The 119248-nt window shown below is 31.5% G+C and overlaps 13 protein-coding genes across 20 annotated transcripts; 8 read left to right on the top strand and 5 right to left on the bottom strand.

Annotated features, from left to right (window-relative positions):
* The first annotated feature begins 3214 nt into the window (after positions 1-3214).
* LOC111421864 (adhesion G-protein coupled receptor G2-like) lies at positions 3215-5889 on the top strand. The gene is made up of 2 exons (XM_023055061.2): positions 3215-3318; positions 3382-5889. The coding sequence occupies exons 1-2, from the start codon at positions 3256-3258 to the stop codon at positions 5839-5841; spliced, it is 2523 nt and encodes an 840-aa protein (XP_022910829.2). The 5' UTR covers positions 3215-3255; the 3' UTR covers positions 5842-5889.
* Positions 5890-14432: 8543 nt separating this feature from the next.
* LOC111421872 (ATP-dependent RNA helicase p62-like) lies at positions 14433-28717 on the bottom strand. Of its 2 annotated transcripts, XM_023055069.2 has the most exons (7): positions 28651-28717; positions 28440-28531; positions 27266-28381; positions 26963-27201; positions 21169-21347; positions 14805-15000; positions 14433-14749 (listed from the first exon to the last, which is right to left on the bottom strand). In XM_023055069.2, coding segments are annotated over exons 2-7 (1755 nt in total). In that variant the 5' UTR covers positions 28442-28531; positions 28651-28717; the 3' UTR covers positions 14433-14726. The 2 variants fall into 2 exon arrangements, with proteins under 2 accessions (XP_022910837.1, XP_022910836.1); XM_023055068.2 differs by lacking the exon at positions 28651-28717 and having other exon boundaries at positions 28440-28616.
* A 1112-nt stretch (positions 28718-29829) lies between these two features.
* LOC111421865 (uncharacterized) lies at positions 29830-50188 on the top strand. Its single transcript, XM_023055062.2, has 5 exons — positions 29830-29903; positions 30092-30179; positions 33299-34229; positions 39370-40249; positions 46878-50188. Exons 2-5 carry the CDS (start codon positions 30145-30147, stop codon positions 47192-47194), a joined length of 2163 nt encoding a protein of 720 aa, XP_022910830.1. The 5' UTR covers positions 29830-29903; positions 30092-30144; the 3' UTR covers positions 47195-50188.
* A 3616-nt stretch (positions 50189-53804) lies between these two features.
* LOC111421868 (testis-expressed protein 47-like) lies at positions 53805-55305 on the top strand. Its single transcript, XM_023055066.2, has 5 exons — positions 53805-54138; positions 54198-54371; positions 54425-54694; positions 54901-55102; positions 55169-55305. The coding sequence occupies exons 1-5, from the start codon at positions 53995-53997 to the stop codon at positions 55270-55272; spliced, it is 894 nt and encodes a 297-aa protein (XP_022910834.2). The 5' UTR covers positions 53805-53994; the 3' UTR covers positions 55273-55305.
* Positions 55306-59862: 4557 nt separating this feature from the next.
* Positions 59863-61508, bottom strand: LOC111421866 (hatching enzyme 1.2). Its single transcript, XM_023055063.2, has 4 exons — positions 60849-61508; positions 60599-60796; positions 60222-60548; positions 59863-60161 (listed from the first exon to the last, which is right to left on the bottom strand). The coding sequence occupies exons 1-4, from the start codon at positions 60973-60975 to the stop codon at positions 59887-59889; spliced, it is 927 nt and encodes a 308-aa protein (XP_022910831.2). The 5' UTR covers positions 60976-61508; the 3' UTR covers positions 59863-59886.
* A 5066-nt stretch (positions 61509-66574) lies between these two features.
* LOC111421867 (uncharacterized) lies at positions 66575-78404 on the top strand. Of its 2 annotated transcripts, XM_071193928.1 has the most exons (4): positions 66575-67634; positions 70146-70508; positions 70558-70712; positions 78115-78404. In XM_071193928.1, exons 2-4 carry the CDS (start codon positions 70150-70152, stop codon positions 78306-78308), a joined length of 708 nt encoding a protein of 235 aa, XP_071050029.1. In that variant the 5' UTR covers positions 66575-67634; positions 70146-70149; the 3' UTR covers positions 78309-78404. The 2 variants fall into 2 exon arrangements, with proteins under 2 accessions (XP_071050029.1, XP_071050026.1); XM_071193925.1 differs by lacking the exon at positions 66575-67634 and having other exon boundaries at positions 70086-70508.
* Positions 67632-70084, top strand: LOC111421869 (myb-like protein X). 2 transcript variants are annotated; one of them, XM_071193898.1, is made up of 4 exons: positions 67632-67779; positions 67839-67890; positions 67943-68392; positions 68470-70084. In XM_071193898.1, the coding sequence occupies exons 1-4, from the start codon at positions 67716-67718 to the stop codon at positions 70052-70054; spliced, it is 2151 nt and encodes a 716-aa protein (XP_071049999.1). In that variant the 5' UTR covers positions 67632-67715; the 3' UTR covers positions 70055-70084. The 2 variants fall into 2 exon arrangements, with proteins under 2 accessions (XP_071049999.1, XP_071049997.1); XM_071193896.1 differs by having other exon boundaries at positions 67824-67890.
* Positions 78405-78544: 140 nt separating the features above from the next.
* LOC111419905 (nucleolar protein 58-like) lies at positions 78545-82897 on the bottom strand. 4 transcript variants are annotated; one of them, XM_071193915.1, is made up of 5 exons: positions 82800-82874; positions 82727-82744; positions 82334-82666; positions 81516-82170; positions 78545-81120 (listed from the first exon to the last, which is right to left on the bottom strand). In XM_071193915.1, the coding sequence occupies exons 3-5, from the start codon at positions 82523-82525 to the stop codon at positions 81059-81061; spliced, it is 909 nt and encodes a 302-aa protein (XP_071050016.1). In that variant the 5' UTR covers positions 82526-82666; positions 82727-82744; positions 82800-82874; the 3' UTR covers positions 78545-81058. The 4 variants fall into 4 exon arrangements, with proteins under 4 accessions (XP_071050016.1, XP_022908560.2, XP_022908559.2 ...); XM_023052792.2 differs by having other exon boundaries at positions 82334-82744; positions 82800-82897; XM_023052791.2 differs by having other exon boundaries at positions 82727-82860.
* A 5-nt stretch (positions 82898-82902) lies between these two features.
* LOC111419908 (pyridoxine/pyridoxamine 5'-phosphate oxidase-like) lies at positions 82903-90310 on the top strand. Of its 2 annotated transcripts, XM_023052794.2 has the most exons (6): positions 82903-82959; positions 86892-87106; positions 87160-87348; positions 87397-87487; positions 87539-87789; positions 90145-90310. In XM_023052794.2, the coding sequence occupies exons 3-6, from the start codon at positions 87185-87187 to the stop codon at positions 90308-90310; spliced, it is 672 nt and encodes a 223-aa protein (XP_022908562.2). In that variant the 5' UTR covers positions 82903-82959; positions 86892-87106; positions 87160-87184. The 2 variants fall into 2 exon arrangements, with proteins under 2 accessions (XP_022908562.2, XP_071050034.1); XM_071193933.1 differs by lacking the exon at positions 86892-87106.
* On the bottom strand, positions 90145-91462 carry LOC111419907 (histidine protein methyltransferase 1 homolog). Its single transcript, XM_023052793.2, has 4 exons — positions 91343-91462; positions 90895-91289; positions 90599-90843; positions 90145-90525 (listed from the first exon to the last, which is right to left on the bottom strand). Exons 1-4 carry the CDS (start codon positions 91389-91391, stop codon positions 90357-90359), a joined length of 858 nt encoding a protein of 285 aa, XP_022908561.2. The 5' UTR covers positions 91392-91462; the 3' UTR covers positions 90145-90356.
* A 7-nt stretch (positions 91463-91469) lies between these two features.
* LOC111419904 (general transcription factor IIH subunit 2 Ssl1) lies at positions 91470-97927 on the top strand. The gene is made up of 6 exons (XM_023052790.2): positions 91470-91555; positions 91642-91843; positions 91896-92198; positions 92258-92511; positions 92566-92815; positions 97759-97927. The coding sequence occupies exons 1-6, from the start codon at positions 91497-91499 to the stop codon at positions 97885-97887; spliced, it is 1197 nt and encodes a 398-aa protein (XP_022908558.1). The 5' UTR covers positions 91470-91496; the 3' UTR covers positions 97888-97927.
* LOC111419900 (dynactin subunit 2) lies at positions 97575-106753 on the bottom strand. Its single transcript, XM_071193903.1, has 6 exons — positions 106674-106753; positions 99394-99472; positions 98893-99344; positions 98453-98843; positions 98298-98400; positions 97575-98248 (listed from the first exon to the last, which is right to left on the bottom strand). The coding sequence occupies exons 2-6, from the start codon at positions 99427-99429 to the stop codon at positions 98070-98072; spliced, it is 1161 nt and encodes a 386-aa protein (XP_071050004.1). The 5' UTR covers positions 99430-99472; positions 106674-106753; the 3' UTR covers positions 97575-98069.
* On the top strand, positions 105589-117640 carry LOC111419903 (high affinity cationic amino acid transporter 1-like). Its single transcript, XM_023052789.2, has 8 exons — positions 105589-106203; positions 106501-106629; positions 114323-114478; positions 114543-114647; positions 114709-115081; positions 115132-115271; positions 115322-115424; positions 115480-117640. Exons 1-8 carry the CDS (start codon positions 105978-105980, stop codon positions 117356-117358), a joined length of 3111 nt encoding a protein of 1036 aa, XP_022908557.2. The 5' UTR covers positions 105589-105977; the 3' UTR covers positions 117359-117640.
* Positions 117641-119248: the final 1608 nt, after the last annotated feature.

The following is a 119248-nucleotide window of genomic DNA, read 5'->3' as shown; positions in this document are numbered from 1 at the left end:
CGCTAAGCGACAGACCACGCCATAAAAAGCACTGCTTCTCTTCCATATAAAACAATATACTATTGTTGAATTGTTTAATTTATATATGTTTTACACAAAAGTTGGAATAGATTGCATTATTTCACATTTTTTATTACGATTTAATATTATTTTTAAATGACTTAATAAATTATCGATAGATGGATGATTAAAATGTCACTTTAAAAATCCTGTTTTTAAGATCAATTACGAAAATTTTAAAAAGTTTGACATGTTAGAATGTTACATATTAAAAAATTATTTGTTTTTAAATACCAGAAGTTATTTTCGTAATTGTTAACTTTTTAGATTTTACCTACCGCCCCGTAACTTACAGGAAACTGTAAATTTAATTTCTTCGACGACACTAGATGGAAATTTTATAAAAAAAGTTTATTTTTAGCTTTATTCTAAAATAATAAGAAATAGACCTGTCGAACCCTATATTTTTGTAATCAGAAAAAAATAACTATTTTAATAAGCGAATAATCAGTGGTTGTTTCCATTTAAAAAAACGAAAACTCTCATGATATCTCAAAATCTAAAACCGAAAAATTTTTTTTGACTATGTCATGAAATTCTCTGTAAAAAAGTGTCCATATAATGTCGTAGTTATAATACTCCACCTATAATAATAACCAAGATAATTGCACTTATTGGTTTTATGATATTTTCAATTTTGGCCTCTAGGGGAAAAACAAAAGACGATAGCGCTATGATGTTTTCGGCATTAGCAGTTTCTCGAAAAACGAGATCATGACATGTAAGCTACTTTTTTTTCTAACTCTTATCGTTTCCGAGTTAGCCTATTCGGACATCGAATTTGAACCACCCTGTACGGCTAAACCCGAATGATTATAGTTCTAGGTCTAGTGTTAGTTATTGTTTAAATTCAATAAAAATATACAACAACCTTACGGTGAATAATAACATAATCGTCAAAATTAACCACCAATGGTAATAGGGTAATAGTTTATACCATGGCAAATTGTTTTTGGCATTAATTCATTGTCAATTTTTTCCAAGAACATTAACTACTTGTGGTCTTGTGTTGTACACGTCGTTTCCGGACCCCTGTATACTAGGAAAACGTGTAAGTGTTCGATCTTGAAGGGAAATTTGAAATGTAGGCATTCATTAAATATAGACGATTCATGGACGGATGGACGGATTGGCTAGTACCAGTGATCCACCTCAGGTTTTATCTATTTTTGTTGTGGGATGTAATTGAAAATTAAATTTTTTTTTTGTTATTAAGGTTGCAAATGTTGCCATATACAGGGTGATTCACATAAGAACCGACACAGAGCAGGGACATGTAGAGGACAATAAATTAAGATAATTTAACGTAACTTACCTCTATACTAAGTTGTAGACCTCAGGAGTTATAGGCCTTCAGAGTTGGCTCTTAAATTTTTAAAAAGTTCAATATCTTGGTAATACATTAAGCTAGAAAAACCAAATTTGGTATACGTTATAAGTGTACCAAAGGTATTAATTGGTAGCAAATTGAAGTCAATTAAGGCATTTCATAGGGTTGATTAAGGGTGATGGTACCCTAAATTTGGACAAATTTTTTTAAACTTGGCGGATTTAATACATTACTAATTCATTTCATGTGGAATTTAATTCTAAAACTTTTCTTACCCGTATTATTTTTTAAAAAACTTTGTCGTTTTCATAAAAAACGTAAATAACTAAAGACACGTATTTCGTAATGTTACTTAAAATAAGAGAAAATTTAGTAGTTGGCTATGAAATTGTACGTCAAACTTGACGACAAAGTTATAAAAAGTTATTTGACGACAAGGTTTTCTTCATCTTTTCTCCATCACCTTTCATGCTTGAGTTATGATCAATTTTAATACCAAAAGTACTCAATTTTGATATTTCGGTGATTTTCTCTTTATCATTAGAAAATCATTATAACTAAACCAAATCTGTTTATGAGTAATGTCCTTTTAGTTCATAATAAACAATTTATTTGAAGTATACTTTTCTCCATCACCTTTAATTTTTGAGTTATGATCTATTTTAATACCAAAAGTACTCAATTTTAACATTTTGGTGATTTTTTCTTTATCACTAGAAAATCGTTATACCTAAACTAAATTTGCTTATGGATGATGTTTTTTTAGTTCATAATAAACAATTTATTTCAAATAAACTTTTCACCATCACCTTTCATTTTTGAGTTATGATCTATTTTAATACTAAAAGTACTCAATTTTGACATTTTGGTGATTTTTTCTTTATCACTAGAAAATCATTATAACTAAACCAAATCTGTTTATGGATGATGTCTTTTTAGTTCATAATAAACAATTAATTTCAAAAAACCTTATCTCCATCACAATTAATTCTTGAGTTATGATCGATTTTAAAACCAAAAGTACTTAATTTTGACATTTTGGGGATTTTCTCTTTATCACTAGAAAATTATTATGCCTAAACTAAATTGGTTTATGGATGATGTCTTTTTAGCTCATAATAAACAGTTTATTTCTCAAATTACGTACAATTTCACAGCCGACTACTGAATTTTCGATGATTTTAAGTAGCATTAACAAGATACGCGTCTTTAGTTTTTTGAGTTTTCTAGGAAAACGTCAATGTTTTTTAAAAAATAGTAAGAGTAAAAAAAGTTTTAGAATTAAATTCCACATAAAATGAGGTAATAATGTATTAAATCCACAAAAAGGTTAAAAACATCTGCCAAAATTTAGGGAACCATCACCCTTAATCAACCCTTTGAAATGCCTCAATTGGTCTCAACTTGCTACCAATTAATACCCTCGGTTATACCAAATTTGGTTTTTCTAGCTTAATGTATTACGAAGATGTTGAATGTTTTAAAAATTTAAGACCCATCTTTGAAGGCCTATAACTCCTCAGGGGTACAACTTGGTATAGAGATAAGTTGCATTAAATCATCTTAATTTATTGTCCTCTACATGTCCCTGCTCTGTGTCGGTTCTTATGTGAATCACCCTGTTTTTATGTGCTCTTTCGATTCTTTGTAGTCAGTCACGTCAAATGGTCTTATATTAAAATAAAATATTTTTCAAACTTTCCTATTTTTATCTACATGATAATAAAACGATATTTATCATTTTACAAGAAGACCACAACGGATACGAAATGCGGTTTACTTTTAACATATTTAATTTATATTTGATTAAAAACGACAAATTAAAACAGTTTACACCCAAACATTTCAACGATACATGTAAAAAAATGTGTAATAAAATTGTGATTAAGATCTTTTTAACAGTTTTAATATTTGTATTTTCACATAAGGTAATTTTTTTAAATCAATGTTTTATAATTTAATATAACACTACGGATACATCGAAATTGCAGAATTTTGGAGCTTGTATCCTCGAATTTGAAGATTTTTCATTCAAATGTCCGAAAGGTTTTAGAACGTTCGAAGATGAAGACATATGTGCGACCTATCCAAGCACTCCTTGTCCTGATTTATTACTTCTCTCGAAAGATTATAAAATTATTCCAAAAAGTAATACTATTAATGATGATGAACCGTATCTAGACTTTTTTGATAATAATTGTAAATATTCTATAGAAGATATAACTGAAACAAACAAACAAAATATTACGGTGAAATTAGAATTGGTTTTTAAAAACTTAAAGAAACCGTATAAGTTATGGTTATATGCTTCATTTGATAAACCCGTTAAAAAAACCGAGAAAAAAATTGATTGCTGGTCAAAACGTTCTGGCGCAACAATTCTAGTTAATTTGACTGAAATTGCTATTAATGAAAAAAGAAGACGAAAATTTGTTATTAAATTAGATGGTGATTTAAAATATTATTTTTGCCGTTTTATAGACGCCGGAGAAATTAAACCAGCTTTTAGTAATAAAGTTATCGCAAGTATGAATGCGACAAACATTTTTCGAATATTAATAGACGAAGATTATTCTGCATGTGCCTCAACGGTTATCGACAACAACAATTTGTATTATAATCCCACCGTTTATTTCACATCAATAGATAATGTAGATATGAGAAAAGGAGAAGATATAGCTCGTAGAAGATATACAAGTAAAAGTTGTAAATATCACCAAGTAAATAGCACAACATTTTGTCCCGACGACCGTAATTTATTATATTATTTCCCCCAAACTATGATTGGATCAACAACAATCTCTTCACCAGTTTGTTTCGATGAAAACGCAATTCCTTTTAATAGGCGATGTATAGGAGATGGTTTATCAATTCCTTATTGGGAGGAAACCTTTCCTTGCAATCACGGTGTTAAATCGCAGATTACTCGCTTTTTAGAAAACGTAAATTTAACTGGAATAACAGAATATGATTTAGCAAATATAACTCGATCTTTAAGCGACGTTTCCAAAATTAAAAGTGTCGACTTAAGTTTGATTTCAAATATTTTACAGAAAACTTCAATATCAAATTTTAAAGAAATTTTTGAAATTGCTGATAAAATTTTTAAAACTGATGTTAAAGCATTTAATGTATCAACAAGTTCTAAAAATAAATTTTTGGAAAGCGTTGAATTATTCGTTGAGAATTTGGGGAAAAATACAAAGAATATAACGGTTATTTATCCAAGTATCGCATTTTTTATTCAACAACCGTTTTTAGAAGCTGAGGAATTCGAAGCGCCTTTGAATAACGTTGCAATAAAATTACCAAGTACATTTCTAAATTCATTAAATTTATCTGCTTCCGAAAAAAACGATTTTGCTCTTTCAGTAATTTCGTATAAAAATAGCGATTTTTTTCCTGCACATCAAAATAAAAGTATTACCGACGTTGTTGATGTTGTTATTAACATACCCATTGAGACATTTAAAGAACCTTTAAGTATATTTATAAAACCAAAAATTAAATCAACTAATGTTAGTTGTGTTTTTTGGAATATTCATAAAGAAAGTTGGGATGACTTTGGAATTGAAACATCTTCACCACTCGATGATGGCAGCGTCGAATGTAAAACTAATCACCTAACAAGATTTAGTTTATTAATCGTCTCCCACGATATCATTGATGAGCACAAAATTCCTTTTTTCTTTATGGCTTTTTGGACTTTAGAATCGATCGTTTCTTTCGTAGGAGTTTGCACGATTTTAATCATGGCTTGTATTATGCCGAAAGTATGGCGAGTAAAAAGAAGAAAAACAATTCATTTATCGATATCAATTGCGTTGGAAATTTTAGTTTTATGGATAGCCGAATTCTTTCCAGGATTAACCCAAGGAGTTCCTTGTATTATTTTAGGAGTTACCATTCATTACATTGTACTCGTTAAAAATATCCTGATGTATTTAATCGCTAAAGTTGAATATGACAAATTTATGTCGGCTTTAGAAAATTCAACGAAACGAAATCCGTGTTTTTCTTACTCCGATATATTTACAGTTTGGATAATACCCGCTGGAGTTATTGCAATCGCTATTGTTTCATCGAAGGAATTATACGAAGTTGAAGCAAACATGTGTACTCCAAAAGGTGCTTTATTCATATACTTTGAATTAGCACCTGTTACAATTTTAATGTTAATTAATATGTCCATTTACGTTATCATTGTTATTAAATTAGCGTTTATTGAATCGAAGAACGATTTACACAGTAAAAGACAACTTCTTCAAGCGATTTTATTATGGTTTATGTTTGGAATTTGTTGGATATTCGGAGTTCTTTGTAACATGTTAAAATCTGGTGATTTTCGTACCGTTTTTTATTACATCCACGGATTTATTGCTCCGTTACAAGGAATTGTAATATATATTTTTAGCGTATTATTAGTTACAAAACGTAATAAATGTATCTAATAAAAAAAAATGTACTAAAATAAATATAAAGCCAATTTATTATCAATGCAAAAATTTGTATTCTTTATTACACATAAATAAATATTTTCTATTTATTTATTAGTCTTTCGCAAAGCGGGCGATAATACCCCTTGTGGGCATTACAGATCTGGCCCAGGGTCTATTATCCCCACTCGAGGGATGAATATAAAGAGTCAGCGTTCCTATATAATTGCCCCTAACTCAGTTCAGAAAAACAATTACCATCCAACTAGCCGTAACAGTGTTCCCGCAAAATCAAATATCAAATTCTAAATCCACACCGAGATCGTTACCAAATCAATTATCCAAATACGAATAATTAAGTTCAACGAATTATTAAGTTTTGTAAAATAATTGTTGAGTTCAATAAAACACGTGCTTTCCTTTGCTACGTTCTTTATTAACTGATCCTAACTTGATGCAACACATATGTAATACAATGTTCTATACGGTAACGCCATCCAGTGGTCTAACTTAACAATACATTACAACTTCCCTTTTTTTTATTTTTTTTTATTTTTTTTTACAATGCTTACATCTAAATACTTCTTAAGTTATTAAACAAACTAATTTATGAATACATGTATTGGTATTTATTTTTTACAATACGGCCTGATCTCGTTTTGTAAGCGTTCATGTCGGTCAGTATTTCTTTCTCATGTTTTGTTGTGTTTGTGCTGTCCCGTACTGCCTTTTCATCTCTTTTGGTGTGTTCATTCTTCATGTTTTCGTCTCTTTCTTGATTTTTCCTTTCATCAGTTTCGTCAATTGGAAACGTTTGGTTTTTTCTTATGAATTTCTCATTCCTTCGGTACTGCTTATCTTCATTATCAATAACTATGTACGATCTTGGTTCTGTCAAATGTTTGCTTATTTTCCCTTCCTGCCAGCTTCCTTCCAAACGTTTCTTAAAATAAATTCTTTCATCTTCGTTGAACCTGTCCTCCGTCTTTTTTGAGTTTTTGTCATAGTTCTGTTTATATAGTTTTTTACTTTTTACAATTTCCTTTCGGTCGTAATTTAAGGTTATTTTCGGCTTTAATGTTTTTACGGTAGTGGGTATGTTGGTTCTTAAATTCCTACTATATAACATTTCAGCTGGAGAGCTTATTTTTCCTCGTTTCGTATTTCGCATGTTCAGTAACGCTAAGTACACGTCTGAGTTGTCTTCCTTGCATTTTTTTAATAAGTTCTTAACTCGTTTTACGGCTGACTCGGCCATTCCATTCGACTGTGCATAATGGGGACTTGATATTGTATGGGTAAAGTCCCACTCCATGGCAAAATTTTTAAATTCTTTACTGTTGTAGTATAAGGCACCATCAGTAAAGACTTTTGTTGGTATTCCATGTCTTGCGAAGACTGCCTTAGACTTTTTTATTATTGTTTTACTGGTTAGATCTTTTAACCTTTCCACTTCAATAAAATTTGACAGATAGTCTACCACGACCATGTACTGTGTTTGATCACACTCAAAAACGTCCATGCCTACTTCCTGCCATGGCAGAACCGGTATTTCTCTCAAAATCAGTTGTTTTTTCTGTTTGTTTGCTTGAAATTTATTACATCCCTTACATTCATTAACGAATCTCTCTATATCCCGATTTATTCCAATCCAATACATAGATCCTTCTGCTCTACTTTTATTTCTTACTACGCCTGGGTGACCCGTGTGTAGCTTTTCTAGCATAATCTTTTTTAGAACTTCAGGTATAAATATTCGATTGTTTATCAAGATTATATTATCACTTATCGTCAGCTCATGTCGTAAATGATGGTACTTCTTAACATCATCTGGAACATCTCGGTAATACTTTGGCCATCCTTTTCTGATTATTTGTCTCAACTTAGTCAATGATTCGTCTTTAGCAGATTCGTCCTTAATCATTCTCCATATATTATCTCCTATCGGCATTGCTTTTGTTACAAAATCTACCTGGATTTCCATCTCATTGGTATTATTGTCTTTCTCGACTGGATTTTCCGTATCTCTCGACAGGGTATCCGCTATATACATATGCTTTCCTTGCTTGTAAACTAATTCATATGTATATTCTTGCAATTTAAACATCATTAATTTTATTCGTGGTGTTAATTTATCTAATGGCTTTTTGGAAATTGGGATCAACGGTTTATGGTCGGTTTCTATTACGATGTTTTTTCCATACACATACTGTCTAAATTTTTCGCATCCAAATACTACCGCCAATAATTCCTTCTCTATTTGCGCGTAACCCTGCTGTGTGGTAGTCAGTGCTTTTGAAGCAAACGCCACTGGCCTTTGATTTTGCATTAAGGCTGCTCCTAATCCCTTTGAACTGGCATCTACTGTAAGTGTTATTTCCTCGTTTTCATTAAAATATCTCAGCTCCGGTGATCTAATTATTGCTTTCTTTAAATCTTGCAAATCCTTTTCAAGGTGGTGATTCCATACAAACTCTACGTCTTTTTTCAGCAGTTCCCTCATACTCTGTGTGTAGTTCGAAAAGTTTGGTATGTATTTGCTCACATAGTTGAAAAACCCCAATATGCGTTGCAAGGATTTTTTATCGTGTGGTGTTTTCAATTGTTCTACTCCTTTCATTTTTTCTTCGTCTATTTTCATGCCATATTCCCCAAATTTATGACCCAAAAACGTCACTTCCTTCATATTGAAGCTACATTTTTGTCTATTAAATTTAATTTTCTTCTCTCTCGCTTTCTCTAATACTTTTATCGTTCTCTTTTCCAATGTTTCGCTATCTTCTGCGTATATTAAAATATCGTCTTGGAAGGTAACGACACCTTTAATCTTTTCAAATGATTGAGATATTATTCTGTGGAAAATTTCTCCTGAACAGTTCAATCCAAATGGCATTCTTAAAAATCGGTATCTTCCGAATGGTGTTTGGAATGTACACAACTTTGAACTTTCAGTATCCAGTGGTACCATCCAATACCCGGAATTGGCGTCTAGTTTGGTGAAATATTTTGCTCCATTCAATTTTGCTGCCATTTCTTCTAATGTTGGAAGTGGATAATGGCTCCTCTTTATTGCTCTATTAAGCTGTTGTGGGTCAAGACATAATCTTAAATTCCCGTTATTCTTTTTTACTATTACTATGTTGCTAACCCATTCAGTCGGTTCTTCTATTGGTTTGATAATTTCCAATTTCACCATTCTATCCAACTCTTTCTTTAAATCATCTCTAATACTAAACGGTATTCTTCTAAATGGTGCTATTTTTGCTTTAACATCTTTATCTAATACTAGTTTAACTTTTGTGTCTATACAGCCTATCTTATTGTCTAATAAATCAGCATATTTTTCAAAACCTCTATTTAACTGATTAACTTTTCTTAAAATGTCTAATTTTATGCATGTGTTTAAACCTAATACATTGTTATACGTTTTCTGTGTGATATAGAATTTTATTTTATAACTATTCTCTTTTAACAAACACTTTATTTTAGCGTAACCTGCCATTGAAATTTGTTCCTTTGTATACGTACTGATATAATCATTAGTTTTTATAATATCATTTTTATTTAACCCTAATTTTACATAATCATCTAACGACATTAAGTTGCAATCCGCGCCTGAGTCTATTTTAAAACTTAAAAATTTACCGTTAATTTTTAACATTTCAAACCAAGAATTTACACTGTTTACGTTTTTTACTACAGTCTCAATAGTGTGGTCTGAGTCGGAACTTTGATTCTCACAAAGGTACTTATCTTTTTCTATTTCTCTTACTCCTTTGAATCCACGTTTGCCGCTCGTGCCGCCGCCTTTCTTCTGACCGCTGGTCGCCGTCTCTGTCCCTTGGTATCGCCGCGTTGTCTCCGCCTTTTCTCGATTGCTGCCGCTTGTTGCTCTGCATGCCCTTGAAAAATGATTTGCACCGTTGCACTTGTAACACTGCTTCCCATATGCTGGACATTTCTTATATTCATGTTCGGTTAAACATTTTTTATAACTCCAACCTCGACTAGTATTTTCATTCTTCTTTACCACTTCGATTTCATGTCTCGCATCCAACGCCTCGGCTTGCTTTCCGGAAATTTCCCTGACTTGCGCCATCTCTAAAGCCTTCTCAATAGTTAAATCTTGGGTGCGAAGTAATTGTTCTTTTAGTTGTTGACTTTTTATGCCCCCAATAAATATATCCTTCACCAGCTCTTTCTTCAGGGTACCGAACTTACAGTTATCACTCAAATTTCTGAGCACTGTCACATATTGTTCGTAAGTTTCATCTTCTTTTTGTTTTCTATTAAAAAACATATAACGTTCGTACGTAACGTTCGCTTTCGGTACGAAATGCTTTTCAAACTTTTCCATGATTGTATCTAATGTTTTTTCGTCTTCTTTTATATTAAATGACTTGAATATCTCTTGTCCTTCATCGCCCATAGCGTATAACAACATTGCTATCTTTTTCTTTTCTTTTATGTTCTCTTCGCAGAACGCGTCTATATATAATTTGTATTTACCTTTAAATTTTTCCCAGTTTTGGCTTACGTTTCCCGTGAAACTCATTTTCTCTAACCTTGCTTCCTCCATTTTTCACTTTTTCTTATTCAGCACTTTTATACCGCTGTCACCATGTTGAGTTCAATAAAACACGTGCTTTCCTTTGCTACGTTCTTTATTAACTGGTCCTAACTTGATGCAACACATATGTAATACAATGTTCTATACGGTAACGCCATCCAGTGGTCTAACTTAACAATACATTACAATAATAAAGAACATAGTGCGACGTCCTTTCCTGGTTCGGTCCTAGGAAAGGGGTCTTGGTGCCTCTTTTTTATGTTCGGAATGTTATCGGTCTCGGGCGCCACCTTATGTTTAGAGAGTTAAGGAACTCTTTCGCCTCCAAGTAGCTTTTGGGGGTTACAGTCGGAGATTCAGGGTGTTTGAGAGAGGGTTAAAAAAAAAATAAAAAGAAAACATGCGGTTCATAAATTAAGAAATAAAATCAAAGTTTATTAATAATTAAAAAAAAAAATCAACATAGGAGTTTACGGAGGAAGGTAAAAAAAAATCTTTATTTAAATATATAATCGGTAAATGTCTGGCCTAGTGCAATCTTGTGGGACTCGTACTTCGGACGTAATTGAAATAATTATTCATAAGGGAAAAATTGGTGTGGATGAAGTGCTACGGAAAACTCGCGATAGCACCAGGTCGGGAAGATGTTGCGGAAAACTCGCAGCAACACCAGGTCGGGAGAGTGTTGCGGAAAACTCGCAGCAACACGAGGTCGGGAAAAGTATTGCGGAAAACTCGCAGCAATACCAGGTCGGGAGAGTGTTGCGGAAAACTCGCAGCAACACCTGGTCGGGGAAAGTATTGCGGAAAACTCGCAGCAATACTAGGTCGGGAGAGTGTTGCGGAAAATTCGCAGCAACACCAGGTCGGGGAAAGTATTGCGGAAAACTCGCAGCAATACCAGGTCGGGAGAGTGTTGCGGAAAACTCGCAGCAACACCCGGTCGGGAGATTGGATGAAAATTTATTTCACAAAATAAAATCAAAGTCCCACAATTGCAAGACCGAAAACAAACTTACGATGAAACTCGGTTATTTCCAAAACTCGGAGATTTTTCGGTGAAGTCTGGCGAACTTCTTGAAGACGGTTGATGACGGCTGAAGACTCTTGAAGAACGGTCGAAGACTGATCGAGACAGTTGAAGACTGATTCTGACAGTTGAAGACTGATCCAAAATGAAATTTCAACCCGAAAGTTTCTAGTGTTAGTTGATGAACGGTAGAGCTAGAAGGTTTTAAGTTTGATTTGTCTGGTCTCCATGCATACATTGGGTTTTTTGTGTGTCTGCTTCACATTTCATATAGATTAAAAATTAGAACTTGGAAGGTGACTGGTTCATACGTACTTTTATTAAATTATCATCAGAGATTTCATTAAACAGTGGGTACAATATTAATTGCAATGAATTTGATAAATACTGTTTCAAAACTGCCGAAAAGTACGTCCATTTTATGGTTAGTACTATATGCCAACCAGCGTTCATAAAATTTTGATACATGAATCTGCAGTCATTAAAGAACCTCTACTACCTATTGGAGAGTTGTCGGAAGAAGCACGAGAAGCTAATAACAAAAAAATCTGAAAATTTAGAGAGATCCAGGAAATGTAGTAGACTGGATACGAATGAAGATCTATTTAAAAGACTGCTACTCAGCTCAGATCCATTTATAAGTAATTTTAATGTAGAAGACCAGGAAGAAGAAAAAGATCGCGAAGAAGAAGATGAATATGACAAAGAACAAGAATCAGAACAAGAGCTATATAAGGCAGGATGCAACGAAGAATGGTCTGAAACAGAACAAGAATAAACACGCATTGTTAAGCAACGTAGATAATTTATAGAGAATTAAATTCTCTTTCTGATAGGCTAAAAAAGCATGGTGCGTTCCATTTAAAATTTTCTACTTTCTCGCCATTGAAAATGGAGAAACAATAATTCAATTTTTGACCACCTGTATAAGATACTCCGATACAACAAATGACAATCTATTTGACAGCATCTGAAGAATAATCGTACCAATTTAGACCTTTTTTGAATGAACATTGGCTGAGATATGGGGTTTTAAACAGCATGGTCAAATTTTCCAAAAAAAGTTTAGAACCAAAATAACTCGAAAACGAAAAACGCTAGGTACCAATAACTTTTATCGAAGTTAACCTATTTTTTTACGTACAATTAAATGGTGTAATAAAAACTTTAGCATTCTATTTAAAATAACGAAGTTATGGTCTACTTCCGGTTGACCGGAAGTGGCAGCCATCTTGAAAATATTTTAGATTGAAAGTTCCGAATGAAAAACCCACGCTACCAAAATTTCAAAATTGTACGAATAGTGGAACCTGAAAAAGTTCTAACGAACCAGATATGTGAGACACTCTGTAGTTAAAGATTTATTTATAGAAACCTTACATCGAAGTAAACTATATAACCAATTTAGTTTAAACAATTTTGTATTTAGCTATCCTTCACGATTTAATAGCGTTGTATAAAATTTTGTATTTATCCAATTCTAAGGACTTAAATTATATGAAAAAAATAGACTGTGGCCTCAAATAAATTAGTACTTCCGGTTGACATATTTGATCCAAAAGTTCACAAAGTCTTTAGCATATAGCCACATACCAAGTTTCAAAAAGTTATCTCAACCCAAACTGCGTTAAAATATTTTTGTTCGGGTTTTTTCGAATTTAGACCACTGTGCGACGTCTCCACACTCATTCTCGACAGCCGAGGTCTTTTAGCAGGTCTTCTTGCAGTCAGATCACTTTTATCAAGTCTTTGATGAATAGTTCTTTCACTTACGTCAACCGCACGCACCATTTGAAGACGATGCCGAGTTTCTACAGCTGACGTTCTACGATTCCTCAGAGTGTTTAGAACAATAAATCGGTCATCAACTGCTGTTGTCACTCGTCTTCTACCGAAACCTTGCCGCCTAGTGAAATTTCCTGTTTCCACATATTGGTTCCAGGCATCTTGAACTGTTGTTCGGGGTATACCCAACGTATGGGCAACGTATTGCTGACTTTTGCCATCCTCAATTAAAGTAACAATACGCGCAACATCAGTTACTGACAACGGGATTGCTATTATGTTAAAAGACTGTAAAAATCTTTAACAACTGTCAATTTACTATTCAAAACAAATGACATACGCTACCTAGCGCGCCACCTTACATTTTTTATGCTTGTTTGTCTTGTTTTTACAGGCGTTCGCTTTAAAACACTGCATCTTCGTTAGTAATAGAGATAATAGAGTGAATAAAAAAACAAGATGTTCAGAAAAGATTGGGCTACCGTTTGATTCCAGTTAACCATTCGATCAAAAAAACAATCATCAAAATCCAATGCGCGGTTCGCGAGAAAGCCAGCTTTGAAGTATTGGCTAATTTATAGTGGCGGTTTTTTATATTTAACTAAATTAAAGTGCATTTTTGATTTTATCTTTCGAACGTCTTTTCAAGAAAATTGTATTCTATTTATTAAAAATAATAAATTCTTTATTTACCGTTCTCTGCTTTTATTTAAAGATAACAACCACCACATCCTCGTACGTCTTTTACATCTATTTTTTTCAAGTAATGCCTTGTAGGACAAAACAACCACAGCAGCGTGTTGGCAATAGCAACATCATTATCCTATTCTGTACGTCTGAAGACGTATGGCTAAACCCAATAGTCTTGTGTAAGAACCCACAAAATCTCTGAGGCGTTACAGGAGGAAAATATGAAATGCATTTCAAGATTCAAACAGCAAATTGGTTGAGGCATATATATAGGATGAAGCGGAAATCACAAGTAAGAGTAATAACTGAATGGGGAACCGGGTAAAAGAAAAGAAAAAGGAAGACCTAAAATGACATGACAAGGTGAAGCGGAATTTCTAATATAAAAATAAACTCACAATTCATTATCAATACAAAAGTTTTTATTCTTTATTAATTTTTTTAATTAAGATACAACAACCACATAATCGCGAAGGTATCGTTGTACAACAATAAATTAAATCAAATTATGAGAAAAAAAAAATAAAACGCCTCCTGGCACTTTTCTTTATCCTAATCACAGTTCCGACATAAATAAAGAAATATTTTCTATTTTTTTTTGCGATTCTAATGAAACTACTATCAAATAAAAAACACCTGATATCTCAGGGCATATACTTCTTAAACTAAAAAAGGTCAACAAACCGAACGAACCCCATCATTATGTTGGAGACTACGGAATGACCTTGAAGAGAGAGAAGAATACTGTATCTATCGGTCTCCAAACGAACAATTTACTAAGCGTACGTGAAAAACAAGATGAAACTCTTTTATTACTTCTTTAATCTAAAAATCTCTGTTGTTGTACGCTGAAAATATAAAACATCATTATTTTGATTCAAAACTTTTTATATATATCCTTACAATTGCCATTTGAATATCCATTTGAAGATCTGTAAGCCGGTTTTCCAGCACCGAATCTATTTTGTCTTGGACCTGAATTTTCTCTACCGCGGAAACCGCCTCCATAACCTCCTCCGTTTCCGCCACCACCCCATCTACTTTTACCACTGAAGTTACCACATCTACTCGCCATTTCGGATAATTTCGGGTTTATAACCTAATTTAAAAGAAAGTATTAGAAATTTTACGTAAAATTTATTTTTTTTTTTTTCCTAACTATAATAACTTAAATATGCATTATTTGGTATTTTTCATCATTATTGAATAACATTATTTGAATTACTTAGTAAATATTGAATAAATTCATGCTGAATTATATCCATTAGTTAGTATAGTAGACGCCACGAGAGCTGGCAGTAAATCATCATTTTCCGCTCTTACAAATGCCATACGTAGTTCACAAACCGCTAGAGAGTAATGTGTGTTAGAAAGAGATAGCATTAGTTTAATATGTCTGCTGTACAATTCAAATGGCCACGTCGAAAAAGTACGTCTGTTCTTCTAAGGGATGTAACTCTATAATTATAACCTCAAATCGAAACATCTGGTGAGCGTTGTCATGAATCTGTCAGTGTTTTCACAAGCCGAAAATGTTTTCTTTGAAAGGAAAATCATTAAATAATATCTTTGACAATGTTTGACATATAACCTCCATTACTAACATAACCTACATTAAATGTATGTGGTGAAATAATCTAAGCCGTACGTCCATATCTTGATTCATACCATTTTTAAGCGATCTGTCACTGCCAGCTCTCGTGGTTTTTACTATACTATTTGTATTTCTTGCCGTTATAGGGTGGGAGAACATGCTGGCGAATCGGACCGTTTTCTCGACCAAGCGAATATCGTGAGCACGTACTCCAGTAAATTATATGTATCTCGATATCAGAAAGTCAGACAGACATGTTGGATGTACCGACCTGAACTTAGCTATAGTTTCAAGTCTCTACTGTACCTACAATTATAACCTCACAATTCTCATAAATATATTGTTGTTATTATGATATATATTAACAATGAAGTTCAAGTAAAGTTTATTATTAAGGAATGTTCAGTTCTTTTAAAATAAACTAACTATTATTTATAAACAAAAGGTTAACGTGATCAATCAGAATTGTTTTAAATATTCTTCTTCTTAGTTTATGTTAATTGTAAGGGTTATTATTAATAGTTATTTATGTACCAGTCGGCAAAGTGATGCTTTATCGAATGAGTCTGACGATGAGTTTACGACTCGAGCGAGCGAAGCGAGCGAGGCGAGTAACAGGCGAGTTCCATAAAGACACTTTGCTGATGTGTTGCATACAACATTTTATCGCCAACCGCAAAATTTAACGAAATGAAGATATTCTAACTTACCAATATTATGACATGTATCAAACGATTTGTTTTGTTAATATACCTCGGTAAAGTTACACTGTGTCAAAGGTCGGTAGTATAGTGGAGAGGGAAGTGCGCTTTCATACAGAAGGTACCGGGGTTCAAATCCAGCTGTTCAACGGCATTTTTTTCAAATTGACAGCAATTAGTGGCAGGTAAAGTACTTTGTCTGCCGCATATGCGGCAGGTAAAGTACTTTTTGTAATTCGCTACGGTAATGGAAGCTATAACAGTACTCAGACGGGTGCTGCAATGAGACTCCTTACAGCATTCGATGCTGTAATGAAATTTTAGTAACATTTTATGGAACCAGTTCAAGTTGGTGACATTGGGTCATTAATTTTTCTAGTTGTCAATGCGATAATTATTGTCTATGGATGTTTAAACACGTTCTTAGCATTGAATACAAGGTCCACAATGATGAGGACATTGACTCTGAGCAATTTCTCTTATTTTGGGAGGTGTACATCAAACATTTTTTTCAGGTGAATATATTTTGTGTTTTGACAGTTTCTAATTGTCAATTCAAAATTTCTATTTTCAAGTGTTCCGGTGTTACCAACTGCTACATACCTATTTCCCTACATTGCCAAAATTTGTTTTATTTTTGTTAAAAAAAAGAATAAAAAGGCGAACTACAAAAAATAGCATAAAAAACACGTTTCATAAGACTTAAAGCACTCATTTATTAAAAAACTGGTGGCTTCGCCACTCGTTTTTCAACTTGAATTCGTACATTTCAAGCGTGTCTTGCGAATCTTGTTTTTTAATATACTATTTTGTAATTCGCTACGGTAATGGAAGCTATAACAGTACTCAAACGGGTGCTGTAATGAGACTCCTTACAGCATCCGACATTTTATGGAACCAGTTCAAGTTGGTGACATTGGGTCATTAATTTTTCTAGTTGTCAATGCGATAATTTTTGTCTATAGATGTTTAAACACGTTCTTAGCATTGAATACAAGGTCCACAATGATGAGGACATTGACTCTGAGCAATTTCTCTTATTTTGGGAGGTGTACATCAAACATTTTTTTCAGGTGAATATATTTTGTGTTTTGACAGTTTCTAATTGTCAATTCAAAATTTCTAGTTTTAAAGTGTTCCGGTGTTACCAACTGCTACATACCTATTTCCCTACATTGCCAAAATTTGCTTTATTTTTGTTAAAAAAAAAGTATAAAGACGCGAATTACAAAAAATAGCATAAAAAACACGTTTCATAAGACTTAAAGCACTCATTCATTTTAACTTGAATTCGTGCATTTCAAGCGTGTCTTACGAAACTTGTTTTTTAATATACTATTGTATGCCGCTAAATGCACAGTTTACTAAATAGTAGCAGAAAGTGTCACTTTACTGCCGCAAATGGATAGTATAAAGTACAAAACCATACTTTATGCCGGTTGGCGATAAAAATTATTAAGTTCTTTTAAAATGTTATATAATTAATAATTATTTATTAATAAAAAGTTAATGTGTTTTGTTTTGGTTATTATTTTCTGTCTTTCCAGTTTATAATAATGTAAATTCTTGCATAAGTATACAGGGTATATCTGAATGACTGCAACAAACTTATAGGGGTGATTCTTTAGTGAATTTTAAGGGTACTTTGATATATGAACCATGGGCGACTTCGGCTCCCCTAAGGAGCTACACCCCTCCAAAAATGGCAGAAAATTTTGGTTTAATTTTTTTTTCTCAAAAACCATAAACGCTAGGAAAATGAAATATCGTGAATATGTTTAACTCATAATAGGGCATGTTTTGACCCTATTTGTACTTTCAACGTACCCTTCTAAATTACTAAACGTAACCACCCCCTTTACATTTTTGCTAATATTTTTTTAATGCAGATGATAAATACATTGAAAAAATTTTACCTATAGTTCGTTTTTTTTTTTCTATAATACTTGTCAATGTAAATTTTTTAGGGTTTCTGTTGGTATTATCTAGGACCCTTATAAAATTTATGTTGTTTTCCTGATTTTTAGTAACATTTTCAGTAACTAAATAGTTGAGGTTAAAATACTAATAAATAAAATTTTAACGAAGTACAGGGTGGGCAAATTTGGGTGTTATTATAGGCTATCTCAGAAACTATAAGAGATACGAAAAAAGTAGGTGCCATGTCCCGGTCTCTTTTTTCGAGACTAATTCAATCCCGCAAACATCAAACCTCTATCTTCTTTTGTTTTTAAGTTATAGCCAAAAAGTCAAATTTTCGTGATTTCAAAAAATGCTCATATTTCGTTTATTTTTCAAATTAGAGGAATGGGGTTGACACGTTCTTAAGACACTTTTTTAAGTGGAATATACTGCCGTTGAAAAGTTTTAAATATACTTGATGATTTTTGAGATACAACACAAAGTTGTGTTTTTTTAAATACAAACTATATTTGATTATGATGTTAAAGAAAAGAGCATATTTTTAGCTTTCCAATGATGTATCGCATGTATGGTGTATTTGCAGAAAATAAGCGTTAATTTTCAATTCGAAAATAGTAAGCGCTAATGTTCAAAATTTTGATTATAGTAGGCGGGTCCGGACAGTAAATACTACCTAGTGGTTGTAATATATGGTTTTGCACGAATATGACAGAATAAAGTTGGTTTTGTACCATTATTCAGGATAAGTTGGTTTTGTACCAACGAATAAAGACTTTGAATAGTTAATTTAAATTTCTCAGCATCTTATCCGTAACTTTGTTCACCAATAAAAAATGATTAGCAAGTAAAGTTTGTTTATTAAAAATACAAGAAATGTATTAATAATTAATGAATAATTAAATATGGACAATTTCAGGAACTAAACAGTCATAAACTGTCATCTTCTTCTACTTAACTTACTGGTTGTAAGATTAGAACAGTTCGGTATCAATGAATGAAATATTCGGTAGTATTTTCCCAGTTTTCCCCAAACATAAGATGTAGAAGTTTTTTGATATCAGCAATCTTTTCTTTTGAAATTGGGTGAGATAGAGGAAAATTAAGGATCATAAACTGGGAGCGAACTTTACATTGAAACACCGTTTGAATGGGGATATGAAGACTTATGTATCATCTTCAAAGCGGACTCCAATATATTCTATATTTAAATTTATCGTTTTATTTAAAGATAATGCGGAACTTCTTAAACGGGAAACTCATTTCGCAAAATTCATGAATGAAATGACAAGTAAACTCATGTTGCTATAGTAACTAAGTAATATTTAGCGTTTTCCTCGCCTACTATAATTAAAAATTTGAATTTTAATCTTTAATATTTTAAAAATTGAAAAATAACGCTTATTTTCTGCAGAAACATCATGCGTGCGATACATCATTAGAAAGCTAAAAATGTGCTCTTTTAAGTAATATCATAATAAAGTATAGTTTGTATTTAAAAAAATACAACTTTATGTTATATCTCAAAAATTATCAGCTATGTTAAAAATTTTTCAACGGCAGTATATTCTACTCAAAGAAGTGTCTTAAGAATGTATTAATCCCATTTCCTTAATTTCAAAAATAAACGAAATATGAGCATTTTTTGAAATCACTAAAATTTGACTTTTTGGCTATAAATTAAAAACAAAAGAAGATAGAGATTTGGTCTTTACGGGATTGGATTAGTCTCGGAAAAAGAGACCGGGACATGGCACCTACTTTTTTTGTATCTCTTATAGTTTCTGAGATAGCCTATAATAACATCCAAATTTGCCCACTCTGTACATATTTGTTGTAAAAACGTGCTACAAGGTAATTAAATAGAACAAAACACCTTTTCTAGGTAAATAAATGGTAAATAAACACCCCACAACATTTTTTATGCACCTTCTTTTTGAATAACGAAAGCTGAAAGGTCAATGTGACATATTTATTTCAAAACATGATAAAACAAAACTCTCTGTTAATTTTGCCAACTTTACAACAATTTGGCAGGTATTATAGAAAGAAAATGAACTATAGGTAGATGAAAGTATCCTAAAACTTTTTTGTCTCTCTAAAATTTTTCCAAAAATGATTAATTTTTGAGAAAAAAGATAATAAAGCACGTTAAACATCGGGGTTTTCGATCAAAAGTTGGAATGAATTTTGAATGAAAAAATCTTAGTAGGCTTTGCAATCTTTATCAGAAATATTTTTGACGTTTAAATGTCAGTGTTTTTCTTACTATTATTATTGTTTTTCAAATTAGTTTTTAAATAAAGGTCTATCGCATTTACGCTCGTTCACTCGACGTTTCAAAATTTTAAATAAAACAATAATAATAGTACGAAAACCACTGACATTTAAACGTCAAAAATATTTATGACAAAGATTGCAAAGCCTACTAAAATTTTTTCATTAAAAATTCATTCCAACTTTCGATTAACAACCCTACAGCTTAAGAGTTAGTGTTTGCTTAATTATTTTTTTTCTCCGAAATTATTAATTTTTCCAAGAACATCAGAGAGACAAAAAAGTTTTAGAATAGTTTTATCTATCTAACTGAAATTTTTCCAATGTATTTATCATCTTCATAAAAAAATCTAGGCATAAATTGAACCGGGGTGGTTATGTTTAGTAGTTTAGAAGGGTAGGTTGAAAGTACAAATAGGGTCAAAACGTGCCCTATTATAAGTTAATCATATTCCACAAATTTCATTTTCCTAGCGTTTATGGTTTTTGAGAAAAAAAAATTAAACCAAAATTTTCCGCCATTTTTGAAGGGGCGTAGCTCCCCAGGGAGGCCGAAATAGCCCATGGTTCATATATTAAAGTACCCTTAAAATTCACTAAAGAATCACCCCTTGAAGTTTGTTGCAGTCATTCAGATACACCCTGTATATAAGAATTTCGAATTTCCCGCTAAGTTGGTACATCTAACATGGCGACCTTTCTAGCTTCATTTTAGGCGTGGTGGGGACAACAGCATACGCACTCTAGATTATATATAAGATATCAATGCTCGTACCTGATTAGCTTCTTTAAGTACAGCAACTAAATCCTTTGCTTGTCTGAAGTTGTTTGGTGTGAAGAAAGCATAAGAAGTTCCCGTGCTGTCAGATCGGCCCGTTCGACCTATTCGATGGATATAATCCTCGGACGAGTTTGGATAATCAAAGTTTACAACGTACTTGATTCCCTCGACATCTATTAGAAAAAATCTATTAATTTCCTTTTTTTATTAAACGAATTTAAACATCTTATATTTATATTTGGCCAAAAATCGTAGTAATATAACCAGATTTAAATAATCAATTTTTCTTAAATACTATGTATGACGTAAATTTAGTAAAAATTTAAATAAAATAGAAATAATAAATAAAATAATTAATCTAAGCACCAAAAAGATTTTTAAAATTACAAATTTTTGTCTTCTTTTTAATGCTTATTCGATTGATAAATTGAAATTAAACAATTTGAAATTAAAAAGTTAAATTAAGAAACAAAAAGAAAAACAAAAAAAAAAGAAAATTCTAAGATACTAACCAGTGCGCACTCGGAACTCACAGAATCCACAAGACGCTTGGCTTATTATAAAAATGGAGCAGCAATAGTAGCAAACATGTTGGCTGCAGCAGATTCCAATACAATAAACGTTGATGTGAATTGTCAATCCACTGCAGGACCGAACGGAAGACATCATTCAACAAATTACACCGTTTTTTTTTTGTTGTTTTATTTATTTATCTTTTTAATAATGACCCCTCATCCATTTGAGAGTACTTTGTATTTTTTTTTTTTAGTGAGTGAAGCAGCGCGGCGGAGAGAGGTCAATCATATCTTCCAGTATCGGTCTTCTACCTCGCAAACGGCAGAGGCACCGCAAGATCTCAGAATTGCATCCTTTTTGTGATAAGAACGCAACTAAGGCGTACAATTAGCAACATCATCAACATATACGTATATCTGAGAGCTAATTACGCTCATCCTGCATGTGCCTCTGAAACAAAAATGGACAACCAGACTGATTAATTTATATTATATTCCGTGTTAAAATAATAATCTTTTTTTTTTATAAACCGTTTAAACTCGCAATACATTGATGATAACATTGATGTCAGAATATGCCTCAATTTAACTTTCTAATTATTTCTTAGTTTGTGAGATTTTGATGATGTTCAAAGAATTTTAAACATCCAGTACACATAGAAGCCAACCTAAATAAACATCCTGTATAATTCAATATATCATGTAGTATACGAATTTAAATTTTTAGATAAATAATAGCATGGGATATTCGAAAATTCCTGTGCCAAATTTAGTGTGAGAATGGGTTTCATTTTCAACATAAGTTGGCACCGAAATTTCTGTAGAAGCCGTGTTTTGCTGGGTTTTATATTATACAAGGTAAATTCAGACCATCTGTATGATACTTTTTATACCTAAATGATGAGCTCTAAAAAGTTGAAATAAAATTTTCTATAAACACCACAAGTTCGTAAAATAATGTGTTATTTAGTAATGAAATTAACGATTTCAATTCTGAAAGAACCTGTTAAAAAAAGAAGCAAGGAAAGCTCGCAAGTACGACAAAGAATATCTTAAATTTGGATTCTCGTGCACTGAAGATGAAAATCTAACAAACGAAAGCATGAAACTATCCCACTTAAAGCGCCATTTTGAGACAAATCATATTCAGTACAAAGATAAACCCATATTTTGTAAAATAAACTTAAGGATTTAAATCAGTCTCGAAAAGTAATGCGGGGTTTAACAGAAGGTGACAATCAAAAAATACTAGAAGCTTCGTATCGCGTGTCGCTTTTAATTGCAAAATGTAGTGGAAACCATTGGCGAAATTTTAATGAAGTCTAGCCGTGATAACGGCAGAAGATGATAGGAGATATAGTGAAACAAACTTTTGACCGTATTCCTCTCTCAAATAATACAGTTCATCAACGAATGATTGATATGTCTAAAAATGGGAAACAGATGTTATAATCTGATATTTCACAAAGTCGTTGTTATGTATGGCAAGTCGATGAGATGAGTCCACTGATATTGCGAATTTTGCAAATCTTATGGCGTTTGTTAGATACGAAAAAAATCAAGAAATTCATGACTTATTAGTCCACACAAAAGGTGGAGAGGATATAAATGTCATATCCACACATTGTTGACTCAGGCAGGGATGTCCGCTGAGCCCAAGTCTGTTTGCACTGTATACGGCGGACCTGGAGGATAGATTGGGGAAGGGGCAAATGGGAAGGTTGGTGGTGGGAGGTAGAAAGGTGCGAGAGAGAAGCGGCGGAGATGAAAGATATGATAAAGACATTAGAAATATATTTTAGGGGGAAGGGGCTGGAAGAGAATGTGGGGAAGACAAGGATGATGAAGAACAGAAAACTGGAGATGGGAGGGAAAAGAGATCGAGGAGGTTAGGGAGTATACTTACTTGGGGTATGTGTTTAGGGAGGACAACAGGGAGGGGTCACATGTGATAGCTATGGCAAAAATGGCGAATAAGGTGATGGGACAAGTATGGGGTTGGGAGAAGAGAGTCTTTGGAAGGAATGTGGCAGCGAGCAAGATTATGTTTGAAGGTCTGGTTAGCAGTGTGATGATGTATGGGGCAGAGGTATGGGGATGGAGAGAGCAGGCAATGCTGGAGGACGTACAAGCTAGATATTGGAGATGGGTGCTTGGGGTGGCGAGAGAAACACCGGGGTATATAGTGAGGGAAGAGGTAAAGGTGGATAAGGTCAGAGTGGAGGCGGGCAGGAGAGCAGTGAAATATGAAGAAAGAATAGAAGGGAGGCCAAACTGCGGGATCTTGGGGAAGTGTTGGAAGGAAATTAGAGAAGGAAAGATCAGATATGGGAAAGGAGACAGAGACAATTATTATAGACGAGCGGGCTACTCGGTAACTGAGATAAATAGTAGACGAAGGGTGGGTAGGGAGATGTGGAGGGAGTTGAGAGATAGGGACCGAGATGTGCAGAGACAGGAAAGAAGGACACAAATAAAAGAGGGGAGGTATAATGAAAGGTACAGGGACATAATTACGGAGGGGCTGCCTAGATACTTGTTATTGGAAGGAGATGAGGAAGGGAAGAAGTTGGTGGCTAGGTTCCATTGTGGAAACGACGAGAGAGCTAACAGATACTGGATGCCCAATGAGGAGAGGTGGTGTAGGCTATGCAGGGAGAAATGGGAAACGTTGGAATATATGTTGAATGGGTGAGTTGAGGGAGGAGAAGTTGGACCGAGGGCAGATCTTAGGAGAGGGGAAACGATAGATGAGAATGGTTGTGGGGGTGAGGAGACAAAGGGATGGATGAGGGGATGATTGGGCCGAGGAGCCGAGGGTGTGGAAATGGAGGAAGAGGGTAGAGGGTGAAAATAATATATATTAGAATGTATTAAAGATAAAATTGTAAATATTAAAAAAAAAAAAAAAACACACGTTGATACATACACACAGTGGTTTTGGCAACATGTAAGATGCCCGCTGATCTACATTAAAAATAGTCCTTTGAATGACATTTTCGCAAATAAGTATGTGAAGAAATGGGAAGTAGTCATACCCAGCTTCATTTCCATACCAAAGTTCATTGGCTATCTTGAGGAAAAATTCTAAATCGATTGTTTGAACTTAGACATGAACTTCAATGTTTTCTTAATCATAAATGTGAGTTGAGAAATTGTTTACATGACTGGAAATGGCTTTGTAAACTAGCATACTTAGCAGACTTATTCTCTGTTTTAAATTGCCTCTACTTATCGTTATAAAGCAAAGAAATTTCATTGTTTCACGTTCAAAATAAAGTGAACGCTGCAATCGCAAAACTAAATTTATTGCAAAAGAGAGTTTCAAGAGTTTATAACAAGTTTTTTACTAAAACTGATGCTGATACTCTGAAATGCATAACACAGCATTTGGAGTTAGTAAGTGGGCTTGAAAAACTATCTCCCCGACTTAAACAAAAATATTAAATGGATAAAATATCAAAGATAAGAGCAATTATAGGAATTGGCTTCAGACCGATTCTTGAAAAATAAACATAACGAATGTACTTTAACATCATTCTGGTTACAAATGCAACATGTGTATCCGGTTTTAACTTCATATTTATGTGATGTCGCCTTTTCAGCATTTGTAGACATTAAGTCGAAAAAAAGGAACAAATTATTGGACGTGAAACCGCATCTCAGATTAAAATTAACAACCAGGGAACCAAATTATCTGTCATCTCAGCACAAATTGTTTGGTCCTTCTTATTGGTCCAAATAAATGTTATTTATAATATAACTTACTTATATTTTATTATAAATAATTTTATTTTTTGTTTATATTATTTTGAGTATGTATCAAAAAAAAATAAATAAATGTATTTTGATTGTTATTTGACATGGGGTATGAAAATTATAGAAGGGAGTTTGGGAAACACTGCTCTAGATTATGCATGCTGAGGTTCAAAGGAGATTTTTTAATAAAATTATAGTCTCATATCTTTCAATTTTTGCCTAGGACCCTGGTTATTGTTAATCAAGCACTGCCAGTCTCAATTTTTGATACAATAATACAACCCTGTTGACACATTTTAGAGTAAATCAACCATTCAAAGCGTTTTCTTGGTTTATTACTGCACTATGACTACAAGTTAGTTACCTAGTTTTATTTTATTAAGAAAACAACTACAACATTCTCCAAATTTAGATATTTACAATGTTACTTCATTACTTTGACTCCCAAGATTAAACTAGTTATCATCTCTAATATTATGTCATCAAGGCTAATTAAAATATGTTTTACAATCAAGATTTTTTTCATTTCAACTTTATAGTATTTTTTTTTTCACTCATCATTTTGGAGTAAAAATGTATACAGTTGGATAATTAACCTGCATGTGATTAAGTGAATCATAAAACATCACCATAAATAAAGGAGAAATAAATTATTTTCCTACAACATTAAGGTATAAAAAAGCACAATTTATAATAAAGTATCAACACTTTGAGATTGCAAACTGAAAGGGCAAAAGAATATAATAGAAGAGCACTTAAATTTTTTTTTTTTAATTTAGTTTCTACCATAAAAAAATGTATTGCTGCTGAAAACAGAAAAAGCATTAATGTAGTATGAAAGACAAATAAAACCCACTATAATAAGGTGCCCCAAAATTATGCTCACAAACTAACTTTTATCCATCAAATTACATTCATTTCAATGTTGTTAATGTCACAAGTCTATAAAAAAATATGTACATAGATATAAAAAATTAAAAACAGATTTGCACTTTAACAATGGAAATTTTTTTATTATTCTTAGTAGTTTACTTAATCTGTCCTTAATTTTAACCAATGGATCAATCAAGCAAGGAGATTCCAAATATAGATATAAAAATTTGTTAATATAATTTTGGAACATTCCATCATTAATGAAAATGATTTCAAATCAACAGTTAAACCTGATAATTAAATTTACTTCCCCAGAAATCGAAATAAAAGGCTTAAAATATTTTCTAATATAAAATTATCCCGACCCAACCAGCAAAAGAAATAAAAGAAGAACTCTCAAAGTGTTCAACAAACTAAAAACAAAATTTTCAAAACCAGTCTGGAACATCCAAAAAAAAAAGTGATTGTTTATGCTACTATGCTACCAAACAACATTTTCCCTTTAATATCCTTTCTTTTAATTTTTTTCCTTATGAATAAAAGGATAAAAGACAGAGCTTTACAAAACAAAGAATGAAATACCAAGGAGTCTATGACAAAACAAAATATTTGTTATTACTTCATATCTTCAAAAAACTTACCAAGACCTCGAGCAGCAACATCTGTTGCCACCAAGATGTGGGACTTGCCATTTCTGAACTCTCTAAGGACGTAATCGCGTTCTTGTTGACTCTTATCACCATGCATACAAACTGCTGGCCAACCATATCTTCTAATATTCCTGGTGATTGTTTCCACTTTCTTTTTTGTTTCAACAAAAATTAATGTTTTTGCCCCTGGTTCTGCATTATTGGTAATTTCTTGAAGTAAATTATTTAATCTAAACAAAAATTACAAAAACATAAATATATTAAAAAAAAAACAATTTTAAAATCATTAATTACTTTGTTTCCTTTTCGTGTTCTTGACATACATCAACAATTTGCAAAATATTATGATTTGCAGATAATTGTAATGATCCAATATTAATTTGGACGTAATCCTTAAGGAAATCAGCTGCAAGTTTTCTCACTTCTTTTGGCCAAGTTGCTGACCACATCAAAGTCTGTCTATCTGGACGAATTTGTTCGATAATCTTTCTGATTTGTGGTTCAAAACCCATGTCAAGCATTCGATCGGCTTCGTCCAACACCAAGTATGTGCAACGTTGTAAATTTGTTGTTCCTTTTTCTAAGAAATCGATTAAACGACCAGGTGTGGCAATTACAATTTCAACACCACGTTCTAAATCTCGAGCTTGTGGTCCTTTAGGCGCCCCCCCAAAAATGCATGTATTACGGACGTACGAAGAACTTCCAAATTCAGTTGCAACTTGTTGTATTTGTTGGGCTAATTCTCTGGTGGGAGCTAATACTAAGACTATGGGGCCTTCACCACGTGCTATTTGTGGTTGATGATTTATATGAACTATTGCTGGTAAGATATAGGCAAGGGTTTTCCCTGAACCGGTTTGAGCAATTCCAACCATATCTTTACCTGACATTGCTATTGGCCAACCCTGCGCTTGAATAGGTGTCGGTTGATCATATTGTTGCCTCATAATCCCATCCATAACATAATCAGGGAAATTTGCTTCTTCAAAATGTTGAATTGGGTTAGGTACATCCCCGTCAATTGTAACTTCTTTTGCTGCTCTATATTGCTCAACTTCATACGAGGATCGATTCGCAACGGCAGGATGTGGTACATAAAAATCTTTTTTAAAAGGACGTAATTTGTTCATATCCCAATTTGGTCTTCTTAACCTATTCCCGGACATCCCATTCCCATTTCCACCACCAGGTGCGTTTCCATACCTTGATCCACCATTCCCACCCATTCCCCCATTTCTAAACTTATTCCCTGCTCCATTCATGTTAGAACCATTGTTATATCCATTTGAATAACCGTTTTGGTTGTATGCGTTATTTTCATTGCGACGATAAGATGCGGCACCACCACCTCCAGCGCCTCCTCGGCCACGAAACGATCCGGTATTGCTATTATTTCTTCCAAACGACCTTTAAACATCATTTTGAGGTTACTTTTAGATTTTTTTTACGATTTTTGTATACTTACATTGCTGATATTAAATATGGCTGGCTTATTCCCGTTGGTATACTTCGACGTGACAGCGTTTCTCCAAGGAAGTGACGTGCTCTAGAAAAAATCTTCAAACCAAATGAAACACTCATGGTGCTCATTAAAAATCTTGGTGGTTTAATTTGAAAATGATATTTTTGTTACAAGGAGAAAATTAATGTTTTATTGAACGCACATGATCACTTACCTAGTTAGCGGCCAAGACGGAAAAGGCGGAAAGCGTGTCTCAGTCGATAAAATCCGGAAACTCGTAGTGATCAGTTTCGAAAAACCGCTAAATTCAAATTATTAAATTAATGAGGTTTTAATTTGACGAAGATTAAATTATTTAATTGTTCATTTATAGAAATAAAAGTTTAATTTAACGTAATTCATTTTTACAAAGAGGTGACATAACCTTTGAGAGATTCATTTTAAAATTAAGGTCATAGCCATGTCATAGCAATCGTCCGCCATTTTTACTAAAATAGGCGGTAAATTTAAATAGTTTATAACTTTTTCAAATATTTTTATTGAAATTAAAAATTTATGTGATATTTTTTTAATACAAATTCATTAATTTTGGCTACTTTTTAGATTTTATCTTTTTTTTAACTTGTTTTAGCAAACAATTAATTAAAATATTTGTTAAAGCCATCTTTTGTACAAATATTACACTATAATTTGTTTAGATAATTTATTTGGATATCAATTAAATTGAAATTTATTTATTAAAATGAACCATACAATAAATAATAACAAATATGGATGGTTTATTTAAAGCAATTTGTTTAAACATAATAAATATCCAATGTTATACTTTTTGTCATATTTTTTTAGATTCAATTTTATATGAAATTTATAATTTTTGTAAGTAATTATAAAATTAATTAATAAATTTGTCTTTTATAACATTATTTCTTTTAAATCCTAATTTTCAATTTCAACAACTACATGTTTTTAGCGCCATCTAAAATTCCACTATTAAACTATTTAATTAGCATAAACTTACATTCCCAATTTTATCTAAGGAAAATAAGATTAAAAACTCAAAGTTGCTCGTTTTGATAAGATAACAACTTTGGGTTTTCTTATTTTAGAGCCCAATTTTTATTAGTAAATCTAATTAACAACATTTATTACAGCCATCTCTCGTACAAATATTACATTATTATCGTGGCACAGCTGTTCGTGTGATAGCAAAAAAAAACTAAAATTGTTCTGTTAAAATTGTTTATTTTACAAGTTTACGAATAAAACGAGCTGGTCAATAATAATTTTGTTTAATAATAATCAACTAAAAAATAAATAAATGAATAATAAAATAAATTTTTTCTAATTAAAAATGTTGCTATAGCCATCTATTGCAAAGAAGCTGTACTAAACTGTCACATTGACGTTCCATTTGCCTTTCTTGGCATTGCCGATTATCGTTTTGTTCACCGGTCAGGTTGGTCGAATGTAAGTGTTCCCCGATCGAATACTTTTACTTAAAAATCCTAGCCGAATTAGCCGTTATTCGTTTTCATTCTAACCATTTTCAAATCCATCATCAGATTACTTTCAATTGAAATCCTGATTCCGATTTCCTTATATAATTACGAACCGTTCGTTGTAAATTTCACCGACACTTTTTTTTTCGCTTCCAGCGGTGATAACTGACGCCATTGACAGTATTTCGACGGCACCGATCGACTGCAAGATGCAGTACCATACCGGATACCACAATAATACCATGTAAGTACCAGCCTTTATTTCGATTTTCTACGCGATTCGTCTAGGTTAAATGGGTCAGTGGTCTAGAAAAAAATCGATGACATTTGTCTGTCTTTCACATCCTATCCTGCCATTTGCTTTTATAACTCTCCCACTTCTTTGGGCTTTTGGAGATGAGGATGTATTGCATGCATCCTGCAAAGATTTTTATCGTTAATAGGAATGATTAAATTATTATTGACGGGATGCACTTGGTTATCAAAAAAATTTTTTTTATATCTATGTATGAAGTATGTGGTAAAACTGTTAATTAATTAATTTATCAGTAGTTGAAAATAGTTGGTAAAAATATGCGTTAACTATCCAATTTAGTCTTTTTTTTTAATTTATTATTAGATTTTAATTAACTTATTATTAAATCTATTATCTGTGAAGCTTAACAAGGGGTTGTTGTCATGGTTACAATTGTTTTAAGCACTTTCATTGGTTAACAGGAAATGTTATATAGAAATATAGATTTAGTTACAGAGCTTAATCATTTTCTTCCATAATTGTTTATAAAGATTTCACATTTTTAATAAAAATGTAATTTTTATTGATATTCAGTTTATTTTGACAGTTGTGCTGTCAAATTTTTGACATAAAGATGTCAAATTGACGGGAGAATTCATGTCAAAAATTTGACAAGAACTAAATTAAAGTTAAAATAATATGGTCTGTAGCACCTTATTGTGCTATATCTGAATAGTCTTGATGGTACTATCGCTTGGACATCCCACAGGTAAGTCTATTGGCTATTTGACCAGTAACTATGGTAAATATTTGATAATTAAATTTATCCAAAGATGAATAAAGTGGGCCTTAATCCCACTTTTGCTATCTTTCTGATAAAGTATCTAGGGGATAGTTACTACTTACGCTCTCATTGGCAAAGAGTTGGATTTATCCAGGGGATAAACTTATCAAGAGGTGGTAAAAGTGGGCCTTAGTGTGGTTTAGTTGTAAATACATAAATATTATCATGTTATGATGATTTCTAAAGAATTAATATTAATTGCAATTGGTGTTTTGCTTATTATTATCAAACCTCTTATCAAACGCCAGGACACAAGAATGAAAAAAGCGATAACGCCCCAAGAGAAATTGTCTTCCACTGTTAGGTTTTCAGCCACAGGAAGATGTTATGAAGATTTGAAGTTTATAACAACAAATTTGTTTGTGGTACAGTTTCTAATTGATTGGAAACTCGTTTTAAGTGTGGTCAGTTACTGATACTAAGAAAAGACATGCTTTTTCGCGTGTATATTTACAATGTACAGTACAATTGTATTTATTTAATGTCTTTCTGAATACATTAATCATAACTGTTATATATATATATATATATATATAGTCTTCTTACGTGTGGGTTTTTAGACTTTTGTTCCACATTATACAGTGAATTTCACTTAAAATGCGATATACAAAAATATATTTTCATAGAAACCAGGGCGTATCTACTTACTTTGTCCCACATAAAACGTAACATGTCTGAATGTTTTTGGTTGTAGGTCTAATGTTAGTTCTAGTGAGTTAACATAAGATATCACTATGTTCCATATTTTTATTGAACTAACACTAGACCTACAAACATTCGGGTTTACCTGTGTGTCTGAAAACGCACAGCTAAACCCGATACTTTCACTTTGCACTGTCACTAGAATTAACACAAGACCTAGAACTAGAATCATTCGGGTTTAGCCGTCTTGAGAGAGGTGCGGCTAAATCCGAATGTTTCCAGTTCTCGGTCTAGTGTTTGTTCTAGTTTTGCACTATTACTAGAACTAACACGAGACCTAGAACTAGAATTCTTCGGGTTTAGCCGTCTTGAAAGACGTACGGCTAAATCCGAATGTTTCCAGTTCTCGATCCAGTGTTGGTTCTAGTTTTGCACTAGCACTATCAGTAGAACTAACACAAGACCTAGAACTAGAATCATTCGGGTTTAGCCGTCTTGAGAGACGTGCGGCTAAATCCGAATGTTTCCAGTTCTCGGTCTAGTGTTAGTTCTAGTTTTGCACTAGCACAATCAGTAGAACAAACACATGACCTAGAACTAGAATCATTCTGGTTTAGCCATCTTGAGAGACGTGCGGCTAAATCCGAATGTTTCTAGTTCTCGGTTTAGTGTGAGTTCTAGTTTTACACTATCACCAGAACTGATACAAAACCTAGAAGTAGAATCATTCGGGTTTAGCCGTCTTGAAAGACGTGCCGCTAAATCCTAATGTTTCCAGTTCTCGGTCTAGTCTGAGTTCTAGTATTGCATTAGCACTATCACTAGAACTAACACAAGACCTAGAACTAGAATCATTCGGGTTTAGCCGTCTTGAGAGACGTGCGGCTAAACCCGAATGTTTCTAGTTCTAGTTTTAATTGTTATTCAACGTTAGATTGTGGTATATTTTTATTGAACGAAAAGTAGAGCTAACACTAGACCTAGAACCTCAAACATTCGGGTTTAGCCGTGCGTCTCATAAGACGGTCGAAAATTCAGGGTTATCATAAGGACGTCACGCTTTTCCAAGCAAAACTTTTCGTTTAGAAAATTACTTGTCCTATAAAACTACTATTAAGCTATGTTGCATTTTATATGAGACAGTTCAAGTGCATATTAGTTTCGTAAGTATGGTTACTGCATTTACATATTGCGAATTTAGAGTTTATATTGCGTTTAGAGTTATTCAATAGATATCTCATTGATAAATTGGAGATTGCACGTTTTGGAACTACACCTCTCTCATATGAAGTGTATAAATATTTGATTATTTCTGATAAGAGTAGAACACTATTTTTATTAAAAAATATTAGAGCCCAAGACATATTTTTGATGAATACGTAACATTTAACAAGTTGTTTTAAATGAATGTGATGTTGAGGGTTGCTGGGAAAGGATAGCAAAGCGTCTCCACCGCTCCACTCTCATACCTTCGAAAACTTAATGAGTTTATCATTAAGAGCTTCAACATAATTATTAGTATTAAGCATAAGTATTAAGTGATTTTTTTAAATTTTATATAATACATTGAAAAATTAGTGTTAAAAACAATTTGTATTTGAAAATTAATACTTTGTACTAAATTTTATTTCGTAATTTATAGGTTTAGGTCTCGATCTGATCGTGATGAACAATACGGTAAGCAATCTAATTATTGGAACGGTCCACCAAGCCGAACTATTGCTCCAGTTCAAGATTTCGGCGGACCGAAATCCACTCAAACCAACAACAATAAATCGACGGTGACACACGAAACAATGACGAAACCGGTCTGGGACGTTGCAACGTTAAAACCATTCGAAAAGAACTTTTACGTTCCCCATAAGAATAGCACGACCCGTTCGGACGGAGATGTTCAAAATTATCGCCTCGATAGGGAGATTTTTGTGCGGGGTTCCAACGTTCCGATTCCGAGCGAGTGTTTTGAAGAGGGTAGCTTTCCCGATTATATCACCGACGAGTTGATTCGTCAAGGTTTTCAAGAACCGACAGCTATTCAAGCCCAAGGTTGGCCCATTGTGTTGTCCGGCCGCGATTTGGTTGGCATTGCTCAAACAGGATCCGGGAAAACTTTAGCTTACATGCTGCCGGCCACTGTGCATATTAATAGCCAACCAAGAGCTAACCGAGGCGAAGGACCGATCGCTTTGATTCTTGCCCCTACCAGAGAATTAGCTCAACAAATTCAAAAAGTCGCTAGGGATTTCGGATCGTCAACAATGATTCGTAACACGTGCATTTTTGGGGGATCACCTAAAGGACCTCAAGCTCGCGATTTGGAGAGAGGCGTCGAAGTGGTTATAGCTACTCCCGGACGTCTTATCGATTTCTTAGAAAAGGGAACAACAAATTTGTCGAGGTGTACTTATTTGGTGTTGGACGAAGCTGATCGAATGTTGGATATGGGATTTGAACCACAAATTCGTAAGATTATTACACAAATTCGTCCGGATAGACAGGTTTTGATGTGGTCTGCTACTTGGCCTAAACAAGTTCAAGCTCTTGCTGAAGAATTTCTTGTTGACTATATTCAGGTAAAATATTACTTAGCAACACCCCATTTTTTTGTGCCATTATTCATCTCGATCTTATTATCTAAAATGTTTTTGAGAAAGTCGCTGATTAATATCAATTAATTTTCAACTTTGTTATTTGTACACTGACTGAAAAATACGGTGTTAAAAAAGCACTTTGATAAAAGAAAATGAAAATACTTGGAAAACGAAAAGCTATAGGTATAAGCAATCCTTATCTAAGTCAACCTATTTGTATACAGTATGTCCCCGGATCGAGTTACAAAGAGGAAAAAAATTTATTACTGATTTTTCAAACTTATCTCAGCATAAATAATGCGTCGGATAAGTTCAAACCACTAAATAGCACGAATTTTATATTCTATCTATAGAAGTTAACTAATTATTGCCATTTTTATGTAAAAATTATACTTTTCTTAAATTAAGAATTTTTCAAGTTCAATTTACGATATGTAAGATGATATAAAATAAAAGTTACAACTTATGTTAGTGAAAAATATACGGACAAATCAAATTAAAATATGGCTAATTGAATAAAATATTTTGTCCACGACTACCTTATAATATACAGGGTGTCTCAGCGAGACCGGTCATTAGACGTTTCTGGGGTTCTGGCGAAAATAAAAATTTGAGAATTCAGACTTAAGTATTATCAATTACGATCTCTTCGTCTAAAATATTTTCAGATTTCTTGCACTTCCGGTTATACCGGAAGTCGCCACCAACTTTATTTTTTTAAATGGAACACCCTGTATATTTTTACATATTTGGATTTGTCTGTTTTCAAGGTTTATAAATAACTTTACGTTTTGCAATTTGATTCGGCCGTTCTCGAGTTATTCGAATTTTTCTAGAAAAATCTGCTCCAGCAGACATTTGTTCAAAAAATCAGAGAACACTCGATTTTTAGGCTATCAATTTAGAATTGAGAACATGCTTAAGCAACATGATGGAGTATGTTTTGGTGCTGAGAACTGCTGTCTAGAACGTTTGGTTACTTTACTATGGCACGTTAACTTTTCAAAATTTGGAAGTACCATAACTTTTTTTTTTTAAATGGCACCCCCCATATTTTATTTCTTAGTCGTCTACGGTGTCTCATTCTACATCTTTTATATCCCATATGTCCTATACCTAATATTAATAGTTTGGGAGATAATTAGTGTTTTTTGAAAAATGCACACATATCATATGGATATTTAGCCTAGTGTGCCATGAAAAACAAGGCTTCTCAATGAGTTCTTGTCAAAGACTCACTTGTTTACGTCACTTGATGCATGTGAGCTAATAATTATGTGTTATGTCCCTTAATATTAGTACTGAAACGAGTTAAAATCGATAACAATTACGAAAGTAATATTTACACAAATCAAGAAATTCTTAATTAATTTTTTATGCATGACAAGCGCGACAAAGTTCGTAGTATGATTCCCAGATCTTCTTTGGCAGCTCGAATTGAGGTGTTGGGACTGGGCTCGAAATAAGCCAAGGTATTCACCTCTTCCGTTGCATTATCTACTACATTTTTTGGTCAGTTTAACACGGGATTAATTCGTCCAAAATGCAAAAAATTTGCTTTTATTCTTCTAAATTTACCTTTTGTCATCGGAGATAAATGTGGATAATTTTCGTTAAACATTCTGCAAGTTCTACTAATTGTAAGAACTTTGTCGCACTTTTCGTGCACAAAAAATAAATTATGGATTTCTTCATTTGTATAAACATTATTTACGTTATTAATCTCCATTTTAACTGGTTTTAGACTTACAAGCATCAAACAACGTAAATCAGACTTTGACGTTTATCAATAAGTCATTAAACATTTGTTTTCCATGGCACACTAGGTTAATATCGATATGATATGTGAGTATTTTTCAAAACACCCTAATTATTTCTCAAACTATTAATGTTAGACATAGGACATATGGAATATAAAAGATGTAAAATGAGACGCCGAAGACGACTAAGTAATAAAATATGGGGGGTGCCATTTAAAAAAATGAAGTTATGGTGCTTCAAAATTTCGAAAAGTTAACGTGTCATAGTAAAGTGACCAAACGATCTAGACAGCCGTTGTCGGCACCAAAACATACTCCATCATGTTGTTTAAGCATGTTCTGAATCCTAAATTGATATCTCAAAAATTGAGTGTTCTATGATTTTTTTAACAAATGTCCGCAGGAGCAGATTTTTCTAGAAAAAATCGAATAACTCGAGAACGGCCGAATCAAATTGCAAAAAGTAAAGTTATTTCTAAACCTTCAAAACAGACAAATCCAAATATGTAAAAATATACAGGTGTTCCATTTAAAAAAATAAAGTATGTGGCGACTTCCGGTATAACCGGAAGTGCTAGAAATCTGAAAATATTTTAGATGAAGAGAACGTAATTGATAATACTTATGTCTGCATTCTTAAATTTTTTGTTTGGCCAGAACCCCAGAAACGTCTAATGACCGGTCTCGCTGAGACACCCTGTATACCTTATGAATGAGTTTTCTAAAACAAAATGGTAGTCATTTTTCACGGAGTGAATAATAGCGGTGCATAATAATCATTATCCACGGGTAGCCATCTTGACCAGACTAATAATAATTATTTGAAACGTTAAAAGTTCAAAAAACGTGAATTTAATTCAATTTTTTAGGAGTTTCTAAATGTTTGACATTAAAAAAACCTAAACAAATTCCTTTTTTCGTATGATTTAAGTATAAATTAATTAATTTTCCTAAAGAAAACGACGTTTTATAAAACTGACATTTAATTTTGACAAATTGTTGTGAAGTTGGTTACAGTTAGTAACATTGAATTTGTGTCACATTGACGATTAACCTTTATTCAAAAATTTATTTAAAAAAAATGTATGGAATCAATTTCAATAGTCGTGGACAAAGTATAGTATTCTACTCGCATATAATGAGCTATTATTCACTCAGGTTAATTATGCCACTCGCTACGCTCGTGACATAAACTTAACCTTCGTGAATAATAGCCCTCATTATATGCTCATATAATAATATACTATTATCTATAACTATTGAATTATCTATTCGTTATACAATTGATTTTTGACGGGTAATGACACGCATTACCCATGACTGACAAAGTGTTGAATAATGAAGCCATTATTCCACAGTTCTGACGCGGCCTACTAATCAAAAAATAAAATATTAACAGAAATGACAGCTTTCTTATATTGAGGTTATGTCTGAAATGTCTATCAAGTTTATTTTTTTTTCCATTTTTTTGATTTTTTTTTTCAAAATTAAATAGTTGTAGATAAAGTATAGTATTCAACTTGCGTATAATGGATGTTACCCACTCAGATTACAACTTGCAACTTTTTCTTCATGGGTAACAGCCGCCATTATACGCTTGTTGAATAATATACTATTAAATGTAAATTTAATTGTAAATTTAACCACTTGGCGCAATGTGTGAATGGTAAGCTGGGCAACTGTCTTGCTGAAAGTACATTGACCGTATAAAATTTAAGGGTATTTGGATTTACATCGCTCCAATAACGACAATGCTGGGAAGAAACAATGTCATTTGTTGAAAAGCTATCTGAAAAGCAGCGTCTTTCTCATTTAGTCTTTTTGTCTGCCTCTTTATGGATAATACAGAACCTGTTTCTAAAAATTTTTTCATAAGTTTGCGAGCCCCAACATGAGATATTTTTGCTGGAATTTTTGTATAACTACACGAAAACATGATTCACTAGCACCATAGCACAGTACTAAATAAATTCTCTCTTTCACGGTTAACATCGCATGAAAACACTTAATCTCGTCAACATAAGTTGTAACTTTTATGGTTTCTATGGTCACATATCATAAATTGAACTTGAAAAATTTTCAATTTAAAAAAGTCTAATTATTATACAGGGTCACACAAAAAACGCCCCAACCTGTAATTCTGTTATTTACATTCCGATTTTCATGAGCGAGGCATCAAACGAAATGGTTTGATGAATATTATGATTCATGCTACAAATAAATTTTTTCCAACACCATCTTCAATTTCAATCAATTATTCACTTTTGTTTTTCAAATTGCTGCGTATATTTTTCTTCACGTCATTGGATAGAGATTGTTTTTCTGGATCCATTGATGTACAATATATCCATTTTAAATGTAATTTTAGCAGAAAAACGACACCTGTATATACAGATTGTCACGCTTTTCAAAGTTAATAATCGCCTGAAATTGAAGATGGCCTTGGAAAAAATTTATTTGTAGCATGAATCATAGTTGCATCAAACCATTTCATTTGATACTTCGCTCATGAAGATCAGAATATAAATGACAGAGTTACAGCTTGGGGCGTTTTTTGTGTGACACCCTGTATAAAAATTGGAATAATTAGTTAACTTTTATAGTTAGAGTATAAAATTCATGCGTTTGAACCACGAAGTAATATAAGGAGATAAAACGGCAATAGACGACTGTGTTCCAGAATAGGGCGAATCTAATTCAGAGTTTTACCTTGTGGCTCTGACGACAGCGCCCCGGTGGCAAAACTGTAAACTAACAAAAATTAATCTGTTTAGGTTAGGTCAGTTATTTTTTCTTTTGCGGTCTATTACATTAATCATTATTACACATCATTTTTACAACTCAATATTAGATATAATAATATTAATCAATATTATTATAATTTTTATTACTCCTATAATATAGAATTGGTCCAGCTAAAATCAGCTGATCTGTCAGAACTAAAAATCTGTCAACTATAACCTAAAAAGTATATTTAATTTTAGTTTGCAGTTTTAACACAAGGGGCGCTGTCGTCAGAGCCACAAAGTATAACTCTGAATTAAGTTCGCCCTATTTTGTAGCAAATCCCCCACCATTCGTGGTTTGAACATATCCGACGCATTATTTATGCTGAGATAAGTTTGAAAAATCAGTAACAAAAATTTTTTTTCTCTTTGTAACTCGATCCGGGGACATACTGTATAAAGAATTTTAATATCTGATAAAAACCACAGTATTCCATATAAAATAATGATTTTGTGGCTTACTTTCGATGTAGTGGAAGTACCATAGTGAAAATATTTTAGATCAAAAGTTTAGGATAAATAATGTATATTTTATTATCTAAAGTGTTTTTTTTTTCAAAAAATTATACTTTATAGGTAAATGTTGGCTCATTAGCTTTAACTGCAAACCACAACATTCGTCAAATAGTCGACGTGTGCGAAGAACATGAAAAAGAAGGAAAATTAATGAACCTCCTCAAGGAAATTGGCTCAGATCGCAATAACAAAATCATAATTTTCGTCGAAACCAAGAAAAAAGTTGATGATATTACTAAAGCTATAAGACGAGAAGGATACGCAGCTACTTGCATCCATGGGGATAAATCACAACCGGAAAGAGATTACGTATTAAATGAGTTCCGCAGTGGTAAATCGTGGATTTTAGTTGCAACTGATGTGGCAGCTAGAGGTCTCGATGTTGAAGACGTTAAATACGTCGTTAATTACGATTATCCAAACTCCAGTGAAGATTACGTCCATCGAATTGGCCGTACTGGAAGGTGTCAGCAGGCTGGTACTGCATACGCATATTTCACCCCCGCGAATCAACGACAAGCAAAGGATTTGATCGCCGTTTTAGAAGAAGCCGGGCAAGCTTTAAATCCGCAATTACAAGAACTTGCCATGTCCGCAAGAAACAGTCAAAACAGTCGAAACAGATGGCAAAATAGAAACAGGGATAATGCGTCTCCAAATTCCAGTAATGGATCGATGAGAAATAAGACTTGGACTAATAATAATAAAGTTGCTCTCGAACATACATCCCAACAAAGAATTAATCCTGGACGACCAAATAATATTCCACAAAATAGTGTGGGAGGGAGAAATGGGGATAATAATCCAAGGGGTTTTAATAAGAGTTATCATAATAATGGTTACCAAAATGCTTATAATCAACAGTATCAGAACCCATCTTATGGGTATGGACAAATGGGTGGTAACGGGGGCTATCAAAATGGGCCAGGAAGAAATTATGGTGAGTTAAAAATGAAATTGTTAACCACTTCAGCGTTTCATTTTTTGTAAGAAAAGGTGTCTAAAAACTGTCACCTTATTTTATTTTATTTTCTCTTTCTTTAAGTTTTAAAAATTAGTTATGAATCTGAAATTATGGTATAACAAAAAAATTCCAAATTGTCTGATCTAGAAGGTGTTGAAACGTTTTATATAATATTTCTTTCAGCGCTTTTTGATAATAGGATAACTTGTTAGATGTTGATAATTGATTTTGTCAACAAACCCCATAGAACTGTTGTAATCATTGATAAATTTTGGAAGTTTTTTAGAATCTTGCCTTCTTTCAACTTCTATCATTTCTGTATTGTGAATTGTTGTAAGAAGCCAACGTCCTTTTTGTCTTTCCATTTCGTAACACAGACTTTTCCTCTCTGGTATGCCATTATTTCTTCTTTTTTCAACTTTTTCTTTTGCAGATCTTTTGGCACATCTTTTCTGTTCAATGTCATAGTAACAAGTGTCTGCAAAGTATAAAAATTGTTAGTTCAAAATTGGTCTCATCAAAGACATAACAATTTGTGTTCCCATTCCTTGGTCTTTATAATTATTATCAATTATTGTTCCTTTTCCTGTGTAAATGATGAATGACCAAATATATCCCGATTTAGATTCGCATAATATGTAAGATTTGATGCCCAATCTGGCTCTTTTTAGAGGCATATACTGAATCCAACCCAATCTACCCTTATAGAGCATAATATTCTCGTCTATTGTTACATCTTTTTCGAGCGTAATAGCAGAAGGAAATTTTTTATTTATATGTTCATAATGACAGACCATAATTTATTTAGTTTTGGATGTGGATGCGTTTCTGCATTATATCTTACATTGTAAAATGTCTACAACTCTTCAATAAACTAAAACGCCTACAGGACATAACTTTTATACCATTCGTATTTTGGCTTACTTACAATAACTTGCAAAATTTGAATAGCAAAAAAAACATCAATTCTCCATTAACTATCGGTTTCCACTTCTTCAAACGTGAAAATCTTCGCGAAATTCCAGTACCACGTTGAACGACATGTCTGTCAGTCTCTGTTGTAAATAGGTCCAGGATTTCGGTATTCCAAAAAAATTCAAAATATCGTAAAATTGATTCCTCAGCATCATCGTCAAATTGGAAATTTACACCAGCTGTGTCGCTAAAAGAAAACCTTGGAGAACAAGGCGGTGGATTTCCTACATTTATGGGAAGAAATTCAGTGAATTCAACGACATTTTCGTTCTCTAAATCAGAATCATAGGACCATCACTTTCACTCTCTTATCAGTTTCTAACATTATTCACTGAACAAAAGATACTCGGGCATGTCGCTATTAGAGATGTGTTACATGCTCTGATACAACCCTGATGAGTTGTACCCAACTTTAAAATGAGTGAACTCAATTGCCCCATCGTTGGCGTAGTAGCGCACGCTGGTGTGGCTTACTAAGGATAGGCGCAACACACTCGTAGACGCAAAGCAGTTTAATGCACAACCGCTATGGCGCAGGTGACATAAGACTTAGGACTGGTATTTTCAACTATCTATAAAGTCCTCAATAGCTATGCGACAGATCTGTCAGACTTATCACCCTATTATATAGTCCATCAAATGAGCAAATATAATGGCGATATTGTACAAAATGTGTGCCGTAACATATTTTCATTTTGCGGGGTTTGCAGGGCTAAAAATCTGACAGATCTGTCAAATAGCTATTGAAGATTTACAACACATATCTGTAGGTGAAAATACCAGCAATTAATTAATTAAGAATTTTTGAAAACTTGTATTTGCTAGAACTTAATACATGAACTAATGAATCATGTTTTAATGCATTCAATTAAACAACATGTACAACATGGAAAACGTATACTCAATAATACATAGGAGTTTGTTCGTTTGCTCACTGCACAACCGAACGAGACAGCAGGCGGCGCCGGCGCAGCTGACCGGCGAGCGATAGATGTGATGTATCAGCAACTGCGTTGTATGTATGTATGTATGTCCCGGTTTAAACATTTTCACCAAGCCGCCCACCCGTCCTTCGGCGGGGACGTTAAGCCGTCGGTCCCGGCAACCAGTCGTTCACCTCTGGTTGTCGTAATCACCCATGTGTGTAAGAGGTTTGAATATATGGCTGAATGCGCGTTAGCGCCTTTGATGCTAAACCTCGTGGAAGCGTACCCGGACCAAGGGTTGATAAGCAGCTTTGCTCCACCTTGGTTCGAGGGGGTCAGCGAGTGAGTGGTATCATTGAGCGGCACCTGACAGGGGCGAACCCGCACTGGGCCTGTGCTCAAGCACGCCCGGTGAGAAGGGGGGTCGGTCAGGAAGCGAAATCAGCCAAAATCGAGATAAGCTCGTTATAACATCTCAGACCTCTTAGAGGGAGGATGTACAAGGAGCCTGTTGGGGTCTAGGTACCGCGTATAGAATACGCACTCCCTGTACCACACATACATACGTGTATCAGTAACAGCGTTGTATGTATGTAGAGAGTGTTAATTAATTATCGTACCCGACGTCATCATTGCATGTATGCAACCAATATCACAGTATTGGTATTGCAATACGCGATTTGCGTATGTGCCTATTACATTGTGATGTTGGTTGCATATTTGCAATGATGACGTCGGGTACGATAATTATTTAACACTCTGTATGTATGCGTAGAGGAGTGCATAATTTTTACGCGCACACTTAGGCCCCAGTGGGCCCCTTAGCAACTGCATTATGGCGCAATTGAGTTGATACATCGCGCTAACTCAAGTACTTAGGTGCGCCAGTATAAGTGTGTCGGCGTAGCAAATTTTGCTGCGTTACACATGTTTAGTCGCTAGTGATGTAAAGTTTAGTTACTTTTTAGTATTTGTAACTATCCGTTACTTTCAGAAAAAGTATTCGTTACTTTGTACTCGTTACAAGTAATTGTTTGCGATAGAGTACTCGTTTTAGTTGGACTACATACTTATATGAATTTATTTTGTATTACACTTATTTTTGAAAACAAATACTGTACGTATATTATATTGTGTTTGTTACGCTACTATGCACTGTGCACTAATATCAAAAAATAGAGTGTAGGTTATGGGATTTACTTTTTCACTGCATATTATAACGAAGAATTTTTCTTAATTATTATTATTTAATTATTAATTAAACGTTTCTCTTATTATATAACAAAAATATTTGAAAGTAATAACACATTAACAATGGAAAACAAAACTTCTTCTATAAAACAAGCAATAATAAAATAAAAGATATTACAGCTTATTATTGCAATGTAAAAATAAAATTTTTTACACATTTCGACTTTTAAGTCGATTTCGCCAATCCGACAATACTTGGCCAGCTTTGGAAAAAAGTCTTTCAGATAGTACAGATGTTGGCATGGCACTCATGTATTTTTTAGCAAGTTTACTTAATCTAGGATAAAGTATTTCTCTATCTGTCCACCATTGTAACGGATTTTGTTTCCTGTCCAGATGTGTTTCTTCCAAATAACTTTTAAGCTCGATGCTAGCCATGCTGATTGGATTCATTGGTGCCGCGCTTTCATGCTGTTTATCAAAATCTTGCCATATTAGATCATTATTAGAAGCAGCACATGTTTCACGTCTTTCAGGGGAAACAACGACATGTCCATGCTAATCTAAATTAATTAGATCTATTATCTCCTCCTGAATAAAATCATATACAGGGTGATTCACATAAGAACCAACACAGAGCAGGGACATGTAGAGGACAGTAAATTAAGATGATTTAACGTAACTTACCTCTATACTAAATTGTACACCTGAGGAGTTATAGGCCTTCAAAGTCGGTTATTAAATTTGATGATACTCTAAATTTTGACAGATTTTTTTAACCTTTTGGCGGATTTAATACATTACTACTTCGTTTCATGTGGAATTTTATTCTAAAACTTTTCTTACTCTTATTAATTTTTGCGAAAGTTGTTAGTAGTCATCTATGAAATTCTACGTCAAACTTGACAAATAGGTTATAAACTTATTTGACAACAAGGTTTTATAACCTATTTGTCAAGTTTGACGTATAATTTCACAGCCGACTACTAAATTTTCGATGATTTTAAGTAGCATTAACGAAATACGTGTCTTTAGTTATTTGAGGTTTTTATGAAAACGACAATGTTTTTTTAAAAAATAATAAGAGTAAAAAAAGTTTTAGAATTAAATTCCACATGAAATGTATTATATCCACCAAAAGGTTAAAAAAATCTGTCAAAATTTAGGGGACCATCACCCTTAATCAACCCTTTGAAATGCCTCAATTGGTCTCAACTTGCTATCAATTAATAATAATCTCGGTACACCCATAAATTTGGTTTTTCTAGCTTAATGTGAGCTCGAGAATAATAAGGAAATTACTTTTCTAGATCTGAAACTGATCAATGTAAAAGATACAATACAATAACCTATGACATTTATAGAAAACAAATCACAATTTCAACTGTTTTCTTTTTTAAAAAAATGGCAAGTTTTCGTTTCTTTTTTAATAGAGTACTAGATTACCCTTTATCACATGAAAATAGAATCAAAGAATTTAACTATATTTTTAATCTAGGTAAACAAAATAAATACACATACAAAATACTTAATAAGGTTTTAGCCAAGATACAACAAACAAAGGATCCTCTATATACAAAATTTAAAAAAGACAATTTATATAAACATGTTTCTTATAATAGTTTGACTCAAAAGGCCCAAAGTTTATTTTCTAAATATAATGTGACTTTAGCATATAGTAATAGAAATTCCATAGTTAATTTGCTATCCAATCACCATCTTAATGATAATAACGAAATTTCTCATGATAATGGTGTTTATAAGATCAACTGCAATGATTGCAATAGTGTATATATCGGACAGACTGGGCGAAGACTAGATATACGATTACATGAACATAAAAATAAACCCAATTCTAATATGGATTTCGAAGGGGTGAAACTATTGCATAGGTGTGATAAAGGGTTTAAACTTGATTTATTAGAATCTTTTGAGATTGATAAACATAGTAAAAACAATTACATTGATCTTCTTAATGAACAAGTCGAAATTTTCTACACCCCTCTTTACAAATATATACCTAAAAAATGTTTTAATAGCTAATCTTAAGAAATTGTTTACAGTTTTTCATTTTGTTTTGTGAGCAATTTAAATGTAACATAACGTAGTTTTATCTCTCTTAGACGTTTATTTTCTTGTAACTTCGATAAATTTACTTTAGTCGCATAACCGGTATTTGTCGAATTTTCTGTTAAGTAAGTTTTAGATTCCATTTTGTCTCATGACAAATTTGTAACGTGTTAACTATAAGATTTTGCTTCGTTAATTTCTTAGTGATGTTTTGTTAGTTGATTGTTTGTTTTCAACAGGTGTGTTGTTCTATGAGGTTTTACATTTTTTAAGGACTTGACGTGAGTTAGGCCGGGTTTATACAGACGAATAAGCTGTAAATTTAAATTTAAAAATTTAGCTGTAAAAGTTAAATGTATTGAAACCCCATGTATCGTTTATACAAAGCTGTAAGATTTAGCTGTAAACATAAAGTTGGTCAACTTTTCTAAATTTACAGCGTCACACATGCGCAAGACGACCTCAATCAGCTGTATCTGGCTGTATCCAATGATCGGGCGATGTAAATAGCGCGTTCTAACCTAACCTCAATTGTTGTTTATTTCTGTGCCAACAAAATGAGTGAATTTGATGGAAAATTAATTAAAATTGTTGAGAACTACCGATATATTTACGATAAAAAATGTTCTGAACATAAAGAAAACATATTGGTAGAAAATGACAACACAAAAACTAGTAATATTTTGTTTCTTTAGGTTGCGATTCTGTAAATCTTAAATTCTGTATAAATCAATTTTTTTCTTAAAGCTAAATAAAATCCTTAAATCTAAATCTTTAAATTTAAATTTACAGCTAAATTCTGTATAAACTCGGCATTAATAGTAAATTTGTTTAATTACGATGATTTTAATTTTGGTTTATTGTTTCATTTAATTAAGGTTTTGACTGATGATGAAGTAATACTTCGAAACCGGTTTCAATAAATATTTAAACAGCAAGTACAAGAAGTATTTTAATTTTTTCTAATTAATCACCATTTTAAATTTATCTAAGAGCTTGCAACATGGATTCAAATAAGAATAAACCAACTTTGAAGGCCTATAACTCCTCAGGGGTACAACTTAGTATAGAGATAAGTTGCGTTAAATCATCTTAATTTATTGTCCTCTACATGTCCCTGTCTGTGTCGGTTTTTATGTGGTGATTCACATAAAAACCGACTGTATTTTTAAGAAAGTCTCTTGTCTTCTAATAGCCTTTTGCTTAAATGGAGGATCCAAAAGTGCTCATTTCAGAAGGGCTGTTTGTAAAAGTAACTTTTAGATCTGAAGTAACTGATTACTTTGGATCTCGCGGAGTAACGAGTACTCGTGTAACGGATAGTTACTTTTTTTACATCACTATTAGTCGCTATAGAAGCAAACTTCGTGTCTGAGTCGTACTCTGGCAAAACGCTTAAGTGGTTAATTAATAGATTATTTTTTAATATATTTTTTGTTTAGGTAACGCACCTCGCACTTATAGTAACCAACGTTATAATCAAAGGCAAGCGTATTCTGGACCACAACCACCAAATAATCCAGGAATGTATACAATGCCCCATCAATATATGATGCCACCACCTCAAACCAACGATGGTTTACAATCGATAATGAACAACAAGTTCTTCCAAACGCGCGGTTTACCCAACAACGCAAATCCGTGCGGTTACCAATCTTTGGGACAAGGTCAGGGCCCCTACAACCAATACTCAGGGCCGGTCCAATACGCGGCTTATCCGCCATACACCCAACCGCCAACAGCCGCCGTTCAACAGTAACTCGCGGCCCCGTTTACCGCCTCGTGTAGCAGCAACCTCTCATTCGTAAGTGTTTCGACGTGTTTTTTCTGAAAAAGAGATTTTCTCCAAAAATCATTTGTCGCGTTTAATTACGCGCAGGTGACGCGAGATACACGTCGAGTCCTCCTCTTTTTTAGAGGGGCGTTTGGTTTTTTTCTTTTTTTTTTAAATAATATAATTATTTTATTTCTTTTTAAATGAGGGCTCGGCGCGTACGATGGTGGTAATATACTTTAAAGCTTTGCTTCTTAATGTTTATAAATGTATTAATGCTGGTTCTCTGTATAATTCTTTGATGTGGACTTGTAGAATTCGGGTGACGATTTAAGGTGGTTCATGTAGGACGTTTTATTAACATTTTTAATCTGGTAAAAAATATTTTTGAGATAAAACTTGATTAAAATGAGGAAATTCGATATCTTTATTTTTGTTTAGAAACTTTTTAATGTTTGGAATTTTGATCATTACTAATTTTTCGTACATGAGCTATCTTATAACTTACTGACAAAGGTTGTTTGCCGAAAAAAAAGTAAAATTGAAATTTCTACGGAGACACCCTTCGAATGAATCCGGTTTTTGGTGTAGTAAAATTGAAAAAAGCCGCGTTATGGCCACTGCTGTTTTGAATCCAAGAAACCGATCCATTTTTCCACTCCCCTGGTCCCCCCGTTGCATTCAAAAAGTAATTAAACAAAGTGAGCCTTGCGGTCTGCGGTCGATCGTTTTAGTAAACTACATAAATGTGTGTCCGTGGGGACGACCCGTCGTCGTCGGCCCGTGTAGCTGTTGTAGTCGTATAGTTTCATGTATCTGTATGCTGTTGAAATGCACGAAACATATAGAAGGGGAGATTGGGCTAAACCTGTTAATTTCGTTATCGTCATAAATATAAATATATCTCTAATATGGTTTAACGAAGAAAACATATTCCTATATATTATCGGAACGGTACAGCCAAACTTCTATAAAAGCCTAAAAGCCAAACCGGGCTGCTATTGTTCTAGTCCGCGATCGAAGACAGGTTTAATTATTATTGTTATTACGGGAGAAAAAAAATATATTAAAGAAAACTACTTATTTTCGTTTTTTAGGTGTAAAACCGTTACTATTATTTTATGGATTTTTTTTTCGTTGGTTAGAATTTTTTTTCATTTAGTTAATTTGAAAAAATCAAATGAGAAAACTTAAAGATAGTTTATTAGACGAATTTGTCATTGTATAGAAGTTTGCCAATGTACTGATATATAGATATGAACCTGTGCGAGAGTTTTATCATGTTTTAACGGTGTACCTGTATTGGTGTGCAAGTGGACTCATACGTTATCTCTTTTCTCTTGCGAAATCTTATTGCGTACTCTAAAATGTTATTATTCAGATTCACGAAATTATCTTGAAATTTTTCTTCTCTTATCTACATCATCGAACTAAACTCGTTACTAAGTCAACTTAGTTACTAAGTGATGAAATAATAGAATCGTGAATAACATTTTAGCGGTGCACAAAGGTTTGCTTCCTAATTATAATTTATGTTCCCTTAAATTTAGCGTAATAGTACAAAAATACACATTTAACTACATAAATAGAAATTCATACGATGAATCTCTTCGATTATATTAAGTATTGAAATGGAGAAAAGGGATTGTAAATCGTAATTGAGAATTGAACAACGTTTAATATTATAATTTCGTTTTATCGGTTCTATTGCGAATCATAACATGACTGCTTGTGTAGCCGCGTCGCGTGTCCTTGAAACAAATTTCTACACACAAGGGTCGTGTATACTAAGTATATATATATGTAGTGTTAAGTATTATCTCGTTTGGTCGTTTCCCGCGTGGTGCTATCTGCCGCTGCGCATGACATCCGTCTGTGATATTTAGTGAGTAACGGTAGAGAAAGAGATGATTAATGAAATGAATAATGTTTAACTTTTCGTGATTGAGAGAAACCGCCGGTCCGCGTTGATACAATGGTACAATTCATTGTTTGGAATGTGATATTTTTCTCAAAAGACTGAAATAACTAGCTATATTTTTTTCTACATATTGGTCGAGTTTGCGTCGGCCGATCCGATCCGATCAGATCAGATTAATCGCAAATCCGGTCGTTCACAAATCGAACGGAACAAAATGACAAAACGGTTATTTTATCGAGATGATTGTATTGATGATATTGATGGTGAATCGTTTGAGCGGAGCGTACTCTCTTCGCTTAATTACCCGAAAAAGTTATATTATTCGTAAAGAAAAAATAAACTAAAAAAAACCATAACGTGATCTGCCGCGCCATTGCAACCTAACGATAAACGATTTTGGCATAATAAATACTTCAGTCCGTATTCGTGATGACTGACTTATACGTTTTCCGAATTATTATTATACGTAAGAGTCTCAATTATAAAATCTAGAAACCAAAAAATTAAAAAAAAAAAAGGAAAATAAGAAAACCTAAAAATGATGATACGACACAGATCTAGTACAATGCCACACACTTTTCGGTCATGTTTTAATTTTTTTATTGGTACAGTAGTTACAACATGGCCCCGATTTGAAACTCTCTCTATATGAAATAATCATTTGAAAGAAATATATTTTTTACTCTTCTGTAAGTTTCCAACAAGTGCATTTCTTGTATGTAATACAGTATTATAATATATACATATAGTTCTAATAAAATTTATCCGCAAGTTACACGTATTTTATTTGCCTATCAAATATGTATTTATTTGTTTCTTTGTTCGTTAACGTTATGAACTATGTTTATTTACCTGCCTCAAAACTGAATTGTATTGCATGAATCTTATACATATTATATTAAGGGTTCTATACCGTTCACTCATTATTTTTCTTTTTTGTATTACTACAGAAATATTATTTATTTTACTTGGCAAACATGTCTTCATAAATTTTTTCAAATTTATTATATGTATTGTAAAACACAGAAACTATATGAAATAAATTCTATTGATACTGATTTTTCTTTTTGTTATTATTAATACCTAAGGAACCTAAAAATGTTGTTAACCTTATTTTTGTGAATTAAACAATTTTTACCTTAAATTAAAACTAAAATTTTCATCATTAAGGTGATATACAATATTATATAATTTAGATTATAATAATGTTGAGTAAAAAAATAATAACTTATAAAATTTGAAGATTTTCAAAACATCGCCTTGATCTCATTTTTAGAAGAAAACGATTTATACCTTAACCAGTTTGGGGTTTAGCCATGCATTTGAAGACGCTCGACTCCAGGTTTCTAGTTCTAGGACTAGTATTAGTTCTAGTTTTACACTTGCATTGTCACTAGAATTAACACTATACCTAGAACTAGAATCACTTGGATTTAGCCGCACGTCTCTAAAGACGGCTAAACCCGAATGATTCTAGTTTTAGGTATAGTGTTAGTTCTAGTTTTACACTTGCACTGTCACTAGAACTAACACTATACCTAGAACTAGAATGTTTTAAGGAGTTAGAAAACGATTTATACCTTAAATTGAAGCTGAAATCTTCTTCTTTAAGACGATATATAACATTAAATGCTATAAGTTATAAAAATTCGTAGTAAAAAATTAAAAACTAAAACGTCAATTTTTAACTTAACCTAAAATTAATAAATATAGAAGATTTTCAAAACATCGCCTTGACTTTATCTTTGGGAGTTAGAAAACAATTTATACCTTAAATTGAAGCTGAAATCATCCTCTTTAAGACGGTATATAACATTAAATGCTATAGGTTATGAAAATTCCGAGTAAAAAATTAAAAACTAAAACGTCAATTTTTAACTTATTCTAAAATTAATAAAAAATTGAAGATTTTCGAAACATCGCCTTGACCTTATTTTTAGGAGTTTGGAAACGATTTATACGTTAAATTAAAGCTGAAATCTTCCTCTTTAAGACGATATATAACATTAAATGCTATAGGTTATAAAAATTCGTAGTAAAAAATTAAAAACTAAAACGTCAATTTTTAACTTAACCTAAAATTAATAAATATAGAAGATCTTCAAAACATCGCTTTAACTTTATCTTTAGGAGTTAGAAAACGATTTATAGCTTAAATTGAAGCTGAAATCTTCCTCTTTAACGCGGTATATAACAGTAAATGCTATAGGTTATTAAAATTCCGAGTAAAAAATTAAAAACTAAAACGTCAATTTTTAACTTAACCTAAAATTAATAAAAATTGAAGATTTTCAAAACCTTGCCTTGATCTTACTTTTAGGAGTTAGAAAACGGTTTATACTTTAAATTGAAGCTGAAATCTTCCTCTTTAAGACGATATATAACATTAAATGCTATAGGTTATAAAAATTCGTAGTAAAAAATTAAAAACTAAAACGTCAATTTTTAACTTATTCTAAAAATAATAAATTGAAGATTTTCAAAACATCGCCTTGATCTTATTTTTAGGAGTTAGAAAACGGTTTATACTTTAAATTGAAGCTGAAATCTTCCTCTTTAAGACGATATATAACATTAAATGCTATAGGTTATAAAAATTTCGAGTAAAAAATTAAAAACTAAAACGTCAATTTTTAACTTATTCTAAAATTAATAAAAAATTGAAGATTTTCAAAACATCGCCTTGACCTTATTTTTAGGAGTTTGGAAACGATTTATACGTTAAATTAAAGCTGAAATCTTCTTCTTTAAGACGATCTATAACATTAAATGCTATAGGTTATAAAAATTCCGAGTAAAAAATTAAAAACTAAAACGTCAATTTTTAACTTAACCTAAAATTAATAAAAATAGAAGATTTTCAAAACATCGCCTTGATCTTACTTTTAGGAGTTAGAAAATGGTTTATACCTTAAATTGAAGCTGAAATCTTCCCCTTTAATGCGGTATATAACATTAAATGCTATAGGTTATACAAATTCCGAGTAAAAAATTAAAAACTAAAACGTCAATTTTTAATTTAATCTAAAATTAATAAAAAATTGAAGATTTTCGAAACATCGCCTTGACCTTATTTTTAGGAGTTTGGAAACGATTTATACGTTAAATTAAAGCTGAAATCTTCCTCTTTAAGACGATATATAACATTAAATGCTATAGGTTATAAAAATTCGTAGTAAAAAATTAAAAACTAAAACGTCAATTTTGAACTGAACCTAAAATTAATAAAAATAGAAGATTTTCAAAACATCGCCTTGACTTAATTTTTAAGAGTTAGAAAACGATTTATACCTTAAATTGAAGCTGAAATCTTCCTCTTTAAGACGGTATATAACATTAAATGCTATAGATTATAAAAATTCCGAGTAATAAATTAAAAACTAAAACGTCAATTTTTAACTTATTCTAAAATTAATAAAAAATTGAAGATTTTGAAAACATCGCCTTGGCCTTATTTTTAGGAGTTAGTAAACGATTTATACCTTAAATTGAAGCTGAAATCTTCCTCTTTAAGACGTTATATAACATTAAATGCTATAGGTTATAAAAATTCCGAGTAAAAAATTAAAAACTAAAACGTAAATTTTTAACTTATTCTAAAATTAATAAAAAATTGAAGATTTTCAAAACATCGCCTTGACCTTATTTTTAGGAGTTTGGAAACGATTTATACGTTAAATTAAAGCTGAAATCTTCCTCTTTAAGACGATCTATAACATTAAATGCTATAGGTTATAAAAATTCCGAGTAAAAAATTAAAAACTAAAACGTCAATTTTGAACTCAACCTAAAATTAATAAAAGTAGAAGATTTTCAAAACCTCGCCTTGATCTTACTTTTAGGAGTTAGAAAACGATTAATACCTTAAATTGAAGCTGAAATCTTCGTCTTTAAGACGGTGTATAACATTAAATACTATCGGTCATAAAAATTCTGAGTAAAAAATTAAAAATTATAACGTCAACTTTAACTTATTCTAAAATTAATAAAAATAGAAGATTTTCAAAACATCGCCTTGATTTTACTTTTATTAGTTAGAAAACGATTTATACCTTAAATTGAAGCTGAAATCTTCCTCTTTAAGACGTTATATAGCATTAAATGCTATAGGTTATCAAAATTCCGAGTAAAAAATTAAAAACTAAAACGTCAATTTTTAACTTATTCTAAAATTCATAAAAAATTGAAGATTTTCAAAACATCGCCTTGACCTTATTTTTAGGAGTTTTTTTAGGAGGAAACGATTTATACGTTAAATTAAAGCTGAAACTTTCCTCTTTAAGATTGTAATATTAAATATCATAGATCATAAAAATGCTAAGGAAAAAAATAATAATTAAAATTCAAAAACATTAAAAACATTCGATGATAATAGTTTTGAGGTAAGTATTATTTTTCCTTAAGTTAATTTTAGTTTTTATTAATAAATCCCATTACGTGATAATTTCTGTAATATGTTCTTAGTGACTCTTTAAAATGATATGTAGTCTTCATATGTATGTCGTTTGCGTTTTATAAGATTCTTTAAACAAGTCGCATATTAGCATTTACCTGGAACCTTAAAACCTATGCTAGAATATTGCATCGTATAACCTTTGAGTACTATATATAATCATAGGTATAACCCACTAAAGTTTATCGTTATTATTTATAAATAGCATTCTGTTATTTTGGTCGATTTCATTGCTGTAATAAGAAGTAGAAGAATCAAAGCGATTTTAGGTAACCGATCGAAGAATGAGTCACTGAAAGATTATGCAATCTTTATTTTGTACCGAATTAAATCCACATCATTTTTGTGAAAAAGTCGCTGGGCCAAAATTGAAAGATAAAAATACAAAAATGTGTGATTGGAAACATTTTGATGATTACCTATATAGATATTGTTTCATTATATAAAATTATTGATCAAACATCAAAAATGTCTCGTTACAGCAATACTCGTAAAATTCCTGAAAAAACTTCTCTTTTACATATATTACAGCGCAATTTCAGATATCTCGATCGCGTAAGTATTAAATTATATCCATACACTCAAAAAATTATATTTATATATTCCAATTTAAGAACATTTTTTTACACCGATTTATATACGTTGGAGAAATTCCAAATTCTATTGATTCAGCGACGATAATCGAAAACTTTGAGAAATCCATTAAACCAATTAACGATAGATACAATGACGAACCAATTACAGGATTTTTATTGCAACTTGGGAAATATTTCTGTCACGTTTTAGAGGTAGAATTATTTCTTTGTTTTTATTTTGTGTTGAATTACGAAAAAAATTATAGGCTTCTGAGGAATCTTTTGTACGTCATCTTCGATTATTGAATGAAAACGAAATCTTTAAATCATGTTTTGATCAATTTAAGTTGTTAATAATTTATCATCACATGAATCAAAGATTTATCGACGAATGGGTACCAATAAAAGTTGATAAAGAAAGTAACCACGATGAAATTAAAATAATCGAAAAATTTAATTTAAAAGAAACATCTTCAAAAATTAAGATGTTAATTGAAAAGCTGTACGCGATAGGAAATAGTTTAAAAGGAAAGGTGGTATGTAAAATTATTTTAAAAATTTAAATTTGTTTATGAAAATAGAAATTTGAGTACGTAGATTCAATATAGGTATTGAGGACAAAGAAAACGTTCAGAAATAGCAAAGTGGTGTTAATTTCCGTCGATTTAGGTTGCAAATAAAAAGATGGCATTCATTTATATTTGCATTTACGCGTGTAATAAAAAGTTGGGTGTGGTTTTAGGAAGAAAGCAAAGCAGTAATGAAAGCGTCGAAACAACGATTAAGACATTTCCCCAGTTTAACTGCAAGTCACGCAAAAATATCAATTGACTTTAATTTGTTGCCGCAAGTTGAGGAATTAAAGTTTTTAATTCAGTCTGATTGTACTAAACCACTTCGGATTTATTTAGACATTTTTAACAAGATACCGTTTTTGATGGAAGGTTTGTTAATTTATGTTATTGGAAGAATTTATTCAAAAAAGTTTTTTTTTTAATATTAATTTTTAGATAAAACGTGGCCTGGAAGATGCTATGAGATTCCGATGAATGTTTTTAAAGAAAACGTTTATCATCTTGAGGAATTACCAATAAGTGATGTTGATTGTACGTAATTTGTTTATAAAATAAAAAAATATATATATTAACTGTCTAAACCTTAATAAGATGGTACTAAATCTTAAATATTCTATGATAAAAGTTTTGAGATAACTTTTAAAAACGAGCCAGGGTTTTTTAAACAATTTTTCTTAAGTTAATTTTTATTATTATTAATAAATAATATTACAATCCCATAAACTGACAAATTCTGTAATATTTTCTTCGTAATCTCATTTGATCTAAACAACCATATAAATTAATCTGTCTGAAGACGCACGGCTAAACCCGAAACTTTCTAGTTCTAGGTCTAGTGTTAGTTATAATAGATATAGCCATAAAATGTCAAAATTGGACGATTTTTCTTAATAAAATTAACTATAACGTAAGAACTAAAACTGATGGAGTAAGACGTTATGAATAACAAATAATTCTAATGCATCGAGAGATCATAATCCATATTTATTTTATATTTCTCTTTCACCAGTTTTTAGTGATATAGCCATAAATCACAAAATGTCAAAATTGGACGATTTTCTTAATAAAATGAACTATAACGGAAGAACTAAAACTGATGGAGTAAGACGTTATGAATAAAAAATATTCATAATGCATCGAGAGATCATAATCCATACTTATTTCATATTTATCTTACACCAGTTTCTAGTGATATAGCCATCAATCACGAAATGTTAAAATTGGACGATTTTTCGTAATAAAATGAACTATAACGGAAGAACTAAAACTGATTGAGTAAGACGTTATGAATAAAAAATAATCGTAATGCATCGAGATATCATAATCCATACTTATTTCATATTTATCTTTCACCAGTTTCTAGTGATATAGCCATAAATCACAAAATGTCAAAATTAGACGATTTTTCTTAATAAAATTAACTACAACGTAAGAACTAGAACTGATGGAGTAAGACGTTATGAATAAAAAATATTGCTAATGCACCTAGAAATCATAATCCATACTTATTTCATGTTTATCTTTCACCATTTTCTAGTGATTTAGCCATAAATCACAAAATGTCAAAATTGGACAATTTTTCTTAATAAAATTTACTATAACGTAAGAACTAAAACTGATGGAGTAAGACGTTATGAATAAAAAATAGTCCTAATGCATCGAGAGATCATAATCCATACTTGTTTCATGTTTATCTTTCACCATTTTCTAGTGATATAGCCATAAATCACAAAATGTCAAAATTGGACGATTTTTCGTAATAAAATTAACTATAACGGAAGAACTAAAACTGATGGAGTAAGACGTTATGAATAAAAAATAATCGTAATGCGTCGAGAGATCATAATCCATACTTGTTTCATGTTTATCTTTCACCAGTTTCTAGTGATATAGCCATAAATCACAAAATGTCAAAATTGGACGATTTTTCTTAATAAAATTATAACGTAAGAACTAAAACTGATGGAGTAAGACGTTATGAATAAAAAATATTCGTAATGCATCGAGAGATCATAATCCATACTTATTTCATATTTATCTTTCACCAGTTTTTAGTGATATAGCCATAAATCACAAAATGTCAAAATTGGACGATTTTTTTTAATAAAATTAACTATAACGAAAGAACTAAAACTGATGGAGTAAGACGTTATGAATAAAAAATATTCATAATGCATCGAGAGATCATAATCCATACTTATTTCATATTTATCTTTCACCAGTTTTGAGTGATATAGCCATAAATCACAAAATGTCAAAATTGGACGATTTTTTTTAATAAAATTAACTATAACGAAAGAACTAAAACTGATGGAGTAAGACGTTATGAATAAAAAATATTCATAATACATCGAGAGATCATAATCCATACTTATTTCATATTTATCTGTCACTAGTTTTTAGTGATATAGCCATAAATCACAAAATGTCAAAATTGGACGATTTTCTTAACAAAATTAACTATAACGTAAGAACTAAAACTGATGGTGTAAGACGTTATGAATAAAAAATGTTCATAATGCATCGAGAGATCATAATCCATACTTATTTCATATTTATCTGTCACTAGTTTTTAGTGATATAGCCATAAATCACAAAATGTCAAAATTGGACGATTTTCTTAACAAAATTAACTATAACGAAAGAACTAAAACTGATGGAGTAAGACGTTATGAATAAAAAATAATCCTAATACATTGAGAGGTCGTAATCCATACTTATTTCATATTTATCTTTCACCAGTTTCTAGTGATATAGCCATAAATCACAAAATGTCAAAATTGGACGATTTTTCTTAATAAAATTAACAATAACGAAAGAACTAAAACTGATGGAGTAAGACGTTATGAATAAAAAATAATCCTAATACATTGAGAGGTCGTAATCCATACTTATTTCATATTTATCTTTCACCAGTTTCTAGTGATATAGCCATAAATCACAAAATGTCAAAATTGGACGATTTTTCTTAATAAAATTAACAATAACGAAAGAACTAAAACTGATGGAGTAAGACGTTATGAATAAAAAATGTTCATAATGCATCGAGAAATCATAATCCATACTTATTTCATATTTATCTTTCACCAGTTTCTAGTGATATAGCCATAAATCACAAAATGTGAAAATTGGATGATTTTTTTTAATAAAATTAACTATAACGGAAGAACTAAAACTGATGGAGTATGACGTTATGAATAAAAAATATTCCTAATGCACCGAGAAAACATAATCTATACTTATATCATGTTTATCTTTCACCATTTTCTAGTGATATATCCATAAATCACAAAATGTCAAAATTGGACGATTTTTCTTAATAAAATTATCTATAACGTAAGAACTAAAACTGATGAAGTAAGACGTTATGAATAAAAAATGTTCATAATGCATCGAGAGATCATAATCCATACTTATTTCATATTTATCTGTCACTAGTTTTTAGTGATATAGCCATAAATCACAAAATGTCAAAGTTGGACGATTTTTCTTAATAAAACTAATTATAACTTAAGAACTAAAACTGATGGAGTAAGACGTTATGAATAAAAAATAATCTTTATACATCGAGAGATCGTAATCCATACTTATTTCATATTTATCTTTCACCAGTATCTAGTGATATAGCCATAAATCACTAAATGTCAAAATTGGACGATTTTTCTTAATAAAATTAACTATAACGTAAGAACTAAAACTGATGGAGTAAGACGTTATGAATAAAAAATGTTCATAATGCATCGAGAGATCATAATCCATACTTATTTCATATTTATCTTTCACCAGTTTCTAGTGATATAGCCATAAATCACAAAATGTCAAAATTGAACGATTTTTCTTAATAAAATTAACTATAACGAAAGAACTAAAACTGATGGAGTAAGACGTTATGAATAAAAAATAGTCCTAATGCACCAAGAAATCATAATCCATACTTATTTCATGTTTATCTTTCACCATTTTCTAGTGATATAGCCATAAATCACTAAATGTTAAAATTGGACGATTTTTCTTAATAAAATTAGGTAACTATAACGTAAGAACTAAAACTGATGGAGTAAGATGTTATGAATAAAAAATATTCCTAATGCACCGAGAATTCATAATCCATACTTATTTCATGTGTATCTTTCACCATTTTCTAGTGATATAGCCATAAATCATAATATGTCAAAATTGAACGATTTTTCTTAATAAAATTAACTATAACGTAAGAACTAAAACTGATGGAGTAAGACGTTATGAATAAAAAATAGTCCTAATGCATCGAGAGATCATAATCCATACTTATTTCATATTTACCTTGCACCAGTTTCTAGCGATATAGCCATAAATCACAAAATGTCAATATTGGACGATTTTTCTTAATAAAATTAATTATAACTTAGTAATAACTAAAACTGATGGCGAAAGACGTTATGAATAAAAAATATTTCTAATGCATCAATAAATCATAATCTAGAGTTATTTCATATTTATCTATTACGTTTCTAATAATATAGCATAAATCCTTAAAATGTCTAAATTGTGCGACTTTTCTTAATAAAATGAACTATAACGTAAGTACTAGAACTGATGGAGAAAAACGTTATGAATAAAAAATATTCCTCACGCATCAATAAATCGTAATCCAGAATTATTTCATATTTATCTATCACCAGTTTTTAATGATATAGTGCGACTTTTCTTAATAAAAATCAATTATAAGATAAGTACTAAAACTGATACAGAAAATCGTTGTGCATAAAATATACTCCTAATGCATCATTGCATTAGATTCAGTACATCTTCAGACGAACGGCTAAACACGAAACTTTCTAGTTCTAGGTCTAGTGTTAGTTCTACTTTTACACTAGCACTGTTACTATGTAGAACTATCACTACACCCAGAACTAGAATCATTGGGATTTAGCCCCACACCTCCAAAGACGGCTAAATCCGAATGTTTCTAGTTCTAGGTCTAGTGCTAGTTCTAGTACTAGTGTTAGCCTAGTTTTATTTGTTATTCACAGCTAAATTGTAGTATATTTTTATTGAGCTATAACGGACACGTTGATTGTATGTAATTTTTTTATAATAATTATTGAGAACGAGGCAGGGTTTTTTAAACAATTTTTCTTAAGTTTAATGTTTATTTTTATTAATAAATATCATCACAATCCCATAAACTGACAAATTCTATAATATTTTCTTCGTGACTTCATTTGATCTAAACAACCATATAAATCATTCAATTTCAAACAGTCGCCTTTCGACATAGCTGTTCTTTGACCAATTTTAACACCGTCACTCATTGTTGGAGTTAATGTGGGTTTTCCTTTTTTATTACTAAAGTAGTACCTACCATAATGCATTATGGAGTTGTAATCATATTCGAAACTGTACGTGGTATTTTCTAAACTTTGTTTATCAAAGTTTCCTTTAAATTCTAATTGAAAATTAAAAAAATTTATTATTATTAACAAAATGTATTAAATTAACCTCTTACTTGATATAATATTCGTATCGTGTACTTTAACGAATTTATCTCGATCCCACCTGGATTGTTCGTGAAAAATTCCTAAAGCGTGTAACAATTCGTGAATAGGCCTTCCCTCTGAACCCAAACAATTTAAGCTATTTTGATCGGGGGGTTGAAGACTTAAAATTTGAGCACCACCAAATCTTCCAACAAAAGACCAACAACCTCTAGGATATTGAATCGGCCAAATCAATAAATAATCTTTCGATTTTCCATTCCACGGTACAAATTTAACGCAGGACATGTAATTTATTGTTTTTAAAGCTTTATAAATTGTTACGTAATCAGAAGGATCTACAACAAAAGTTTTTAAATTTTTTTAATCAAAATAAACTTAAACGTACCATACAAAGGACTTATAACGTACGGTACGATTCCATTTCTCCATAATTTATCCGGAAACGTATCCCAATTAAGACCAACTCTCCATTGACTATAAATCTCGTTTGTCATTGCCATATCGCCTTGAAATAGTCCGGGAGTTACTTCCGGATCTTGATCGTCCATGTCATCTTCATCAGTTATTGTTATATTTTGTGAAACTAATTTTAAATTAATAAATGAATTAATAATTATGATAAAGAAAGTAAATACCTTCATCTGGAATTGGTGGATACATTACTTCTGGTACTTCAGGAAGTATATATCTACACTGACACAAATATATCACAAAAAATATAATAAATGCACACGTTTGGAATATCCATGTAAAACGCTGCATATTGAACGGTGTTGGAGGTTCAAGTTCAAGAACTACAGCTGATAGTCAATTGGTTTAGTAATCGGTTGCGGTTCGTTTATAGGTGGGCCAGAAGGCGAAGGAAAAGAGATGAAGAAGTAACATTGTCTGTGATTACTTATACACATTTAAATGGTTAACGTGAAAGCATCGCATGAACAGATTTTTTGACTAAGAAGAAATTATTTTTCTTCTTTCCATTCAAAATGCTTTCTCCCCACATCTCCACAAACGCAAATAAATGTACATTAAGATTTTCCTACAAACTGTTTATCTGTTAAATCTTTTATCGACTTTTCTTTTTTCTTTAAGTCTGAACAACTTTGTCCATGGGTAATCGAATATCGAGGTCAGTCGGTGCGCACGTTCCACCTCATGGAATGTTTTATCGAACGACGGTTTCGGTTTCTGAAAGGGAAACTTCGAGGAAAGTCGTTTGCCATAATTTATACAGGCAGTAGCGACGAAATCGATTCGGTTTTATTCTTAATTACGGTACCTCTTTTATGCTTTTTTTGGGCATGCTCTATATTTTCGTTTTAAAAGTAGGTCCATGTAATTTAATTTTTTTTTGATACATTTCTCCTCTTCTACGATATAAGAAGTTTAATAAGATCAAGATTAAAAAATTTTAATTTTATTGATAAATCAATCACTTTTTTCTATAAAAAATTAAATGAGTGTTAAATTACTGTTTTTACCTTATATTAATAAATTTGTTTCTTAACAATTTGACTGTAACCTTAATTTATCTTGTATCATCGCAAATATCTAGATATTTCAGATATACTGGATCTAATGCAATGATGCATTAGGAATATTTTTGTATTCACAACATTTTTCTAAATTAGTTTTAGTACTTATCTTATAATTGATTTTATTAAGAAAAATGGCCCTATATCATTAGAAACTGGTTATAGATGAATATGAAATAATTCTGGATTATCGTTAAATGATGCATTAGAAATGTTTTTTATTCATAACGTTTTTCTGCATCAGTTCTAGTACTTACGTTATAGTTCATTTTATTAAGAAAAATCTCAAATTTAGACATTTTAGGGATTTATGCTAATCATTAGAAACTGGTAATAGATAAATATGAAATAACTTTAGATTATGATTTATTGATGCATTAGAAATATTTTTTATTCATAACGTCTTACTCCATCAGTTTTAGTTCTTCGAAAAATCGTCCAATTTTGAGATTTTGTGATTTATGGCTATATCACTAGAAACTGGTGAAAGATAAATATGAAATAAGTATGGATTATGATCTCTCGATGCATTAGGATTATTTTTTATTCATAACGTCTTACTCCATCAGTTTTAGTTCTTCCGTTATAGTTAATTTTATTAAGACAAACCGTCCAACTTTGAGATTTTGTAATTTATGGCTATATCACTAGAAAATGGTTGAACATAAACATGAAATAAGTATTGATTATGATCTCTCGATGCATTATGAATATTTTTTATTCATAACATCTTACTCCATCAGTTTTAGTTCTTACGTTATAGTTAATTTTATTAAGAAAAATTGTCCAATTTTGACATTTTGTGATTTATGGCTATATCACTAGAAACTGGTGAAAGATAAACATGAAATAAGTATTGATTATGATTTCTCGATGCATTAGGATTATTTTTTATTCATAACGTCTTACTTCATCAGTTTTAGTTCTTACGTTATAGTTAATTTTATTAAGAAAAATCGTCCAACTTTGACATTTTGTGATTTATGGCTATATCACTAGAAACTGGTGAAAGATAAATATGAAATAAGTATGGATTATGATCTGTCGACGCATTAGGATTATTTTTTATTCATAGCGTCTTACTCCATCAGTTTTAGTTCTTACGTTATAGTTAATTTTATTAAGACCAATCGTCCAATTTTGACATTTTGTGATTTATGGCTATATCACTACAAAATGGTGAAAGATAAATATGAAATAAGTAGGGATTATGATTTCTCGGTGGATTAGGAATATTTTTTATTCATAACATCTTACTCCATCAGTTTTAGTTCTTACGTTATAGTTAATTTTATTAAGAAAAATCGTCCAATTTTGACATTTTGTGATTTATGGCTATGTCACTAGAGAATAGTGAAAAATAAACATGAAATAAGTATGGCTTATGATTTCTCGGTGCATTAGGATTATTTTTTATTCATAACGTCTTACTCCATCAGTTTTAGTTCTTACGTTATAGTTAATTTTATTAAGAAAAATCGTCCAATTTTGACATTTTGTGATTTATGACTATATCACTAGAAACTGGTGAAAGATAAATATGAAATAAGTATGGATTATGATCTCTCGATGCATTAGGATTATTTTTTATTCATAACGTCTTATTAAATTAACGTTAATTCTTACGTTATAGATAATTTTATTAAGAAAAATCGTCCAATTTTGACATTTTGTGATTTATGTCTATATCACTAGAAAATGGTGTAAGATAAACATGAAATAAGTAGAGATTATGATTTCTCGGTGGATGAGGAATATTTTTTATTCATAACGTCTTACTCCCTCAGTTTTAGTTCTTCCGTTATAGTTAATTTTATTAAGAAAAATCGTCCAATTTTGACATTTTGTGATTTATGGCAATATCACTAGAAACTGGTGAAAGATAAATATGAAATAAGTATGGATTATGATCTCTCGATGCATTAGGAATATTTTTTATTCATAACGACTTACTCCAGAAGTTTTAGTTCCTACGTTATAGTTAATTTTATTAAGAAAAATTGTCCAACTTTGACATTTTGTGATTTATGGCTATATCACTAGAAACTGGTGAAAGATAAATATGAAATAAGTATGGATTATGATCTCTCGATGCATTAGGAATATTTTTTATTCATAACGTCTTACTCCATCAGTTTTAGTTCTTCCGTTATAGTTAATTTTATTTAAAAAAATCGTCCAATTTTGACATTTTGTGATTTATGGCTATATCACTAGAAACTGGTGAAAGATAAATATGAAATAACTATGGATTATGATCTCTCGATGCATTAGGATTATTGTTTATTTATAACGTCTTACTCCATCAGTTTTAGTTCTTACGTTATAGTTAATTTTATTAATAAAAATCGTCCAATTTTGACATTTTGGATTTATGGCTATATCACTAGAAAATGGTGAAAGATAAACATGAAATAAATATGGATTATGATATCTCGGTGCATTAGGAATATTTCTTATTCATAAGGTCTTACTCCATCAGTTATAGTTCTTACGTTATAGTTAATTTTATTAAGAACAATCGTCCAATTTTGACATTTTGTGATTTATGGCTATATCACTAGAAAATGGTGAAAGATAAACATGAAATAAGTAGGGATTATGATTTCTCGGTGGATTAGGAATATTTTTTATTCATAACGTCTTACTCCATCAGTTTTAGTTCTTCCGTTATAGTTAATTTTATTTAAAAAAATCGTCCAATTTTGACATTTTGTGATTTATGGCTATATCACTAGAAACTGGTGAAAGATAAATATGAAATAACTATGGATTATGATCTCTCGATGCATTAGGATTATTGTTTATTTATAACGTCTTACTCCATCAGTTTTAGTTCTTACGTTATAGTTAATTTTATTAATAAAAATCGTCCAATTTTGACATTTTGGATTTATGGCTATATCACTAGAAAATGGTGAAAGATAAACATGAAATAAATATGGATTATGATATCTCGGTGCATTAGGAATATTTCTTATTCATAAGGTCTTACTCCATCAGTTATAGTTCTTACGTTATAGTTAATTTTATTAAGAACAATCGTCCAATTTTGACATTTTGTGATTTATGGCTATATCACTAGAAAATGGTGAAAGATAAACATGAAATAAGTAGGGATTATGATTTCTCGGTGGATTAGGAATATTTTTTATTCATAACGTGTTACTCCATCAGATTTAGTTCTTACGTTATAGTTAATTTTATTAAGAAAAATCGTCCAATTTTGACATTTTGTGATTTATGGCTATATCACTAGAAACTGGTGAAAGATAAACATGAAATAAGTATTGATAATGATTTCTCAGTGGATTAGGAATATTTTTTATTCATAACGTGTTACTCCATCAGATTTAGTTCTTACGTTATAGTTAATTTTATTAAGAACAATCGTCCAATTTTGACATTTTGTGATTTATGGCTATATCACTAGAAAATGGTGAAAGATAAACATGAAATAAGTAGGGATTATGATTTCTCGGTGGATTAGGAATATTTTTTATTCATAACGTCTTACTCCATCAGTTTTAGTTCTTCCGTTATAGTTAATTTTATTAAAAAAAATCGTCCAATTTTGACATTTTGTGATTTATGGCTATATCACTAAAAACTGGTGAAAGATAAACATGAAATAAATATTGATAATGATTTCTCGGTGCATTAGGAATATTTTTAATTCATAACGTCTTTCTCCATCAGTTTTAGTTCTTACGTTATAGTTAATTTTATTAAGAAAAATCGTCCAATTTTGGATTTTGTGATTTATGTCTATATCCCTAGAAACTGGTGAAAGATAAATATGAAATAAGTATGGATTATGATCTCTCGATGCATTAGGATTATTTTTTATTCATAACGTCTTACTCCATCAGTTTTAGTTCTTACGTTATAGTTAATTTTATTAAGAACAATCGTCCAATTTTGACATTTTGTGATTTATGGCTATATCACTAGAAAATGGTGAAAGATAAACATGAAATAAGTAGGGATTATGATTTCTCGGTGGATTAGGAATATTTTTTATTCATAACGTCTTACTCCATCAGTTTTAGTTCTTCCGTTATAGTTAATTTTATTAAAAAAAATCGTCCAATTTTGACATTTTGTGATTTATGGCTATATCACTAAAAACTGGTGAAAGATAAACATGAAATAAATATTGATAATGATTTCTCGGTGCATTAGGAATATTTTTAATTCATAACGTCTTTCTCCATCAGTTTTAGTTCTTACGTTATAGTTAATTTTATTAAGAAAAATCGTCCAATTTTGGATTTTGTGATTTATGTCTATATCCCTAGAAACTGGTGAAAGATAAATATGAAATAAGTATGGATTATGATCTCTCGATGCATTAGGATTATTTTTTATTCATAACGTCTTACTCCATCAGTTTTAGTTCTTACGTTATAGTTAATTTTATTAAGAACAATCGTCCAATTTTGACATTTTGTGATTTATGGCTATATCACTAGAAAATGGTGAAAGATAAACATGAAATAAGTAGGGATTATGATTTCTCGGTGGATTAGGAATATTTTTTATTCATAACGTCTTACTCCATCAGTTTTAGTTCTTCCGTTATAGTTAATTTTATTAAAAAAAATCGTCCAATTTTGACATTTTGTGATTTATGGCTATATCACTAAAAACTGGTGAAAGATAAACATGAAATAAATATTGATAATGATTTCTCGGTGCATTAGGAATATTTTTAATTCATAACGTCTTTCTCCATCAGTTTTAGTTCTTATGTTATAGTTAATTTTATTAAGAAAAATCGTCCAATTTTGGATTTTGTGATTTATGTCTATATCCCTAGAAACTGGTGAAAGATAAATATGAAATAAGTATGGATTATGATCTCTCGATGCATTAGGATTATTTTTTATTCATAACGTCTTACTCCATCAGTTTTAGTTCTTACGTTATAGTTAATTTTATTAAGAAAAATCGTCCAACTTTTACATTTTGTGATTTATGGCTATATCACTAGAAACTGGTGAAAGATAAATATGAAATAAGTATGGATTATGATCTCTCGATGCATTAGGATTATTTTTTATTCATAACGTCTTACTCCATCAGTTTTAGTTCTTCCGTTATAGTTAATTTTATTTAAAAAAATCGTCCAATTTTGAAATTTTGTGATTTATGGCTATATCACTAGAAAATGGTGAAAGATAAACATGAAATAAGTATGGATTATGATATCTCGGTGCATTAGGAATATTTCTTATTCATAAGGTCTTCCTCCATCAGTTTTAGTTTTATACTATATTACTAGGAACAGAGGAGCAAAGAAGCAGAGGAACAGTTATAACAGTTCTTAGCATCGAAATGAGCCACTTACGATTATCTTGGGTCAATTCAAACAGTCTATATCTGAGGGGTTCATGGAAGGATTCATCAAAATTCATGTCAAAATGTGATGATAAACTTATCAATATTGTGATTCTTAATCGTTGAGGAATCAGAAATTAAACATAATGTATATTTATGGATAGAAACTAGATTTATTGACATAGAATAATTTCCTCACTTTATTATCACATTTTTTCGTCATTTTGTGAAAGTGTTACACTGGGTTACTTTAGTAACAAAAGATTATGACACCGAAAATGTTGAAAACGACATAATAAGGGGTGAAACGATCCTTGCAAAAGAACCATGAAAACCCGTTACAGGACGTTCACCTGAAAATGTTTGAAAACGACGTCGCTACGGCAACGTAACACCTTTCATTGATCAAATACCGGATGGCGCTTTTACTGCATAAAACGCTTGATAGACAACAGTTGGTCTGAAAGTTTCGTTAAAAGCACACGCGAAAGCTTTTTTTATTAATAACGTTTAAATTAAATAAAGATTCTTTGTTTGTTAAAGGTAATAATTTTATTTTAATTTAATTTTTTTCTTTGAGTTTGCGTGACTCATAACTTTATTTAAATTTAAACTGATGTCTCAATGTATACCGAAAAACGCTTATCGCTGGTGGAAAGAAAAAAGCTCCAATGGGCGAGAGAAAGAGGTGATAAATTATATTAAAACAATTTTTTTTACTTAAAAAATCAGTTCCTTTTGTTTTAGAAGAACTCGCAGAATTAAACGCTGCGTTTAGCAGAGATTCTTTTACTGCAAGGTATAATTAAACGAAATAATTTATTGTTGGGTGTTTTTTGAAAACTTTTTAGGTCCAAAAATGTTTCTAATCTTCAATCAACGCCGGTACCAAGAAGACAAAGCTTACCACCTTTATATAAAAGCCAAAATTCCAGTTTTACCTCAATTGAAAAGCTCGCTGAAAGAGAAATGGGGGGTGAAACTTCCGGTTATGGAAGCGATAATGTTAATACAACCCCAGAACATTATGAATCGAATAATTGGGAAAATTCTCTCGGTTATGAATCTTCTTCAAGTGCAAGAGAAGATCGTGCTAAATGGGGCGATAGAGGAGTTCATGTTGCGAAGTATTGGGAGCCAAAGGATAATTTAAACAAAGCGGGAACTCCTGGGTGGGTAAGAAGGGGATTAGAAGGAAATACTCAGTTGGAGGTTGCGAATTCTTCACCGGCGGAATCCCCAGAGCAAGATTATTTAGATCGAGAAAGACCTTGTACTAGTTCAACCGCCTCACAAATTCGGTAACTAAATCAATAAATCCTTCAACTTAACTTAACGATCAATAAAGGAAATTATTTTATTATTCATTCTTTTGCAGCTGTTATATTCGAGGTCAAAATATTCCAGTTGAACCTGTAGAGTTAGCGGAAAGAGAACGACGTAGACAAATCGCTTTGGCACACCAAGAAGCTATAAGAGAGCAATTAGAAGAACGAGATCGTCGCAAAAAAGAGGAAAGAGAAAGACTTCGAAAAGAGGAATTTGAAGAGGAACAAAGGATAAAGCGCGAAAAAGATATTGAAAGGCAAAGGAAGGAAAGAGAAGATCAATTATTAAAGGAAAAACTTGAACGGGAAAAGAAACGAAAAGAAGCGTTAAAAGAAGCTATTGAAATAGCGGAAAAACAAGCCATTCAAGAAAAAAGTAAATTGAAGCTGTTGAAGCAAAAAAACATGAATAATATTAATATGAAAGAGAATGTTATTGAAAAAGATAGTGAAAAATCGCCGAGGAAAAATCAAAACATCGATAAAGAAAATGTTTTAAAAGAGGAAAATGAGGATAATGAAAAAATTAAGAATAATATAAACGAAAAAATTAAAATCGATGACACAAAAAGTAACAAAAATAATATTTCAGAAAAAAAGAATTTCTTAAAAAATAAAAACGAAGTTAATATTATTAACGAAGAAGAAGAATCCGATTCAAATAATAAAAAACTTAATAACGATAAAACCCCCGTTCCTCCTTTACAATTAAACCCTCAAAGTGATGCTTTAGCTTTAGTTTTACAAACCCCTTACGAAACACTTCAAAACATGCAATTTGCTGTTTTAATGCCAACTAATGGAACAACACCGGGACAAACTCTTCCAATAGCCGTACCTATTACAGTCTCAACCGATAGAAGTAACACTTCAAGAACGGAAAATAGACTGTTAACTCCAAGCCAATATAGAAATAAAAAACTTTGTGATAGTAGCACGCAAACGGATCTTTCTGAACTAACTAAAATATCAAATGAAAATAAATATACAAGGGAAAAATTAAACAGTGTCGATGGAAATTATGAATCAAATAGGAGTAGGAAAGAAAGGAGGGGAAATCGGGGTGAAAATATGGTTGAAGGGCGCCCTAAATGGGGCGTAAATCGCCCACCAACGAGATATTTGAAACAAAGCGAAAAAGACTTGGTTTATCAAAGAAGAAAATTAAGACAAAAACAACGACAAGAAAAAAATTACGACGAAAAGACTTACGATGAAAAAACTTATGATGAGAAATCGAGTGATGATAGTCAAACGAATAGTCCGAGAACTTACAGAAAAAATTATCCGGAAAAACGCCGCGGTAGAGCTTTATGGAGGAATAACCAACAACTTTTTAGCCAAAATATTCGAGTTTTTCAAAGGGAAATAATCCCGTTAGAATCAGATAAAGATCAAATTTATTACAAAGATAAACAGTGTCTTCATTGTTGTTGTAGATGTAGAGAAACCATCGAAAAATACAACGACCATTTTAAAGTTGTTGATATCCTAAAAATCGAACACAACACCCCAGGGGATTCTAATCAATTATTACCCGATAATATTAATAATAACAGTATGGATAGTTGTAGCGAAGCGTTATCGACGTCTTTACAAAACGATTATTCATTAAAACAAGATTGGGAGAATTAACCCAAAAAATTGTTTTAAATTATAAAAAAAAAAAAAAATTAAATCAAATTATAGATTAGTTTTTTTTTAATAATTTTTACTTATTAAATAGGAAAATGGCGAAATTGGACGATTTGTTCTCAAAGAAAAAAGAGACGACCCCAATTCTCGATTTATCCAAATCCGTAGTCAAATCGGCAGATGATTTTAAAAAATTAATGGAGAAGGTACCCGAGTATAAAATAAAACCGGAAAAAGTTCGCTCGGAAGACGTTAAATTACGCGATAAAGATTTCAAATTTAAAACTGGCAAAAAAGATTTTAAGGCAATGAACGAAACTTACCTGTTTATGGATCCGATTCCGTCCGAGATGAAAGAGTTAAAATTGAAAGATTTTATTTCGATCCCGATCGATTGGCACATGTTGACAACGCTACGACCAAAAACTAAATCGGATGAGGAATATTTTTCAAAGTAAATTATGTTAATGTAATAAAAATGTTAATAATAATTTATTTTTAAGGATCGTTGAATTGGGAAAAGCAGAAATGCGCACCGTTGCAAGGGATAAGAGAATTTTCGCGCAAGATAGTCTGGTGAGGAAGTCGAAAAATAAATCTGGAGTTGTAGAACAAAGAATTGTTTCATGTAGTGAATGTGGGGAAGAATATTGTACAGGTAAATTAAATAATAAGATTAAGTTTAGCTTATACACAGTATCAGCAAGATTGATATACTCTTATATAAACCTTGATTATCTTGACGGAATAATATGCCTGTGTACGCTTTTTAGACATTTTAGGTTTTTAAATCCATTCATCCTATCTTCTTCTTGTGTCTTAACTATGTCTAGATGCCAATGACAACGCTTCCACCAATATCATTTTGAACACTTCTTAATCTTAAACTAAAATTAGAACTAACACTAGAAACTTTCGGGTGTTGCCGTGCGTCTTTTAATAAAAGGTTTGACGTTTCGGATGCCATGTTGCAACCTTCTTCAGAAACTGGTTCGAAGTGACGAGATCAAAAATCGGTGACTATATATGTTTATGTTTATTAATGATGCAACAAAGAATTTACAAGCCCACAAAAAAAAATACAAAAAATAATACATAAAAGTAAATAAAATAATAAACACTCTGAAATTATCAACAAAACCGGACTTAATAACAGCGCATCATCAAAAAGAGCCGGGTCAATGCAGACATAGCTTGTCTGCTATTGTTTTTCATCGGCCCTTTTATAATAGAAATAATAAATAAATTGGTTTCAAACAAGATAGCACTAACTATATAAGAAAAATAACAATAATAAGGAATAATAAAAAAAATACAACAAAATTAAAGAACAAAAACATAGCAAAATGAAGAAAAGGTTGAACAAGCTGCCGCGAACAATCTACCCCTGCCCTGTTAGGTCATACAATTCAAAAATGTAAAAAGTTTGACTGATTCAGTTTTGACTGAATCAGGAAGGCTATTCATAACAGTAGTTACATTATAAGAGTAAGATCTTTTAAAGATTTGAAGTTCATGGCGTGGTATGCATAACATGTGCCGATGTCGTATATTAATATTGTGCACGTCACTGCGATACCTGATTCTATTGGCTAAATATGGTGGACATTTATACATAATAATTCTGTGAAAGAGGCAAGCACTGTGAAGGATTCTACGACGCGTCATATTCAACCAATTTGCCCAATTCAGAGTATGTGATATGTTTTCCCGTCTTTTAATACCATATATAAACCTCAGACATGAGTTCTGCACTCTTTGGATACGCACTTTGGTTACAGAGTCTAAGCATGGATGATATAAAGCATCTCCGTAATTGAATATGGACAGAACAAGAGCCTCACATAATTGGATTTTCAAACGTTGGTTAACCCTTTGTGTTCCGACGGTACTTTAAAGTACCGGTAATTTTAAACACTCATTTTAAACTGTAGTTATCTATTCGGCGCATTTAGAGCTGTCTGTACTTTCTACTATACAAGTGTATACAAGAAATAATCTGTATAAAAAAACGTCGCAATCCGCACTGTAGGATTTTTAGGTACACTTTAAACTTATTCATCCAGATGTGAGGTTAGAAGTTTAGTGAAAAGTGGTGCTGTTGAATTTTGTTGTTCAAGAAGGTATTTCTTTGATAAATGGTTATTAGGTGTGATTATTACAGATCATTTTAAAAAGCTTAAATTTAAAATAAGTCTCATTTTTTAATCATGGTTTCTAAGAATTTTTAAATTAGCATTTTTTTTGACTCTTTTAAATGTAAGTGTTGTTTCAACATTTTTTTTCTTACTATTTTTCCAATTCAACCCAACAATTATTATACATCATTTTAAAGAGAAAACTTTGAGCTTTAATTTAAAATAAGTTTCATTCCTTAACTTCAATAAATACGGCTTCCAGGAATTTTTAAAATAGCATCTTTTTTGACACTCTTAGGTTATACGAAAATGTAAGTTTTATTTCAAGTTTTTTTTTCTCTATACTTTTCCAATCCAACCCAACAATTATTATACATCATTTTAAAGAGAAAGCTTTGAGCTTTAATTTAAAATAAGTTTCATTCCTTAATTTCAATAAATACGGCTTACAGGAATTTTTAAATTAGCATCTTTTTAACATTTTTAGGTTATTCGAAAATGTAAGTTTTGTTTCAAAATTTTTTTTCTCTATATTTTTCCAATCCAACCCAACAATTATTATACATCATTTTCAAGAGAAAACTTTGAGCTTTAATTTAAAAAAAGTTTCATTCCTTAACTTCAATAAATACAGCTTCCAGGAATTTTTAAAATAGCATCTTTTTTGACACTCTTAGGTTATACGAAAATGTAAGTTTTATTTCAACATGTTTTTTGTCAATATTTTTCCAATCCAACCCAACAATTATTATACATCATTTTAAAAAGAAAGCTTTGAGCTTTAATTTAAAATAAGTTTCATTCCTCAATTTCAATAAATACGGCTTCCAGGAATTTTTATTTTTTTTTTTTATTAGTCTTTTTTGACGCTTTTAGGTTATACGAAAATGTTAGTTTTAACTCAATACTCTTTCTCAATATTTTTTTAATTCAACCCATCGATTGTTATACATCGATTTAAACAGAAAGCTTCAAGCTTCAATTTAAAATAAGTTTTATTTCTTAATTTCAATAAACACGGTTTCCAGGAATTTTTGAATTAGCATCTTTTTTGACACTTAGACTATGCGAAAATAGGGGGATTGCATATTTTGCTAAGATTTTATTCCAAACGCCTTTACTGAGTGTATTTTGATAGCGTTTTAATTCTGTCTGATTCTGTCACAAAGTTTCAAAATGTTTGACTTCTTGGGACACAAAGGGTTAAGTAAGCTCCTGTTACTGTACAATAATTTAAGCGTCACGTAGGCTCTACGAATTAGTGAAGAAACATGTCCACGGAATCGGAGTGCGGTATCAAGACGTATACCCAAATTACAGCACTCGTCCGTAAAATTCAATTTAACACCACCCACTCCGACACTCAGAGACCCCTTGACCCTGTTCACCACACCACCACTCCCAAATACCATAACTGCTGATTTAGACGGATTAATAATCAAACAATGATTTGAAGCTTCGTGGGCCAATTTGTCTAAATCAGAATTGATAGCTCTTTCAGCCTTGTCAATGTTATTCTCATTGAATGAGTAATAGACCTGAGTATCGTCAGCATACATGTGAGCAGTGCAATAGTCTAGTACTTTTGGTAAAGGAGCCGTATAAATTAGATAGAGCAGAGGGCCAAGAATTGAACCCTGCGGCACGCCTGAGGACACCACTGCTGCTGAAGATTCCTTTCCATGAAGCTTAACAGTTTGTGACCGATTCAGGAGGTAACTATTAAAAAACTTTATGGCACCCTCCGAAAGGCCAATATGGTGGAGTATTGCTAAGAGAGTGGGGTGGTGAATGGTATCAAAGGCCTTAGAGAAGTCCAAGAGAATCAGGATCGTGGCGCTTTTTTGGTCAATTGCATGGAAAATATCATCCGTGACATCGATAAGGGCTGTCGTACAACTGTGTCTTGAACGAAAACCAGACTGACGGACTGGTAGATTATTAAATTTATTTAGATGCTGGGTAAGTCTAGTAGCAACCACTTTTTCCAGAATCTTGGACAATATAGGCAAAATACTTATGGGGCGGAGATCTTTAAGTTCCCGAGGGCTGGATGTTTTTGGAATTGGCGTGACTTGAGCAATCTTCCAAAGGTCAGGAAACACAGACAATTCAAGGTAATAGTTCACAATATGACATATATACGGTATAATTGTTGGACAACACATATTCAACATTTTAACACTAATACCGTCAACTCCAACTGTAGTTGTCTTAATGTTACAAAGAATATCCAATATTTCCTCTTCCGAAGCGAGAGAAAAGGACAGTGATTCGATGACACCAGGGAAGATATTAGATTGATAATGCCGAATTAAATTGGCGTCACCCAACACACTGATCTGTGCATCGAGGAAAAACTCATTAACCTGATCGGCGTTGCCTATAGATTCAGGAATTGTCCGTTGCCTGACACTAACAATACCCATCGACCGGAAACTCTGCCAAAGTTCACGAGAATTTTTACTATCTAACATATGTGACAGATACGCCCTCTTCTCTTTTTGAATAGAAGAATAAGTAAAATTTCGCATCTCCTTGTAGTATTTGAAATTTTCCGGATTTCTTGTTTTCTTAAATTTAGTGTACGCATCATTCCTAAGTTTCATCAACAGTTTTATATTGTCGGTGATCCAAGGGCGAAAAGTTTTTCTAGTTGTAATAATGCGTGTTGGAGCGTGGACATCAAAGAGAGTCAATATAAAAAAGTTTAAGAAATTTACCTTATCGTTAATATTGTTAAGTTTGACAATATTTTGCCAGGGTATTGCTACTAAATCTCTTGAAAACAATTCTAAACTGAAACTATTAAAATCCCTGTAGTGTAATATTTTAGGCAATGCCTTCACACCTGATAAATTTAAGTTCACGTAAACTAAGGAATGGTCAGCTATGTCATGCACCGGAATAACCCCCGAATCGTTTACGGGTGCATCTGCATCGACAATAACATAATCAATGAGTGTAGTTGACGTATCTGTAACTCGAGTTGCTGATGAAATAATTTGAGTCAGATTGTATGACTCAATAGCCGGTAGTAATCGACCACTGTAAGCTCCCGTCACACCAAAAGCATCAATATTGAAATCACCCAAGCACACCAATCCCTCGGATCGTAGAACCAGATGCGATAGGGCAATATAAGCGATAGGGCAATATAAGTCGGAAAAACTAATTAATAATCAGTTAACGCTAATTACAAGCTAATTAATAACTAATTGCGTCGCGTCCGGTGTGAGGCGGGAAAAGGTCTTCGTGTTCACCACCATCTTCCATGTTCTGCTAAGCTCCCAGCCATCCTCTCTGTTGACGTTATTTTTATGTCGGTGGATCTCTATGGCTTCTCTTGTCAGTCTTTGGTAGTATCTGTTGTCCCTAGCCAGCACCTTTGTTTGTTCGAAGTCTATTCGGTGCCCCTCTGCATGGAAATGTTCCGCAACCGCCGACTGCTGGATCTTCTTCAGCCTTATATCCCTCTCATGCTCCTTGATGCGGCACTCGACGTTGCGTCCAGTTTGGCCAACATAAACCTTCCCACAACTACACGATAGTCGATAGACTCCCGCTCCTTTTAATGGAGTTAGTTTGTCCTTGACTATCGGGAGTGTGTTCCGAATTTTGCTGACCGTGCCGTACCGCACTACGATGTCGTTCTTCTTGAGGTGCCTAGCAATTCGTTCCGTTTCACCTGAAACATAGGGAAGACAGATAAATCCAAGTGGTTTTGTACTTACCGTGTCCTCTTTCTGCCTTCGCTGCTTGATGGCCTGGTTGATGTCCCTCGAAGTGTATCCATTCTTCTGCAGCACGCCTCGTAGAAAGTGTTGCTCCTTCTTCAAGTTCTCTCCTTCACATAGTCTCGCTGCTCGCTGAAATAATGTACGGATCACGGACCTCTTCTGTTGGGGATGATGATGTGAACATGCCTGTAAATACCTGTTGGTATGGGTCTTCTTTCGGTATACACCAAGTTCTATATCTCCATTTGTCGTCCTGGTGACCAACACATCTAGGAAAGGTAGTTTTTTGGCAGTTTCTGTTTCCATGGTGAACTTAATCATAGGATGTTTGAGAGTTCAAGTGATCCAAGAACTCTTGGAGCCGTTTTTGACCATGTTGCCATATCACAAACGTGTCATCCACATATCGGAGACATAGTTTTGGTCTCTTCTTCAAAGCGTCCTCTTCGAATAATTCCATGTAGAAATTAGCTATAACTGGCGAAAGTGGAGATCCCATGGCTGCCCCTTCGAACTGCTCGTAAAATTCTCCTTTCCAGCTGAAATACGTCGACGATAAGCAATACTCCACCAGATCTGGCACGTATTCTGGTAAACCCTCCGGAATGAGTTTTCGGCGAAGACCCTCTACAGCATCCTTAACTGGTACCCTAGTAAAAAGGGATTCCACATCGAAACTTACCAACATATCACCAGCATCCAGCTTTACACCTTTTACCGATTCCACAAAATGTGTAGAATCCCTGACATACGATTCCGTGTTACCTGTAAAGGAAGACAGAATCTTTGCAAGATGTTTGGCTAGCTGGTATGTTGGGGAGTTGATGGCGCTGACGATAGGGCGGAAGGGTACGTCAGATTTGTGAATCTTCAGCGCCTGCACAAACAAACCTTTCTGCTGTTCTGCTGGAATTCCTGTGGATTTTATCAGTTCCTTCATTTTCCTTACGATTTTGTCTGTGGGGTCCTTCTTTATCTTCCTGTAGGTGGCTGGGTCCAGTAGGTTCATCATTTTGTCGTCGTATTCTTTCCTGTCCATAACAACGGTGGTATTCCCCTTGTCTGCTGGTAACACGACGATTTCTGATTTTTCTTTTATAGATCGGAGTGCCTTCTTTTCACCAACCGTCAAGTTGGATTTTGGTGGTTTTGCTGACTTCAATACTCTCGCAACTTCTTGTCGGATCTCTTCGGCTTTCAGTGCAGGCATCCCTCGAACAGCTGCTTCCACTTCGCAGATGATTTCCTCCTTTGGGACCTTCTTCGGGGCGATTGCGTAGTTCAATCCTTTGGCGAGCACAGAGGTTTCGTCTTTCGTTAGTGGGACATTCGATCTGTTAATGACGATTGTTTCTACTGGTAAACAATTCCTGAGAAGAGAAGCCATAGAGATCCACCGACATAAAAATAACGTCAACAGAGAGGATGGCTGGGAGCTTAGCAGAACATGGAAGATGGTGGTGAACACGAAGACCTCTTCCCGCCTCACACCGGACGCGACGCAATTAGTTATTAATTAGCTTGTAATTAGCGTTAACTGATTATTAATTAGTTTTTCCGACTTATATATAGTCACCGATTTTTGATCTCGTCACTTCGAACCAGTTTCTGAAGAAGGTTGCAACATGGCATCCGAAACGTCAAACCTTTTATTAAGGGCCGGTTGTACAATATACCGATAAACTTCCCGACAGCGTTGTCTGGCCGATAAGTTAGTTTGTACTGTCTGTAATACAATGTACGGTTATTTTTATCGGGGAGATTATTGACAGGATAACTTATCGGGTATTCAGAGGTGCCGATAAGGCGGTTATCCGCCAGATATGTATCGTTACCAAGGTTTTTATATAACAATATTGACAAACGTTGTCTGTCGTGAAAAAGTTTGGTTAGTTTGTTGCTCTCATACAAGTATGTCGGTATATGTGTTGTGACGATTTTATGAAACAAAACCAAACTGTGCAACTCCTGGCGGATATCCATTCCACTAATTACTATGCAGAAGCTTCTGCTGGATTTTTCTTGGATTGTTGTGACCCCAATATCTCAGGTTATGCTTCTTAATACAGCCAGAAAGATGAAAATATCATCGCTAAAGTAAACAATGGGGTTAGATATTAACGTTTAAGATATCCACTCCTAATAGTATTATTGCAAAATGTTTGAAGTTATTCTTTTGCAGGTAAAGTATGTATGCAATTTGGTTATGATTACTTTGCAAGACAACCTGAGTCATCAACAACAGTTCAAAAAACTTTAGTAACATCATCTGAAACAAAAAAGAAGAAAAAAATAAAACGAAAAGGACGTTCAAAGAGTAAATCACGAAAAAAAAGTCCCAGTAAATCTCCAAAGAAAAGTACAACAAGAAAATAAACAAAAACATTGCACAAAAATTTTTAGTAAATATTAGACGTGAAATACGAATTTTATAATAAAATACAATAAGCTAATAAATCTTGTCTATTATTATTTGGAACGTTACTATTTTCCTATTTTGATCGCCGTCCAAGAAACCGGCCGTTAATTACCGAATGTAAGTTAATGTGCTGGTTTAAATTTAGTATGGGATAGGGAGTTATTGGAGATATAATTAGAAAACGATGTTGGCACACTTTTTAAAATATATATTCAAATGGTCCCCAAATGATAACAATCCACAGACCTTAGTTATTAAAAAATAATTTACAATTAATATTTACATATAAATTTCAATGCACATTTAAGAACGTGTACTTTCGCAGCACCTAAACGTTTAAAAAGGACAGAAAAAGATACGCACACACATACGAAAAAATGTTCCGCTTAATTCTACACCACTTATATCTTAAATAGAATAGAAACCTATATGATTCACCTATCGTGTTTTATGGAAAATTATAAAAAAATCTTCTTAGTTAAAGTTTTTCATCTTAGGATGTGACGTTTTTTTTAAAATACAATAAACTTGAAAACTTAATTATGTACATTAACCATTAAATAAACACAAATAAAAAGAGCAAGAATAAAAACAACTTAATTAATTTAAAGAAATAAAATATTTTATAGCAAATAACAAAAACTTCTACACAATTATTAATTAATTCATCAATTATTATAAATACACAATATGTATTTTATGTACTAATATACATATTTATATAAACACACTATTACATCATATTTTTAGTTAAAAAAAGAAACGAAGCTAATTTATTTTTAAAAGAGAATATGATATCATTATTTTCGCCTGCGATTTAAGATTGGTAAAGAGCTGCTCAAGGATAAACAAATAATATTCACGAATCTAAACTTATAATTAGACCACCATGTAATAATTAATTAAATTGATAAACATGTTATCAAAAATTTTGCGTATTCAGCACAAAGTAATCGAATGAGTATGTTTTAATGAAAAAATTAAATTTATTGCACAATTTTATACAAGAAAAGACGCACAGGAAAACAACCCTGTACTTATTTTTACAAATCACACCCACAATTCCAATAATTTTGATCAATAAGTTATTTTTTGACGCATTACTAAGAAACAAGATAGAAATGGGTACTCTAAATGGTGGTAAGTCACATCTTATTGTGATGATGGAGTCAGATGAATTTTGAGAAAGTTAATTTATTTCATAAGATGTTTGTGTTACATCCCAATTTTGTGAAATTATATGAAAAACAATGGTGTGAATAAGAAGCACTCTTTGTCAATCCCATGGTGGTAAAGTTAATCTTTTTACTCTAATATGAAAACTAAAAAAAATCTAAATACGAAATTAGCAAGAAATGAGGTTTGTAACTTAAGATAGCTTTCTTATCAAAGAACTGATAAATCGAATGCTGATATTAAGTAACCCAACAGGGAGAGAGCAACAGAAAGGAACATCAAAATTATTCAGATTCAATGAAAAATGAAATAAGACGAATAAAGCCTGGGTCTAAAAACAGTAAAAAAGTAAAAATATGAGTGGTGATGTTGTGATAATAATTATTGTACTTAGTTAGCTGCTGCGGAGATTTAAGAAATAGATTAGAAAACCTGCTGTATTTATAAACTCATTAAAAATAAATTTTCGCAGTGTGAAAGAAAAAATATGCATTCCTCGTCCTATTTTTATCAATAACAATCTCAATTGTACTGTTATATTTATTATTTTAATGCATTCAAAATAAATCTTTTTTATCTCAACACTTAATGCTCCTTATACCTTGTTCTCGTTTTATCTTTAACAATTTCATAAAAAAGGGTGTTAATACGCTTTCTCATTTTATCTTTAACTCCATTTAATCTTTAGTTTATGTAAAGTTCTAATTATACGCAGATCAATTAATAAATTTTTAATACAACTAAATAACATGACTTATAACCATTTAGAGAACCGTGAATAATTCTTAAAAAGAATTTAAAAGTACTAATAATAAGGTATAAAAAACAAATTAATAAAACGTTTAAAAAAATAACAAAAGAATTTTTTTAAATACAAAAAGGCAATGGAAGACATTAATCTACTTAATATTTGCTCGTTTTTTCTTTTTCTTTTAGCAAAATAGACGCTAGTAAAAATATTCTCTTCTATTCTCCGCAAATATACTCAACACCATAAAAGACATAAGGCCATTGTTTTCATTGGATAGTTTTATTAGTAAAATTTATTTCGCGTTTTTATAATTTTTTAGCTTCACTTTTACCTTTCTTAACTTTTAAAATAAAAATCACATTGGCACGAATATTAAAAATTGTAGGCTCTCAATTCTGTCCCTCCCACCTTAATCCACCCACATCCTTTCTCTTTTTCGCTCTTTATTATATCAATTAAGAGGTTTTGTTTATGGTTTGGAATGCAAAACGTGTCTTGCTGCTTTTTTTTTGCAAGGATTACAAATTGAAAACACGCCACGGGCCACCCAAAGGACGTTTTTTTTTAAGGGTGATGCGTTGCGGGTTTTCTTTTTGTTTGTAAACGCGGATTCAGTTTTTTTTATTGTATAAGCTACTGTTGTAAGTCTTTTTTTTTAGTTTAATATACTTTACACTGAGATCTGGTGTCTCTTGACGCGCGAATGATTGCATTTTATATACCTGACCTCTGGTCTGGGACTTGTACTGTATGTCCCCATCAAAATCTTTTAATTTTTTTTTAATTATCCCTGCGCGACTTCTTTTTGCTTTTCTTTTGACCCTTCGCTTCTGTCCAAACATCTAGAAAAAATTTAAATAATATATTGATGGATTAATAAGATAAAGTTTTTATTATTATTATCAATAAAATTTTGTTATAAAAATGTTGATAAGAACTATGAGAAAAAATGTTATCTATTTATTAATAGTTAATATTTTTGTTGTTTATTGAACCAAGAGAACCTGGAGAATTAAAGACTACGAATCCAATCTATTTTTATTCCAAGTATTAATCAGAAATGTAGGATTTATTTTTAGATGTAGAGTTAGTTCTTTGAATTGTAATTAAGTTTTACATTTATATTCATTTATAAGCACACAAAAAAATATTGTAGATATCTAGAGCTCAAATTCTATAAATAATGTTCAAGATAAACCTCTAAATATATTATAAAGATGACAAAAAAATGTCTTACCTCCTAATTCATCAAAGGCAACACCACCATTAGTTTCTTCTTTAGTAGCAGGTTGGGGTTTTTCAACAGGAACTTCAGGATCAATCGGAGGAGGAGCAACAGTTTTAGTTGCTTTAGGAGTTTCAGTTTTTTCCACCTTTGGAATTTCTTTCTTTTTCTTATCTTTCTTTTCTTTTTTCTCTTCAACAGCAACAACTTCAATGATTTGTTTAACTTCCGGCTCAACTACAACTTCTTTCTTTGCAGGAATTTCTTTTTTTTCAACAGTGTCCTTTTTCTCAACTTGATCTTTCTTTTCAACTTGATTTTTCTTTTCAATATCAGTTTCTTTGGTAATTTCTATTTCATTAATTTTTTTAACCTTTTTATTTTCTTTTTTAACAGGGCTATCCTGTTTTTTCTTCTTATCCCCCTTTGTTGGTACAGTTTCCCAATCTCCTTCATCAAAATCGACGGGTTTTTCATTAACAGCTTTAGATTTGGTAACTTTTTTAGATTCAATTTTGGGTTTTACAGTTTCCGGTTTTTTCTTTTCTTGTTTTGGAGTTTCAGTTTTCTTTTGTTCGGATTCTTTGAGTTTTTTCGCCTCTTTTGAAGGTGAGGATTTCTCCGATTTTGTCTCAGTATTTACCACGTGTCCGTTTAACGTGGGTTTCTAGAATATCAACAAAAAAAATAAAGGAAATAAATTGTTTAGGTTTTAATCAAAATTTTGTGCAACATATGGTTTTGAATTATTGGTAAATTTCGTAGGAAACGATCGTGTGAACCGACTCTCATAACAATGCTAAAACGGAAACGATGACCCCTACACTCACCTTTTCTTTTGGTTTTCGCTTTTTGCCGGACGTTTTCCGATCATCTGTGACTATGGACGCGATTTTTTCGAACGGTGGTTGTTCAGCCGATTTAAAACCGAATGCAAACACAAGCACTGCCCCTACCAGAACCAACGCTACCGGAATACATAACACCAGTTGGTTATTAATTATATTATTTACTAACTCCATTCTGATGATTCTTTTAAAATGATGTGGCCACGAATAACAGTTCGCAGCGTGAGTTCTACAAATTTTGGTGACGCGTCCGTGACGTATGCCCCGTACATATGTTTATATCTGTGCGGAGGTGATGCGCATGCGCACCGACACCTGTGAAAGCACCACTTTGGAGCTCACCAGCTAATACCAAATTTTTAACATTAAACTTACCAAATCTTGTTTATTACTCTAAAAGGCAATTATTAATAAAGCACATTCAATTAAATCAATAATAAAAAATTACATTTTTCCTTAGGCTTTGCAACATAACGTTTTTTATAGGTTAAGTGTTATACGTCAAAATATGATTTTTTTTGTTGCTATGCAAAATACCAAACTATCAATATAAAAATCACCAAATCTAATCTTGCTTTCTTTGTAATTTCGCAGTGATATTTATAAAGGTAATTATTAATAAAAACTTGTTATTAAATTGGCTTATCTTAATTGTCGATATTAAGCGAATACATTGTTTTTCTATATTAATAATTTTTTATAAAAATCTATACTAATTATAGGTTAGATTAAACGTCATATTTCCTTTCTAATTTTTTTATTGCTATGGTAACGTTACTGTACATAGGTCAACAAAAATAATCAAACTTTTTCAACAAAAGTTTTTATTTTTTAAATCCAAACATTTTTCAGAGAATTGTTTATTTAATATTATGATAAGCAAATTAAATTTTACAGTAAATGTAAAATCTCGCTTGTTTTATTATTATTATTATTGCCGGGCTGCCCTCCCCTCTCGTCTAGTATTGCTCCAAGGTTTTGTTCCCTTATGTCGATAGGTGTCAAAAAGCTTTACCGAAAATGTTGTGTCTTTGGCGGCTTCTGGCAACTAAGTCAACAAGTTTGATCCTCAGCTTGTCCAATGTGGAAGAGGTGGTATTTTAAGGGCGCATAGCCGGCCAGGAAACCTGAGAGCATCCTTAGATCCCCTTTGCTGAGGCGTAAAACCTCTTTGGTTTTGTTTTGCGACGGAGTTATCATGTTTTTCGCTTGTCTGTGACTTGGAAGTCTGTTGATTACTTGTTTTAGGTGGCTTTTTTGTAGTTCACAACCGTGTTGGGGTCCAATGAAGGGTGTTTTCGCTGCCTCTTTGGCCAGCTTGTCCGCCTTTTCATTGCCCTCAATGTCTCTGTGACCTGGAACCCACCATAGAGTAACATCATTGCCCTTAGAGAGTTTTCTCAGGTTGCTGGTACACTCTCTGATCAGTGCGGAGTCACACGTGTAGGTGCAGAAGTTTATAGCAAGTATTTCTGCTTGAAATATGGTTATGCCCGAGCTCATGGGCCATTTAATGCGGGTATTTGGTCCACTAATGCCCATGCATATTCCGAATCCAACTGTCTTTTAAGCATCCGTGTACCAGGCAAGGGCTCCACTGTTTAGTTGAGGCCCACCCTTCGTCCAATTATCCCTGTTTCTAAATATGACCTTAAATATGGCTGGTCGAAATTGTATTCTGTCGATATAAGGTTCGTTTTAATTTCAATCAAGTGATTTAGACATGGGTCCATGAGGATTTTGAGGTGTCCTCTGAGGTTACCTTGCATCAGCTTCAGTGAAGAGCATGTTTTCAGTGATAAGGCGCTTATAGCTGCCTCCTTTTGTATATATAAATGAAGTGGTGTGAGACCGAGTAGGGCTTCAAAAGCAGCCGTCGCACAGTGGGACAGCTGGTGATTCTAGCGCGACAAAATTAAAAAAATGCAATACCCATAAACTATAAAATTAATACTATCAATCTATTTGTATATGCCTTCTTTAGCTATTACAGAAATTAAAACTTGTCTAGTATGAATACTCTTAGAGTACTAGCCGATAATGATTATACTCGTTTTGTTTAAAGATTTTAGAGTGTATATTGAAATTTAAAAAAAATGTATACACAGGCCCATTATTATTTTATTGAAAACTTAGTGTATAAGAATAGTTTTCATTTCTGTAGTAATTACATTACATAATATGTGTTTTGTACTTATTGTTATTATTTTTTTCATGTCACCATGTTTTATTCTAAATTTCCATGTTTTTTTTTAATTATAACGAAATTGTCGAATTTTCTTGAAAAATGATTGATATGACGTTATTCTTTGCATATTTTTATATCATTTTCAGTAAACAGAGGCTGCGGTAATTTGCTGTCAATTACAATATCTTCAAAAGTTTTAACTTCCAACGCCATCGTTCTAGATATACGTACGTGCGTAAATTTGATAATGTACGATAATTTTATAATGTAATGAGTTAGGTTAATGAAATTTGGTGTATAGGTATGGGATTATAATAGCAGATCCGTTTCAACATTTAAGCCAAACCCATCAACCGGAAGTGGTACTTTATCTGCTACTTATATAATTTTTATATACATATAATCTATTATAATTTCGTGTGAGTTTTGAAAACGATGAAAAGTTATTAAAATCTAAATTAAAACAAAGTCACATGACTGGAAGTGGTACTTTACTTGAACACCCACTTGTTAATTCAAACCCACTGAAATGAATCAATTAGAGGTTGTAAGAAAACGTGCCATAAAAGAAAAAAGTTTGCAATACGGTTTAACAATTTTACATGCATGGATTCGATTTCTAGAGTGTATTTTACATATTGGATACAGGCTGAATTTAAAAGCTCCATCTAAGCGTGGTGCAACTCAAGAACAACTAGAAGATATTGAAGCTCGAAAGTAAGATATCCACGAGAAATTGTATAGAACATTAGGGATCCGAGTAGACAAGGTCGTACAAGGTAAAGGTACCTCAAACACTGGCAATATAGGAAGAAAATTTTTCAAAAATTGGGAAAAGGTTTCTGAAATAACAGGAGTTGATAGCGAGTTAATCAGAAGGTTTGGAACGATATTAATTGCACTAGCGAGTGGTCACGATCTTGACAATGAAGCTTTCTCTGTTTACGCTAAAGAAACTGCTGAAATATATGTATCAAAGTATAATTGGTACAGGATGCCAGTATGTGTCCACAAAATTTTGATGCACGGAGGGGAAGCAACTAAAAGGTGTATGCTACCTATAGGTACTTAAACTTTTTTATTTTTGCACAACATAAAGAGTCATTAGACTGTAAAAATGACAATAGTAAAAAGTAAAGCTTAAATTATTTATTGATATAATAGGAATGATGTCAGAAGAAGCACAAGAAACGTGCAACAAAGTGTACAGGAGGGTGCGAGAGAAACATACAAGAAAAATGGATCGCCTTGTGACCACTGAGGATCTGATAAACACAATGTTTGTATTGTCAGATCCTATAATATCATTAAAACGGGGACTTCCGAAACATAAACGCGAAGCATTGCCGGACGAGGTTCTTCAGCTTCTCAAAATTCAAAAAGGCGAAGTAGCAGAAGATAATATAATAAAAAACCAAGAGGAAGACAATAATGATGAAGAGGAAGATCAAGAAGAAAACGATGACGATGAAGAGGAAGCAGAAGAAAATAATTTTGCCTTTTTCTAAACTTTTCGTTAATTTATTTATTTTATAATTACTACTAAAAAAGGTAGTGTGGTTAATAGTCCTTTGCATTCATGCCATTTCGTCAAAATAGAACAACCAATTCAAATTTAATATCTTAAAGCTTTTCATTATTATAAATACTTAGAAAATGATGTCCCTTTATCTCTAGTTGAATTTCTACTTTATATTAAGTATGTGTTCTGCTAAAGTACCATTTCCGGTTGATGGATTTGATTGTGTTTTCCGACGCACGCACACACACTTAATGCTTTGAATGGTTATTAATATCGGTTCTAGAGCCTTAAAAGTATACAGATTAATCAAAATCTTGAAGCATATTTTTCATGATTATAATGTTCTCTTCACATAGCTGATAATACGTGAAAGAGTAAAACGATTAACAAACGCACATTTTTATCAGTTTCCTTAAATGATCTTAACTTAATAACAACGCTATATCAATAAATTTCTAACCGTCAGAATTTTGTCGCGCTAAAATCATAATCACTGTGCGTTGGACAAGATCTCATTGCACCCGCCTTATTAAAACATGCTAACCGCTGGATTTGTGCCAGCTGCTGTTATACTGTCTTATGATTTATTTTTGGCCACCAAATCAGTGATAGCCATAGGCGATCATAGGTTTGATTATTGCTCCGTAGGCCCAATGGGCTATTCTCGCTTGTTTTATACAGTGTGACTAATATTAATATTGAGCGTACTAGATTCAGAAAAAAAAAATCATCTTTTATATTCCGTAATAAAAATGGCAGATTGTTATTTGAAAAAAAATATCGATGACGTCATAACTCATTTATAGCAAAAAATTTAAATCTCGTTTCAGGGATTTTTCCATAAACCGTTTATGATTTTATCGCCTATATCCACTACTTTACGGACGCGCTGTATATAAATGTCAAAAAATTCAAGTCAAAAAAAAGTCATTTAACATTCTTTTTCGCTAAGATAAAAATTTTAGTAAAACTTAAAGCTTCGCAACAAATATAATGGAATAAACAAGTAAAATTATAAACTTTACCCAACAAAAATCTGAAATAAGTATAAATTTATTAATTAACCGATGATTTATTCAAATTCAATTTTCTTTCTAGCCATATTTTAATTCCACCCAAAGAGATGTTCTTAAAACATCTAACAAAAACGATACAATGTAAAATAAGAATGTTTATTACAAAAAGTGGGCCAACATGCCTCGATCCAATTAAACTTTTCGATCAATGGTTCACTGAGTCACGGAATTTTTGTGACCCTCGTGATATGATTTTAACCGCAATTTTAAAGTAATCCAAATCGTCTTTGTAACTTAAATTGATTTCATTATTTTTTAGGGATGGATCTTTTATACTGCAACCTTTACAGTGTCAAAGTTATTCAAACGCAGGATTTAAATATTACTTACTTGAGAGACCAGAGTTTAGGGTATTTCTCTTTAAAGCAAAATAACAAATTTATTAAACTTTATATTTCTAGAAAAATAAATATGCCGCATTAACGTTTATTTGGCCTGCAAAAAGAATGGTTCGAATAGAGGGAATCACTAACGGTCTACCGAAACATGAAATACAACAATTCTTCTTTAATAAAATCCCTTATGATGAACAAATAACCATGTTTTGCTTTTGTAATTTGAAATCTATTAAAAACAAAGAAGACCTAATAGAACAAATTGATGAAACCAAGAGACAATATGAAAAAGGAAAAGTCCCGATGCCTCCTTATTTGTAAGAATTTAATAATTTAATCTTCGAGCGGGCGCGCCGTTTAAAATTGATGACAATTTTCGTTTTTATAATATATCTCCTTATATTATGATGCATTTGAAACGATTTAACGCTAAAGTATTGATGTAACTATGTATTTTGAACAATATGAAGGAAAGAAATGTAAAAAAAAAATATTAACGTTGCTTTATGGCAAAAAAAGTTATAAAAGGCAAACAATTTACACATTAATTGCTGATTTATAAGGCCGTATTTATATTATGGGATTAAGGGATATAAATGTATTTTAAACGGGTTTTGAGTCTTACATGAAGGTTTTGGATCGTTTGCACTTTTTTGAAAAATACAGGAAATTTTTATCATCTTTTCAATATTTCGATCTTTTCGGTTTTTCGTGAGTTTATGGAAATATTCAATATATATAACGGCTTAAGACGGGTAAACCTGAACGCTTCTAGTTCTGAGTTTAATGTTAGTTCTAGTGACAGTGGTAGGTAGCGCTAGTTAGCATAAGAAATCACTGTGTTGAATACTTTTATTGAACTAAAACTAGAACTAACAGTAGGCCTAGAATTAGAAACATTTGGTTTAGCCGCACGTCTCTAAAGACGGCTAAACCTGTCTAATGTTAGTTCTAGTGACAGTGTTAGGTAGCTCTAGTTAGCATAAGATATCACTATGTTGCATATTTTTATTGCACTAAAACTAGAACTAACACAAAACCTAGAACTAGAATCATTCGGGTTTAGCCGTCTTGAGGGACGTGCGACTAAAACCGAATTTTTCTAGTTTTCGGTCTAGTGTTAATTCTAGTCTTAACACAGAGTCTATTGACACACAGTCTATCTAACGACAGATAATGAGTCGTTATGCATCGAAAGTAATTTCACAATGATTAAAGAAAAAACATCGATTTTTAAGCCACATGATGGATCTTGATTTTTTCCTTCTTATCCTCAAACAGGGCAAGAAACCCTTTACATTAATAATACAAAAAATTTCATTTTATGTTTTAAAATTACATTCTAAAAAAGTTAAAGTAATTAACTGTCAAGTATGACATTTCGATTTCGAGGTTATGTCAATTTTGAGGTTATCTCTTTGACTTTTTAAATGTCATTTTTTAATTTTGCAATTTTCTTTTTAAAAAAAGTCGGATGTAATTTAACGGTTTAGTCGGATTTAACATCACAACATTATTCTCAAACAAGGCAAGAAATACTTTACATTAATAATACAAAATGTTTCTTTTTATATTTTAAAAAGATAAAGGAGTAACTGTCAAATATGACATTTCAAATTCGAGGTTATCTCTTCGACTTTTCAAACGTAATTTTTTAATTTTACAATTTTGCAAAAACGCCAGACTTTCTAGTTCCAGGTCTAGTGTTAGTTCTAGTTTTACTCTATCACTAGAACTAACACAAAACCTAGAACTAGAATCATTCGGGTTTAGCCGTCTTGAGGGACGTGCGACTAAAACCGAATTTTTCTAGTTTTCGGTGTAGTGTTAGTTCTAGTATTAACACAGAGTCTATTGACACACAGTCTATCTAACGAAAGATAATCAGTCGTTATGCATCGAAAGTAATTTCACAATGATTAAAAAAAAAACATCGATTTTTAAGCCACATGATGGATCTTGATTTGTTCCTTCTTATCCTCAAACAGGGCAAGAAACCCTTTACATTAATAATACTAAAATGAAATTTAATTATTTGTTTTAAAATTACATTCTAAAAAAGTTAAAGTAATTAACAGTCAAATATGACATTTCGATTTCGAGGTTATGTCAATTTTGAGGTTACCGCTTTGACATTTCAATGTCATTTTTTAATTTCCAATTTTCTTTTTAAAAAAGGTCGGATGTAATAAATTTTATTCGGTAATCTTTATAATATCCATAACATCACAACATTATTCTCAAACAAGGGAAGAAATACTTTACATTAATAATACAAAAAGTTTCTTTTTATATTTTAAAAAGATAAAGGATTGACTGTCAAATATGACGTTTCAAATTTGAGGTTATCTCTTTGACTTTTCAAATGTCATTTTTTAATTTTGCAAAAACGCGAAATTTTCTAGTTCTAGTTTACTAGAACTAACACTATCACTAGAACTAACATAAGACCTAGAATCATTTGGGTTTAGATTCATTTAGGTTCTAGGTCTAGCATTAATTCTAGTTTTAATTGTTATTCAGCGTTTGATTGTGGGATATTTTTATTGAACGAAAAGTAGAACTAACACTAGTTTTATAAAAAATAACGTAATACGCGCCCGCTCATGTTATGAAATCGGGTGCTCCCGCTCGAAGGTTACATTTTTTCTTTTCAAATCGTTTCATTTTAGTTCTGGGCATTTATTGGAACCAAAGAATATAGAATTTTATGAACATACCGGGGATACTTATCAAAAAAGATTAAAATTTCTAAAGAAAGAAGAAAAACCTGAAGAAAAGAATCAATTGTTGTTTGAGGGCGAAAATGGTTGGAACTATCAAATTTTGTCTCCATAAATTTACCACATATATTGAAAATAAAGTAATTAACTCAACAAAAAATTCATTTATTTTGTAAACATCGTCGATTAATTTGTAGAATACTCCTAGTTACTCCTTCTGTTAACTTAAAAACAGTTTTTATCTCCCAATTACCATCGTTAATTAAAACATCTTCAAATTGTTGTAAACCTCCACCAACACCGAAATAATACGATTTTGCCGCCAAATATCTTTTGATTAGTTAAGATCTTAATAAATACTAAATATAATTAAAAAAAAAAACGTTTTCAAGAAAAAGGATACATTACGCCGTCATTTTTAAGACAACGATTAAACACATTAATTAATTTAACATAATTATCTGTGTTATAAATCGTTTCCGATGTAAAAATACAATCATATTTAACATTATTAGGATCATTGCTTAAATTTTCGCAAAAATAACTCCAATCTCCTGAAAAGAATCGACATTTTTCTCTCATCTCTTTACTTAATTCAGTATTAAGGTACATGTTTAATGTTGTAATGTAATTAATTACATCAGAATTCTAAAAGAAATTTTAATAATATTACAGTGATTAATTCTTTGAAGATAATACATAATCTTGAAAATCAACACTAGCACCATGTAAAAGTGTCAATATTCCAATAATCCCCATTCCACACCCTAAATCTAAAACTTTTTTTTCTTTAAAATCCATTTGATTATCACAAATAAAATGTGCTAAATCGTAAGTGCATTCCCAAACTTTTAATCCACCCTCGTAAACACCTGTTATTAAATCTGAGTGATTTGTATCTGCTTGTAAAATTTCACTCTTTAAATTTGCATCTTTTAATACTTCTAACATAGTTTTTGGTTTAATATAACGAATACTAACGTCTTTAAACTCAATGGTAATAAATTCTATGTGTTTATGGTTAAGAAATTGGTTTATTAGCAAAGAGTTTGGTGATATTTGTTTTGAATTAACCCATTTTTCTTCAGTGGGAACTAAAAAAATAATTAATTAAATAAATATTTAAACAATTTTAATTTATACTTACCTGAAATATCCTTTGAAACTTCTTCAGTATTAAAATTAAATTTAAACATTTTTTAACATTAACATAACCTCAATGTATACATATTTGACAGATACGTCAAATATATAAGCGAAAAATAAGTTCTAAAATATCAAGAAATAGTGAAATAAACGAGATGGGCGACGAAGAAGATCCTAAAGAATATAGATGGGAGACGGGATATGAGAAAACATGGTATTAATAGTTATTAATTAAAAAATTAACAAATAAAACTAACCTAACCTAAAAAACAAACAAAAATTAATTCTAATTTTGAATAGGGAAGCTATAAAAGAAGACGACGATGGTTTTCTTGAAGCCTCAATCTCAGATATTATCCAAAGAGCCAAAAGAAAACGCCAACAAGGAAAACGGGTAAATACCAAGTTGGGTATGATGAGACATATATTCTTAATATTAGATTGTTCCGATGCAATGTCTTGCCAAGATTTAAAACCAACTAGGTTACTGTGCTCAATAAAAGTAAGTTATAAAATTGAAATAGTTTAAATGAATTAAATTTATGTTGTTATAGTTGCTGGAGAATTTTATTGAAGAATTTTTTGATCAAAATCCTATAAGTCAAATGGGAATTATTATCATGCATAATAAACGAGCGGAGAAAGTAAGTGATTTAGCCGGGAATTATAGAAAACATATGAAAGTGGTACAAAACTTGAGTAAGACATCATTGGTGGGTGAACCTTCTTTACAAAATGGGTTAGAATTGGCTATAAAAACTTTAAAATTGTTACCAAGCCATGCGAGTCGAGAAATTTTGGTTGTTATGGGAAGTTTAACCACTTGTGATCCTACAGATATAAATACAACAATTAATGTATGTTTAAAAAATTGTTTATTCATAGGTTTTTTTTATAATTATTTTTTTATTAAAAGGTTTTGAAAACTGAAGGAGTTCGATGTTCAGTAATAGGGTTAGCTGCTGAGGTCCACATTTGTAGACAATTAGCAAACCAAACAGGGGGAGTTTACAATGTAATTTTAGATGATTGCCATTTTAAAGAACTTTTATTTCAACAAGTTGATCCTCCTCCAGCAGCGATGTGTTTAGAATCAAGTTTAATTAAAATGGGATTTCCACATCAAATGTCTGTTGAAGGAACGGAAGAACCATTAACGATGTGCATGTGGTAATTATTAATATGTTACATTTTTCTTTTAGTTTATTTATTTCAAATTTCTAGTCATGTCGATTGTAATGATGAGGGAAGTAAATTAACAACCGGGGGATATTATTGTCCACAATGTTATAGTAAATATTGCGAATTACCTATTGAGTGTAGAGCATGTGGATTAACTTTGGTTTCTGCACCTCATTTAGCCAGATCTTATCACCATTTATTTCCTGCTGCTAATTATAAAGAGGTTCCTTTTACAAATCAGGTTGCAAATTGTTTTTCTTGTCAGAAGAATTTTTCTGATACAGATTTACAGGTGAGATTGATTAGTTACAGTAAAACCTCGATATAACAGACCCTCTTTTTTACTATTGTGTTATGTTTCATTCTAATTATGTGGACCAGTTTAGTTGCTTTCTCTCTATTTTCCTGATTATCTCCTCTTCCCAATCTTATTTTCTTATCCTATCCCACTTTGTCTTCCCCACTATTTTCCATAAAAATTTCATTTCCATTGCTGTGATCTTTCCTTCTTGTTTATCTTGGAGTGTCCATGATTCACTGGCATATGTTAATATTGGGACTGCCACTGAGTTGTACAGGGTGGTTCAAATTCGATGTCCGAATAGGCTAACTCGGAAACTATAAGAGTTAGAAAAAAAGGAGCTTCCATGTCATGATCTCGTTTTTCGAGAAACTGCTAATGCCGAAAACCTCATAGCGCTATCGTCTTTTGTTTTTCCCCTAGAGGCCAAAATTGAAAATATCGTAAAACCAGCAAGTGCAATTATCTTCGTTATTATTCTAGGTGGAGTATTATAACTAAGACATTATATGGACACTTTTTTACAGAGAATTTGATTAGGTAGACAAAAAAATTTTTTCGGTTTTAGATTTTGAGATATCATGACAATTTTCATTTTTTTTAATGGAAACAACCACTGATTATTCGTTTATTAAATTCTTTATTTCTTTCTGATTACAAAAATATGGGGTTAGATAGGTCTATTTCTGATTGTTTTAGAATAAAGCTAAAAATAAACTTTTTTTATAAAATTTCCATCTAGTGTCGTCGACGAAATTAAATTTACAGTTTCCTGTAAATTACGGTATTATAACTAAAAATTATTCTACTAAAAATTTATATAAAATTTACTTTATTTTCTAATATGTAACATTCTAATATGTTAAACTTTTCGTAATTTTCGTAATCCATCTTAAAAATCAGGATTTTTAAAGTGACACTTCAGAAAATTTTTGAATACAAATGTTGCTGTTTATTTGAATTAAAAAAAAACATATGGCGCCATCTATCAATAATTTATTAAGTCATTTAAGAATAATATTAAATATTAATAAAAAATGTGAAATAATGCAATCTATTTCAACTTTTGCATAATTACATATATAAATTAAATAGTTCAACAAATATATTTGTTTCAAATATCAGAAATATGTTTTTTTTTTCATTTTTAATTATAGTACCGTAATTTACAGGAAACTGTAAATTTAATTTTTTGGAAGACACTAAAAGAAAAGTAAATTTTTAGCTTTATTCTAAAACAATAAGAAATAGACCTTTCGAACCCTATATTTTTGTAATCAAAAAAAAATAACGAATTTAATAAGCGAATAATCAGTGGTTGTTTCCATTTAAAAAAACGAACATTGTGATAATATCTCAAAATCTAAAACCAAAAAAATTTTTTTGACTACGTCATCAAATTCTCTGTAAAGAAGTGTCCATATAATGTCTTAGTTATAATACTCCAGCTATAATAATAACCAAGATAATTGCGCTTGCTGGTTTTACGATATTTTCAATTTTAGCCTCTAGCGGAAAAACAAAAGACGATAGCGCTATGAGGTTTTCGGCATTAGCAGTTTCTCGAAAAACGAGATCATGACATGTAAGCTACTTTTTTTCTAACTCTTATAGTTTCCGAGTTAGCCTATTCGGACATCGAATTTGAACCACCCTGTACACTTTCAATTTTATCTTTTTATCTATCTCTTTCTTCCCAAAAATTGTTCTGTTTAGAGTATGATATACATTGTTTGTTTTCTTTATACTTGCATTTATGTCTGAATCTATCCTTCTATCTTGTAATATTATGCTGCCCAAGTACTCATATGCTGATACTTCTTCTATCTTTTGTTCCTTAATAAATATTTCTTTTGGGTTATTTCTTATTTCTTTGTTATTTGTTATCACAATTTTACATTTATTTATGTTCAATTCTAGGTCCATCTTTTCAATTTCTCCTGTCCGTATTTCAACCAACTTCCTTGCCTTTTTATGATTCTCTGCTATCAGTACTATGTCGTTAGCATATAGTAAATTATCTATTTTTACTGGTTTATATTGATTTGTTCTTATTCTTGTATTTTTTGTTACTCTGCTCATTAATATTATAAATAACAAGGGGCTTAGGCTAACGCCTTGTTTTACTCCCTTGCTCATTTCAAAAGTTTTTGATGTTTCTCCCTTTATTTCTACTATGCCCTTGACATTCTTGTATAGGTTTTCAATTATTTTTGTTAGTTTTTGTGGGTAGTAGTTCTAGACACTTCCATATAATACTACTATAACCGTGTCAAAAGCTGATTTAGGTCCAAGAATATTAGGTATAGTTCATTGCCCGTCTCTATTTTCCTTTCAATGATATTTCGGATTAATTGTATATTATCGTTCGTTTGTTTGCTTGCTCTGTATGCTGCTTGATCATCTTCTAGTTCACCCGCCACTACTCTTCTTAACCTTTTTTCTATTATCTTTGTGTATAATTTGTAACTTGTAGAATGATATAGGCATATGGCTCTGTAATTTTCCCAATTCGAGTATCTTCCGTTTTTATGTATTCTTTTTTATGTTTCTGACTCCCATGCGGTTTTATATATACTCAGAAGCCACTCCTTCCCTTTTATTCCCAAATTATTTCTCTCTTCAGTTGCTATGTCTGTAGCGTCTTCCCTTATTACATCTTCTCTTCCCTCCTCTATTGTTTGTGTCCGTTTTTCATCCTTGAACTTTTTTACATAAAAATCCGCCCATATGTCCAGAATTTCCTTTGTAGTTGTCTTTTTCTCGTTGTTTTTATCTTTGACGGCTTTTATTTGTTTCCTTTGATCTCCCTTCAGTTTTCTTATTTGATTCCAGAATTTGTGTTATTCGATCCGTATGTTTTCGCCTTCCTTACCATATTCTTTGTTCTTTCTATAGTTTGCTCTATCCTCTTCCGAATTCGTTCTTATGCATTTCTTCCATGACTCTTTCTTCTTCTTGATTGCCTGTCGGGCCTCTTCATTCCACCAGTGTGTTTTCTTTGTCTGATTATTATATTTTCTCATTCCACACACCTCCATAGCTTTATGTCGCATTATCTCTTTAAAAATTCTCCACTTTTCCTCCAGTATTAAATTCTCTGTTTGTTCTAGTTTTTGAAATTCCTTGTTTGTTTTTTCTTAGTATTTTTGTCTTTTTTTCTCCTGCCTTAGTTTATGGATGTTTATTTTCGTGTAGGTTTTCATCTCTTTTTTTAAACGGGTGGGACCGTACACCCGTAAATATCCTTCAGCCTCAACAGCCCAGTTCTTCGTAGGGCTCGGTAAAAATACGCCCATCGCACTGCCACAGGTCTCCTCACGGGACACTGTAAAGTAAATAAGCACCTTCAAAACATGAAGCTTGCTGACTCCCCTCTCTGTCGAGCCTGTGAACAGTATGACGAGACGGTTAAACACATTTTGTGTGATTACCCCTCTCTGACCGACCTCAGAATGAGGACCTTCGGGGAGGAATGGCCAACCACAGATGACATCAGGAATGCACCTCTAGGAGCTGTGCTAGCCTTTGGTAAATCCTTAGGCTGGTTGATGTGACCAGAGTGTGTAATGGGAGGATACACAAGGGGCCCAATGGGGCTTAAGTGTGGCGTGCGGTTTTGCATGCACTCCCCAATCCGTACATACATACATCACTTTTTCTATTTCTATATTATTAATAGTTGCATACTTATTTACTCTTTTATTTAGTTCCTCTGTTATAAGTTATAATTATTCCTAATCCCTCCTTGCTCCATGTATTTTTTTTGACTCCTGAAAAGTATAGTCTATAATTGTTTGATAATTGTATGCTTCCCCTTCCCTTTTTTTTCGCTTCACTAATTCTCATTATTTCTATCCCAAACCTCCCCATCTCCTCTATTATTTCCTTTTACTTTCCTATTAAAGTTGTAATATTCTACGTCCCCATCTTTATAACTTTCCTATTTTCTCTTTGCTTTTCCTTGCGTTTATCCATATTCCTGCTATTTTCATCCTGAGTAAAGTCTCCTCTTCTTTCTACACTTAGTTTTTTGAATTTATAGGGCGTCTCTTTTTTTCTTTTTCCATATCGTCCAGTGATCTTTCCAAAACTGTACATTTATTATTCCTGCCAGCTTCTTCATCCACTATCTTCCTATCGTCGTTTGCTTCATCCTTTACAATTATTTTGTTGTATTGTAAATGAGCTTTAACTCTTTTCCTCCTGAGTTCCCTTAGTTCAGTCATCAAATATCTCTCTCTTTGAATTTTCTTAGAAGAGTCCTCATCTATCCATATGTTCGTTCCTTTCAACTCTTTTGCGTTTTTTTACTAATATAAGCCTATTGTTGTTTTCTTTATATGTTCCTATTCTACTTGTGATATCAATATCAAGTTAATCGCCTTATTCTCTCTCTTTTCGAAACTTTCAAATCTCTCTTCTTTATTACATTTTTACGTCTTACCTCTCTTTCCAACATATCTATACGTTTCTCCTGTTCCACAATCTTCTCCTTAAGTTTCTCATTTTTCCTTTTGTATTTATTCATCTCCCTTCTAATGTCAGTCAACTGTTCCTTTATGTTATTATTTACGTCCTTCGTCTATCTGTTCTATTAAATGCGATTTTTAAAATTAAATCTTCAGATTTTATTTATGAACCCCAAAATTCCTATTACTTTGGATATAAACATTTTTAAATGTTTTTATTGGATATAAAATGAACCGACTAGGACTTGGGATATAAAGGACAACATATTTTGAAGTCGTACTATTAATATTATTTATTTAATACATCAGTATATTTAAATATAAACGTTAGCGCGCATAGATAGAATCCAACTCCAAAGTTATCTTTATGATGTATAAATTTCTTCCTCATATTAATCCGTTATATCATGGTTTTACTGTAGTTGAAGTATTCGAATTATTTGAATTTATGTCTTCTTTTAGGTTTATTTATGTCCAAAATGTAACAAAACGTTCTGTTTTGATTGCGACATATTTATTCACGATATTCTCCACAGTTGTCCAGGATGTTCAACAAACCCATCGACATTTCAACTCTTTCACACTGTTTAAAAATTAACTTTTAAATTTGAAAAGAAACTTTTATTACAAATATTTTTAATTTCATTACAAAGCATTTAAAATTAATAATTAAAGCAATTACATCCTTTTTTTAATCCTTATTAGTTTATCATTTATTATTATTAAGATTTAAGACATAAATAATTTAGCTAAGTGATATTGAGTAGATAAGTTTATTTTTTAATTGCCTTTATTCTTCCGTCTAAAGTAAGAAGATTCTTATTTATCTCGCTTAAGTTAAAAGCAAAACTTTCTTGAACCCCTTTCAAGAGATTCTTATTATCTTCGATGTTGCTGCTGGTTTCAGCTTGAAGTTTTTCAACATGAACCAAAGATTTATTAAAATCAACAGCTAAAAAATCAAAATTAATAAGACTCAAATATAAATTTATAAAATTAACCTTTTTTATGAATTCCTTCTAATGCTTTTAAACGTTCGACAGTTTGAGGAAGAATTTGGCCGATTTTTTCATGATCTTTAACCAAATCATAAATTTCTAATATCTAAAAATTATTATTTCATTAAAATTTGGTTATTTAACCATTTCCTTTTTACCTTTTTATCCCCTTCTGGGTCAGGAACAATTTCCTTTTTCTTCTCAGCAATATTATCTAATTTTTGTGCCAATGCAGTTAACCTACCTTCAATATGATCTAATTGGGAAGAATCCAACATACTTGCTGTTGCACATAAATGTTGTGCTGTCTCATAAAGGGTCCCCTTTGATGTTAATGTAGATAATCTTGATAATTTCTCACTATCGCTTCCTAAAACAGTTTCTAATCTGTGCAAACGCCTCTCTAAGTCTGCTAAACGATTTGTTTGCATTAATTGAGCTTGTTCGGGGCGATACTGAAGTTGAAATGTTATTCCATCACCAATTTCTCCAGGTTCTTGTTTTATTGAAGGTTGATTTTTAAATTGGTCCAGTTGGGCAAAGAGTTTTCTTAAAACAAATTATTAAACTAATGTTAAAACTCATAATACAAAATTACTTTATTTGATCTCCTTGAGGATCCATAATACTTGATGTTATATCAGCTCCAAGACTTTGTTCAAGTTTTAAATCTTTCAATTTTTTTAAATTTAACTCAATTTGTTTTCCATTAACAATGCAAGAATCTTCCTTTTTTTCATTCTTTACCTGATTGATTTCTTCAAGGAGTTCACTCATCTCGCATTGTAATCTTTGATACTTTTGTAAAATGGTTTCTTTTTCTCCTTGTCCCACCAATTCATAAGAATACCCGGTACTCATATTTCGTAAAATACGATCGGAAAAATCGACTTTGTTGGAGTTCAGAATTTTGCCTTTATATCTATTAAACGCTTCAGTTGGGGAAATGTTCATTTTCTCAACGACATCGCTTTCTTCTTCATAAAAATCAGAGGTTTGATCTGCTTCCGGAAGATCGGTCGTTTCATAAACGTCCGGTTCATCATGAGCCTGTATTAAATTGAATTAGTACAATTATTAATATGTATAATTAACTTACAATTCCTGGTAAATCGGCGTATTTTGGATCAGCCATTTCTTAAAAAAATCTACTTTTTGAGACTACTCTGAAAGGTAACCTGCAATTTAGGATCTGTCAAAATGACGTTTATTGGAATGAAGTTGGAGCTGTTTTAAAGTGACCCCGAAGAAATTAATTTAAAATAATCGGTTAAAATTAGATTATTTGTTGTAAAAAGTAAGCATTTTTGTTGTATTTTTTTTTGAAGAAGAGGTAATTATGAAAATGAATAAATAAAAGTGACATCTATTGAAGTAAGATGGAATTAAAAATTATTTTTTTAAATTATAAATAAAAAATAATAGAGTTATTAAATATTATTAAATGTAATGATAACATTTGTTATAGATATAATAGAGAAGTATACACTTTGTCCTAGTTATTGCTAATAAGTAGCTTTGATAAATTATTAAATTTTTGATAAGTACATAATTAATTAATGGTTTAGTGGATTTATTGAAATCATAAATTTTTGTACTGATAAAGAAAAGATTAATTGACGCCAGAATAAATCATTGATTATTTAAAATTATATCTAAGAATTCACAATGTGTATTTATTTATTTCATCTTTACTTATGCTACCCTTTCCATTTAGAAATTTCAGCTCAATTTCAACAAGATGCATAATAGATTGTTAAAAAGACTTTTCAGTTTTCTTCTGATGCCAACTTGCGTCTTCACTGCAGTGCAAGTCTGTTCTTCCTTTTTGCATTTAGATGCATAAATATCAGAAAATTACGAAAATGTAGGTGAAATCGTGACTTTACATTTAATAATTGGTTGCGCACGGGATTTGGAACATAATAGAAAAAAAACACTTAGAATAAATGTTGTAGCAAATTTTATTCTTAACAATATTACTTATTTTCTCTTTTGCACTCAGATGCATAAATATCGAGAAAATTACGAAAATGTGAAAAGTATGGAAAATCGTGAGTTTACATTTTATTAATGGTTGCGCACGGGATTTGGAACATAATAGAAAAAAATACTTAGAATAAATGATTGTAGCAAATTTTATTCTTAACAATATTGCTTATCTTCTCTTTTGCGCTCAGATGCATAAATATCGAGAAAATTACGAAAATGTGAAAAGTATGGAAAATCGTGAGTTTATAGTTTATTGATGGTTGCGCACGGGATTTGGAACATAATAGAAAAAAACACTTAGAATAAATGTAGCAAATTTTATTCTTAACAATATTGCTTATCTTCTCTTTTGCACTCAGATGCATAAATATCGAGAAAATTACGAAAATGTGAAAAGTATAGGAAATCGTGGTTTTACATTTCATTGATGGTTGTGCACGAGGTTCGGAACATTTTAGAAAAAAACATTTAGAATAAAAGGTGTAGCAAATTTTATTCTTAACAATATTGCTTATCTTCTCTTTTGCACTCAGATGCATAAATATCGAGAAAATTACGAAAATGTGAAAAGTATAGGAAATCGTGATTTTACATTTTATTGATGGTTGCGCACGGGATTTAGAACATATTAGAAAAAAATATTTAGAATAAAAGGTGTAGCAAATTTTATTCTTAACAATATTGCTTTCTTCTCTTTTGCACTCAGATGCATAAATATCGAGAAAATTACGAAAATGTGAAAAGTATGGAAAATCGTGAGTTTATAGTTTATTGATGGTTGCGCACGGGATTTGGAACATAATAGAAAAAAACACTTAGAATAAATGTTGTAGCAAATTTTATTCTTAATAATAGTGCTTATCTTCTCTTTTGCTCTCAGATGCATAAACATCGAGAAAATTACGAAAATGTGAAAAGTATAGGAAATCGTGGTTTTACATTTCATTGATGGTTGTGCACGAGGTTCGGAACATTTTAGAAAAAAACATTTAGAATAAAAGGTGTAGCAAATTTTATTCTTAACAATATTGCTTATCTTCACATTTGCACTCAGATGCATAAATATCGAGAAAATTACGAAAATGTAGGTGAAATCGAGACTTTACATTTAATAATGGTTGCGCACGGGATTTGGAACATAATAGAAAAAAACACTTAGAATAAATATTGTAGCAAATTTTATTCTTAACAATATTGCTTATCTTCTCTTTTGCTCTCAGATGCATAAATATTGAGAAAATTACGAAAATGTGAAAAGTATAGGAAATCGTGATTTTACATTTTATTGATGGTTGCGCACGGGATTTGGAACATAATAGAAAAAAACACTTAGAATAAATGTTGTAGCAAATTTTATTCTTAACAATATTGCTTATCTTCTCTTTTGAACGCAGATGCATAAATATCGAGAAAATTACGAAAATGTGAAAAGTATGGAAAATCGTGAGTTTACATTTTATTGATGGTTGCGCACGGGATTTAGAACATATTAGAAAAAAATATTTAGAATAAAAGGTGTAGCAAATTTTATTCTTAACAATATTGCTTTCTTCTCTTTTGCACTCAGATGCATAAATATCGAGAAAATTACGAAAATGTGAAAAGTATGGAAAATCGTGAGTTTATAGTTTATTGATGGTTGCGCACGGGATTTGGAACATAATAGAAAAAAACACTTAGAATAAATGTAGCAAATTTTATTCTTAACAATATTGCTTATCTTCTCTTTTGCACTCAGATGCATAAATATCGAGAAAATTACGAAAATGTGAAAAGTATAGGAAATCGTGGTTTTACATTTCATTGATGGTTGTGCACGAGATTCGGAACATTTTAGAAAAAAATATTTAGAATAAAAGGTGTAGCAAATTTTATTCTTAACAATATTGCTTATCTTCCTTTTCGCACTCAGATGCATAAATATTGACAAAATTACGAAAATGTGAAAAGTATGTGAAATCGTAATTTTACATTTTATTAATGGTTGCACTCGGGATTTGGAACATAATAGAAAAAAAACACTTAGAATAAATATTGTAGCAAATTTTATTCTTAACAATATTGCTTATCTTCTCTTTTGCACTCAGATGCATAAATATCGAGAAAATTACGAAAATGTGAAAAGTATGGAAAATCGTGAGTTTACAATTTATTGATGGTTGCCCACGGGATTTGGAACATAATAGAAAAAAACGCTTAGAATAAATGTTGTAGCAAATTTTATTCTTAACAATATTGCTTATCTTCTCTTTTGCTCTCAGATGCATAAACATCGAGAAAATTACGAAAATGTGAAAAGTATAGGAAATCGTGGTTTTACATTTCATTGATGGTTGTGCACGAGATTCGGAACATTTTAGAAAAAAACATTTAGAATAAAAGGTGTAGCAAATTTTATTCTTAACAATATTGCTTATCTTCTCTTTTGCACTCAGATGCATAAATATTGACAAAATTACGAAAATGTGAAAAGTATGTGAAGTCGTAATTTTACATTTTATTAATGGTTGCACTCGGGATTTGGAACATAATAGAAAAAAAACACTTAGAATAAATATTGTAGCAAATTTTATTCTTAACAATATTGCTTATCTTCTCTTTTGCACTCAGATGCATAAATATCGAGAAAATTACGAAAATGTGAAAAGTATGGAAAATCGTGAGTTTACAATTTATTGATGGTTGCGCACGGGATTTGGAACATAATAGAAAAAAACACTTAGAATAAATGTTGTAGCAAATTTTATTCTTAACAATATTGCTTATCTTCTCTTTTGCTCTCAGATGCATAAACATCGAGAAAATTACGAAAATGTGAAAAGTATAGGAAATCGGGGTTTTACATTTCATTGATGGTTGTGCACGAGATTCGGAACATTTTAGAAAAAAACATTTAGAATAAAAGGTGTAGCAAATTTTATTCTTAACAATATTGCTTATCTTCCTTTTCGCACTCAGATGCATAAATATCAAGAAAATTACGAAAATGTGAAAAGTATGGAAAATCGTGAGTTTACAATTTATTGATGGTTGCGCACGGGATTTGGAACATAATAGAAAAAAACACTTAGAATAAATGTTGTAGCAAATTTTATTCTTAACAATATTGCTTATCTTCTCTTTTGCTCTCAGATGCATAAACATCGAGAAAATTACGAAAATGTGAAAAGTATAGGAAATCGTGGTTTTACATTTCATTGATGGTTGTGCACGAGATTCGGAACATTTTAGAAAAAAACATTTAGAATAAAAGGTCTAGCAAATTTTATTCTTAACAATATTGCTTATCTTCTCTTTTGCACTCAGATGCATAAATATTGAGAAAATTACGAAAATGTGAAAAGTATGTGAAATCGTAATTTTACATTTTATTAATGATTGCGCTCGGGATTTGGAACATAATAGAAAAAAAACACTTAGAATAAATATTGTAGCAAATTTTATTCTTAACAACATTGCTTATCTTCACTTTTGCACTCAGATGTATAAATATCGAGAAAATTACGAAAATGTGAAAAGTATGGAAAATCGTCAGTTTACAATTTATTGATGGTTGCGCACGGGATTTGGAACATAATAGAAAAAAACACTTAGAATAAATGTTGTAGCAAATTTTATTCTTAACAATATTGCTTATCTTCTCTTTTGCTCTCAGATGCATAAACATCGAGAAAATTACGAAAATGTGAAAAGTATAGGAAATCGAGGTTTTACATTTCATTGATGGTTGTGCACGAGATTCGGAACATTTTAGAAAAAAACATTTAGAATAAAAGGTGTAGCAAATTTTATTCTTAACAATATTGCTTATCTTCTCTTTTGCTCTCAGATGCATAAATATCGAGAAAATTACGAAAATGTGAAAAGTATAGGAAATCGTGGTTTTACATTTCATTGATGGTTGTGCACGAGATTCGGAACATTTTAGAAAAAAATATTTAGAATAAAAGGTGTAGCAAATTTTATTCTTAACAATATTGCTTATCTTCTCTTTTGCACTCAGATGCATAAATATCGAGAAAATTACAAAAATGTGAAAAGTATGGAAAATCGTGAGTTTACAATTTATTGATGGTTGCGCACGGGATTTGGAACATAAGAGAAAAAAACACTTAGAATAAATATTGTAGCAAATTTTATTCTTAACAATAGTGCTTATCTTCTCTTTTGCTCTCAGATGCATAAACATCGAGAAAATTACGAAAATTACATTTCATTGATGGTTGCGCACGGGATTCGGAACATATTAGAAAAAAACATTTAGAATAAAAGGTCTAGCAAATTTTATTCTTAACAATATTGCTTATCTTCTCTTTTGCACTCAGATGCATAAATATCGAGAAAATTACGAAAATGTGAAAAGTATGGGAAATTGTGATTTTACATTTTGTTAATGGTTGCGCACGGGATTTGGAACATAATAGAAAAAAACACTTAGAATAAATGTTGTAGCAAATTTTATTCTTAAGAATATTGCTTATCTTCTCTTTTGCTCTCAGATGCATAAACATCGAAAAAATTACGAAAATGTGAATACTGGTTACGCACAGGATTCGGAACATATTAGAAAAGAACTTTTAGCTGCAAAATGTTAAGTTTGAATTTTATTTACATGATTTAACTGTGCAAATCACTCATCAGATAGAATCGCGTAATTTTATCTCAAAATCTTTGCTTCGCGTAGGCCTTGATATCTCTTTGATCAACACGAAATGTTTGTCATTTCGGGAGTATTAGAATATCATTATCAGAAAGATCAGGTTGTATATCAAATTGTGTAAGAATTTGCAATGTTTAGACACAAAAAGGATATATTCTTATTGCATGTGAGATTGATATCGCTTTCATTGTAAAGAAGAGAAATTAGTAATAATAATTTTAGGTAATTAAACCTAAAACTTTATTAAATAGAATTTTTTAGATTAATCTTAAAATTGTATATTAACTTAAAAAATTCCTCTTTACGCAAACATTTCTGATCTATTTGTTGTAATATGTCACAATTAATCTTTTTTAAAATTGATTAGGCTATTGAATTGGTTCGCAGTTGAATTTATTTTTATAACCGGAGATATTAAAAAATATATATATTACTACTTCAAAGTAAATTGCAATTAAGCTTATAACAATAAAATTAGTGATAGTATAATAGCTAAATATAAGTAGCCGTTTGAACATAGAACTTTAAAGTGAAAGTTAAACTTTAAAATTATAACAACATTACACATAAGTTGAGTATGTGAGATAAGATTTCAAATTTATGGCGTTTACTTATTATCATGGTATCAATATTGCTTAAAAAATTAACATTTTTGATTGATATGATTTCGTGGAATCTATCGACCATCCTGGAATTGCATTAATGACGAGATTTTAATCTAAGTTGGATGAGTAACAAAAAATTTAATATTGGTGCAATAAATTGTTAACTTCTAAAATATTGTTAAGGTTTTAATTAAATTTAATTTGGTAAATTCATATTCCAAAAATTAAGCCTCTACATTTATAATGCCGCATTATCTATGTATTGTTTAATATCTTATCAGGTCAGGTATTTTATTTGTAGTACACTGGGTAGAGGTGGCAATCAGTTCGTCCAATTTTACCTTTAGCGATAGAGATCCCGTGATAAAGTGACAAGTGTTTAGGAAGTTTTAAAATGCTAGAAATTTGTTAAAGTGAGTTAAAGTTATGGTTCTCGCCAGCATTTTTACGAGAAGAAAAAATTATGCCGCCGCGGCCAGCGAACGAACTGTCTTGGAAAGGGTGTTATCCACCTTAGACTTAACGGCTTTGGGTGTCGGAAGTACCATCGGATTCGGCGTTTATGTTATAGCAGGACAAGTAGCCAAAGAAATCGCCGGTCCTGCCGTTGTTGTTTCTTTTCTTATTGCAGCCGTAGCTTCTATACTTTCAGGTATTATTTCATGCATTGGATAGTATCAGGTAGATTATCATAATTGATTCGGATGAGCCGATTTTCGTTTTAATCAGATGGGTCAAAATTTATTTTTATTTTTGACTCTTAACAACAAAGTGACGTGACAATGATATGATTCATAATAATCAACAATAACAGTATTAAAAGCGAAAAAAATATATAGAAACTGATAAAGCTGATGGGTAATTTTTAAAATGTGGGTGATTTTTAATTAAATTAAAATTAATTAATTAGAGTAGTAATTTTAGTTATGCAAATTGAAACTTTTTTTAGGATTATGTTACGCAGAATTTGGTGCGAGGATACCAAAAGCTGGTTCCGCATACATTTACAGTTACGTAACAGTTGGAGAATTGGTAGCTTTTATAGTGGGATGGAATTTAATACTTGAATATGTGATAGGTGAGTCTTTATTAACCTATTTGTTGATTCTCTTTAATACTCACCATTTTTTGCGATACAAAAATTTTTAATTTAACAATAAACTTTTTAATAAACGTTTTTCGTCGAAGCGCTCCCGCGATATATTCCTTTTTGACGTCGATGTTAGAGAAATAAGTACTTTTAATTTATCAAATATAAAAAAAAACACGAGTACTTACAATCAATTGATTATGTTGAACATGAGATAATCGCAAATCAATTATTTCAAAACACAAAAACGGTAGCTTCTTCTGTTATGGGGACAACGATCGCATTGAAGATAATTAATTTCATTTTTATTAAACAAAAAGATAATGAAAATATTCCCAATTAAATTAATTCGAATTTTATCAGATCGAAATTACAATTTGTTGTTGTGTTGCGCGTTATTTCATGTTAAATTTCAAATCTGCTACAAATTTCGATCAAGTTTAAACATTTGTATTTTAAGAACTACAAGAGATATTGAAAAATGATTTGTTGTTTTGAAAAGTACATGCTTTAATTAGTAATATATGAAAATGCCATATTAATTGTCCGCAAAGTGGGTCTTCTAAGAATTTTTGAAATTTATGAGAGAAAATTGTAACTAAATCTGCTAAAAATTCCGATCAAGTTTAAACATTGGTATTTTAAGAACTCCAAGAGATATAGAAAAATGGTTTTTTGCATTGAAAAGTACATGCATTAATTAGTAATCTATGAAAATCTCATATAAATTTTCCGCAAAGTAGGTCTTCTAAGAATATTTGAAATTTATGAGAGAAAATTGTAACTAAATCTGCTAAAAATTTCGATCAAGTTTAAACATTGGTATCTTAAGAATTACAAGAGATATTGAAAAATGGTTTTTTACATTGAAAAGTACATGCATTAATTAGTAATCTATGAAAATCTCATATAAATTTTCCGCAAAGTAGGTCTTCTAAGAATTATTGAAATTTATGAGAAAAAATTGTAACTTAATCTGCTAAAAATTTCTTTCAAGTTTAAACATTTGTATCTTAAGAATTACAAGAGATATTGAAAAATGGTTTTTTGCATTGAAAAGTACATGCTTTAATTAGTAATCTATGAATATCCCATATTAATTTTCCGCGAAGTAGGTCTTCTAAGAATTTTTGAAATTTATTAGAGAAAATTGTAACTTAATCTGCAAAGAATTTCGATCAAGTTTAAACATTTGTATCTTAAGAACTACAAGAGATATTGAAAAATGGTTTCTTCCATTGAAAAGTACATGCTTTAATTGGTAATCTATGAAAATCCCATATTAATTGTCCGCAAAGTGGGTCTTCTAAGAATGTTTTAAATTTATGAGAGAAAATTGTAACTAAATTTGCTAAAAATTTCGATCAAGTTTAAACGTTTGTATCTTAAGAACTACAAGAGATATTGAAAAATGGTTTCTTCCATTGAAAAGTACATGCATTAATTAGTAATCTATGAAAATCCCATATTAATTTTCCGCAAAGTATGTCTTCTAAGAATTTTCTAAATTTATGAGAGAAAATTGTAACTTAATCTGCAAAGAATTTCGATCAAGTTTAAACATTTGTATCTTAAGAACTGCAAGAGATATTGAAAAATGGTTTCTTGCATTGAAAAGTACATACTTTAATTAGTAATCTATGAAAATCCCATATTAATTTTCCGCAAAGTGGGTCTTCTAAGAATTTTTGAAATTTATGAGAGAAAATTGTAACTTAATCTGCTAAAAATTTCGATCAAGTTTAAACGTTTGTATCTTAGGAACTACAAGAGATATTGAAAAATGGTTTCTTGCATTGAAAAGTACATGCATTAATTAGTAATCTATGAAAATCCCATATTAATTTTCCGCAAAGTATGTCTTCTAAGAATTTTCTAAATTTATGAGAGAAAATTGTAATTTAATCTGCTAAAAATTTCGATCAAGTTATTAGTATCTTAAGAACTACAAGAGATATTGAAAAATGGCTTTTTGCATTGAAAAGTACATGCTTTAATTAGTAATCTATGAAAATCTTATATTAATTTTCCGCAAAGTAGGTCTTCTAAGAATTTTTGAAATTTATGAGAGAAAATTGTAACTAAATCTGCTAAAAATTTCGATCAAGGTTAAAAATTTGTATCTTAAGAACTACAAGAGATATTGAAAAATGGTTTTTTGCATTGAAAAGTACATACTTTAATTAGTAATCTATGAAAATCCCATATTAATTTTCCGCAAAGTACGTCTTCTAAGAATTTTTGAAATTTATTAGAGAAAATTGTAACTTAATCTGCAAAGAATTTCGATCAAGGTTAAAAACTTGTATCTTAAGAATTACAAGAGATATTGAAAAATGGTTTTTTGCATTGAAAAGTACATGCATTAATTAGTAATCTATGAAAATCCCATATTAATTTTCCGCAAAGTACGTCTTCTAAGAATTTTTGAAATTTATGAGAGAAAATTGTAACTTAATCTGCTAAAAATTTCGATCAAGTTTAAACATTGGTATCTTAAGAATTACAAGAGATATTGAAAAATGTTTTTTTGCATTGAAAAGTACATGCTTTAATTAGTAATCTATGAAAATCTCATATTAATTTTCCGCAAAGTAGGTCTTCTAAGAATTTTTGAAATTTATGAGAGAAAATTGTACCTAAATCTGCTAATAATTTCGATCAAGTTTAAACGTTTGTATCTTAAGAACTACAAGGAATATCGAAAAATGGTTTTTTGCATTGAAAAGTACATGCTTTAATTAGTAATCTATGAAAATCCCATATTAATTTTCCGCAAAGTACGTCTGCTAAGAATTGTTTAAATTTATGAGAGAAAATTGTAACTAAATCCGCAAAAAATTTCGATCAAGTTTAAACATTGGTATCTTAAGAATTACAAGAGATATTGAAAAATGGTTTTTTGCATTGAAAAGTACATGCTTTAATTGGTAATCTATGAAAATCCCTTATTAATTGTCCGCAAAGTGGGTCTTCTAAGAATGTTTTAAATTTATGAGAGAAAATTGTAACTAAATCTGCTAAAAATTTCGATCAAAGTTAAAAACTTGTATCTTAAGAACTACAAGAAATATTGAAAAATGGTTTTTTGCATTGAAAAGTACATGCTTTAATTATACTCTGTTTTTAAACCAGGAGGAGTAAACGCGAAAGTCAGATTTACACTAGGAAAAATCACCAGAAAATATCACTAGATGTTTTGGCAGTAAATTTAAATTAATAATTATTATTGTTTATTTATTTACTTATTATTGTATTTATTTTCGTTTGTTATCGTCAACACTAAACATACAAATTAACATTGAAGTTATGAGTGTATTTATTTCAAAATATAATAAAGAAGGGTTTAAGAATACAAAATTTACAATAATGACACGAAACTGTCGAATTGTCAATAACCTAACCTTCAAATTCAAAATCAAAATTCAAAATTGCCTGTGTGTGAACCTTCCTCGCATTCAGCCAATCACGTGCAAGGTCAATCTGGTGACAAATTTCAAATACTCCTCCTGGTTTAAAAACAGAGTATAATTGTCAAAGAAAGCTTCAAGGTATAATTAATGTTTGTAAACAAAACTAACCTTACCTAACATTCCTTCACGCTATATTTGACATTACAAAAGAAAACTTCACGCTATAATTGCCATTACTAATTGCCAACGAAAACTTCATGGTATAATTAATGTTTGTAAACATAACTAACCTTACCTCACATTCCTTCACGCTATAATTGACATTACAAAAGAAAACTTCACGCTATAATTGCCATTACTAATTGCCAAAGAAAACTTCATGGTATAATTAATGTTTGTAAACATAACTAACCTTACCTCACATTCCTTCACGCTATAATTGACATTACAAAAGAAAACTTCACGCTATAATTGCCATTACAAATTGCCAAAAAATACTTCATGGTATAATTAATGTTTGTAAACAAAACTAACCTTACCTAACATTCAGCGTCTGAAGACACAGGGCTAAACCCGAAACTTGAAAATATACAACTTAGCGCTGAATAACAATTAAAACTAGAACTAACACTTGCACTAGAACTATACTCTGTTTTTAAACCAGGAGGAGTAAACGCGAATGTCAGATTTACACTGGAAAAAATCACCAGAAAATATCACTAGATATTTTGGCGGTAAATTTAAATTAATAATTATTATTTATTTATTTACTTATTATTGTATTTATTTTCGTTTGTTGTCGTCAACACTATACATACAAATTAACATTGAAGTTATGAGTGTATTTATTTCAAAATATAATAAAAAAGGGTTTAAAGCCGTGTGTCCACTAGCAAGTCACTTGCGGAAGAACTTCTGCAAGTATTTGCTGAAGTGTTTCCACTCAAACCGAAACTTACGGAAGTCTGCTTCCAGAAGTAGTTTGTAGAAGTTATCACGACGAACTTGCTGCAAGAAATTGCAGACGTGTTTCCACACAATGTGAGTACAGCTTGCAGTAGTTTGCTTTTTTTTACGAATGACAGTATAAAAATGTCTTGTGGCAAAATAAGATTGGCAGCTGCCATCGCAGCATATTTAATTAAAAAGAAACAAATTAAAAAAAAAACAAAAAGGAGTGTTTGGGTGAAAAATTGGGTGCTGCAGCGCGTAGATTTAAGTTTCCAAAATACATTACTTGAAAAATTGCGGACCGAAGACTCCATGCAGCTGAAAAATTTCCTGAAAATGTCTAATGATGATTTTGAATACATTTTATCTTTAATTCATACAAGTATTCAAAAGCAGGATACTAAAATGAGATTGGCTATACCTCCCAAACACCGGCTTTTAGTTACTCTTCGATTTTTGGCAACAGGTAAGAAAAAAAACAAGAAAAACGATTATATATCCTTATTATCTTATTCTTACCAAATTATCCTCAGTTTCTTTGGGTATATGAGATGACGTCATGTATTTCATGTCATTATAAAACTCCCACTTGCTAACATATACATCATCAGCACTTTGGCCACTTTTTTTTCTTTTCTTTGTTTACTTCTTGACCAAACTGCGTTCGGAGGTTGTGCAATTTCCTTTAGACCTCTTCTTCGGGTGCGTCTATATCATTGGCTATTGCCTTTAAAGCATTTTGTTTTTTAATTTTATTCTTATAGTCTTTTGAGGACGTGTCCCATAATTCAGGATAACTTTCTTGTTTTTCAATTACCAAATATGTTTTTTCACTACTCCAAACGAATTTATTTTTGTCCATTTTTATAAATTTTGAAAAGAACTCAAAAAAAAACACAATACAAAACTGAAAACAGAAGAGAATACCACAAACCGTTTACTCACGTATACCCGACTTCTTCTGCAAGTCTTCAAAACACTTGTAGTTCACAGCAAGTCGTTCAAGTTACTTCCAGCAAGCAACAAACACGTGTTTCCACATAATTGCTGCAATTAACTTCTGCAAGCCGTGACTTCTGGAAGTCGACTTCTAATACGTGTTTACACGACAAAAACTTCTGGAAGTCGCTTCTGGAAGCAACTTTCGCAAGAAAACTTGGTAGTGGACACACGGCTTAGGAACACAAAATATACAATAATGACACGAAACTGTCGAATTATCAATTACCTAACCTTCAAATTCAAAATCAAAATTCAAAATTGCCTGTGTGTGAACCTTCCTCGCATTCAACCAATCACGTGCAAGGTCAATCTGGTGACAAATTTAAAATACTCCTCCTGGTTTAAAAACAGAGTATAGTAATCTATGAAAATCCCATATTAATTTTCCGTAAAGTAGGTACATATTCTAATAATAATTCTAATAAAGTAGGAATTTTTGAAATTTATGAGAGAAAATTGTAACTTAATCTGCTAAAAATTTCGATCAAGTTTAAACATTGGTATCTTAAGAACTACGAGATATTGAAAAATGGTTTCTTCCATTGAAAAGTACATGCTTTAATTAGTAATCTATGAAAATCCCATATTAATTTTCTACAAAGTAGGTCTTCTAAGAATTTTTAAAATTTATGAGAGAAAATTATACCTAAATCTGCTAAAAATGTTGATCAAGTTTAAACATTTGTATTTTAAGAACTACAAGAGATATTGAAAAATGGTTTCTTGCATTAAAAAGTACATGCTTTAATTAGTAATCTATGAAAATCCCATATTAATTTTCCGCAAAGTACGTCTTCTAAGAATTTTTGAAATTTATGGGAGAAAATTGTAACTAAATCTGCTAACAATTTCGATCAAGTTTAAACATTGGTATTTTAAGAACTACAAGAGATATTGAAAAATGGTTTCTTGCATTGAAAAGTACATGCATTAATTAGTAATCTATGAAAATCCCATATTAATTTTCCGCAAAGTACGTCTTCTAAGAATATTTGAAATTTATGAGAGAAAATTGTAAGTTAATCTGCTAAAAATTTCGATCAAGTTTAAACATTTGTATTTTAAGAACTACAAGAGATATTGAAAAATGGTTTCTTGCATTGAAAAGTACATACTTTAATTAGTAATCTATGAAAATCCCATATTAATTTTCCGCAAAGTACGTCTTCTAAGAATTTTTTAAATTTATGAGAGAAAATTGTAACTAAATCTGCTAAAAATTTCGATCAAGTTTAAATATTGGTATTTTAAGAACTACAAGAGATATTGAAAAATGTTTTTTTGCATTGAAAAGTACATGCTTTAATTAGTAATCTATGAAAATCCCATATTGACTTTCCGCAAAGTAGGTTTTCAAAGAATTTTTGAAATTTATGAGAGAAAATTGTAACTTAATTTGCTAAAAATTTCGATCAAGTTTAAACATTGGTATTTTAAGAACTACAAGAGATATTGAAAATTGGTTTCTTGCATTGAAAAGTACATGCTTTAATTAGTAATCTATGAAAATCTCATATTAATTTTCCGCAAAGTAGGTCTTCTAAGAATTTTTGAAATTTATGAGAGAAAATTGTAACTAAATCTGCTAAAAATTTCGATCAAGGTTAAAAACTTGTATCTTAAGAACTACAAGAGATATTGAAAAATGGTTTTTTACATTGAAAAGTACATGCTTTAATTAATAATCTATGAAAATCTCATCTTAATTTTCCGCAAAGTAGGTCTTCTAGGAATTTTTGAAGTTTATGAGAGAAAATTGTAACTAAATCTGCTAAAAATTTCGATCAAGGTTAAAAACTTGTATCTTAAGAACTACAAGAGATATTGAAAAATGGTTTTTTGCATTGAAAAGTACATGCTTTAATTAGTAATCTATGAAAATCCCATATTAACTTTCCGCAAAGTACGTCTTCTAAGAATTTTTTAAATTTATGAGAGAAAATTGTAACTAAATCTGCTAAAAATTTCGATCAACGTTAAAAACTTGTATCTTAAGAACTACAAGAGATATTGAAAAATGGTTTTTTGCATTGAAAAGTACATGCATTAATTAGTAATCTATGAAAATCCCATATTAATTTTCCGCAAAGTACGTATTCTAAGAATTTTTGAAATTTCTGAGAGAAAATTGTAATTTAATCTGCTAAAAATTACGATTAAGTTTAATAATGTTTATCTCAAAAACTAAAGCAGATATTACAAAATGGTATGATGCATTGAAAAGTAGATACTTTAAGAAATAGATCTTCCCAGAATTTTTGAAATTTATAAAAGAAGTTTAAAACCGTAATTTGATCTTTTTTCTTAAATTATAGGCGCTGCTAGTATTGCAAGAGGAATAAGTTTATACATAGACATGCTGGCTGGTGACGTTCTTAAAGACACTTTTGTAGAGATTGCACCGATTCATTTTTCCATTATGGGAAAATACTTCGACTTTCTCGCCTTTGGATTGGCCATTCTCATATCAGGTCTGACCTAAAGCAAAATAATAATTTAAAAAAACCGTTATTAATATCTTTTAAATATTTACAGTTGCTTTGGCATTCGGATTAAAAGAAAGTACGAAATTAAACAACGTTATAACAGCTTTAAATTTAGTTGTTATACTTTTCATCATCATCGCTGGAGCTATACATAGTAACAAATAATTTATTAAATTTCGATTTATATTTTTAATATTTCTTTTTAATATTCTAAGGTGACAATGAAAATTGGAATCGTCCCAAAAACATTAAAGAATCATCGATAGAGAACGGTGGATTTTTGCCGTTTGGAATAACCGGGATGTTAAAAGGAGCCGCTACATGTTTTTACGCTTTCGTTGGATTCGATTACATCGCCGCGGCTGGAGAAGAAGTTAAAAATCCGAAACGAGCCCTCCCCTTTGCGATAATCGGTTCTCAAATTATCATTTTCCTCGCATATTTCTCCACGTCCACGGTTTTAACTATGATGGTTCCATTTTATGAATTATGCGAAAACGCACCAATTCCAGATGCCTTTAAGCAAGTTGATTTTGAAGAAGCGAAATGGATCGTTGCTATAGGTGGGATTTGTGGATTGTTCACAAGGTATTTATTATTTATTTAATGGAATATGTTTATTAATTGTAATTTTGTAGCTTATTTGGATCAATGCTTCCGTTACCCCGCATTCTTTATGCTTTGGCATCGGATGGATTAATTTTTAAGTTTTTAGGCAGCGTAAATTCTACGTTTTCAACTCCTTTAGTGGGAACTCTTATTGCTGGATTAATTACAGGTACTTTTTTATTTAAAAAAAATTAAAATAAATAATTGTTTTGTTATTAGGAACTATGGCAGGACTTTTTGATTTGCCTCAATTAGTGCATATGATGTCGATTGGGACTTTATTAGCTTACACACTCGTTTCGGCATGTGTACTTATTTTAAGGTATATATTTGGATTTTTATAAGAAATAAAATCATAAATTTGGATGTTTATTTAGGTACAGAGATGCGTATGGATATGATGATGATTCTAATGGGGACAAGTTAAAGAAAGAAAATAATTCGTTTATTGGAAATGTTTTTAATACGAGTAGAAATAAGGAGCCAACTCGTCTATCGCAAAACATTTCTTTATCTTATATCTTGATCTACACAACTTTAGCTCTTGTAATAGCTTTGTTACTGTTTTTCGGTTATTCTCACTTAGAAGAAGGGCGATTATATATCATTATTCTTGTCTCGGTTGTTGGTGGAATTATGATCATATTGTTATTTTTACTTGCATTCCAACCAACAACAAAAGAAACTTTATTTTTTAAAGTTCCCTTTGTTCCAATCATTCCAGCATTGAGCGTTTTAATCAATATTTATTTAATGCTAATGTTGGATTATAAAACGTGGATTCGATTTGGGGTATGGACGATTATTGGAATCTTAATTTATCTTCTCTGCATAAGAAAATCATGTTTAACACCTACAAAACATCAAACATCTTATTCAAATGGCCACACAAGCCTCGCGTATGTAGTCAACGAAGATTCGGCATCAGAAGAAAAGCCCCCGTCGGAGGATAGTGGTATAGCTAGAAGCATGGAAAATATTCCTGTTATTGATTTGGACGAAGAAATTAAAGAACCTAAGAAACAAGAAAATATCTTGGTTATGTCAAGGAAAAGTAGCGCAAGCGTCGATGAGGATGTAAAGGACGCTTTGGCGATGTTAGATAAAGTTGTGCAAGATGATGATGGATTGCGAAGATTATCTTATGGAAATTACTCGACGGCTTCTTTTGGAGAGTTAATAACAAAAGATGTGGATGTAATTGTACATAGAGAAGATGTGAAAAGTATTCCAACAACTCCAGTAATTGAAATACCATCAGCGCCTTATGAAGAGGAAAATCTTCAAGAAGAAATTTCTGAGAATGAAAGTTTTCAAGATAAAAATCTTCAAGATGAAGACCATCAAGATGATGGAAAATTAACTATTAATGTGAATTTTGATAGTGAATTAAAAATATTAGATAGTCCACAATTGAGTATAAATTTTAGTGACGGAGAAACTGATACAGATTCTCTCGAAGTTATTATTCCGCCACCTCCACCGCTAGAAATTTTTGAAAAATCGATCGCCCACATTCCAAGAATTTCCATCCTACATAAACCGAGAACTCCCACCCCTGATATATCCCCAACTCAATCTCCAAGTTACAACATTCCACCTCCACCTCCTTTGGATGGATTTTCTAATTACACCCCTTACGCCATCCCTAAAGTTAAAACTTCAACACCACCTACACCCATAAAAGATTACCCAACACAACCATCAAAAAGATCAAGCGTCGAAAAACCTTCTAAAGACACCGAAGAATCAGACGATGAAACAATAAACGATAACGTTAGATTTGGAGATAAACAACATTTACAATTAAAAGATAAATTGGAAAAACTTTTTATGGTCAAAGCGGCAACTCAAGTAAATCAACCCAAATTAACGAAACCCATTGATTACCCAGTTGACGAAGAAGTAAGTGGATTAAAAACTTTAAAACCGGTAATGTCACAAATTATATCTGAAATAACGAAATCAAACGCGGGACAAGAAGACGAACTTAATGATGATAAAAGTGAAAAATTGGTGGATGAAACTCCTCAAACTCCCGGGGATATCAAAAATCGTTTGACGGAACTTTTCCGTTCGACTCGAGAAAATCCAACGTCGCCGAGGAAAATTAGGAAACCCCTTGAAGCTATGTCGAATGAAAAAGAGCCGAAAGAAACGCAAGAAATAAACAATGCAAAAGACATAGAAAATCACAAAATGAATATGGCTAATGCTTTGAGTACTATTAAATTGAGAAACGTTCAAAAAGATTAATTTGTTTATCTTTGTTGACAGGATAAGTTGATGAAGGAATCTCAAGCAATATTTTATAAGTGTACACTTGAAATTACGTATGAACGATAATAATAAATCTTATAAATATTTTTCAGAAAGATAACTCAAATTGTCGTGCCTTTTGATTAGTTCCAAAATGTTTTATATTATATTATATATATATATGTATATTTATTTATAGATTGATATATTTTTAATTCACAAATTGTATATGCCATAGTATTTTAAATTGAAATTTAGAATAAAAGATTTGGAAAGGAATTACAATTTTTTCCTATTTCCGCTTCACATTTCCCACTGTGATCCATATCCTTATAAGAGACTTTGTATTACTAACAAGGGAAGTATCAGAACTGTCCCTCACCGATTTTGTTGAAATTTGGTACAGCGATAGTATGGCCAAAAATAAGGTTTACGTATTTTTTTATACGTGCTAATAAAGCCCCTGGGGCGAGTTATACGGGTTGGAAATCGGGGCGAAATATATATATTCGCTTATAGGCTGAAAACGAAAGTAGCTATCGAAATGTGGTAAATGTAAACTGATATTCATTTTCAAACAACTTTCCATTGATGTATCACACATATATCTGAGGGCTTCAGGGGGTAAACTACCCTTAGTTTTTTGGAATATTTTAAAAACTACCCTGTCGATTTTGGCGATATTATGTCCTTATAGTACGTTTAAAAATAGCAATGACGTATTTTTTCTTATTTGCCTCTGACCATCCCCTGCAAAGTTACGGGGTATGATAGATAACGCCTTTCCTTAAGAATAATGTGATAAACTGTTACACTGTTGAACAATATTTTGAAGAAAAGCATAAATTAGATGTAAATTAAGATTTACGCAGTAAAATAAACCCTATACGACATTTAGGGGTGGCTGCAATTAACTACCCTAACCACCCCAAAAATTAAATGTTTTTGTGAAAAAATCGATTTTGGTGCAATTTACTACGATGATTTTTTATACGTTAGGTAGTACTTTTGAAAGAACTTACAAGGGTTAGAAGTTTGGGGTAGAAAATATATTTTCGCTAATAATTTTCATAATCCTACAGAAAACGCTTTTTATCCTTACTCTATTTAAATAACACAAAAGTTAGTGTAGTTATATAAATATTTATTCATAATAAGTTAAAAATTAACTGGCAAAGAAATGGTTGACTATTACAAATTGTATTCTACATTATTAATTTAATTTCTTTCTTTTCACTTTTTTTATTCAATGTATTGTTGGCAATAATGAAAATCATGGAAAGAATGTTTTAAACACAACAATTGTTTACACCATGCACAAGTTATAACAGCTATTTCTCCACAGATATCGCACGTAGGTTTTTCATTGGAAAAGCAAACCTCCACGAGATTTTCAACTGTTCTGGTCTCTCCTCTATATATCCAGACGCAAGCCACGCGTATTTAAAAACATTAATAAATCGTGGGGAAGACAACTGGTTATGCGTTAGGGATTGCAATTTTAAAATGTTATCTCGCTGATGCAAATTGACATCGTACTGATAGAGAATAATTTGATCAGAAAATCTTCTAATGAAATTATTCCATATTCTAAAACCAAATACATCCAGGGGTTGAATTTGACCTGTTGGCAGTGGCCTCTCCAAGAATCCAGTAATAGTAATGATTTGGGTCCGGTGTTTGGGAAATAGACATTTTATAGCCAACTTTTCATATGAGCAGAAGTCAGTTTAGCAGACTTTGATGCCAAAACGAGTATGTTATCTGCTTTGAACATTGTATTTATTACCCTCGGTCCAAACGTACCAGAGGATTCTAACAATGTAGAATACAATTTGTGATATTTAACCATTTTTTTTCAGTTGCTTTTTAACTCATTATTAATAA

The sequence above is a fragment of the Onthophagus taurus genome, chromosome 1 (assembly GCF_036711975.1).
Source record: "Onthophagus taurus isolate NC chromosome 1, IU_Otau_3.0, whole genome shotgun sequence".
Taxonomy (NCBI): domain Eukaryota; kingdom Metazoa; phylum Arthropoda; class Insecta; order Coleoptera; family Scarabaeidae; genus Onthophagus; species Onthophagus taurus.
Note: the sequence above shows the minus strand (reverse complement) of the source record. Positions and strands in the feature narration are given on the sequence as shown.

Coding starts and splice junctions, on each gene's coding strand:
- LOC111421864 (XM_023055061.2), top strand. CDS start 3,256: ATGTGTAATAAAATTGTGATTAAGATCTTTTTAACAGTTTTAATATTT. Junction 3,319..3,381: donor TATTTGTATTTTCACATAAG/GTAATTTTTTTA, acceptor TCGAAATTGCAG/AATTTTGGAGCTTGTATCCT.
- LOC111421872 (XM_023055068.2), bottom strand. CDS start 28,564: ATGAGCACCATGAGTGTTTCATTTGGTTTGAAGATTTTTTCTAGAGCA. Junction 28,382..28,439: donor CCATATTTAATATCAGCAAT/GTAAGTATACAA, acceptor TGATGTTTAAAG/GTCGTTTGGAAGAAATAATA. Junction 21,348..26,962: donor TGTTGCTGCTCGAGGTCTTG/GTAAGTTTTTTG, acceptor TTTTTCTAATAG/ATGTCGAGGGAATCAAGTAC.
- LOC111421865 (XM_023055062.2), top strand. CDS start 30,145: ATGCAGTACCATACCGGATACCACAATAATACCAT. Junction 30,180..33,298: donor GGATACCACAATAATACCAT/GTAAGTACCAGC, acceptor CGTAATTTATAG/GTTTAGGTCTCGATCTGATC. Junction 34,230..39,369: donor TTCTTGTTGACTATATTCAG/GTAAAATATTAC, acceptor TATACTTTATAG/GTAAATGTTGGCTCATTAGC.
- LOC111421868 (XM_023055066.2), top strand. CDS start 53,995: ATGATTACCTATATAGATATTGTTTCATTATATAAAATTATTGATCAA. Junction 54,139..54,197: donor ATTTCAGATATCTCGATCGC/GTAAGTATTAAA, acceptor TTCCAATTTAAG/AACATTTTTTTACACCGATT. Junction 54,695..54,900: donor ATAGTTTAAAAGGAAAGGTG/GTATGTAAAATT, acceptor GTGTGGTTTTAG/GAAGAAAGCAAAGCAGTAAT.
- LOC111421866 (XM_023055063.2), bottom strand. CDS start 60,975: ATGCAGCGTTTTACATGGATATTCCAAACGTGTGCATTTATTATATTT. Junction 60,797..60,848: donor TCCACCAATTCCAGATGAAG/GTATTTACTTTC, acceptor ATTTAAAATTAG/TTTCACAAAATATAACAATA. Junction 60,549..60,598: donor CGTTATAAGTCCTTTGTATG/GTACGTTTAAGT, acceptor CTTTTGTTGTAG/ATCCTTCTGATTACGTAACA.
- LOC111421869 (XM_071193896.1), top strand. CDS start 67,716: ATGTATACCGAAAAACGCTTATCGCTGGTGGAAAGAAAAAAGCTCCAA. Junction 67,780..67,823: donor CCAATGGGCGAGAGAAAGAG/GTGATAAATTAT, acceptor TTAAAAAATCAG/TTCCTTTTGTTTTAGAAGAA. Junction 68,393..68,469: donor TCAACCGCCTCACAAATTCG/GTAACTAAATCA, acceptor ATTCTTTTGCAG/CTGTTATATTCGAGGTCAAA.
- LOC111421867 (XM_071193928.1), top strand. CDS start 70,150: ATGGCGAAATTGGACGATTTGTTCTCAAAGAAAAAAGAGACGACCCCA. Junction 70,509..70,557: donor GATGAGGAATATTTTTCAAA/GTAAATTATGTT, acceptor TTTATTTTTAAG/GATCGTTGAATTGGGAAAAG. Junction 70,713..78,114: donor TGGGGAAGAATATTGTACAG/GTAAATTAAATA, acceptor ATTCTTTTGCAG/GTAAAGTATGTATGCAATTT.
- LOC111419905 (XM_023052792.2), bottom strand. CDS start 82,525: ATGGAGTTAGTAAATAATATAATTAATAACCAACTGGTGTTATGTATT. Junction 82,171..82,333: donor AGCGAAAACCAAAAGAAAAG/GTGAGTGTAGGG, acceptor TTGATATTCTAG/AAACCCACGTTAAACGGACA. Junction 81,121..81,515: donor TGCCTTTGATGAATTAGGAG/GTAAGACATTTT, acceptor AATTTTTTCTAG/ATGTTTGGACAGAAGCGAAG.
- LOC111419908 (XM_071193933.1), top strand. CDS start 87,185: ATGTTCTTAAAACATCTAACAAAAACGATACAATGTAAAATAAGAATG. Junction 87,488..87,538: donor TTGAGAGACCAGAGTTTAGG/GTATTTCTCTTT, acceptor TTATATTTCTAG/AAAAATAAATATGCCGCATT. Junction 87,790..90,144: donor GTCCCGATGCCTCCTTATTT/GTAAGAATTTAA, acceptor GTTTCATTTTAG/TTCTGGGCATTTATTGGAAC.
- LOC111419907 (XM_023052793.2), bottom strand. CDS start 91,391: ATGTTTAAATTTAATTTTAATACTGAAGAAGTTTCAAAGGATATTTCA. Junction 91,290..91,342: donor AGTTTCAAAGGATATTTCAG/GTAAGTATAAAT, acceptor TTATTTTTTTAG/TTCCCACTGAAGAAAAATGG. Junction 90,844..90,894: donor GTGTTGATTTTCAAGATTAT/GTATTATCTTCA, acceptor AATTTCTTTTAG/AATTCTGATGTAATTAATTA.
- LOC111419904 (XM_023052790.2), top strand. CDS start 91,497: ATGGGCGACGAAGAAGATCCTAAAGAATATAGATGGGAGACGGGATAT. Junction 91,844..91,895: donor GGTTACTGTGCTCAATAAAA/GTAAGTTATAAA, acceptor ATGTTGTTATAG/TTGCTGGAGAATTTTATTGA. Junction 92,199..92,257: donor ATATAAATACAACAATTAAT/GTATGTTTAAAA, acceptor TTTTATTAAAAG/GTTTTGAAAACTGAAGGAGT.
- LOC111419900 (XM_071193903.1), bottom strand. CDS start 99,429: ATGGCTGATCCAAAATACGCCGATTTACCAGGAATT. Junction 98,401..98,452: donor ACCCAGAAGGGGATAAAAAG/GTAAAAAGGAAA, acceptor AATAATTTTTAG/ATATTAGAAATTTATGATTT. Junction 98,249..98,297: donor AGAAGGAATTCATAAAAAAG/GTTAATTTTATA, acceptor TTGATTTTTTAG/CTGTTGATTTTAATAAATCT.
- LOC111419903 (XM_023052789.2), top strand. CDS start 105,978: ATGGTTCTCGCCAGCATTTTTACGAGAAGAAAAAATTATGCCGCCGCG. Junction 106,630..114,322: donor AATACTTGAATATGTGATAG/GTGAGTCTTTAT, acceptor CTTAAATTATAG/GCGCTGCTAGTATTGCAAGA. Junction 115,082..115,131: donor ATTTGTGGATTGTTCACAAG/GTATTTATTATT, acceptor GTAATTTTGTAG/CTTATTTGGATCAATGCTTC.